Genomic DNA, 144,179 nt, shown 5'->3' on the forward strand with positions numbered 1-144,179 from the left:
TGAATTCTCGTTAACTGTTTGGTATCACATGTGACTCAAATCTCCTGGATATACATATTTAATTGATTGACCCCTTTGCTTCCACTGCTGAATAGACTTTATCTGTCTTTGTGTATGGGACTACCTTGACCGTTTGTACGTGATATAAATGAACAAATACAAACATCGCTCATCTATCTGAAGTGAGCAGGACTTGAATGTCTTTCTGCTAAGTCAGTGTGCAACTGTTTGGTGTTTTGCATACTGTTGCTCAGAAGGATTTCATTCCCTCTGACAAGTCTCACTGAGCTCCACCTTAATCCAAAACAAGACTGTTCAATGAACCCAACAATGTGAAGGTATTGCTGGTAATCCTCTTGTGCTTAGAGTATTGATTGTTATTGTTGCAGCTCAACCTTGTGTTTGTGTCTGAATATTTAAAGACTACCAGCAGCAGCATAGAGTTGGAGGAATACTACGCGTCCACCAAGAACAGCTAGGATGTGAGGATACAGACTCTGAAACAGTGTTTCATTAAAAAAGAGATAATTGAAAATGATAATTAGACGTTCAGGAAATTGATTTCGGTCCAGATTCTTTTTTTTCTTTTTTCAAAAAGAAGATTAATGGTTGAACTGTTCACAAGACATTTCCTACAGATGGATTAAAAATCTATTTGAAAAAAAAAAAAAAGACCATGAAACATGGTGTAACATTTATTTGATGGATAGCTCCTTGAGATGATCCATCTCGTTTTGAATGGGGTTACAATAGTACAAAAGTACAATTTAATACAGACACAGTTGCATACAATATACACAACATCATTTTGATGGAGAAAAATGAAGCCATTTCCCAAGTGCAAAAAACCTGCAGATATTTGAGTTTCCAGTTGAGGCTGCCAAGTCAATGAAACCCCATTAAGCCCTAAATTAGCAGCAATTTTTACGGCAAAAATAAACACGTTTACAACCTGGTTGAAAAACAGGAATTTGTTCCTAAGAGGTCATTTCTTTGTGTGTTCACACTGAGCTGGTTTTATAACTCATTCGTTGTGATTGTATGAAGGACACTAGTAAATTGAGTGTCAGGCTGGCATGTTGCAGCTGTTTACCAGGAGGATTAGATTAAGTAGAGTCAGCATTTCCAATATGGCGACATCTTTGCTTGTTTTCTGAAGTGGTGTTTCACCAACCAAATTCAACTCCCAAAGACCAAACCTGACAGATTCAAAACTTGACCAAATGGAAATCTAAACCCAAATCTCACTTGAAAATGTGGGATTGACTTTTCCCCAGCAGCTGTGGTTCGTCTGTAAAAAAGAGCGGGTGTCTTAATGCTCCAAGGGTTTTGTCCCCTAAGATATTGGAGAGCGGCTGCTCTCATTTGAGGACTCAAACATTTAAAAAAGGAAATTGCCTGCACACATTCATTTTGACAATTATTCATTTCTAATAACCTGCTTCACACTCCCCCGTAATAACATAATTTCCTGCTCTTCACTAACTCTTAATGCATTTAGCGCTGCCTCAGGCTATACTCTGAGTTCGATTAATTTTCTTTCTCACATACGTTATTTCCTCCCGCTGGTGCTCCTGAGTTCACACAGTCATTTTCCTGTCTCTCTCTCTCTCTCTCTCTCTCTCTCTCTGCCTGCCTGTCTCTCTATTTAATGTCTTTCCTTCTGTCATTATACCATCCAAGGTTTCTTCCTGCCACAGCTGACACTTACTTCTACTCCACCGGTCTCCCGCTGACAGCAGCTGGGCTGATCTCAGCAAACTATTTCTCCTCCCATGTAAACACCGATTACTGACCACTGAGAAAAGAAGGGGGAGGTAAGATGCCCCAAGGTATTTGTGCACCCACAGCTGATGTGTTTCAGATGTCTTGAACAAAAAAAAAAAAAAAAAACAAGAGAAAAGCTCTGACCTCAATCTCACAACAGGTGAGGACGTTCCTGTGCAGCGGTCCTCCTGCATTATAAGAACACCACAAGAGTCTGTCGTTTCCAACATTGGTTTTCTGCAGGTGAGACATCAGCAGCAGCACATCGTCGTGGCAACAACTGAGACAAGAAGGAAGGCTTACATGATGAGTAAAAATCACAGTTGAAGCTTCACCCTCAGCTTATACATTTCCTGTCATAACATGTTCGCTGCATCAAACGTATCGTCCATCATTGTAGGTGGGACATCAATCTGAGCATGATTTAAGGATGAGACAATGTGCAGTTTCCTTGAGAAAAAAAAAAAAATAGAACGTGATGCTCTTGAGACGTCGACACCTTGACTGTAAAACTGTCGGATCATTTTTCACCAGAAGGTGGGATTCTTGCTCAGACCCCTGAAAGGTCTGACTCAGACCACAGTGGCACTAATGCTCACAGTGACACAGAGTAAGTTAAACACCTCACCCCCCCCCCGACTCCTCGCTGTAAAGGTCAAGCAATCATGCGGTAAGTCTGCATTTTTATGGCCGAGCTGCGGCGCTCCTTCAGAGCTCGGGACCGTCTCAGCGCTCACCTTCAAAATGTCACTAATCATCTGTTGATTCAGTGTCTAAACGTTTGACCTGCACAGTCACATTTGAATTGTGACATTTTCCCTCCGCTGAATATTTATCTCCCCTGAATATTCTCCAGCTCTGTAATGAACTTCCGTCTCTGTAAGTGAAGTCCTGCTCATTCAGTCCGCAGGCTGTTTAAACGGTTTGTCTTGCTGGATCTGAACTCCTGAGTGTGGAATTAATGGAGACGCTTAATGACTCGACTGAATCAGAGCTGAGCTGTTTGTGCCTCAGTGGGCTGCCGGTTCAAAAGGTTAATGGGCTATTTCTCCTTCAGGGCGAGGAAGGCAAATAATGCGGGTAATCTGAGAAGAGAATAGAGAATAGTGTTTAATTAATTAAAAAAATAATAATAATTCTTGAATATCTTCCCTTTCCATTCATCCGCCTCTCGCCCCCTTTATTTCAAAAGGTGCAGCCTGCAAACATTCAAATTCTCCTCCAAATGTGTTAAAGAGCAGAGCATTTACTCCTGGTGACACTCATTTATGTTCTGCCGAGTCTAATGAGCTGCTTAATATTCCCTTTTTTTTTGTCATGGAGGAATTAATTAATGCCCTGACCCGACCAGAGAGAGGGAAAAAGAGCTTCACACTCCATCACCTGGTGTTTTTTTTTTATTACTATTTTCTGTCTGCAATGGATAAAATCTGAAATGAAAAGTGACACTGTTGTGTTGACATTCAACAGTTCAGAAGCTTAATTGTGATGAAACAGATGCTATGCACAGCAATTAAAAAATGATCCAGGGTTTTTATAGAATAAAGTATGCACAGGACTACGTTGGGAAAATGTAAGAATGACATGTTTATTCAGTAAATGGTAAATGGACTTGAGGTTGTTTAGACTGTATAGAGCTTTTACACTGCACGTCACACCTTCAGCTGGAGCGCCTTCGTCCTCCTATAACTGCAGACTGTCGGCTGAGGCTGCTAAGTGAAATCACAATGCATACACACACAGCAATTTGTGGTTAAGTGTCTTGCATGAGGACACATCACACGTGTCGCTGCAGAAGCTGGGGATCGATCGCCCAAAGTTCTGGTTGGGAGACAGTCGGCTGTAGATACACAGATAGATTTGGATGTTGTTGTCCAGGTCTCTGCAACATCTTTTAAGTACTTCAAAGTTATTTGTTACTTGATGTGTGCAGATGCAAAGGCCAATAAAAGCATGGTTTTGTTTATGTGCGTGTCCATGCATACTTCCAGCCAGCCCAACATAACTCAGTGCCCCAGTTTGGCAACCCCAGTCCAGAAAGTCTGGCACCTCCACTGGTCCCAGTATGTGTTTGTTTCTATATTTTACTACAATTTAAAATACACCAAGTGGAGACAGGTTTCTCCCATCATCAAAGTTGGACTGGTCTCATCACATGGGCTGTATAAGTGAGACTCTCTCAGCTCTGCATGTAATTATCACCCATTTAACACAGTCTGAGCCTCACGTCTGGAATTTGAATGAGGCAGATAGAAACACTGAGATCACAGCGTAGCCCAAAGCTTGTACCTGAAAGAATTATCTCCGCCTCGACTCCCATCAAAGTCCTCACTGAGTCCTCGCTCGCACACAACAAACACCGATCTGTTTGTAGCTGCTCATTTACGTCCATTAAGAGGAGGAGTCCTGCTGTAAATCCTAAATATCAGCCTGTGTGTCACAGGTTTTAGAGGTCGTGTGGCACAAAGCCCAGACCTGCTTTAGTGATGCAGTTAATAAGAGCTTTTTTTTTCTGTGTGTTGGGATCTTAATGGCTCATGGGAATCGTTTTCTCACACATCAGGCGGTCAGGTCCAGGCTGTTTGTCATCACATCCTGTTTACAGACCTCTCGTCAAAGGAGGGAGAAATCGCACCTTTCAAGCGCTCTCTCTAGCCTTGACCTTCCTAAAATATGCTAATCCAAAACACACAAAGACATCCTTGTAAATGAATCCCAATCCTCTCGTTTCAGCTCCACGCAAAGGCTGATTCGTGACAAAAGAAACGAAACACCTTTGAAGTGACTGACGGGAAGCGTGTCAATTGCTGAGACTGTTTTGGCGCGGAGGGTTGGAAGATGTGTTTATAAAAATAGCTTCTGTCCCTGTTTTATCCTGAGAAGTGTTGATTAATGTCCACTCGATGGGGGAAAGATGTCCTTTAATGTAGACTTCAAAAGAGCACTAAAAGATGAGGACATTCTTCTTTGTCACTGTAATCATCGGCAGAGATCATTTGTCAGCTTTGTCTTTACTTTTAAAGTAATAAATTGTGTGGTTGCTGTTCTCAGCAGAGCTGCCTTTGGCTCTGATAAGCCTCATTAGTCCCTGAAGTGAAAAAAAAAAAAAAACAGCCAGAGAGCCCCCCCCCCCCCCTCAAACCATGAGTCCCCTCTTTAGGGGAAGACTGGCAGGATAATGGCCCTGCTTCTACGTCATAGATTGAAAATCATAAGTTTGCCATGGCAGGTGTTCAAGTGCAATTGGTCGGCAATAAAAACAAAATGGACTGGGTCTGTTTTTAGAAGTCAAAGTGTGCAGGGATAGATGGAGCTCTTTACATGGATACATTTGCAAAAAAATTACATCAACAGCAAATCAAGAAAGCTTAAGATCTTATATATCTCGGGGTTTTCTTCATGACTGAGGGTAAAATGGATCAAATGGAGATTGACAGGCGAATTGATGTGGCGGTCGCAGTATTGCAGGCGATGTATCAAAGCGTCGTAGATGAAGAGGAAGCTGAGCCGGAAGGCAACGCTCTCGATTTACCAGTCGATCTACTTTCCAACTCTCACCTGTGATTATGAGATGCTTGTTTGGCCTGCATGGCTTATGTATTTTCACTTGTGAACTTACGTATATGTCCGCTGAATTACTGCCATGTTTTATCTTTTTGTCGCTTTCAATCAATCAATCAATCAATCAATCAATCTTTATTTATATAGCGTCAATTCATAACAGGCGTTATCTCGAGACACTTTACAAAAGCAGGTAAAGGACATTACTGTTTGTCTGTTAACATTAACAAAAAGAGCAGGTAACAAGACCATGCTCATTGTTATGTTTACAAAAAGCAGGTAAAGGACCTTACTTATGGCTATATTACAAGAGCCCAGCTTAATCTGTCATAGCGTGGCAAGAAAAAACTTCCTTTTAACAGGCAGAAATCTTCAGCAGACCCGGGCTCATGACGGAACAGCCATCTGCTAAACTGTGCTGGGCTTGAAATGGGATGGGGGAGATGGGGGACATTCAGAAATGTTTGAATTGGTTTTGAGTATACAGGGAGACTTTTATGAAATCTGGCCGGGAACAACAGATGAAAATTAACCTTTTGGATAACTCTGGTATATTTACAGAAATGTTGTTTTTTGGGTTTTTTTAACATGCATTGTTCCTGTAAAATAAAAATAAAAATAAATGAATAAAATAATAAAGCAGCCTAAATCAAAGGCTGTCAGCACGTGTAACTGTAAACTAAATGATTTTTAGCTGACCACAACAACAAAATATTATCACCTGACAGATAATATTAAGAACAAAAATAATCCTCATGTTTCCAGCCTGTTATAAAGTTTGTTTATCGATAAGACTTATTTCATCTGCTGGGAACAAGAAAAAAAGGATCGACGTGGCGCTTCACAGCACAGCTCACACTGTTAGAACAACAACAGCACTGTTATGTAAAACAATCATCACTGTCAGGACTGTTGTCAGAGCCGTCGACACGTCAGCTGCTCTGTGTTTGCACCGACAGTCCTCTGGGTTCAGGCTGATCCGACTGTAAAGGCGTTGAAGCGGAGTCAATGCTAATTGAATTGCACTCAGCTAACATAGAAGTGGGTGAACAGTAAACACGTTCTAATGATCAGAATTAAAACTACTCGAGTTTAACACGGACACATTAGGGTGCTCTGGGGATAAATGCATTGCCCTGAGGTGTAGACATATTCCACTGCTCGACGTGTAAGTTCATAAAGGTTATTCCAGGATTCAAGAGGCTCTGAGATAATTAATGTTTGTGTCGTTTTAATTAATCCACTGAAGAGTTTGCAGCAGCACTGAGAGATCTTTCTGTGGGAGGAAATCAAATTTAAAAAAATCAGACAAGCAGATTATGTTCCAGAGGAAAAAATAAATAAAAAATCATCTATTCTTCCTCTCCACCGTGACCTCTATGCATCACCTCAAGCCCACACGGCGCCGTCAGCCTGTCTGAAAAGGAGAAGAGATTAAAAGTTTTTCACGTGTCGGTAGTGGAGAAGAAGAGTCGAACATGATCAGGGCAAAGAGCAGAGAATCCATCTGAAGGAAAGACGGATGTGAGAATCGCTTTCATTCCTCTGCGTGTCCAAACATAAACACATCAACAGACTTGGTCAAACCTAAGCCCTTTAAAATGATGATTCATAAAGAAGCAGACATGTACCATCACAATCTTTTTAGAGCTGGTGTGTGTACGCTGTATACATCAGCTGTGCTTCCAGGCTTGTTTCACAGAGACAGGTCTGACTCTCAGTGACTGTCTTCATCAGAGCAACAGCCTGGGGGAAGAAGCTGTTCTTATGACGGGTTGTTTTGACGTAAAGCGATATGTGACGCCTGCCGGGGGAGAGGAGTTTGAAAAGTTTGTGTCCAGGGTGTGAGGAGTCTGCAGTGATGCTACCCGTGCCCGTTTCCTGACCCTGAACCAGTACAGGTCCTGGATGGGGGGGTGTAGGTTGATTTTCTCTGCAGTCCTGATTGTCCGTTGTAGTCTGACTCTGTCCAGTCGAATCTTTTTCCTTCTTCGACTATTTTTACTGACATACGATACGGATAACTGTTCTTCATTTTCCCACAGTGACTGATTAAGGTTTTCAGAGGAATAGTGACTAAGACTCTAAGCAACGCAACAAGACTGAGTGCTGTCAGAAGAGGCCCATTTAACGGGGGTTTCCAACTGTCTTTGCAAACTCTTAACAATTTTAGTCACTGCTGTATAAAGTTTGCCAGCCCTCGGGCTAACTCAAATGACCTTGGTTCTCTTGCCGTTGCTAGACTTGCCTGCTGACCATCAGCACCTCTGAATACAGTATGATGTGATACGATATGCAATATGGGGTCAGAAGTAAAGATAACGTCCATCTTGAGACTTTCTAGGATCAGAATCTAAACTTAAGGAGCACATAGTGTCTGCTGCATTGTTTTCAGAGAAGTTAGGACTGCAACACATTATGCTCCTTAATTTCTGATCACATAGGAAGGTCATTTTTTATCATTTAATTCAGTAGATATCTTACATATTGGACCTTTTTTTTTGCAATAAAGTGAAATAGGAAGTTGAAAAATGGTGGATGTGTGTTTTTGTGTGTAAAGGTGCATCTCTGTTCTTCCTGGTGGTATTACAGCACTTTTGGCTGTGACCACCTCAAGACACACAACAAAGAGTGTAATCAAAGTGCCTCCTGTGGTTTCTCATCAAAGAGGGGGAAAAAAAGGAAATAGGGGAAGGTAATAAGAGAGCAGGCAGGACATAGATATGAGACAAAGAACAAACAAAAAGACAAAGAAAGCAGATAGACGGAGAGGAATGACAGTTGTTTTTGTATCTGCATGGATATAGAAAAAGTGAGCTGGTTTTATCGGCTGGCAGGAGGTCGATGAACGGAGCGGGACACTGGAGCTGTGTGTTCAGCTGCTGAGTGGAGCTCCTGTGGGACGGCTCACACACACACACATTTACCCTCTCACGTTTATCCAGGTCGAAGCTCAGTCATTTAATCCTTCTGATGAGCCCATGATGAACTCGGGAGCAAAGGAGTCATTGTGCCAGAGTGAAAACAAATCCTGAGATCTGAGTCGAGACACCAGAAGGCAATCTGAGATCAAATGTGTTTTCTTTTATTTCATTGAGGAAACGGAATAACAAATATTACAAAAACTTTGTGGTATAATGTGACATGACCCACTGAGAGTCTCCAAGGGGAAAAGTGTTGTTAGAAAAAACCTTTTGGTTGATTCAGAAATATTCCAGAAGACTTTATGAGATGTCTCAGAGAAGTGGAAATCTCATCCTGTATTTGATCATGTCTATAAACCCCTCTATTTCTGCCCTGCTCAGAACAGGCTGTTTCTGTGTCTGTAGCTTTAAATATATAAATGAGCTGAGTCTGGCCACACCCCCTCTCTGAAAAGGGGTTGTGGCTCGGGCTTTCTTGCACCATGCCTTTGTGTTTACGGAGAGAAGGCAGAACAAACACCTAGCTGTGGGAGTGTCACCCACCTGGGGGAGGGGCTACTGCCCTTTGTGATGTCATAAAGGGAAAACCTCCAAACGGCCTGTTTGAGCACACATTTTCTGAAAAATGGAGCAGGCTGAAGACAGAGAGAAATAACTTTTCTTACAAGTGGCATGTTTGTCGAAAGGCTGAGTGCACATCTTAGTGTTATAGAAAAACATGATGAAATATATTTTGCGTAAAATTTGACCTTTAAATTAAAGGTCAAATGCATCTGATATCTCACTTGAGTAAAAAGTATCTGCAGTGTAATCAGGAGTTTCTTTTTACATGACAAAATTAATTCAATATCCATTTACAAGTCATGATTTGGATTATGCAAGACAGACGCCACATTGACATCTTTTAAATTTCTTATATAACTGACAGAAAATAATAGGAAATGAACATTGGGAGGAGAAACATCTGCATCTACATCTGTCTCAATCAAACCGATGTAGTAAAGATATTAAAAAAGACAGCTGCTTGCATTAATATTCTTATCATGTAACACAGTGAATGTACTTTGAATCCTTTTTAAATGCTGCAGTTGAACTCAGACATTTTATTCTTCCCCCCACACACAGACATTTAAAGACTAATTCCGCATAAATTGTTCTAATTGACCTATTTATGTCCATTTCCTCCCCATTAGGATGTGGTGACAAAGCCTGTACAGATTGAGGAGGAACATTTGGTGACACTCAGTGCTATCTGCACGCTCGGTATAATCCCTCTCTGTGAATGCTCATCTTGTTATATGTCAAATGGTCACTTGCATCAGACGGTGAGGAAACTTGAATCTGTTCCCGTCAGTAATAAAGATCATTTTCAACTCTGTACTTGTTAAATGAATGCTGGTGTGTTTGTCAGAGGCACTTTTTCAGTTTCTGTCTCAAAAGCTGGATGAGGCTTCAGAATGACCTTCGATTATTTTTAAGATAGAGAAATCTGCATTTAGTTTGACTGACAGCAGAGAGGGTCTGAAAAGCTTCCTCATCTGGGGATGAATATTTCTTATTCTTTGTATTATGCTAAAGTTTTGTTATGATTTTTTCCCTTCTGACCTTCTTAAAGAAACTTACTTTCTGCATCACAAAAAAAATCATATTTTAGTCACTAATTTTAATGACCAGGAAGATTAATACTTAAAGTTATACCCGCTGAGCTCATCCCAATTTTATGAATCTGGCTTATGACCTGTTTATCGTTTATAATTAAGAGCGAGGATGCATTTATTTATTTCCCCTCCACTGGCTCCCTATCAAATCTACAGACTCCTCCTACTCACCTATAAACCTCTCCATGCTCGAGCCCCACCGTACCTCTCCGACCTTCTCCATCCCTAAACCCCGCCCTGACAGCTGCGGTCCTGTACTACACCTCCCACACCTAACTGCGGTCCACGTGAAGAGTTTCTAGCAGGTTATGGAATAGATTTCTTTTAATGGCCAAAGTAAAGAAAACAATTAATAAGAAGATTTGCTTTAATTTTAACAGACATTTTTGTCTTCCATCGGGTCAAAGCGAGAGAGAGTAATTTTGGCAACAGCTCGCCAAGATGTTCATGAAATGAAGGCTCCTCACAAAAGCTCTGACCCTGAGAAGTGTCAACTTATTTATTCACATCATGAGGTTTGGTCACATTTGTACATCTTTAGTGAGCGCACATACCAGACATACCAAATTTGATTAGATTTTTAGAACCTTTTCAATCTTTGTTTTTCCTTAGATTAGTAAGAAACCTTCAGTGGCCATAACAAGTGACAGATAAAAAAAGTAAAAGTGAATGGCTCAGACATGCTCAAAGGAGGAGAGGACATCAGGGTTCAAGTCCAATAAGAAACCAAAGAAAACTGATTTCATTCAAGGTTAACGTAAATCACTTTAATTAGTCTTTTCTGTTGCATCCCTAACATACTGTAACCCACATATGTTGATTTTTCTTGTGTTGTTGTTTTTTTGTTTTTCACCAGCGAGCCTCTCTGGGATTAATTCAAACACATAGTTTTTGCGCTAAGAGGCCAAGGTAAGCAATCATTTCACGTTTGTCCATAAGAAATGTGTTTAAATGTCTTTATTTATTTTAAATGCAGCTATGTGTCTTTATCAACTAATGTAAAGTGCACATTGTTGTTTGGTGATACATACATAACCTGCCAAAGGACGACAGACAGTATTTAGCTTGTGGCTACAGACGGGCATATTTCCATGTTTATGTTCATTATGGTGCACTGCAGATGGACAAGGTTTTACCTGCACTTGATATAGTGGCTGTAATTAAGAAACACACTTGTGGGTGTAAGCAAACCAACAACCTGGAAACACTAAGGATTGCCTCATCTCCCATAACTCTCCACCAACATTTGCATTTTTAGACAGGCCTGCCTTCAAGACGAAATCAAATGATGCGGTTCATTGTTGGCTCTCTGGAGCGCTGATGGCTGAACAGTTGGGTCGCACCCCCGTGTATGGAGGATGTAGTCCTCCAAGCGAGCGGCCAAGGTTCGGGCCTGGCGTCTTTCCTGCATGTCATTCCCAACCCTCTCTCTCTCTCTCTCTCTCTCTCTCTCTCTCTCTCTCTCTCTCTCTCTCTCTCTCTCTCTCTCTCTCTCTCTCTCTCTCTCTCCCTATTTCCTACACTGTCCTGTCTAAATAAAGGCAACCCCCCCCCTAAAATGATTAAAAAAAGTGATTAAGTATTTGCACCCTCATATCTTAAGTCTCTGGTGTTTTGTCCACACCTTCCTGCACAATGTCACTGTCCTTGAGGTTTCCTTGCCTAAACATACTGAAAGTATCTAGTAAAATATGTAGATGTACATGTGATCATCTAAAACTCAAGGCCACAGCTTAATCACACCCACAGTCCTTCATATGCTTATGGACATATCCATTTATCCTCCATTTAAGCTCTCCTTATTGCCTGCAGGAGGACGTCAGCAGCTGTAGATTTTATGTATCTTATTTCTCCAAAGCTTGTAATCATCTTCCATTTGAGCGAGGAAACACGAGGGAGAGGGAGTTTTTTTTTTTTATGTCTGTTTTGACAGATGTTTTCAGTTTGCGTTCTGCTTTTCTGTCATGTTGACAGATTTTCTGTGTGGTCTGTTTACGGGTGAGGCTTTCCATGTGCATTCAGTGCACACACACACACACAAACACACACACACACACACACACACACACACACACACACACACACACACACAAACAGCATCCAGGTCCTGATGGTGCACACAAACCATGAGCCATAACGCTGGATCACATTTCCCTTCTGATTCAGCTCTGGTAACAAGCTGCATTGTTGTCAAATATTCACATCAGTACTTGACTTGTCTCCCATTTGGCTCTTCATTTAATTATAACACAGACAGATGACTGCTTGTGGTAATTCACTGTGTCAGAGCGTCATAAGAAAGTAAACAAAGTGAGGCTCAACAAACTGTGCTGCACAAATCCAGAATAAGTTTAGAGACAATTCAGACACAGAAATAAGCGGAGTGAAGGATTGTTTCTCTGAGGACAAAGTTACACCAACAACACTTTGAACAAACTTTAAATCAGCTCCCTCTCTTCATGCATTGTTGACTTGTGTAACCCAATTGAAAAGTTAAGTCAGTGGGGACAAATAAAGTTGAGTTGAGTTGAAAGCTATGCTCTCTAAATCCACAGAGCAACAAATGTGAAAATAATGTGTGGATAATATGATAAACGTACCATCATGGATAAATTACAGACTTCAGTTAGTAGATTCGTCATCGAGGGTTCGATCCCCAGCTCCTGAAGCCACGTGTCCGATGTGTCCTTGGGAGAGACACTTAACCCCGAGTTCATCAGCATATAAAAGTGTATGAATGTGATGAGTTACATGTAATGGACTCTGTACACAGCAGCCTCTGTCATCAGTGTGTGAATGTGTAGGTGTGACCTGCGGTGTAAAAGAGCTTTGAGCAGTCAGAAGACTTGTGAAGAGCTTAACATGCTTTTTTTCCCCTCCTCTTCTTGTGGACAGGCCTGACTAAACTTGGCAAATTAAGTTCCTGCTAATACAAAGAGAATCAGCTCCTTCACATGGCTCATACCGCTGAAGGGAGCCAGACTAAGAGCTACTGTAGAGTCTCCTGTCGTCCGAGGTCTCACAGGTGAACGTGTACTTTTCTCTGATGTTACAAGGCTGGAAGACAATTACTGCTAACAACAGGCTTCGCCAGAATTACAGAGAAATGGGCATCTGTTCCTAGAGGTCCAGTATATATCACCTGTAAGAAGCTGAGAGCTCATGGTTCCTGAGATTGAGAATTGCATCATGTGCACGTAAACGTTAGGAAATCTAAACAGTGAATGGCTTTCCCCACACAGCGTCAGGAAAACTTGTGGCTTAAGCTGAAATGTGTGTTTGATCTATAATGGATTGTTAGCTTCATTTATACGTAGATCTCAGATATCTGTTCATTGAGACAAATAAATCATCATTAGAACCCTGCCAATGGGAGCTGGTAATTAGCACGGATGACGTTCTGCGTGCTTATTGCCCTCCATATTGATTTTTTTCCCCTCAGCACAAAAGCCAAAGCCTGTTGAACCGTAAATGGCCAATACAGCTGTGCGCCTACAAATGTACTACAAACACACTCCAAAAGACTTCCCATGCTGGAAATCCAGACCCCTATAGTGTACATGTACTACAAGTTAAGTTCACTGGCAAACTGTTAAAATAAAGTAAGTTCAAATTGTTTCTTGACAGAATAAAACTAACCATTACAATACTATCGGTAACACGTATCGTGCATCAAGCGGGAACTGGATGAACTGCAGGATTTTGCACTTCTGCGTGGGCTTTATTTATCTTTATCTTATGACATTGCCGCTTGGACAGAAACCAGAAGGAAAAAGTGAAAAATCCTGAAAGATTCTGTAAAGAAATGAGAGGTTTGAAGATATACATAAATTGCCATCAGCACTACAGTCAGTGCCAAAGCATTTCAGCGTAGAGAATCTGCTCTTGTTGTTGTTTTTATGTATTTAGGAAGAGGAACTCTGTCATGCTTAATTCAGCACACCATGTAAAATCATTTAACTGCACGTCCCCCATGGAGAAGTGAACTTGGGACACCAAAACTCTGCATGAAGACATTTCTTGTACATTGAAGCTGCAGAGTACACACACACACACACACACACACACACACACACACACAAACACACACACAAGCACACACTAACTGGGCTCGGTGGGAGCAGATTTGATGCAGGCTTGATTAAGGATTGGATGACTGTTGAAGCGTTAAACCGAGCGCAGGGAAAGGTGAGAATCCCAGATGAAGAGTGAAAGCAGAGCAGAACTGGCTGCTAATGTGATGTGTGTTTCTCTCCACCTGCTGCTCACACATGCTCTCTCTCTCTCTCTCTTTTCACTGTCCTCTGTTAAGTTCCAGGTCAAGTTTGTGCAACCATTAAACACCTCACTATTAAATGACTTACACATGACTTCCTTCTTACAAGATGGGTCATCTTATAGACATTTTTTCAGTATATTTTACACTTTGAGGCTGTTTGGCTTCAATAAAGAATTAGATTGGGTGTAAAGCAAGACAGGATTTGTCTTCCTACAATATGTCAACAAAAAGCACGATGAGGATTGTTCAGTTTGTGTAGATTTTGGCACCTGTGGACAAAGTGTGTCGTGTTGTTATACAGATGTGGTAATTACTGAAAGTCTGTAACTGGATCAGGATGATCCTTTAAGAAATATAGATTAACAACCAGGATAAAACTGAGCTGGATTTTGAGGTTTTTTTAAAGACAAAATGTGGATTATCAAATACGGATGATTTTTATTTGATTATACCTTTTGATCTACTCGGCACTGGAGCTGAAAAACAACTCATACTCTGTCTGTCCAGGGAAGAACAAAACCCACCAAGGTTTCCACCTAACAGTCTGGTCCAATTCATTTTGGTTTCGTACCATTTATTGGCCTTTTCACTGATGAATGTTGGGAAGGATACCAAAATAACCAATCTGTTTGAGTGCCAAGCATACCGATCCGACCCTAAATGGTGGATCGAGACACAGTCCATTGACTAGTTGAAAAAATCTGGGGAAAAAAAGCTGGACGTCCTCCATTTTTGCCCTTTGTTTACTGTGAGCCTTCCTTCTTCTTCGTTGAACTTATTGGTGCGCTACACTGTGCCATGCTGCTATGATGTCAAGCTATTACATCGCAGATCCATTTTGCTTAGACGGCCTACTTGTGTCGATTGAAATCGGCTAAAATGAAAAGTTTGTTCACAATCTTGCGTGTTTTATTTTTGCTCATCACTGTAGGCAAACCATACTAAACTTCAGGACCAATACTTTTCTTTTCATCAAGGTTTAAAGCACATTAACGCTCCATTTGGAAGATTTCTAGTCTCTGCTTTCTCCTTGAGTCAAGACTGTTTTCCTGAAGGGTTTAAACCTGCATAAGAGAGAAAAAAACCCCATTCAAGTGGTGGTGAATCCTCTGTTTCCACGAAAGTCTATTAAGGTTGAATACATGAATGAACTGAGGGAGAGTTTTTCGCTGAGTGTCCTGAGCCTCCGGTCTGACTGTGTGGCTCTTCTCTGCTGTCATTAACAAGCCGGCTGCAGCTCTGCTCTGCTCATTGGGGCTGCAGGCAAAGTCAGTCCGTTAAAGAAACAGGACAATTACACATATAATGAACACTGCCGAGAGGTGGGATTAAAATTTAAAGTGAGCCAGGTGTACTGCTGAATGAGGGCTTAATGTGCCGCCAGGTTTATGAAATTAGACACAAGGGCGAGGGAAAACAGGTTGGACTGAATAAATAATCACACTAAAATGAGTTTAGAATGAATCCGACTCGTTATGAATTTGAAATTCCCTTTATCAAAGACGGTCTCCAAGACAGCAGCCCTGAGTTCACAAAAGAAAATAAACAGGCTGTGATTTCTTTACATTTTCAGGAGTAGCTGGCTGCTTTCTAATAAAGATTTGTTTGCTTGTAAAGTTTTTATGAGGAGTACTAACCGATTAAAACGGCCTGCTCTCATTCCCAAGGTCGGCCGCTCATAAGAGGGGGGGAAAGGCGAATGCTCTTTGGGGCCATTGGCCACATGGGGGGGGCCAGGGAGGCTAGAAAAAACATGGGGCCTCCAAATATTTTAAATCTAAAAACTCCCCTCTAAATTAAAAAAAAAAAAGAAAAAAAACCCCTGATTAATTCACATTTCAAAATGTTAAGCCTCAGGTTCTTAAAATAGTAGTCGTTTTTTATTAAATCTAAACAGGACGGGCATATTTAATGTCATTTTGAGGCCTGTATGCTCTGACTGCCAGGGTATGCAGCAAACGTGTATAAAGTCAGCTCCAAACGATGATCTAAGTTAGGTTAAAGAGGCAAACGTGAGCCATGCAGAAGGCGAGTGCTAACCCTTTATGAATCCAACTCAAATGACATTAAATGTGAGTTTGTATTAACTGTCGGATAAGAACAACACAAAGTTGTGTTCCCTGCAGTATGGGAGCTTCTCCCTCTCTCTCGCTCCCTCTGATGACCTTATTTTCTCTTAACTTTAAATTTGGAGGTCTGGAGTTAAGCGGCCCTTTTGTGTTAAATGATGTTATTAATCAGCACCCAGAGGAGAGGAAACACTAATGACCTTTATAATGAGAGGGCTGAAGTCAAACATGCTTCTCCTCCTTGACTCTCTGCCCTGCACTCCTCCTCTTCAGCTGCTCCCCTTCCTCGTCCTCATTTCCTTTTCTTCTCTCACCCTCCAGTCTGCTCTGACCATTTTCAACATTTCCATTTTTTTATACCCACAATTTCCACTGACTCCCCCATCCTTTATAAAACTTCAACATGGCAGACTAAAATCTTAAATTGTTGTTTTGTTGTTACGTCACAGCTCCCGCACTTTCTTTCTTTCGGAAAAAAACCCAAACAAACCCAATGTTGTCAACGTGTACTCGTCACTTCATTGTAACTGTCCTCATGACATGTGCTGCTGACCTCTTGGCCCGCTTGTGAACGAGATTCTGATCTCAATGGGTTCTTATCTGGTTGAATAAAGTTTAATAAAAAAATAAATAAAAATGACCTGACAACTTTATATTCAAGTAGACTGTGTCGGAAACTACATACTCACCTATGTAGTCAAGCAGTAGCCTGTGTGCTGCAAACTGGCTGCTAATCTGACTAGCACACCGTTAGCAGCATGTATGCAACACATATTTATAGTCCAAGCTACATTGGATAAGCTAGCATTAGGCAAGCTTGACTTACTAGAGTTTGACAACATAAATATTAGTTCATTGCTACTACAACTATAAACAGTCATTTCAATATCATTTGACACCTCATGTCATATCCCAAGGCATTTAGCTTCCATTTTAAGCTGCTCATTGGCAAGTGAAACAGAGGAGAGTGACCAAGCCAAAATCTGAAGAGAGCAAACATGAGATAACAAGATTCAACACAGAGATCCCTTTGAGGGAAATTGAACAATTTGAGTTTCAAATGATTTCAACCCTGTAGTGTTTAAGGATCGTATCAGCAAACATCCTGCAGACAATCAGAGAGAAGAGCAGGTCCTGCTGTACAGACCAGACACACATTACAGGTTATTAAAGCTAGACTCAAGTCCTACTTTATTTTATTTTTTCAGACTTGTACGCTGACACTGAGGATAATCCTCCCAAGCAGGGCAGACAGTTCACTTTTATTGATCCTGTATGTTGTAACCCACACAAAATGATTTAATCAGACTGTCTGCTGCTCTGCGACTTTGATGCTCACTGTACAGATGAATCGACCGGCCGCAGCGTGGGCGGCAGTCAGGTTTTCAAAGGAGATGACTCCCTCGTCAACGACTGCTGACAGAAAGGAGAGCTCAGGCAGCATTACTTTGTTCAATGTAGTCGAGAAAGAGACTCGAATGCTGCTGATGTTTTTCTTTTATCTTGACAGTAGACTCCTCGTTACCTCACACATAAGAAGCCAACCAGACGCTCCTTCATTTCTATGAAACTCTCTGTGACAGCCAATCTGTTCGAGTCCTCCCTTCAGAAATATTTCATGCCTTGTGTATGTTTAAAAAAAAGATCAACTATTGTGGGAGATGAGCTAGCACAGGCTATATTTTCCTATATCCTTTTTGTCTAGTTTTACCACATTATGAATCTGAGTAATGGTATTCTGCTTTAATGTGGCGGCTGTGGCAGAGTCGGTCGTCTCTCAACTGGAAGGTTAGGGGTTCAATCCCCAGTTCCTGCAGCCACATGTCCGATGTGTCCTTAGGCATGACACTTAACCTCAAGTTTCCCCCCACTGTAAATATAAACGGATGAAAGCTGAGTTACGTCAGGGGGCTCGAGAGGCTCAGCAGCCGCCAAGCTGGAAATCCTGTCTTGATTTTTAAAAAGGTACTTGTTATCCATAGTTAGTCGGTAGACAGCATGATTGACAGGTGGTGGTGCGATATAAAGGTTTGTCAAGAGGTTTAAAACCCGCCTCAGCACTCAGCCTTTCATTAGATTGACTAAAAGTTTAAACAGAGTCATTAATTGATTGATTGTTTTTTTAAAAACAACATTAAAATAAGACAAACAAAAAAAGTAAATAAATATAACAGAGCCTGAGATAACAATAACTAATCAGACCTATTTAGTTTTTTTTTGTACCAGGCTGTAAATGTCATGGTTTGGGTTTGTGTGTTATATTTCAGAGTTTTGAGTTCTGTATATTTCTTAGTTTCAGTCCTTAGTGTTTCCTGAGTTTTAAGTTGTTTTCTAGTCTTTAGTGTTTCCTGTGTTTCTTTGTGTCCTTCTCTGTCTGTAATATTGTTTCCTGTGTTACTTGTGTGAATGATTCTTGGTGTTTACTTGTTCAGTCTTTAGTGTTTCCAGTTTTATTCGGTAATGTCTTCTCCCTGTGATTCTGTTTTCTTACATCCTTTAGTTCCTTGTGTTCCATGTTTTACCTTGTAGTTTTCAGTGTTGTCTGGTTTCCTGCCTCTCTGCATTTCCCTCCTGTCTTGATGACCCTGATTGTCCTCACCTGTCTGATTAGTCTCACCTGTGTCTGATTACCCCTGTCTTTATAGTCTCTGTGTTTGCTTAACCTCTCGTCGGATCATTGTCTTCATGGTCTTTTGTTGGTGCAGTTTGTCGGTGTCTTTTGTCATGGTTTGTCTTCTTGTGGTTTTTGGATTTAGTTTTTTGGATACGCTCTGTTCCTCGTTTTGGATTTATTAAGTACGTTTTTGTTTTGCCTTTTTTAATTAAAATAAATCTTATCTGCAATCGGGTCCTCCTTCCTGTTTTCTGCCAGACAGTCGTGACAGTAAACGTGTTTTTGTTGTCTGTCATGTGTACGTGACTTCTGGTGTTCCTGGAGACAGCATCAAGATGGATGATAATGGACACTTCACATACTGGAGCAGCCTCTTCCATCTGTCAGTGTATGGATAGATGTGACAGCACTTTGAGTATTTCAGAAGACTAGAAAAGATATAAAAAAGTCCATTTAAACACAGTTACACATTTTATCCAGTCAGCTTGTGTTCATCGGTTCGATATCACAGTTACACGCTTGATCAGTTTGAAATGAAATAATTTAAGTACCAGCATGATGTTGAATACAGTCGTCCTCTCTTTAATAAGCCGTAATTAGACTCTTACCCATCAACACCACGTTCACACACTGATGTCAGAGGCTGCTATGTGAAGTTTGCATCAGTATTAACTGATCCTTTCATAAACATTCACAGGCTTTTATGAATAGATTTCACTCTAACGCTGCCTGTTCCCTTCACACAAAGAGGTTGTTTTTCATTATTCTTCCTCCTAAAACCACCATGCTAAAGGTTTTATTATTTTATAAACTTGTTTTTTGTCAGAGCTCCTGCAAAGACTTTGCTGAAACAGAAAGAGGAAACGTTTAAGGGCCATTTTACACAGATGTGTTTTGTTTTCATTGCACAAGGTTATCTCTCTGTGTGAGGAGCTGCTCGGAGATAAGAGCGATAGTACACAGTTTTACACATTAACTAATTATAAGATAAAGATTTTCCCATGTGGTAAAACATTTGGGTGCCTCAGGCTTCCTTTAGGCAGGCAGCAGTGTGGAACTGTGTTTCCCACCTTTTGTTTTTCAAGAGCTGCAGGCTTAAAAACAAGAAAAAGCTTTTGGACTGCAACAAAAAAATACAAAGAACCTTGAGTTACAGCCACACACTGCTTATAGGAATGTAGAGTTATTTGTGTCTGTACTGACACTGAACCTGGAGGTCAGTCATGAACGCCCGTCCATCGCATGCTCTCTTCAAGTATTGGACAAAAAACCCTCTTGTTGTTGTTGTTGTTTTGATGAAATGACCTTGGACGTGTTGTACACATTTGGCACAAATCCTCCTGACGCTTTTGAGGATTTTTGGTTTCCATCGGTGTTCAGCTGCAGCCGATAAAGACTCCTCGGAGACGGCAGCAGTTGTTACGTGTCTTGTTTTTTTAAGCTTTTCTTTTTTAAGTGTGGAGCTGCAGGATTATTATTTGGTATCACAGTCATACAGTCGCTTCATTGGCTGCAGATCAGGCTCCCTAATGACGCCATTATCTGGTTAACGTGAAAGGAGAGGCAGGTGTGTCTGCAGCGGAGAACAGTCGGTGAGCAGAAGCTCTGTCGCTGTCCGTGGTGCTGAAGTGTCATGCAGTTATATTTGTTTATAAAGAATGTTTGTTTGAAAGTCATCTCGTCCTGATCCTTCAGCCAGACAGCTGAAGTGATTAATGGCTTTCCGCCTGTGTCGACACAAAGAAGTCAGAAGGTCATAAAGGTTGTTATTTTTAACTTTAGTTTTGGAGACACTGTTTGTCTGATGAAACTTCAAGTACAGAAACATAGACAATAATAACGTTTGTTTGCAAGTGAGACAGTGTGCAGAGTTTACTTTTGACTCAAGCTTTGGAGAGATTGAGATCATGTAATTATATTGTGTTTTCATACATTTAACATGGTGCACAGCTTGAAACCAAACTGAAGAAATCAAACTGGTATGAGCCTTGTTTTCACGCCAGTGTCAAAACCAGAATAGAAACGGCTAGAATCATGTGAACATGATGCTGCTCTAGTGCTTTGGTCGTCAACCTTAACCTCATTTTACACAACCTATCTTTTCACACTCCCTGCACTCATGACCACATGACCACCACGTCCTCCATAACCTCCACTGGCTCCCCATCCCTCTGTGTATCCACTCCAAACTCCTCCTCATCACTGACAAAGCCCTCCATAACCTGCTGACGCAAACCTCCTGTCCCCCCACCACCCCCATAAAAAAAACTTCCCCTAACTCTCCACCTTCAAGAAATCCCTGAAAACTCATCTCTTCTAACCTATAACCACGAACAAACTCTGTTCTGATCCTTCGTCTCTGAGCGGAGTCCTTCTTTGTTTTGTTGTTATTCTTTGCAAAGCATCTTAAAGAAAGTGCTATAAAAGTCTAATTCATAATTCTTATCATTATTATTGACGCCCTATCTTTTTAATTTTTGACTTTCTTTCCGTCCTTTCAACTCGTACTTTGAATGGCTCATCGTGTATCTTATCTGCTCTAATGTATTTTATACATTATGTAGAGCCTTTGAATAAAATGTGCTTTTTCACTCTTGAATTCTTTGAATACACGGTATAATTTTCTCACTGAACAGAGAACTAGTTCATAGTTAATTCTTCGTGTTACATCCTTCACCGTTATCCTCCTGTCAAGGTCTCTCCTCACATAATTACTCCATTAACTCTGTAACTTTTCCTCAGGTCACAAAGAGACCTTCAGACTGAAAATCAGAGAAATTCAAAATCTGCTCTCTGAAAGTCTTAAAACCACCGACAGAGCTCCGTCCTCTGCACCATGTAACTCAGAAAACTGAAAAAAGAAACGAGTTAAGGGGATTTTCCTTGAACACGGCTGATTAAAGTGGCAGGATTTGGAAACGACTGCATGCGTGAAGAGCTAAGGAGGATGTGTGCTTTAGGGTTTTGAATGATCATTGCCTGCTCATTAGAATTCAAATTACTAACATGTTGGCAAGTCTCTAATGGTTTATTAGGATTAAAGCAAAAACAGAAAAACGGTTGGCTCAAATTTTAAATTAAATTGGCCCAAGATGCAAAGCAGGACATTTTGGAAAACTTTTTGCCGTTTCATTTGCCCGTTTGCCGCCTTTTTCTTCGAACCTTTTCATCTTTTTTTTATACTTCATAGCCTCACAGAAGTTAAGTGTGTCAGTCATAATCTCACACACACACACACGTACTTTAAGGTGACGCTGATCAGGACTACCTGTGTTTTACCCATCATCTGGGCGAAGGCATGCTTTTGACCGTGTTGTTTCTTGAGGAGTTGATTCATATAAATGTGTCTAGAAAATCGTTAGTAGTTGAAAAGTTGTCTGCCATGTCTGCATGAATTATAATATTATAGCTACTATACTAAATATCTACTATAACAGGTAAGAAAAAGGACAGTATAGTTCCATGTCCCGGCCTAGCTCGTTGGAGTTACTGGCTTGTGTAGCGGGACTCTGGCAGGTTGAGCCAAACCAGGAGAGTGGCGAGTGACTCACGCACAAATTGATGAAAGGACAACAGAGATGTGAAGGGAGCTGGCCAAGCAGAGGAGGTATCTGATGTACTGGTGTACTGTAGCTCGTTGCGATTGGTGGTGTAGCTCATTCGGCTAGCTAAAGTAGCTCATTCTGTCAGCTCTGTTGGCTCATTTTTTTTCGGGGGCTACAGCTCTTTGTGTCAGCTAAAGCAGGCTTGTTTTTAGGTCAGGTAGGGTAAGGTAGCATATCATATACAAAGGTAAATGAGCCAATTTTGAAAGGTTAGTAGCTCAAACTCTCAGGTTAAGTAGTTTATTCTCTCAGGCACAGCAGCTGATTTTGTTGGAAGTTATCTCTGTCAGGTAACTCATTTTTCTATTTAGAAAAAAAACATTTTCATCATGTCTCCGAAACTCTAAGTGACAGAAAAGTGTCTGTAAGTCACAGAAGTCCTGTGAAGCTCAACAAGTCCAGGACCTCCTCCACAGTCGCTGGTTTTCTCTCCCCTGGGTTCGTCTAGACTCTCAGTCCATGAACTCTCTGTGCTGTGAGCTGCTGCAGTCAGGCGAGCAGCATGCACACATGATGACACTGAGGTGTTCACATCTGTCTCAGTCTGCAGCTTCTGTCTTGCTGCGTTATTTGGTCTTTTTTGCAGGGAGGAAAATATAGAACCTTCCAGCTGCCTGGCTGAGCCAACGCTTTCTGTCTGACGGCGTCCTGATAGAATCCAGCAGAGACCGGACTCTTCCAAAGGTTTATCAGCCGCCAACAGCTGCACAATTACACCACAATCTACAATGGAAATGATAACTGGAAACAGCTTCTGGAAATTTACATAACTCAGAATGACTGCCTGTTTCTCTCTCCCTCTTTCAGCTCCACAGTTAAACCTGTTAACTTGTGTCACACACAGAAAGGATTCCCTCACTTTAATTCATGCTGCTGTGATTTTCTGGACTCTTCTCTTGTTCTGGCAGGATTTTTGGTTTGACAGAGATTAGTGTTGGAAACATGCAGAAAACATCTTTCTCTCCAAAAGCAGTTCAACAGAACCAAAAACATCTTCACATTCTTCCAACACACCTCCTCGATCCTCAGCAGAATTCATGCTTGATTCTGTTGGTTGCAGTGGGGATAAAACCGCAGTGCCAGAGAGGGCAGTGAATATGACAATGACTTCACAGATCAAAGTGGGTGTTGTGTTCGTTACTTGTTGACAAGCCAGTGACAGGTGAAGAGGAGCACGTCGGGAGTAATCAAGCACGACAGCGACGCTTGACGACGACACGGCGGTCAAACTTAACTGAGCATGTTGAATCACGTCTTTGTTCGGCAGTCTCCCGCCGTGCAGGAAGCGCTCTCATTTATCCAAGCATGCTGTGTTAGCAGATGCTGCGTTGATATGCAGGAAACACAAACCCACCCAAAAACAGAGGAGGGGGGGAAAAAAAACGCCACAATTCTTGGTGTTATTATAAATGCAGTGAATACATGTAGACAGTGTGCAGAAGTGTTTGGACAAATCCCTGTGCTATTCTGTGACACTTTATGGTAATCTGCTCTATTATTTGCCCTTGATGGAGACAGTCGCAGCCTCGGGCATGCAGGAGAAATGTTCGTATAGATCCGATTTTTTTTTTGTCTTGTTTCTAGCAGCGATCGGTGCCACAGCCAAAGCCGGCAAACATTTACACACTCTGTCATCCAAACAACAGAATAACACCAAGCTGCAGGTGCTCTTATTCATAGTTTGTGTGGATAAGAGCCTTTGCAGTGACTTTAAGATGTCTACAAAAAAAAAACTGTCCTGATACCGTTGTTTAAAAGAAGTTTGTTTTTTTTTGCATAAAAAAGCAAATTCATAACAAACCCAGCGCCTTGTGTCTTTACGACTAACTTAGACCAGACTGTTGATATGTCCAATCACATGTGGCTTTGATATGACAAGTCATCTGACTGTGTTGCTTCTTCCTCCATCACAGAGATGTTGTAAACATGACGGCCTCATGCAGTGTCCTTCTCGTGACAGTGTGTGTGAAAAGGGCTCTAGAGACAAGCTGCCATGAAGGATTGATTATGTTTGTTTGCTTTTTGTAGCTTTAAGTAAATGTGACAACAAGCCGTAATTTAGGAGTTTTATTTGTCTCAGTTTAAGGTGTAAGATTACATATCGATATTACTCCCCTAAACAGCTATTTATATGATACTTATATTACTTATACTTATTATACTTTAGAACTGTCAATGCTGTTTACATAACCCTCTGATCACACGTGTCACTTTAACATGCCATCCACTGCACATTATTATGTTTTTTCATTGTCCTGTTGAATCCACCACATTATAGTCCTCTGTATATATCCCCCCTTACTTGAAATTGAAATTTTGTTTATGCTGCTATTTTATTCGCTTTTTGATTCTGCACTGCTGCTGCTGCTGTAATGACCGAATTTCCCCATTGGGGATCAATAAAGTTATATCCTATCAGCAGCATGTGTGCACACTGTAACAAGTACAATACTTACTGGTGAAGGAGTGGAGGTCAGATTTTTAAGAATTATGAATGTTGCTGAAAAGGCCTTACAGTACATTTGGTTTCTTTGAAGCTTTTGATGCACACTCTGCATTGCAGTCTATCATCCGATCATGACACCCCCCCCCCCTTTCAAGTCCTTTCAATTCATTTGTCTCAAGTCATAAAGTCATAAAGGCAAAGTCTAAGTCAAGTCTTTCATCTCTGTCATTCCAGCAAGTCTGACTTGAGTCGAGTCATGTGACTCGAGTCCAACACTGCTGTTGTGAACACTAACCAGCCTTTACCTGAAGGGTTTTATGTTTCAGAAATCTCACAATGTCAGGCAGGTGAGAAAGCTTCAGTGTTCAGTGCCACCAAACCTCTGCAGAGAGACTAACACACCAAAGTTTAAAATGAGCGTCCTCCACTTGATCCCCACATGAAGTATACTCTCATATAAAGAATTGATACTGAATAAAAATTGTATTCATGTGATTTATTCAGTTGTCATTTTTCAGTCTGTATTATGGTCAGGAGAGGGAATGAGGCAATGAGAGGTGCCAGCTCTGCAATCCACAGGTTGTGCTGTCTACGACATAACTGTGTGTGTGTGTGTGTGTGTGTGTGTGTGTGTGTGTGTGTGTGTGTGTGTGTGCTCGTGTCAGGAGAGTAGAGGACAGATGGTGTGATAACGGATTTAGGCAGCAGGTGGAAAAGCTTAAATTTAATCTCATATTGTGTCTCTTTGTGTTCTGAGTATTAGGCTGCTGAACAGAGACAATCCCAGCAATCACACCAAATAAGAAATCTCGTTTTTATTAAAGATATACAGGTAGAGGTACACAGCACAGGTAGAAATGAATAGTTATCAGTTGTGAAGGATTAGTGTAGCCGGGTTGCTTTATCAGCAAGGAGGCAGCAACAAACACTTAATGCCTTGATTGCCTCTGAACACCACTGAGCTCGTGTCGCCTCTGCATTTAAACCACCTGCAGTGTCAGATCACTCACTCAGTGGCCCTTTCACATCTTGCCAAAAGGTCACTGAACTACAAGAATAACTTGAGGGATGACGATCACTGAAATTACATTAAAAATACCAAAGATATAATCGATTGGACAAGTTTAAGTCTCATGTTTTATGCTAAAGACGCATCTCAAAAGGACACGTTCAGAGATGCTTACTCTAAGGATCAATATGAGCCATTAGTAGTTATTACTTTTGACATAAGGTCAACTTTATGATGTATTCATTTCTTAATGAGAAAAAATCCTGTAAGACGTACCTTTTGTTTGCATGGTGTTGCAGTGGTAAGGGCTGTAGCCTCATTGGACAGGAGCCTCTCTGTGTGGTTTACATGTGTGGGTTCTCGATGCTGGTTGGGTTAATTGGTGAATCACCTGTATGTGTGAATGTGAGTGTGGCTGCTTGTCTGTCTCTTCATGTCAGCCCTGTGATTGACTGACAAACAGTCCAGGATGTATCCCGCCTCTCGTCCAGTGACAGCTGGGATTGGCTCCAGCGCCCTTGCGACCCCCGAAGGTGAAAAAGCCGCAGAGATAATGGATGGATGGCACATAAAGTTTGTATTCTACTAAAAGAACAACAGCATGAATTAAACAGAAATTACAAACGTGGTCTTTCAGGTGAGAAAGCTCCTTTGCTTATCTCTCAGAAGTTTGCCAAATAAGTTTAAGGCCATATAAGGTAAAACCCGCCTTCTTAGGATTTGGCAACCAATCACCTGTAACCCTGTCGACAGAAACACTGAATTAGAGGGAGACAAGATTCCTCTTCTACAGTGTCCGATACAGCATGGCACCAGGTTTCAATTGTATTCATTCAGCTTTGACTGAATGCATGCAAGCAGACGTTTAATAGTCATGAGAAAGTTAATATAGTTTTGTTTTTATAGGGACACCCCTTTATTTAAATGCACAGTTCAGCCACCAGGGGGCTCAAAATTGAAAAAACAGGAACAACAGATGACGTCAAGGCTTGCAGGGAATCATGGGAGTGATTCTCTCTGCTACTCCAACCCCCATACAATTAATCTCTTCAAGTGAATGTATATGGAAGACTTCTAAAGGTGTACTGTGGGAAAAATCTGATTTTAATCTCTCTTCAGAGGAAATCAGATGTGAAGCCACACAGAAAATGAATGTAAGAAGTTAATAGAGATCGTCTCCTGATTTTGAACTGCTTTTCCAGGAAGCAAAAACTCCTGGAAACAAAAGCTACAACCAAGGACGTTAATGTCTTTAAATCTAAGTCACAAACAAAACACACACGGTAAATGCAGATTTAGCCCACGAATCAGAGGTCACTGGATTTCACGGTGAAGCAAATTCAGTTCAGTGTAGACGACGACGACGAGTGGAGCTACGCTGAGCATTAAAATGATCATTTATTAAACAGAGAACTGAGACGGTGCATTTCAAAGACTCAGGGTCAGATTAGTCAGGGTCAATTTAGTCTTTATTAAACGTTTAAGGAAATGAATATTCAAACGTGCAAATGGCCTTCAAGATGAAAGTCTGTAATATCGGCTTTCTTTCTGCAAGCAACCTGAGGGACCCAACACCTGACAAACCCGCCTGCTGCTCTGCATTCACAATATCTGATTTATAGCATTGGTAAATTGTTAAATGTACCTCAGCTTGTGTAGCGCTTCTCGACTTTTCTGATTCCTCATAGTGTTTTAACACCACTAGTCACACCTACACATACAGTATATATATATATATAGGTACACACGGATGCTGCTGTGTCAAGTGTCTTCTAACTGAGCCGCAGCCATCCCAATTGCATCGAATTGACTCATATTAAAAGACTCCAGTAAAAAAAAAAAGATTATTGAATGTACAAAAAATGTAAAAAATACAGAGAAATGTAAAAAAGAGTCAGCTATGACTCTAACACGTGTTGTTCATAAAATCCAAACGGGCACTTTTGGCTGAGGTGTCTTTGTCTTGGAGCCAGCCTCAAGCAGACACTCAACAAACAACCTGATTAAAAAAAATAAAAAAAAGTTGTATCTTTGGCCTAATTTGTCATCACCGGAGGTTACATCTTGGCTTTAACTGATCCAGTGCTGTGAGGTTTAAGCAGGTCCTTCTGTGTAGCAGAATAGGTTGTGATGCTTCATGATATTCTGTTTTATTCTAACGACACAGACAGCAGCTCAGACAAGCTTGGTGTGTGAGGTGACGATCGGGGAATGCTCTCTAACTCATTTCAACAACTGCGCATGCTCGTCTTTTTCTACTTCCTTAACACAGCCATACACCATTTTAAAGTGTTACCAAGTTCTTTCTAGCCCAAACAGGTGTCAAAATATTGAAAAAAAAAACGTCTGGATGCATGAAGCTGAGGAGCTGTGAACAATATGAAGCTTGTGGTTGTCGCACCAGCAAGCATTTAAAGCTACTTTCACCCCTGGTTATTGAAGATGCAAATGAATTATTCGTTCTCTGTGTGAGTTACTGTAGGATCCATCACTGTGGGGATGTCCCCCAGCAATGCATTACCCACCATAGCACATGATGTAAACGCCACACTGGAGCTTCATGCAGGCTGAGCAGAGGACACGTGGCAGATTTCAGCTGCATGCGGCCTCCCATGGTGCTTTGTGGCAGAAGTATAAAGCAGCTGGAGCCACGCTGGGCTGTTCACAGACACAGACTCTCTCGCTCTCTTTTATTTCATTTGATGAGGCTTCCGGTGATTTAGCCGCAGAGTGTTGACACGCAGCGCACTGTGGGGAGCGCAAATCGACATGCAGATCTGGTAGGAGTCAGCAGAGAAGCCTGTCGGAGTGTGTGAGCGTGTTTTAATGATTAAAGAGCAAGAGTATGATGATTACCATGCAGAGCTTGTAGCAAGAGTCGGGGAAGAGGTCTCGTTTGTGTGAGGGAGTTTCTGTGGGAGGGAGGGGAACACACACATGGCCTTGTGATTGTGTGTGTGTGTGTGTGTGTGCTCGTGCATGTGTGTTAACCATCCGTCTTTAAGATTTCATGTGCTCTTTTTCCGTTTTCCAAGGACTTTTTACTGTCGTCTGTTTAATGAAATTTAAATAAGTGTGGAGACATTAAAGGAGGCAAGCAGGCTGGCGACCGCTTTCATTAGAATAAAACTGTTAGCATCCATGAAGGGGATGACGTTATTAAGGACTTTGTGTCAGTCAGGGAGGCTTGAGACTGAGCAGTCACGCCTGATAGGACCTGAGGTAATGACTTGAAGATAATATTCACCAGAAAATCTGCGAGAAATTCGCCTAAATGAGAACATGTCATTTCCCACATATGAAAATCTAATCAAGTGTGTTTAAAGATGTGAAGAAACACTCACACTTGTGTTCATTGTGTTTGCAAATGCTTTTATTCATTTGACATGGACATGCAGTAACATTGCTGCTAAAACATTTCACAACATCAAGTCCCAGATGCACTGCTCTTAACCTTTTCAGCTAAATGCTAATTTGCAGCAGCTGTCCAGTACAAATCAAGATTTATATGATGCCTTCATAAGTCAGGACCCCAGGTGGACCCCCCCCCCCCCCCCCCCCCCCCGGTTGAAATTTTCTGGACACACCCCTGTTCTTCGGACGGACGATAAGTCAGCATGAAGTCCGAAGCTTCTTTCTGCATTAAACGTGGACCTCAGGTATTTTTGGTCTGTTTTGTTTCCAGCTGATGTTATTCAGAGCGATTTTAAATGGGTCACAACAGAGTCATTATCATTCTCAAGGACAGTTTAGCAGTCAGGATACCGCACACGCTTGAGGGGTGGAAACTGTGACATTTTGTTTATTGCACAGCTATTGTATCCACTAAGTCAGTCTGTCAGGCTTTCACTGTCTCGTATTTATTTCAAGCACCTGGCCAACATTTCAGCTCTACGTACACCATCCTCTTTTGTAAAACAACAATAGCCTCAGGGCTAGATTCCAGTTTCTATTGTCCTGATAGAGTGGACATCAGCTCAGCTTGTTTTGTTTTTTTGGTTTTTTTTTATCATTTTCCAGGGCATGCAGCGGCATAGCAGATATTAGTTTGGTCTTATCAGCAGGAGCCACAAAGGGCTGAGGGTGAAGTGGGGCGGATGGCGAGAGGGGAACGGCCCCTGTGGGAGGCGGTTAATGATCGTCCCAGCAGACAAAACAAAGCCTGACGCTGGGCCTGAGGCAGCACTACAGCAGCCTCTCTGTGGAGGACCAATAGTTACATTAGCCGAGTTTAAATGTTAACAGTAAGATCCTCTCATCGTGTAAATACCAGAGTTTACAGTCTGACATCCGAACTGTTTGATTAAAATTCATGTTGGAAGCGGCCAGTGGTTGGAAAGGAGGCTGCAAGGTCACTGCATCAGATGGCTGGCGATGATCAAAGTTGTCAACATGAATGATTACTGACCTCAACCCTTGGCAATGGCTACTGTTGGTAATACTTCAGCTGCAGCCGTACTGCTTTTTTATTTTTTTTATTTAACTTTTTAAAATGAATAATTGATAAGCTGTTCTATTCTTGCAAACGTTTGTTGCTGAATATTCTGGATGGAAACATATTTTGCAGAAGCTGTTTCTTTAGAATGCAAAACATTGTGTGATACAAGCTGCATTATGTTATAATGCTTATACGTTATTGAAGTTTTGTGTCCAAATTCTGTTCACAATTTTCACGACCAAACAAAAAAAAAGGGAGATATTTTAGATTAAGTCTTTGTCTTTTGCATAGACTCTTAGTATTATTGGATGAAGCCTGAGTGATGTCACCCATCTGTTCCTGCAGGGTGCTGCGGGGGCTCATTGGCAGCAGCCTCCATGCTGGAAATGCAGTCTCATTCAACTTTCAGTCAACCTAACGACAGGCTGAGAGCCGAAGCTGAGGCGGGTTTAAAGCCTCTTAACGAACTGTTACATCTCACCCACCTGTCAATCATGTCTGCTTCATATCTAACTATGAATAAAAGGCATCATTTTCAAAATCAAAATGAAGCCGTTTTGGGGAAAAAAAAAAACCTGGCAAAGATGATAAGAACTAATTACACCTATTCATTTTTTTTAACAGGCTGTAAATATGTGTATCATGTGTATGTGACTTCCTGTGATCCTGGAGCCAGTCTCAAGATGACACTCAATGAAATGCAAGATTTTGCACTTCCGCATTGGCTTCATTTTTTAAGAGCAGAGGTTTACCGCTTACCGTTTATAAGAATGTTTATAATTTTGTCATTTATTCCAGTAGACTGTAAATATCAATCGACAAAGCCTGAGAGGGGTCAAGCATCTGTTCCTGCAGGGGGCTTTGAAAGCCCGGCGATTGGACTTCTACTTGTAGTGGGATATTGCACAGTGCGGTACGAGCACTTTCACGACCCCTGTCAGAACTTTTAGCAGATAAAAGCCACAGATTTACCCAATCAAACTGTTTTTATACCTCTTTACAAAGGAAAGGCTTCATCTTTATAGGGTTAGATTTGTTATGATACTGTACAGACATAACTCAATCTCACTGCTTGTGCAGGCTACCGTTAGCTCGCTAACGCCTGTTGTCGTGTCAGTTGTCGTATGAAAAGCATTTGTCAATGAAATTGGCTGTGATGAGGTAAAGATAGACTTCAGAAGAAAGTCGAGCTTTGAAGTGATCAATCTGCAGGTGATAAAAGTGTGAATTAGTGCATGTATAAAGGTATCACACATATAGACACATGAGGTCCAATAATTGATTCTATGGGGGAAAAACGATTTAGGACCTGGTCTGACTTGATCCACACACAAAAATAAACCTCTCTTGAAAACTAGGACAAGCCCAATTATTCTAGCTCCATTTGTATCCCTCGTGTTTCTGAACTTTCTCATGTTGGCTTTGTTGTTCTTTATCTGACATAAAGACCATTAAAGACTGTGACCGTAGAAAAAAAAGCCCCTCATTATTTTGTATTTGTTTTATGAGCTTTTCTCTCTCCTGCTTTCTTGCAGAAGTTAAAACCTTTGATGTGCAGTGCATCCTTTATCGAACACGACTTTGCTTTTACTGAAGTTAGGAGGGCTTAGAACCAAAGTCGGAGGTTCATAGAAGTTCATCAAGTTCACCACATGGAGACAGAGGATGACGTTTCTGCCTCCCACAACCATAATGACTAAAGTTATATTCTATTCTAAACCTACCCCCCCCCCCCCCACCCCCCCAGTCGGAGGCTACAGGAGGATACTGGGATGGAGGTGGGCTGAGCAACAATGCAGTACTGCTAGAGGTCAGAACTGACGATGAAAGAGCAGAGCATTGAGGATGAAAACACAAAAAAATCATCATATTAAAGTAGAAGAATACAAAGGAATCTCACGTTTCAGCCCATCAGAATCAACGTGTGTGTGTGTGTGTGTGTGTGTGTGTGTGTGTGTGTGTGTGAGAATGATGGATCGTGTTGCCTGCTCTGGAGAGCACAGCGGCGATAACTGTCAGTAAAACTATTAGATGTTGCTATCAGAAGGCTTTCACACTGACTCGTTTCCACTCTGCTTCAGTGGGATGAAAAATAAACATGACACAGTGAACACACAGCGGGGCGGGTGGAACAAGAGGAACACCGACATCTTAAAAGTAAAATCACCAAACAGTTAAGTGAGAACAAGTGAGAAATAAATAAAAAGACACTTGCAAATCTGGTCATTTGTAGCTGCAAATTTAACAGCTTTTTAGTTTATTCTTTTCACATTAAGTCCGAGTGGGCAGATTTAAGGAATCAGCAGGGTATGCTGCATGGTGCATAGAGTGTAATGATCTCTGAGCAACGTAATTAATGTTAAAAAGACTGATCGGAAAAGTTGTGAACACATGAAATCTCGAGGCATGTGTGAGTTCTTCCTGAATGTGATGTGAATGTTCTTACACTCTCTGGTGTGAAAACTTGTCCAACACTGTCTTAAAATATCAATAAGTGACACCTGCAGGTACCACATGCATCCATCAGCACTCAGTGAAGGAAGAGGAAAAGTTATAATTTATGGAAAAACTTCAGATTGATTTTCTAATTTAAAGGGACAGCTTAGATTTGTTTCTAGCAGCACCAGCCCTAATAATCATACAAGTACTTCAAAAGGAGGAAAACTGTTTATTTTGCGAAATGAGCTTCAGAAATACAAAATACAGTCTCTTTGTTTCTCCTGAAGCATCACTAAGCAAAGAGACTCTCATCTCTCTCTCTCTCTCTCTCTCTCTCCTCTCTCTCTCTCTCTCTCTCTCTCTCTCTATCTGCATATCTGCAGGGTTGCGGTTACAGTAAAGGATTCTTTTCCCCCCATTAGGGTCAAACCTGAGAGGCCTTGGAGCAAACCAGAGGGGCCAGAGGGGCGCTTAAGTTCCACTGAGGTTTGACAGCGATAGGTTTGGGGTTCATTGAATCAGTTTACAGTGAATCAAATCTCCCGATGGACTCTCGATCCTTTTAATTTCCTGGAACGTACTGCAACTTATGTCTATGACTCAGAGACTTTTTCTCACATTAAACCTCACAGTGGCAATCAATTATTTTTTTGCAAAGCGCCAATTCATAACGAGTGTTATCTCAAGTCGCTTTGCGGGATAATTTGTATTCCTCGCGCTCCTGTTGACCACACTTCCTTCCTCCGCTGAGTTGGAGGTCGGAGCAGGCCGCTCATTAATGAGGACGACACAGTCTGATGGTTGAGGCTGGTCGAGTACTGACCAGATGTGCGTCATCACTCTGACAAGTGCCCTTGTCTGTCGATTGTCTGTCGTTCGTTATTTGTTGTCCCAAATGTCTTTAGTTAAGTTATTTGTTTTATAGTATTGTTTTTTATTGCTACTTTTCTTAGTGCTCTTTTTATGCACTGCAGGTTTGCACTGCGGGTTGGGGGGATTGCAATTTCATCTGTGCTGTATGTCTAACATGGAGCATATTTGACAAATAAAGAACCTTGAACCTTGAACCTTGAACCTTGAACCTTGAGGTGCGAAACATTTGTTTAATGCAAAATATCAACACTTTGATTTGAAATAAATATAAAATTTCCTGGCAGTTTGACTCGTCACTTCACTACTTTATGACGTCTCACAGTTGCAATCATGACATGTATGAAGGTAATGTGTGCAGAAGTAAGTTCCCTAATGAGGACGTTGATGGCAGTCTACATAATGACAGACAGCACTGAAAAGAAGTTCAATGATGTCACCTGATATGAGGTGAAACTGACACACAGTGAATAAGTAATGAAAAACATCACTGCGAGGAATCTATGCCGCAGCAAGTAACGTTACATACGTTGTCGTGACTACTACATACTTGTGAGTTGGTGTGTCTGCACACCTCTGCAATATTATAGTTATGTTGCCAGTTTATTTTTTTCCATCACACCCTCTGCCTGTCTGTGAACAGTGAACCATCTCTGACTGAAACCCAACACATCATGTTGGAGTTAGAGCTGATAAATAATGAGCAGAAATTGATTCAACTAGTAGAGTTCTTCCTTCTGCAGAATTTATAAAATGGCGCCGAAAGTGCAGGGAATAAAATTCTACCCAACGGTCCAATCACAGGGCTTGCTGTTGCATCATTTAGACATATAGTTATATTTTTAAGAAAGATGCATTTCAGGCTTTAAACCCATGCCATGTTCACACGAACAGATGAACATGGACAAGTATTATCCTATCTATAAACTGTAGATAGATGGATAGACTGTGTTGTAAAGGCAGTCAGAAGAGCATCTACTCACCTGTTTAAAATTATTTGTTTTCTAACTTACTTTAAACCAATAAATATTAGAAAAAAGATCACATTGTGTTATTTTCTTTCATCCAACTCAGATCCATCTGAGGATCTGAGTTCTGCTCTTGGAGGAGAGACAATGATTCCCGTCGCCATCAGGGGAATATTTTTCCCTCCTCTGCTGCACGTCGCCGCCTTTCTGTTTGACATTTCTATTAGACGTTGTCATGCAGGCTGATCAGATGCTGGGGAAGCTGAACATTCAGAGCTGCTACAGTGAACATTTTACTTAAGATCATGCGAGTGCAAAAAAAAACAACAAGGGCACACCTGAATAAATCATCATAACGCAGCGGATAAACACCATTACTGAGGATGTTCAAAGTGTTTGTGTCAGTCCCAGGTTTTCTCTGCTCAACCTCGACATCTGTTGGCTTTTTCAGAGGTTAATAAATACAACATTGTTGTTAATCTAACAAGCTTAGATTTGGTTTAGTTCATGAACATTTGAAGGTGTCTCAGGATTGACAGCAGCCCTTCTTGTCTACTGCAGACAACGATGTGAGAAGCTGCTTCACAGGAACCTTGATCCCTGACCTGCTTGTGCTCATGTTTTTAATTTGCAGCATCCTTCTTGCACCTTGAATTTAATTTTTTTTCCTCAATGTCATTCTCGAACTGAATCCCACAAATCCACCCAACTCCAATTAAACTGGACAGTCTTTATTTGTATGGCACTTTAAAAACATGGATAACATCTAGGGTCAATGATGTTCAGCATTCTGGAAGACATTTGTAGTTTGAGCTGTATTGACCATTTACGTATAAGCCGGCTTAGATGTACGATGGTAAAATGGTCCATGCTGACCGTTACCTGCTCTCATTGCATCCCAGCTCCCTTCGACAGCATTCTCATGATGAATTATTTTTCTCTTCAAATGGATATCTGCATAAAAAATAAGTGAACTATCCATGGTTATAGTATTTTGTATATTTGTATATTTTTGATATTTTATCTACAGGATTACTCCAACAGTATTTTGTTGTACTTGTACAGTGACAGTAAAGATATCTTGTCTTGTCGTGTCTTATCATATAGATGAAACATTTCAACTTGAGCCACAAATCTGCTTGGCGACGTGTAATGAGAGCCAATCAGTGGAGCCAATTAAAAATGCTCACCTTCAATGTGAGGAATATGTTTATAAATGACCTTGGCCTTTAAAACTAATGTGGTCTTTCTGATTTTATTCCTTCTTTAAAGCCATACAGGTCAGTGTTATTTCCTGGTTTTCCCACTGATGGTGTCATTTATATTTCGGATAATGCACTTTTTTTTTTTTTCCTGTACAGTGTGCGTGTGTGTCTCTGTGTGTGTGTGTGTGTGTCGGGGGAAGTGATGGCTGGGTCTGGTGTTGAATGTACCACTGGGCCATCAATGCTAAGCACCGACCTTTTCCTTCTGCTTTAATTTAACACAGACTACATGATTGCTTTGGCCAGAAATGGCATGCAGACCCCCCTCCAGAAGGAAGGTGTGAGCCTCCCTGCTGAGCGATCAATGACATGCTGTGGTTGAAAGGGCAGCTGTTATTATTCTCTTCTGATATGATTGAGGTTGAAAAGGTTATTTCATTTTCCAGAAATCAAAACCTGGACCTCCTGCGTGGTGGAGGCCTCCACCGAAACACAGCTGCTCTATTTTTACAGTAATAACAGGTAGCATTAATGGACCCCTGGAGACCCTTCATCATTACTGTTTCCATGCGCCTGACTCTGACCTTCATGGATGATTTGTCAGATATTTAGACGTAATGACATATTCCATAAATCAATCAACCTGTCTCTACAATGAAGACATAAAAAGCCCCCAAAAGAGAGAGCTTTAAAAAAATATCTGGTATTGTTTTTACGGTACTCCTGCACACACAAATCATTTTGTGCAACTCTTTTGAAAAAAGTCAAGTAACAAGTGATGCATGATCCACTTCAGCAGCCTCATTTCTCGTCATGATGACGAGCGTCACTCGGTGCAGACAGATGATGACAGGCGCTGATGCTGAGAGGAGAAAAGTTTCCTTCATGTTGTCTGGTGATTTTCTTTAAAAAAAAAACAACAACTCACAGTTGATGATGTGAGGTCACTGAAGGTTTCATACATCGACATTGTTCCTCTTCCTGGATATCTCTGTCACAGCAGCTCATTATCATTCAAATGTTTGTTGACTGTGTTGTGTTGCACTAATAACTCATCTCTTCCCTGCAGCCAGCAAGTTTTCTCCATTTATTTATATAACTCTGTTCTGCTGTGCTCATGCTCATGCTGTTCTCCTTTCCTTATTTCCATTTCCTGGCCAGTTGGTTTCTCTCTTTAAAGCAAATTAAAAGCAGCAGTTCTTATCCAACAACCATTATGTATTCAATCCAGCACGGTCGGTATAATTCTTTTATAAAGAGGCAGTTTGCATAAATTTTTTTTTTTTACCACCAATAGCAAAAGTGCCATTTTAAATTTCACAATAAACAATGTTGTTCCCTATTTTTTGTAGCATTGCAATGGTCATATTATTTATATTGCATATATTATTATATTATATATATATATATATATATATATATATATATATATATATATATATATATAGCTGGACAGCCATAATCGAATCTGAATCTGGAATCTCTTGATTTTTGTTGTGTCATTGTTGTTAATTATGAATCAGATGAAGCAGCTGCAAACAGAAAATGTATTTTTTTTTTTTTTCGTTTTTTTTCTTACATTTTCATCACTGCGTCTTCCCCACGCTGTCCCAAACCATCATCTGTCATCTTATGAATGTTGATGGAGAAAAAAAAAATGGCACACTGAGTGAAGTAAAGGCTTTCCCCTGCGGTGTTGGTAAAGGTTCAGATTTGTCTCCTCTGAGAGACTTTATGCCATTAAAAGGTGAGTCCTGGCCGGCAGATGTTACACGTTCTCATCATGTTAACAAGGACTAAGGAGAGTGAGACATCACAGTTTGAAGTGTCCCCGAAGTGCAAAACACTTCATCACACCTTCACATCACACCCAGGGAAAAGTTTTCAGGGCTTTTAGACGTGTTGTCACATCAGCTAGAAAAGAAAAAAATCCTGTTTTAAAGCCATTATTTTTATCTACAGCAAATCTGGATTCTCTTACACAGCATAATGATATCCCTGCAATAACTTTGAGATAAAGGCAACTCGAAGGAGCATGTTGAAATGAGAAACATAACAGAAACTGAAGTTATCATTTAAAAACATTAACATTTTGAAAAAGTTTATGGAGCTAAAGAGTTACATTTTCACCATAGGATTTTATGTTTGAAATAAAGGCGCAAATAAAACTTTTTATGAGATTTATTTTTGGATTTTATTGTATTTTTAAAAAAAAGGAAAGCTAGGTTAGAGCAGGAAATTGGGTGAGACAGTGAAGAAGGACATGCAGGAAAGGAGCCCTACGTTGGATTTGACCACCCGCTTGGATTTCATACTTTACAGTGGGGCGCAACCTAACCCCTCATCAAAAATAAAACTTGTATAAAGGTGAAAGTAGAAGTAAGTATTCAAAAGGACCCTGCCTCTCGCCTGATTAAAGCTGGGATTAGCTCCAGCCCCCCATGACCCTGAACAGAAAAAAGCCAAATATATAATTGATGGATAAAGTGCCTTTATTTCATACAGTATTTACAGAAATGAGATTTGTAAAAGGAGGAGGGTGTTTTACCTGTAAGACTAAAATAAAAGCCATAATGCTATAATGTGATTTTTGTAAACATTTCCTGCCTGAATACTTTTATTACTGTTCTTCTTTCATCCTGTATCTTGGAACAACTGTGCACAGTGGTTTCGTTTTATTTTTCCAAAGTGCATTAGAGAGTGTGCACCTGAAGAGGGCAGCATCGCAACCTGTCCTCCCACCGGAAGAAGGAACGTGAACATGTGACGTTTGACAGGAAGTAAATAAACCGCCTTCCCGCGCAGTCAAACCGGTTCAGTTTCAGAGATAATTCTCAGATAATCACTGAAAATGGACGAGCTATATTTGGATAACATCGACGAATATGTCAACGACCACAACAAGATAGTGAGTGCCCTTCTGTTGTTTGATTTGTCCTCTTTATGAACGGTTAAATGAAGGTTATTAATGAGCCGCAAAAACCTGCGTGCGTATTATTTTCTTGCTTTTACGTTAACATAAACATTAACCATGCTCTGACTGACACGTATTTAGACTTATTAAGTGTTTCGGGATAATTCGGCTTATAAATTGTTTCCCTCTAATTTAATAAAACTGTAATTTAATGGTTGCTTAGTAACCATATCCATGGGTGATTTCAACCCGCCAACTGTTGTTTTTTTATTAATCTGACGATCACCGTGTAATGTTTATTAGATAAAGAAGAAGCTGACTATTAAATTATAACTATACAAGCTTTTTCATATTTATATTTATGATGCATAATGGGGGAAATGGTTGTAACAAACGTCACCAAAAACTTGCATTCAACAATTAAACGCATGTCTAAATACTTTTCCTTTGTTCTGTTTTTCTAGCTCAAAATCTTTATATCCACGCGTTTTCCTTCTTTTAATGTTTTAATTTTCCCTCCTCTATTGTTTTATCTTTTAATTCTTAACACAAGCAGGATACACATCATCACAAATCAACATCAAATACCCACACAATCTCAATAATGAGACAATCACAAGATTAACATCAACATCTTTATAATTTATTGATATGTCACTTAAAAAACTCCAAAATATGTCTTTTAACAACTCTAATATTTGTTCACTTTATGCCCTTTTTTCCTGTATCATCCATTCAATCATTCAGCTTATACCTCAAATGTAATTTCTTCATAACAGTCAATCTGTCAAATCAACGAAACACAGAGTAAAGAAAAACAAATAGCCAAAAAACACCGGCTGATTTACTCTTCTTTTTTTTATCTCCTATTCTTTGTTTTTAGTCTTTATTTTCTCTCCTTTCCTCTGATTTGATTTTGTCTTCTCTTTCTTATGATCTATTCTTATCATTTTAAATCCTTTTAATCTTTTATCTATTTTCTTGTATAGTATGGATTTAAAACAGTTGTTGTCATTTTAAACTTTCTTGTTGTACTTTTCTTATTCTTATTATATTATTCTGTGAACAGGTGACGTATAAATGGCTGAGTCTCACTCTGGGAGTCCATGTCAACACGGCCAAGCAGTGAGTGTGACTCCTTCAGTCCGTTAAAGACAGACACACATGGGACCTAAATACTGAAGAGGCACATTTAGAATGAACTCTGATACAGCAGAGTAAAGCAGCGAGTAATCAACACACAGAATAAGTGTATAAAAGCTCGTACAGTTAACCAGTGTGACTGTTTCTGTTTGATAAAGTAGCAACATTTAGGTCAGAGTTGACACAAATACAAACGCTTGAAACCTAATGCAGGTAACGTTTCCGCCTTGTTTTCAGGATGCTCTTCCACTATTTGGATCACAAGAGGAAGGAAAGTTCAGCACAGCTTCACGCCACCTATCTGGTGTCGGGCAAGTCTGTGGACAAGGACAAGGGACTGACAGTGAGAGAGACACACACATCACATGTTTGGATTTTCAAATGTACTCATATGTGTGAGCTAAGGTCCTTCTGATGTCACTGATGTGTGTGTGTGTGTGTGTGTGTGTGTGTGTGTGTGTGTGTGTTGCTTCCTTTCAGAGTCACAAAGTGTCTGTTGTCAGAGAGGAACAGCTAGAAGGTATGTGAGTCTGTTCTCTTTAAAACACAGCACATACTGAGTATACTGTCTGACTTTAACTCACCTTTTGAAATACTGAGGGATGGACTTATCTAGCGGTTCAACATCGACAACGGCCCAAAATGGCGGGAAGTCGTTAAATAATGTGGCATGAACGGTCAGTCGTGTATCTGCCAAATCAGTTTCATGCCAACATGTAGTCGTCCTCTGTGCTGATCCAGAGCAGAGGGTTTATTACTGGGTAGATGACGTCACCTGTTGAACATGCACTGTGAGAGAGCAACCATCGGCGTCCGCTGTGCATCTCTACACATCTTTGAATACACATGAGAAGAAAACATTGTTTTTTTTTAAATTCATGACTGTAGTACAGTAACAAAAAAATAATCTTTAAATGAATTAGGGGAATGTGTTTCTCGGTTGATTTTCAGTACTTGCCTGATTGATTGTTGAGTCACCACGTAGCCTGTCAGGATGCATGTCAGATATATAAACCGATCATCAGTGAGACATGTCTCATCGGTACAGCTGATCCTCCAAACTGCCTGAGCAAAGTTGACCGACCGGTCGATATCCTGTGTGTTACTGAACACGGGCATCTTTCAATGTGTGAAAGTCAAACTAGCAGTGTACTAAAGGAGCACGTTTGAGGCGCCTGTATGGAGTAAAATCAGAGATTTGTCTACTTCTCTTTTTAGTCGTCGACGAGGGAAAGGTGTCTGACGTCAGGTGTTTTCTTTTGCAGATGTGAAGTCCAAGATGAGCCTGATTGTCAGCGTCCATGTGTACAGTGTGCAGAAGGCTTTGCTGAAAGACAGCGGCCCGCTCTACAGTGTCGACTATGACGCTGTGAAAGACAACCTGAAGGACTGCAGCAGGTGTGTTGGTCATGTTTTCTGTCTTTCTACAGGGTGACCTCGAAGGATTCCCTCAGAGTAACAAAAAGTAATAATAATAAAAGGAACATAAAGTCAGTAGTGGATTTGCAGGACTGTGTCTTCACGATGACTGTACCGTCTTCTACGTCTGCAGATACAGCGCCATCCGCTGTGCCAGCGCAGTGCCCATGTCGTCCCTGGAGCTGCAGCAGGTTAGAGAAACGCAGCGAGCCCCGACACCGGAACCTGAGCCCAAAAACACTGGCACAAATGGAAACGTGGCGAATGGGACTTCAAAACCTGCCGCCAAGCAGCAAAAAGGCATCATGGGAATGTTTGCAACTAAGACGGCTCCTAAGAACCAGGACGCTGACAAAGACGTTAAAACAGAGCAGAAGGAGGACGCGCCTGTGGTGAGGCTTTGGTGTGATTGCTTTGACTCATCGCTGTGTACTAAATAAAATAAAAATACAGAAGTGTTAAACTGATGTTTTTCAGGTTGACGCTCCCAAAAGCAAACCAGCTGCAAAGACCAATCCCATGACCAACTTCTTTGGGACTCAAACAGCAAGTGAGTAAAATGTCTGTTTTTTCCCCTTTTATTCCTGCAGCCACACTCGCTGTTTTGGATGGAAAGAAATCTGCTTTTCAATGTGAACTTATCTGACAAACCACAACCAATGCAAGACGTACGTTAAAGGAGCAGTATGTAACTCTGACACCTAGAGTTTAAAATGGGTACTGCAGTCCAAATTCTAAACTAGCCAGGTCTGTATTGGTCTGTAAACCTTTAGCTAGCTTTTTTTTTTTCACTGTTCTTCAGTATTTTATTGACTAGAGTGGAATATCTGTTTATTTCTGGTGTTGGTTGACTTAACAATTAAAGAAACAATATGAACAAAAAAAAAGTATTAATTTTAAAAGAACCTGACATAAAACACAGGACTTCATCATTCTGAGGTTACTGACATGAACACGACTTTGAAGTGTCGAGCTGTCGCATCGTAAAGTAGCACGCGTGTTGCTAACTTTTCCTCCGTCTTGTAGAGAAAGCAGAGAAACAGGTGAAGCAGGAGGAAGCAGCGCCGTCATCGTCCACAGCAGAGCAGCAGCCACGGCAGAGCTCAAAACCTGAAGAGAAGCCAAAAGCTGCCGCAGCAGAAGCACCCAAGACCTCCAAGAAAGACTCGAGGAGGTGTGTGGGGTCGAGTGCTACCTAAATCACTTTGTGTATTACTGCCCATCACAACGTGCTTTTAAAGAGCGACTGTCTGAACTGCTTCAGAAAACATAATGCAAGTGTTTCAAACAGGTTTGCAAGCATCAGTGTGTTTGTTCTTTTATTTGACGGCTTGAAAGTTGAAAACATTGAAAGTTATTCAAACATTTGTCTTTTATTTAATGAACGAGCTCGGTCTCCAAATGAAAAATAAACAAGACTATGGTAGGGCTAATAAAGCGTTAGCAGTATTTGAATGAGTATAATAGATCTATTGAATGAAAGACTCGCTTCACCAAACTCCTATATTTATTCATTGAACTTTATTTGTAAGTGGATTGTGTACAATATGAAACAGAAATGTCAACATTAGATTCCAGAGTTAGCTTCCAGCTTGTTAATGTCTTATACTAACAATACATCAACATGGCTATAAATAAACATGTCAAATATTTAAATGATCTATATTATAATATAACAAGCATCAATCAAAGTCTCTATCGCTCTCTCTCTCTCTCTCTCTCTTTGAAGTAAATCAAAGCGAATTGAGGATTCCGACAGCGAGGAGGAGAAAATGGAGAAGAAAAAGAGACGAAGGATTAAGAAGCCCGAATCAGACAGCAGTGACGAAGATGGTGAGTTCATTCTTTTTCAAGTCAAACTAATGGAATCAATAATCAAGTAAGAAAAGTTTTGTTTGATAGCTTGTGTTATCTAAGTTTTTAGATGTCAGGCTTTCATTGGCTGCAGTCTGGAGGGAAACGTCTGTGTTGATTTAAGCAGGCCTGGTTCTACAATAGAAAAGACTCAGGGTGGGTCTGAGATTAAATGGGTGCAAATCAGCGTAGGTGTTATTGTTGTTGTCCCATGACACTGTCATGACCATTACATCACTCATGTAGTAAACACAGTAAGAGTATCTGTTCATTACTTATTGAAAATATTTCTTTGCATCCATTCAATTGAGGGTTCAGAAATTTAACATGAGGGTGCTGTGCACCCTCGTAGAATCAGATCTGCATTTCAATGGTATAAAGTTGACACCTTAGAAAGTATTGGCCATGAAAAAGGAGAACTTTCAAAAGACTCATTTGTATTGGTCTCTCCAGTTATTCCAGATTCTCCGCAGCAGATGGAAACAAAAGAAAAATCCCCGAGTCCGAAGAAGAGGGAGGTCGAGTCTGTTTCTCACACACATGTAAGTGATGAGAGGTTGAGAAGGAAACAATGCTCAGCTCAAAAATCATCTCTTTTCTCCACCGATAGACCATGAGAATTCATGTTTGTTTGTTTGAATTCTACAGCGGAGCCAATCTGACGTGAAGACAAGGAAGAGGAGACAAGTCCTGAAATCACGCATGTTTTTAGACGAAGAAGGATGTATGGGTGCGTAGAGCGGACACGGGATTACAAAAAAATGAATTAAAGTTAAAGATGTTATTTTGGCCTAATGCTTAAAACACTTCATACTGTATAAGCACTTTTAATATCTGAAGGAGTACAAACATGTCTGTCTCTATCTAACACGACAAAGGACACCGTCACAGAGGCAATATCTAGAAATGTCTATAATAAAACATAACTCTCTCTCTCTCTCTGTCTCTCTCTCTCTCTCTCTCTCTCTCTCTCTCTCTCTCTCTCTCTCTCTCTCCCCCCCCCCCCCCCCTCCCTCAGTGACAGAGAAAGGCTACGAGAGCGAGTCGTACTCTGAAACAGAAGAAGATTTCAAGCCCACAAAGCAGAACCTGAAAGATCCCTTCCCTGCAAAACCCGCAGCGAGTGGCAAACCAGACGAGAAGAAAAGTCAGAAGAAAACATCTGCTAATGCAAACAAAGGAAGTAAACAAGCTTCCATCATGGGATTCTTCCACAAGAAGTGATGGAGGGCAGTGAGGGACACTTTCATCGGCCCTCAGGGGCAAACAAGCACTGCTGCAGACTTTTCTGGAATAAAACACACATACAACGGACATGGTAGCAGAACTACAACTACATGGAGACGATGGCACGTTTGACTTCACTGTAACCAGATGATACAATAAATAATCAAATCTGAAAGTACAGGTGTGTTTGTGTGAGTTAAAACTGGCACATGTAGGGAAATGACAGGTATAAATGAACCTTGGGTGATTAAACAATAATCTGAATCAGAATCTTTTTTTATTGCCAAGTACATTTACACACAGAAGGTTTCTCTTGGTGCAAAGACAGTTAGCGTGGGAAACAAAGCCAGCATAGCAAGAACGTAAATAAAATAACGAACACAGGAAAGGAGCCCTGGCCGCACACCTGAAGGACTAGCATCTGTACATGGGGTGAACGCATTAACTGCTATAGGCTACCTGCTATACCCCAAGGAGCGACTAATATATGAGGTCATCCAGAAACCTAAAGCTTGCTCTTCATCTGCTGCTGAGGCCGGAAATGTTAAAAGTTGCATCAAATACTTTAAATAGGTTTATACTAAATAGACCCAGAGCAAATTGTAAGATTTATCTGATACGTTTCCATGGCAACACTCTTGCATATTCCTGCTTTAAAATCAAATCAGCAATTTCTATGATTTCTATCTAAACAAGAGCAATGAGGAGACGTGCTAAACTGGAGGGAGAAAAAAAGCAAATGCAAGGCTTAAATTATTCAGGTGTTTTTGTTAAAAAGGCGAAACTTTGCAAAAACACTGGCATGCTAATTTGAGATTGCACTTCATTATGAGTGCTATAAGTTTTAGTAGGATTTAATAAAAATGCAGCTGCTTCACTGACAAAAAAAAACCAACCTAAATGCAAAGGTATTTCATCTCCACCCACAGCCTCCCTCAGGGCTTCTGTAAACAGTCTTTAACAGACTATGTTTTCCATATTGAGTGATTTGAATGCTTTTATTTCGTGTAAATAGAACACTTATTGCCTCATTTGGAAGCATAAATCAAGCATTTACAACCAATTTAAAGTCGGGTCGCTTTCCCATAAGGACCTCTCCGCCTGCAGTCTAACACAGTTACAATGAAAGTAAATCTTCACGCTGCAAAGCTGCAATAATCAAGACAGCTGTCAACTAATAGGCTTAGTAGCATGGCTCACTTTGGTACACAATTAGGCTTGCGGCTTGTTCTCATATGACACTAATGAGTAATAACCACAGCCTACTTTCTCCTTGTCAAGAAAAAGGGCAAAATGGGGTAAGAAGAGGACAAAACCAGCTCATATAACTGAATAATATCACCAACAATGTGCTCTTCGGAGACTTGTTCTTCTCAATGACAACCAGATTTCCATGTGAGCTCACACACAGGCACCACGCCCTTTAACCTCCTCTCTGAACACACAAAGTGGGCCAGTCAAACTGGTATTTGTATTAGCTTAACATGGAAAAGGATATCCTCCACTGTTACTGGGAGTGGTCAGAAAATGTGTTCAGACGCTGGTGGTTTGCCGTCATGGCTTTGTGGCATGTGTTGAATGAGCTCAGACATGATGTGGGTTTTATTTGGGGGGGGGGGGTCTCGCAGCTGCAGCTCCACCAGCATGATGTGTTTAAAGACAGCTGAGTCACAGTCGATACTGTAATATCCCCCTTTGGATTCAACAAAAGCAGCAGTGTACATAACACTCCTCTGACATTCTCCTTAAAGACGCTTCCTTAACATATGTCCTCCTCTGCTGGGCTTCATTCAATCTTTAATCTTCAAATTGATGGCAAGTATGAAAGCAAATAAATGTAAATGAAAGGGGAAAAATAGAGCTGATGAAAAAATGAACTATACTTGCACATATACACAAACCTGCATGCACACAGATTTCGTATAAAACAGGATAACCAACTCAAACACAGACAGCTTCAACTTCTATCAATAAAACAATCAGTCCTCCCTGTTTTCTCATCATTACAGTTGCTATTGTTAATATTTGATCAGTTTATTATCCATTATTACTGACATTGTGGGTGTAGCTATAAATCTTATGCATTGTTGTTGCTCTGTTAGTCAGTATCCTTTTTCTTCTTCCTGCATCTCCCTCTTCCTCGTCTGGTTCTGCCTCTGAAAGGAATTTTTTCCTTGTTACTGTGACTTTGCCAAATGTTGCTTAGGGCTCATTGTGGATCACGGTTGGCTCTTTGTGGATAATATCATAAAGACTAAGGTCTACGCCGGATTTTTAAAAGTGTCTTGAGATAATATTTGTTGGGAATTTTTGCTATACACGTACAAAGCAACACGATTGATTGATATAGCAAGCCTGTCCTGACCGTCTGTGGGATTGTAAACACAAAAGCAAATATGACAAAGATTTACAGCTCCATTACCCATGTCATCCCCTCTTAGATATATTGTCATTTTAATAGGTTTTAAAACTTTTTAGACTTATGTCCTTTTTTACATATCAAAGGAAACACTGACTTGACTTTAAAACTCTTTAAAATCAAGTACTACAGTAACTTTTTTCTTTAGCTAGTGTAATTTTTAGTGCAGGGCGTGAGCTCATTAAACTTGATTAAAATTTAAACTCAGGGTAATCAGGTGACTTAAGAGTTACAATTCTGAGGTCATTAAAAAAGTATTGAGAGTACCAAGTCTTGTGACATTATTCTGGATGACAGTGACTTTAAATTTGCAGTAGCTCAGTTTGTAGGGACTAGATGGTCGCTGGTTCAAGTGCATGATGTGGACCAAGTCTGGAAATTGGTCTGGTAGCTGGAGAGGTGCCAGAGCATAACAGAGGTGCCCTTGGGCAAGGCACCCAAAGCTCTCTGATATTTCTCTTTTAGTGCATTAGTGCATGTTCATAAGCACAAGATGCATGTGTAAATAGTTATTTCTGGATAAAAATCTCATCCTTCTTTCTTTTAACATTCAAATGTCTTTTTTTTACAAGTTGTTATTTCACCCCATCGGACAGCATACATACAACAGTGACAGACGTTAAACATAATTACAGAAATTCAATTTTCTCCCCTGACCATCTCTTTTGTTCTTGTGGTTCATTAAGAGGCATCAGTATGACCAGTTAAAAACTACTAAAATGAGCTTTTAATATAACCACTGATGATGGAAGAAGTTTCTTCACGTGTTCAAATCAGACATTTAAATATCCCTCTGAATTTAACCGAACTGAAAGAGTCAAAACTGTATGACTACTTTAAAGTAGTCTTCTTATTATGGGCTTAAATGTGCAGTATGGAGTTTTGGTAGAGAAATATGAAAGTGTAAAGATTCTGTGGTTTATGTTCATAACTCACACACAAATTGTCTTCACAGAAAAATGTGGTGTCTGGAACACTTTCTGAAGATAACATCTTACACGAGAAGTTATGGTGGTGAGCCCGCAACAGTGAAACAGTAACTCTCCTAGCAGCTTTTTTAGCTCCACACAGTGTCACATGGACACATTTTTCCCCCTTTGAATAACGTTTGTGTATTTAGCTCAGAAAATTTACAGACATGACATGACAGAGGAAAGAAAAAAAGCTAAAATAGAAAATTTAGAAATCACTGAATATATTCAAACTTAAAATATGTTAAAGTAAAAATAAAATTAATTGAAGTAGAATATAGATAGATAGATAGATAGATAGATAGATAGATAGATAGATAGATAGATAGATAGATAGATAGATAGATAGAGAGAGAGATAGACATGTACATAACCTGAAGATATATGTGCTATTTAATCTATTATATCTGCTATTAAATAATATAAAAAGCAGTGACAGTGCAGAGTAAAAGATTACAATCTTTATTAAAAGAGAATTATATACAGTATTATTTCTTTTACTTGTGTCATGCCACTCAGAGAACCGGGGTTATGTAAATAACCTAAAGTTTCATTACAACGACACGGTGAAGTGGGGAGCGCCGCGGTGACGTCATCGTAAACCAGGAGGGGGGTGAGGTGGCGAGTCGCTGATCCACCGCCGGTATCATGGCTTCCTAAACAGAAGGGAGGGGAGAAAACACACAAGGATCTTTGTTAAAACTCACGACAAGATAATCGACCCTTCGAGAAGCTGAGATCAGGACAGAGGGCCTCGGCCTCCCCCCCTTTTTTTCCACCCTTCCTCACACCCTCGGATCAAGGATACACTTTATATTCGTGGTGGTGAATTTCCGTTGGTAAACCGTTGGAAGATGGCCGACCCGGCGGAGTGCACCATCAAAGTGATGTGCCGTTTTAGGCCCTTAAACAGCTCCGAGGTGACCAGGGGCGACAGATACATCCCCAAGTTTCAAGGGGAGGACACTGTTGTAATTGCGGTGAGTTGTTTTAAATCTTAACACAGCCTTCTTCTTCCTCCCCTCAGGGCACGGTTGAGCGTTACGCCATTTTTTTTGATTGTCCCTTAGCTACGATTAGCATGTGAGCTAACGTAAGCTAACATAGTGCTGACCTGTTTCACCGGCCCCGCCAGCTTACAGCCACAAAAAAAACTCAATGACATTGGATTTCTTGCCCCTTTTTTATGTCCAGATCGTGGACAGGCGGCTTTTGTTGTCAAATCCACATGAAAAAAAAAACTAACAAAAAACAGACTAATTACTCTTATTCGTAGTTGCCCTGTCATTGCTAAGCGAGCTGTCATTCAACAAAAGCCACAACACACTCACACATCAGGTTAAAATGTCGACAGTGTTAGCTTTCAAATCCGGCCTCGACATTGATCATTAAATATCTGTGCATCTTTACTGATAAAGTCATTAATTATGAGCAGTCATGGTCAGCAGAAAGCTTTGATTTTAATAGTGGCTAACACAACTCTGTAAGTTAGCAGACCAGGCCAGCTGCTGGTTGACAGATTAGCCGGCCTTAGCTAACTGGCTGGCTAGTTTTAATACTGTTGTTTAATTAAAGCTAACATGAGCTACCAGACCAGCCCGGCTGAATAACCTACATGTTTGAAGTAAAAATAAAAGTGTATGTTTCCATAATTGACAGGAGGAAACGCAGGACAATGGTCAAATCAACATGATATGAGTGGTGGGGAAAATATGAAATTATACTTATGCCATTTGTATTCTGTTGGCTCCCAATCATTTTTTTTAAAAGACTTCCTTGAATGAAGACTTTCTGTTTTGGATTTTAAACCAACATTTGCTGTTTACTTAGCCCTCTCAGTAACACAGACAACCCCTCCCCTTGATCAGAGTAATGTCAACAATTTCCACTTTAACAAAAGGAGGAAATGCCTTAACTTATACATGGACACCATAACCTTTTTTTTTTTTTTTTTTTTACTGAATCAACAAAGAGTTTGCCTTGAGGTTAGTTAACCGCTTATGTGAACTTGTTCCACTCGTTTGTGTGCTGAGAAGACACTGTTTGCACATCCATAATCCGTGCCATTTTGCATCTCTTCACCATCCCTACATGGCAGTATTAGACATCACACACAAAAGGGAAAGAATGATTAGCTTATTTAATTCAGAAACAACAACGGAGAGAATAAAAGCCGGGCTGACATCTCAAGTTTGAACATGCTAAATGTGCGTATGGCTCTAAGAAACAATCATGGTTAAACATTAGGTCTTATTCTGAGCAACCGCCAACTATGCTTGTCCTCGTGGACTTTGGCGTCTTTCTCCTCTGCTTTTAAAGAGTTTACAAGGCAATAGAAGCTGATCATGATTTCCATTCATGAAGTGAATTTGCGACTTTTGGCCGAGCAGACATGAATCACATCCTCTTTCGAGCAGGAGTACTAATTTAGGTGATGAACACGACAGGACTATTCATTTTCTGCAATCCAAAATAGATGATTGTTGGGGCTGTGGTAACTCCTTGAATAGTTTTGCTGGCACCGGCTTCATGGCTTTGACTAATATCAGGCGGACTGTCTGCACCCGTCAGGCACGATGCGGCCCTGCCCAGTTCAGAGTGCCAGTCATAGTGCCAGAATACCAGTGCACATTGTGAAGGACACGAGTGTTTCCAGCCTCGTCGGTTGCTCCTGCGTGCAGAAGCACAACACTTCCAGTACTCATAAGCAGCAGCGCAGGCCTCCTGGATAATCCCCCTGGGTTTTCTCTCCTGGTAACCAGCTGTTCGACCAATCAGAGCAGGCAGTTGGCCGAGTGCTGGGCAGTCTCTCCCTGGGTGGGGTAATTATTATGGTGATGTACTTTGTTTTGCAGATGCTCTTATCCAGTGTTACCGTCTCACTTATGTCATATTTTTTTTGGATCCATTTTGAAACTATCTAGGACGAGGACCGTCCTCTGTGTTTCTGCTGAAGCTTCAACAGCACATCTCGCAGGTTGTACAGTTGACCACACTGTATTGTAAAGGTACCTAAGAAGTAGATCTATGATTGCAGTACAGAGAGATGATGCATTTATATACACAGCAGGGTTGCAGGATAATGAAGACTGACATTGGCACATCCTTTTTCCTACTAAATCTATTCTTACTCAAATCTATGTTGTTTATGTTCATCACTTGATATTGAATATTTTGCAGTGGAGCGATTGAGCATGTTCACATCCTGATGCTAATGCTCAAACAATGCATTGTCTTACTTTCATTCTTCAGGTGTGCTGACTTGGATCAGTTAAAGATGTGACGATAGTTTGTCAGAAACAGTGAAAGACTTTTTTTATCGAGTGTGGCTGTACTCGGTAGCGAGGTTTGCACGTGTGCAGGAGCTGAATTATTCACGTATCCATCACTTAACTGTAAGTTTTTGCACATAAAGATCAGGTCAATCCCCTTGGCTTTACTAGCACATCTCCTCTTTGCATACAGCAGTCTGGGACATCCCACACACACACAGCTGAGCTACTTTTAGAAGGTGTAGTGGCGGAGGTGCGTGAGAGGTGAAAGGAAAGAAAAAAGGATTAAAGAGAGATAAGTGAAAGTGCTTCCCAGTGCACTCAAACAAGTCAACAACATAGAGACAACCGACACCTGTTCACTCCTGCCAGCTGTGTACAAACAGGGAAGAGTACAAACAAACGCACATGAACACAGCAGACCTGTTCTGCCTGGCAGCACATTTACATTTCATGCATCATGAGGATGCTGCAGAATAACCTTAACCTGTGTATTTAAAAAGCCTTGCCTGTGTAAGTATCATAACAAAGCATGAGGAAGCAGAAACGTGACACAGCACTTATTATTACTCTGCAGTTTCTTCTGTAATTACATTTTCTGCAAGTAATCCCATTAGAGCCGAGTGTAGGTAAGGAGGGCAGCGGCAGGCACAATGAGGACTTTAAACTGGGGCTGTGCCTTTGTTTGCTGACAGCGCCTGGCGGGCCTGATAGTGGCTCAGCGCTCTTGTTCTGGGCAGGGTTAATATCCAGGATATGGCGAGCTGGAGTGAATTATCAATGTATTAAGATGTTGCAGCGCCGTGTTGCACCGAGCTGTAGCTTTTTCCGATGCGACTGTCTGTCAGAATGAAGGGAGGATTATGAGCCAGGGTGCAAATTGAGGACATCTCTCGGCTTCCCAATCTTTCTGCTCCTGGTTAAGGCGCTGCACACTTTACAGGGACATATTGCGCGTTCACCTTGAGTTATGATTCTGTTGTCACACAACACTGATTGTAAACAGCAAAGCTTTAATCAGTGGCGTCCCCGAGGTGACATCTGCTGCTTGTCGACGCTCTCAGCCTTTCCCTGCTCGTACAGGTGTTAACACAGACAATAACTAATGTGCTGCCATGAAGGAGGAATGCACGTTTTGTGACCCGGGGCTTTCACCAGCTAATGGGCCTGTTTTATTCTGAAACTCTCTCTATACACCACGTCTAGAACCCCACCCTGTCAGGCTGCAGAAAAGATGAGTCAACAGGGACTTGAAGCCTCCAAAGACAGCGTGCCATCTCAGTTGAACCTCAGAGTTGCTTGGAGCATGAGTTTTCGGATCCTGCGGTTGTCTTCTTTTAACCCAGTTATTGATCACTATCTGACTGGAGTGGTGCTCTGAAGTTTGGATGGGCCCTGGGGATATCACAATCAGCCACAACGTGCTCCTGTGAAACAGGCTGCCTCTTTAGGCCAGTGGTATCAGCTCAGGTTCTTGTTTACAAATGCGGTGGTGAGATCTTAAAGTGGGATGATGTTTCAGGAAGGCTTCTTTCCAGAGGTTTACAAAAAGCCCCAACACAGGGTGAACTGGTTGAATTATTCCTTGTATGACTGCATGTTTCAACTCCTCCTGACGTAACCTTTTCTCTTGTTAAACGCTGTGGCTTCTACCTTTAATACCGAGTACTTTTCTCGTCTCTCCTCAGTTTGTGTTGAGCTGTAACTAAAAGCTTGAGATAAAACACTGAAGGCTGATTCATGAAAGAGCTTCATCACTTGAGTGACGCGTGTCATCCTGTACAAACGTCATTTATTTTCAATCTTATCATGAAAAGTCACCTCACCGTGTTTATTCATATAAACCAGATTTGACTGCAGAACCTGGCGTGGTTAACGGATGAGGGGCGGGCACTTCTGTGTTCGTCGGCTGATGTGGGGTGATGATGTCAGATTGATGATCAATGCTTACGTCGAGTAGATCCTGTCAATAAGGAATGAAGGAAATACTTCTTCCTACAAGCGAGTAGAGTTGAAGTGAGTCACACAAAGCAATGAAATGAAACGCTCAGGCTGAGAAAATAAATGTCTGACTGTTTAATAGATTTGTCTCATTTAGTTGTGTCCCCTTCTTATTGTTGCTTCCAAATGAAGACAAACATGTCACAGCACATCTCTGGTGAAAACTTGGGAGTGTTTTACGCTGCATGCATGCAGGCTTTTTATTGAAATGAATGATTCTGCTGTTGGACACACGGAAGGTCATGTCCAAATGATTTTCTCAACACTTTTTTTTTGGAGGCTTTGGTGTTGGACAGTTTTCTAAATTGCCCTCGTGTTGGTTAATTGGTGGAAAAGGAAAAAGTAGTGCACAAAGATCTGTTTACAAAACATGTCACCGGTAATTAATTTTAATGAGGCGTCACCGTCACGTGTTCTTGCCGTGCTCCTCGCTCATCCTTTTCCTCTCGTCTTTGCAGAGCAAACCGTACATGTTCGACAGAGTGTTTCAGTCGAGTACAACACAGGAACAAGTGTACAACGCCTGCGCCCAGAAGATTGTAAAAGGTGAGCTCTCCTTTTGGGTTTTCAATCAGTGTACACGTGTCAGGCGTTTTTAGAGGCATGGAAAAAAACCCAAGCTGAACATCTTCATGCCCTTGTTTGTTCTGTCTAGATGTTCTTGAGGGATACAATGGAACCATTTTTGCATATGGACAGACATCATCTGGAAAAACACACACCATGGAGGTAAGGACGACTTCCAAGAACTGATCACTTTCAGTTGCATCTTATTTGAAAATAAATCCTCACCTCCTGTGATTTCAACGTTTGCAGGGAAATCTCCATGACACAGATGCAATGGGCATCATCCCCAGGATAGTGCAGGATATCTTCAACTACATCTACTCCATGGATGAAAACCTGGAGTTTCATATCAAAGTAAGTGAACCGTCCTCCCTGAGAAGAAGCAGGGAGCTGTCCCTCGTTCAGGAGACAGTGTCCTCCAGTTTCAAACAGCAGCTTCAGGAACTGTGACAAACACCAGTTTGACCAGAAGCTGTACGTGTTAGCCACATGCTTCCTGTTGTGCAGTTTACTGTGACAGATTGTGTTGAGAAGCAAAAAAAGGCTCTGTTTGATACTTGTTGAGCGAGGAATAACGGGATGTGTGTTCCTGACACACTCGCTTGATTTCAGCGTTTGCCTGTGTTTAAGTATCAGAGGGGAATTTTCTATTTAAAGGTGTAAACACCTGAATAACAGGCTACAAGTTAAATTTCAGTCACGGGGGGGGGGGGGGGGGGGGGGGGGGGGGGGGGGGGGGGGGGGGGGGGGGGGGGGGGGGACAGATGGCCCAGTGGTTATGTTACGCCCCATGTGTAGAGGTTGTAGTCCTCATCACTGCAGCCGTGGGTTCGAGTCCGACCTCGGCCCCCTGCTGCATGTCCCCTCTCCTCCCAACATGCCCTGTCTCTCTTCTGCTGCCCTGATCAAGTCAGGTACAAATGGCCCCAAGAGAAGTTTAAAAACATCATTAACTTAAAGCAAGAATATGAAACTAGCAAGTCATGCATCTTCCACCTCTTACACTTCTGTTTTGGCTGAGTTGCATGTTTCCCTGTGCCTCTTAAATCTGTCCAGTTTTTTCAATAAGAAAAAAAAACAAACATCATCATCTTTGACTTTTTTTTTGTATTTGTTTGTGTTACATTAAACCTGTGCAGCTCTTAGATCACTTTCAGTAAACGGATTAAACCCCTGTGTGTTTTCATTCTCTCATCTGGTCTCAGCTGGATTGTCCAATAATATGTTGTGTGTGTGTTCCCCCCCCACCCTCTCCCCCTTCACAGGTTTCATATTTTGAAATCTACTTAGACAAGATCCGGGACCTCCTGGACGGTGAGTGTCTGTGAAGTGAACACAGTTTGGACTCGTCTCCGTCTTGTTGTAGCAGACTGCGTTGACAGACGTGCAGCTAAAAGCCTGTGAAATGTCGCCTTAATTAATGAGCATCTGTAGAAAGGAACATGATGAAGGAGCGTTGAAGCTGTTAACCCTCTGACTAGTGTGTTAATAGTCGACATTTTAAATTTTTTTTTTTCTACATTTACGACAAAGAATTGATGTAAGCCATAAAGATACACAGAAGATCCTTCCTCCAACATGAATACCAACAAGAAGCTAAAGATCCAAACTCTTTATTTTGAACACAAAGGAAAACAAACAGAGATTCTGTTGCATGTGCTGCTTCACCTCCTCATATTTCCTGCGTCCCGTATCTCGCGCTCTCATTGGCTTTCAGGTCTGCATCGCTGTCATGCTGATGGACACAGATCACACACAGCATGATTAAGGCTGAAGCGGCCTGCGTTGCAGACAGTGAATTGCTGTCTGCTTGGTGTTTCAGGGCCTTTGGAGCACTTTGTCTTAAAGTGTTATTTCCCCTCACACTGTCTTCTTCTCTATTACAGTGTCAAAGACCAATTTGTCCGTGCATGAAGACAAAAACAGAGTGCCCTATGTGAAGGTGAGATCAAAGCTCCTATCACGTGTAAAGCCTTGTTTAAAACCTGCCTGTGAAGGCCCATTATCTGACCTCCTGTTCTGCTTCTTTGAAGGGCTGCACTGAAAGGTTCGTCTGCAGCCCAGAGGAGGTGATGGACACGATCGATGAAGGCAAATCAAACAGACACGTAGCAGTTACAAGTAAGTTGCCCTCCGCCTGTTTTACCACCAAACATCCATCCACTGTAGTTGTTTCCACACCATGACGTGCGTGTCCTTCGTCCCCTCAGACATGAACGAGCACAGCTCCAGGAGTCACAGCATCTTCCTGATCAACGTCAAACAGGAGAACACTCAGACAGAGCAGAAGCTCAGCGGCAAGCTTTACCTGGTGGATCTGGCCGGCAGTGAAAAGGTCAAAAGATCAGTCCGCATGTCCCAGCTCATCCATTCTCTCCCCCCCGTGCCATCTGCTCGGTCCACTTTGTGGATTCGTTATTGAGGTTGTGGTCTCTGTGATTTTCAGGTCAGTAAAACAGGAGCAGAGGGAGCTGTGCTGGATGAAGCCAAGAACATCAACAAGTCTCTGTCGTCCCTGGGAAACGTCATCTCGGCTCTGGCTGAAGGAACGGTCAGTTTCTCTCCTTTAAAGCATCTCTGGAGCTGGATCATGTTTTCTGTGCTTCTGTTACACGCAACATTTAAAGGACGGTGATCTGGTTTATTATAATGAGGAGCTTATTGAGGTGCACTGACACAGAGGTGACTTTTTGAGCATAACAAATAGAAGATCAGCTTCAACCGCTGGGGATCATTTTCTCCCAAATGTTTTCCGAGCCATCTGAAATCTGAAATGACAGTACTACTGTGAATGTAGCAGACATCAGGGAAGTCTACTGTTTATTAGCTGCACAGCCCAGAGCTCGGTGTGTTTAGAAAACCACCATCTTTTCAGGCATATTACTTTGAAAGAGGCCTTTTTTTTTCTTTTCTTTTTTTTTTACACTATGTAGAAGTTCTTTGTGCTGGAGAAACAACCCGAGGTGATGAAACTGTCCTCCGAGCAATGTTTTTCTTTAGCTGCTCCTTGCAATTTCACGCTTTTCACATTAATCAACAATGGGTTTGTTCTAGGACCCCTGAGCCCGTAAACAACCTGGAGGTCGACAGCCGCTGATGTGTTTGTGATTGTCTCAAACAAATGAGCTATTGTACGAGGAAGTGTCCTTCCCGACCAGGCAGAGTAGAGTCTGACAATTTAACGCAGGCTGCTGCTGCTTAGCTGTTTGCATCAATACCACAAAAAAAACCCTTTTTATCTTTTAAGCTTGTGTCAACTACAGACCCGTCTTTGGGCTTCTAGCCCTTAAAAACCCATTCAGTCCAGGATAAGACATCTGGAGTTGCAGAACTTGTTTTGTTCCTGCTGAAATTCAGATCCGCTCATTTGTGCTTTGTTCATAATGTCTCAGGCCTACATCCCATACCGAGACAGCAAGATGACCCGTATCCTGCAGGACTCTCTGGGTGGTAACTGTCGAACCACGATTGTCATCTGCGCCTCGCCTTCTTCCTATAATGAGGCTGAAACCAAATCCACCCTCATGTTCGGACAAAGGTTGGTAGAAAAAAAAGTGTTATATTAAAAATACCTTTAAGGTGGAATCCTTTGTTTTCAAATGAATCATTTAAGAGAGGTTGAAAGGTCAGTTTATGGGTGTGTACAGATATCTATTGTTGTCATGGTGACGGCAGGGAGGGGATCAGCTTTGTTGCGTCTCTTTAAGGGAATATTGATGCACCCGTTAGACGCCTTTCAGTGGGTTACAATCTGTTTGTGTTCTTTTGCGTTCAGAGCAAAGACCATCAAGAACACTGTCACTGTGAACGTGGAGCTCACAGCAGAGCAGTGGAAGCAGAAGTACGAGAGGGAGAAGGAGAAGAACAAGACCCTGAGGAACACCGTCACCTGGCTGGAGAACGAGCTCAACCGCTGGAGAAACGGTGAGGATGCTTTTCTTCCACTTCAAGGACCTACGCCCTCAACATGCTGTTCACAAACCATGAACAGTGTTAAGTTCAATTCAGCTTCTGCTCCAGTGCAGGTTGTGAGGAAAGAAAACTGAGCTGCAGGTGTAATGCTGGAACGCCGAGGAGAGACGACGCGCACTCTCTGTGTTCATTTACCTTCAGTGTTCTCACGTACCTTTACATGCTTGTGCTCCCACCTCAGGGGAGAGCGTGCCGGTGGAGGAGCAGTTCGATAAGGAGAAGGCCAACGCAGAGGTTTTGGCTCTGGACAACATCATCAACGAAAAGACGGCGTCCACGCCCAACATCCCCGGCGTGCGTCTCACTGACGTGGAGAAGGACAAGTGTGAGGCTGAGCTGGCCAAGCTTTACAAACAGCTCGATGATAAGGTACACAGGAGGCCGATGACGCTGACCCACCGTCTCTCTACAATATTTAGAATTGCTGAAAATTGAATCAAATGTACTAAAGGAGTGAGTGTTGGGCTGGTTGTCTTGTTTCCAGGCTTCAGTCTCTTGATAAAAGGAGTCTGAGTTGTCAGTGGAGCCAGACTATGATAGTTTAAAACGTGCTACCCAAACATTCTCCTCACAGAGTTTCTGTGATTGGCTACGTGCATGTTAACCCTGATTGATTGTTTGTTTGATACAGATCTGATGATTAAAAAAAAAAAAAAAAGATAGAAAGGAGGATATTCGCTGATGTGGATCAGAGGAACAGTTGTTCAAAGGATTTCTTTAAATTTGATCATTTTTGTTAGATGCAATTATTAAAACCAGCACTAATGTTAGAAACTGAAGCTTTAATTGGTGGATCGATGGCTTAACGAAAGAGTTGGACTCTCTGACCCGGTTGATGTTGATTTGAAGTCGGACGATCTCTATGAAATTGCTCTAAACGACGCGTCCAATCAGGCCAACGTAGCTCGAGTATTGAGTGTGTTCTTTTAGGGTGAAGCAAAAACTAATTCCACACAAATCTAAATCCAGACTTTCATTAAACTGATCTCGCCTTTTTTCCACCTTCAACCTTTGTGTCTGTGCTCTTCACAGGACGAAGAAATCAACCAGCAGAGCCAGCTGGCTGAGAAGCTGAAGCAGCAGATGCTTGACCAGGAGGAGGTGAGTACTCGAGGTGCAGGTGCACAGTGGCCTCTTGGTCTTTGTAGTTTTTATATGTGTGTGACGTAACATGAAGCCATCAGAGATTTTAGATTGTGATGATTGTTTTTCTAAAGCTTGTAACACGTTCCCTCTTCCTGAATCTAAACGATTGAAAGTGTCGATGTTTGATTTTATCTTTAAAACATTGAACTTTATTTCACTTCTCTTCCCCACTCGTAGCTTTTAGCTTCCTCTCGCCGCGATCACGAAAACCTCCAGGCGGAGCTCAACCGCCTGCAGGCAGAGAACGAGGCCTCCAAGGACGAGGTGAAGGAGGTGCTGCAGGCTCTGGAGGAGCTGGCTGTCAACTACGATCAGAAGAGCCAGGAGGTGGAGGACAAGACTAAAGAGTTTGAGACCATCAGCGAGGAGCTGAGCCAGAAATCGGTGAGCAGAGGGCGCTGTGACCGTTTAATTTTAATGACATGGCTTTTGTTTGTCCTTTTTAATTAGGCTGCATTAACATGCTTCACACAAACAAACAAACAAACAAACACTATAATTAGTCTTGAACAGCCTGCAGGGATAACAAGAGCATGCTGCAGACGAGCATGCACACATCAACTGCTGCTCCAGACGCATTCACAAGTTTAAAAGGCTCGGCAACATGATGCATTAAGAGGAAAAAAAAGCAAATTTCTTCCAAACAGTAGATTTTAAAATACTGCCTTATTATGCATAGCTTCACCGCGAACAAATTCAATCCTTGTTTAGTTTTAAAAAATGACAAGAAAAAGTCCAGCTCTATAACCTACTGGTCATAACGTTTTTAAAACTACGATATGTCCTCTCCACAGTGTTTCTTTTATTTTCTGTTGTTGATTTAAAAACAGTAAAGCGACAAAGACTAGATGCTGTCCCTGTCTGTGTCTCTGCAGTCCATCCTGTCATCTCTGGACTCCGAGCTCCAGAAACTGAAGGAGATGTCCAACCACCAGAAGAAGAGAGTGACCGAGATGATGTCCTCGCTGCTCAAAGACCTCGCTGAGATCGGCATCGCCGTAGGCAGTAATGACATCAAGGTACTGAAATGACTGGTCTGTGGTTACCATGGCAACCACTTTTTCCACCTTTTTTTTTTTAGTGGCAATAAAAGCCTCTGAAGACCCTAGAGGGGAACAAAATCTAACACATTAGAGTTGGTTCAGTTGATTAGAAGAAGTAGTAATGGATTTTTTTCAGTGATAAAATATATTTCTTCAATAAGATTCACAACCATTGCCTTCCCATAGAACACATCAAGCATAATGATAGCAGAGATACTCTGCTAATGGAATACATGACCACCTGTTCCTCCCCTCCTCTCTACCTCCACCTGTTAATTTTATCTTCAATCATCCGCCCTTCCAGCAACATGAGGGAGGCAGCGGCATGATCGATGAGGAGTTCACCGTGGCTCGTCTGTACATCAGTAAGATGAAGTCCGAGGTGAAGACCATGGTGAAGCGCTGCAAGCAGCTGGAGGGCACCCAGTCGGAGAGCAACAAGAAGATAGACGAGAACGAAAGTGAGCTGGCTGCCTGCCAGCTGCGCATCTCGCAGGTACGAAAAACTCGCTGCAGTAGAGCTTTATTTTGAAATCCTGATATTAATGATGGTATATGTAATGATTTTTTAATAATGTTTCCTGTCTGCAGCACGAGGCTAAGATCAAGTCCCTGACTGAGTACCTGCAGAATGTGGAGCAGAAGAAGAGGCAGCTGGAGGAGAACGTGGACTCTCTGAATGAAGAGCTCGTCAAGCTCAGCGCTCAGGGTACGTCACGTCACGTCTGAGCTTCAACATAGAAATACAAGAAGGACACTGAAACTCCTAATTCAGAAACCTTCATTCAGCACAGCACAGCCAGCTTGAAAAACCTGCTGGGGTTTAGTTGTAAGAACTTGCTTTGAACTGAAATCAGCTCAGCATTTCTAAGAGCTGAAAGAATGTGAAAGTTCAACAGCAGAAAACATTTGGTTGTAGCTTTCAGCGTGATTTAGTTTCTTATCTCGGTTTGAAATGTTCTCACACAAACCAGCTGCACAACTTTGTTTATAACACCACTGGGGGGAAAAAATGGCATCGAAAGTAAAACCTCCTCTTTGTTATTTAAATCCATTACTGTGGTTCAGTTTGGAATGACATCACTGTGTTTATGTCCGCAGAGAAAGTCCATGCCATGGAGAAAGAGAACGAGATCCAGACTGCCAATGAAGTCAAGGTATGTTCCTCAGCCCATTTAAAAAAAACTATTTGATTCTACAATGAAGAGAAGGTTGAATAGAAATGTGAAAATGCAAATCACAGTGTTGTTGGTACAAGATCTAATGCCGGTTCAGCTACGTGCTAGCTTGACATCATGTCAGCGACACACAGTGTAACTTTGTTTACCCGAGTGTCTTTCCTCTTCTTCAATGAATTTGTTGGCAAAAGGCAAGTTTATTTGTATAACACATTTCAACAACAATGCAATTCAAAGTGCCTTACACAAGACATCAAAAGCATCATGACAGAGGACAGAAAAGATACATACACAAAAATAATAATAATAAAACAAAATATTAAAAAACAAAAGGCAACATATGGAGGACATCCAGCAGAGATCTGAACCTCTGAGCTCATCCATGGCTTGTTGCTAAGCGCTGATATGAAAGCACAAAAAAAGCCTACGAATGGCTCTTGAAATCCACGGGATATTTAAACATGATGCGATTTGTGTTGGTCCTTTGTTACCGTTGTCTCACGGGAAGTGACCACTCTGGGGACCAATCAGTGGATTCCAACCTTGAGGGTGTGATCGGTACACTTGGCCCCCCTAACAGAAGAGTAGCAGTGTGGTTACACAATAAATGCTAACCACACAGATCGACCTGAACCGGGTCTAAGTTGTGCTATTGTTAACTTTTTGTATCAACTTAGTCAATGTTGATGTTTTTTGTGAAGTGATCCAATGTGTCCAGTAACATAGCATGCATTGTGTGTTTTCAGGAAGCCGTGGATAAGCAGATTCACTCCCACCGTGAAGCTCATCAGAAGCAGATCAGCAACCTGAGAGACGAGCTGGACAGCAAGGAGAAACTCATCACCGAGCTGCAGGAGTAAGACTCTTATTGTCCTCCAGTATAAATGTTAACGGACCTCTTCATCCTGGTGGTTGTTGTTCTAAGTGGAAGATGACTCCGTTTAAACTGACGTGTTTGTCTGTTGCAGTTTGAACCAGAAGATCATTCTGGAGCAGGAGAGACTCCGAGTGGAACATGAGAAACTCAAATCCACCGACCAGGAGAAGAGCCGCAAGCTGCATGAGCTCACGTATGAAATTCACTCGTATACCTTATATGGTCGAACACAGTCATTATTATTTATTTATCAGCCAGCACTGTGGCGTGTGCACTTGTTTAGGTCTCACCTGTGGTTGTGTTTGTTGTTCAGGGTGATGCAGGACAGAAGAGAGCAGGCCAGACAGGACCTGAAGGGTCTGGAGGAGACCGTGGTAAGTGACTGACCCGTTAGAACACAGTTACTGAGGTTTGGTTCTCATTATATGATGAGGTTCTGTGAGTAGATTTGATGTTTACAGCTTGTTAGGAAACATGCTGCTTGCTGTTAATGCGTAAAGGAGAAAGACAGTCTGATGTGAAGTGTTTATTTGACTCGGCAGCTTACAGTAAGGCAGCCTCAGCTTGGACACAACCTGTGATCTTCAGTCTCATATCATGTAAAGTGTCCCATTGATCCCTGTTCCTTGTGCATGTTATCTACCCGTGCAGGCCAAGGAGCTGCAGACTCTGCACAACTTGAGGAAGCTGTTTGTCCAGGACCTGGCTACCAGAGTGAAGAAGGTAAAGCACGAGGATTCAACAGTCTGCTAGAAGAATCTCTCCTCAGTTATTCTAGGGAGAATATCTTTGGGCAAACTTCATGACAACACTTTGCATTATTTATGCGCAATGTTTTCTTTTCTTGAATTATGCAGAGCGCTGAGATGGACTCGGACGATACGGGTGGGAGTGCAGCTCAGAAACAGAAAATTTCCTTTCTTGAGAACAATCTTGAGCAGCTCACCAAGGTTCACAAACAAGTAGGTTCTTTTCTTCTTCTTTATCCTTTTTACACGTCCTCCGCCTGAAAGCCATTTCTTCTTTTTTTTCTTTTGGTTTAGTCCCTTGTGTTTCCTGCCTTGTAGACCTTGAAAGCTCGATCAAATGAGCGCTGTTAAATGATGTCAATTGTCCCACAGCTGGTGCGTGATAATGCAGACCTGCGCTGTGAGCTTCCTAAACTGGAAAAGCGTCTTCGTGCTACAGCTGAGCGGGTCAAGGCCCTGGAGTCTGCTCTGAAGGAGGCCAAGGAGAACGCCGCCCGTGACCGCAAGCGCTACCAGCAGGAGGTGGACCGCATCAAGGAGGCCGTGAGGGCCAAGAACATGGCCAGGAGGGGACACTCTGCCCAGATCGGTAAGAAAGGAGAGGACTGGTTCTTCATCTGTTTCAATTACTAAATATAATCAGGAGAAGTGCAAAAGTCCCTGAAATATCAGGCCCGGTCGGCAGCCTTACTTCATCGCTCCTCTCTCTTCACAGCCAAGCCCATCAGGCCCGGACAGCAGCCAGTGGCGTCTCCCACACACCCCAACATCAACCGCAGCGGAGGAGGCTTCTACCAGAACAGCCAGACGGTGTCCATCAGGGGAGGGAGCAGCGCCAAGCCCGAAAAGAAGTACGTTTCACAGCATCTCTCTCTCTGTTTCAGCTAGAGGACGAAGCGATGCAGGAACCGAACGCGACAAGCTCGGAGATCCACTTCAAGACGTTCGATTCGCTTTCAGTCGCACAAATAAAAGACGGCAAAGTGTGAGACAGTCAAAACAGAAGTGATAGGTGGAACACAGAGATGTGATGATGCAGCGTGTGGTTTTCACAGTCTGGAAGTTAAAGTGCAGATGATGCAGACTCATTCAGGCTTGTTAGTTGTGGTCAAGGAGGCGGGACTTAAATGTCAGTGCAGGGGGGGTAGACCCTGTGTGGTGTCATGGATTCTGTTTTCTGTGCTCCAAGTGTGAATAATGGTAACGTCTCTGCACAGGTGTTGACAGATCATTTCCTGTCACGTGTGCAGAACGTACGTGGTGATTGGCTGTAGTCTTCACTAGTTCTTTGACATCAGCTCGTGTGTCAGGGCCTTTAGCTGCTTTGCTCTAGATGTGGGTAATATAGACTTTTCTTCTCTCCATGGTGGCAGTTCTTTTCTTTGAGGACGTCTCGCCCACTGTGGAAACAAAAGCCTTATAAATCAGAGAGGTTCTCAGTCCTCCAGGTCATGGGAACTCAGAGATGGTCTGAAAGGCTGCTGGACTTGGTTGTTGGTTTGAGTCATCAAGTTCAATGAAACCGAAAATGTTTTTAATGAAGCTGTTCACTCTGTGACGGATTGAAGCAGCTGTATGAAGAAAACAAGAGGACATTTACTGACGGTTTCCTTTTTGTCTTTGCAGCTGAAGAGAAGCAGATCAAAGGACGACACCACTGAAGAAGAAGAAGAAGAAGCCGATATCACCCCCCCGCCCACCCCGACAACTTGTCATTCCATAACAGCGAACAGGCTCCTCGTCGTTGCTTTGGAGCCACGAAGGAGTTTCTGAATTACAAATATATATATATAAATATTCCTGGCCTGTACAGCTCCGACCCCCTCACCTCCACCCTCCCCTCCCCCCCCTCCCCTCACATCCCTCCAATTCTCATCATGACTTATCTCCTTTTCACCTACTGGATATAATAGAAAAATGACAAAAATGTAATGTACAAAATTTAAAATAATATTCTTATCCACCGAACCAAACGCAGTCTTGAGTGCAGACTCGACGAGCGAAACCGCGCGCACCTCAAAAAAACGTGTTGCTTCGGGGTTTTTTTGTTTTGTTTTGTTTTTGTTTTGCACAGTCTGTTGTCATCTGTCGTCGTCGTGCGAGTACTTCTGCACTGTGCCAAGCTGAATGTAACGGTAGAAAGATCGAGAAAAAAAATATCACAACCATTAACAAAAGAAAAAAGAAAAAAAAAGAAAAGGACACCCCTCCCACGAGAAATAGCTTGATCCTATAGGCTAACCTCTGTACATTTCCTCATCACTATTACCGATTGTTAACCACACTTTCTCTGGATGGATTTTACATGCTTCTTAAAAGACATAAAAATGAAAAAAAAAAAAAAAAAAAAAGTAAAGTGTACGGTTTTGAATTGACTAGATGGCGTTGAGCACTGCTGTTCTGTCCCCTGTATTGTACAGATGTAAAATTGGCACTACTGCACATGATTCTCTACAGAGAGGCCCACACGAGACAGGGGGGGGAAACACGGAGAAGCCGAGACGTGCGACAGTGTACTGTAGATGTATTTAAGGAAACACCTGTGGAGGCCAATTGTTTTTATCATTAAGTTAAAGAAAACATATACTCGTTTATTGGTGACTTCATGGGAAGGATGTTCAGACTGTAAGGAAGGAGGAGAATGATCCGGTTAACACGACAACACTTCCACCTTTTTAGCACAGGCCCATGCTACGTAGCTCAATGTTTTTACTCTGCTCAGTGGTTAATAATGCTGTGTTAATGGACGCCGTTCATCCCGTCTGCACATAGACTGAGATAGAACACACAACACTTGTCCTGTCCGAGCTGGGTCGCTGTCACTCACCTGTCCTATCATGATTTCAAGGGTGCCTCGCTTTGATTTTTTTTTTTTTTGTCTTCTCTCTCTCTCACGCCCTTTTTGGTTTGTTGTTGTTTCTCATAGGTTTAGGACTTCACTGTAATTACATTTGCCCCTTTAGTTGTACATTTGCAGAAAATCTCTGTTGGTTTTTTTTCTTTTTCTTTCTTTGGGGGCTCATTTGTTTTATGTACTGTATCTCTCATTGTTCCATATTTGGTGGAGATGCGTATTTGAAGTGGGAGCTGCAGGCTGGGGGTGTCAGTCAATGGGGTCGGACCCTTTGCTGCTGATCAACCAATCAGGAGAGCAGGGTCTTAAATTGCACAACAATCTTCTGTCATCATCTGGAGGAAGTGTTTGTTTAGCTCAGTCTAGTCAGGGGTGTAAGATTTATTTTGTATTCTGTTGTTTCGCTCGTATTTTTAGTGTTTTTTTTTTTTTGGTTTTTGTTTTTTTCCCCCATAACATGGCTTGATTTCTTTTTTTCTTTTTTTTGTCTTTAAACCCTCCCCCCTTTCCTGCCCCGTGATGAAGCCCCGGTCACCTAGCATTGTCAAAGAGCTTGTTGTGATTGTGACCCCAGCATGAGAACACTAACATCTGGTGCAAGTGCAATAAACTGTCAAATACACTGAATATCAGTCGACGGGCCGGTGTGCTCAGGGTGAGCTGAAGCAGTGATCTTGTTGTGGTGGAGTCAAACTCCTGCCCCTCTTCTCTGTCAGCTCACTTTCTAAATTACAATTCTTTTCTTTCATTTGTGTTTTCTGAAAAGCTGAACGTCATTCTAATCCAAAGCACTTTTGTACTGGACCGTAAACTCTCCATGTCACACTACACTTCTCCGTACAACACGTGTGGTTGTTTTAGCTTTTCAGAAATCGACAAAGTAAGAAACGTGCGCTCCAAAAAATATGAATAATTTGTCGAACATTAGCGGAGTAAAAGTTCCAGAAGTGTGTGTGTGTATGTGTGGGGCAGGGGGCAGGATTTTGTCTTTCTACTAATAGGATGTCATCCTAACACCTGTTACTTGGCAACAAGAACCATTCACTTCTTCAAAAAAAAAAAAACCTGCACTCGTACAAAGAAGAAAACACTCCATTGGTGGCGGTTTTAGACTGGAGGGAAATACGTTTCCAAAGTCACGTAACTCAAACGGTTTGATGTCACATTAATGTAGTAATCTCACGTTCAACAAGCTGCAGGGAGGAGTAGCCCCCCCTGCATCTACAGGACAGGACAGTGTGTGGTGTCTATCAACAAGGTTTATTCCCTCTGTGTAATCTTAGATTAGTTAAGACTTTGCAGCATGGACCTCAAAATGTTCAGCCTTTGACCTTCCACCGAAACTGGATATGAAATGGGGAAGCAAATAAGATGATTTAAAACAAACAAAAAAAAAAAGCAGCAAAGAATATTTGTGGTGATTGCCGAAATTGAATTCTGATTAATTATAAATTAAAAACAAAAGTGTAGCCACTTTTTTTTATTACTGTGTAATAGTTGGTCAATTTTAAACAGACAGTTTTGAGGATCCATCGGTGGACATGGTACTGGATCATTCCTGGAGAACTGGGGGCACAAATGGAAGGGCTCTGTTGTGGACCGAGACGGGAAGTTCATGAGATCACAGTTTTGGATTGATTGCATGATGTAAATGTATGTGTGATTAAATAATTATGAGAAAGAGTTTGCATCTTTGTCCTTTTTCTTTATGCTAACTTTAAGAGTTCATCAGTGAGATTGTTGAATGGTGAAGCGATAACATGCTTAAAAAAATGCTTTTTATTTAGCGTGCACATCACTTGACTTTTTTCATGTTAAAAGGTAAATGAAATGCAGCTAAAAGATATTTAAATATCTTCTGTTAATCCAACGTGGCAACATTATTTACAGCTGCTGGAAAGGAGCCACAGGTTGGACTTGAACCTGGATCGCCCACCTGGAGGACTAGATCCTCTGTGCATGGATCACGTTTTCTTGTTTCCACTTCATAATGTACCTGTGCCCTGACACAGCTCTATAATTAGTGTTTTTGCAGTTTGGTGTGGGACAGCAGGAGTCTTCTCACACGCCATTAGTTTTAACCCCACATAATGCTGCGTGGCTAAAGGGGGAAAACCCTTCAAGCGAGGTTCCACTTAGTGTAATGGAAAAGCTATGTAAGCAATAAGGTGTTCAGCTAATGAATGAGTGTAACTCATGAAGCTTAATTTAGTTAGGATCAACTTTTAAATAATCATTTTAAAGAAATATTTATAGCTATTAATCAAAACTTAACATTTGGATTCATCATTCAAAATTAAAAAAATAGGATATGCAGCTTATTATCATTGTTTTTACCCACAGAAGTTTAGCCTTAGCCTCTGTCTTATTTGAAGTGGCCTACCTAGAGGTGAGAGGTGACATGGGACAATATCAATAAAGACAATATAAAAATATAAAATATAAAATATTATTTGTAATTTAAATGGGTGTGCTTAAATGTAAATGTTGACAGAAGGGAGGTCTATGCTCTTAGTTTTTTTTTCAGAACGTGTTACCTTCCCATTTTGTAAAGTAATGTTCAGAAATTCATGAGTAAGCTAAACGTGAAGCTGCATCCAGCATGTGAGACTATAAAACAGGGTCAGAGGGTTTTCAGCCGGCCCCCTTCAACGTTTCATAAATCACCTGGCCGCACCTTTAGTAAAGCGAGCAGGTGGATATAAAAAAAAAAAACCACAGCAAAATGTAATTGCATCATGTAACCTTGGGGTGGCGCTGATTCCCCTGTTAGCGTCCCGTACACCTGAGGGCTCGCGCGTTAGACACAAAATACAAAACAGGAGCTCTCACTCCGTATACACTTCTTATCCAGTCGTACATCCGCTTTAATGACTTCATATTTTTACATACAAGTTAAAAACATCAGCTGTTTCAATACAATAATTGATACAGTTTGTATGCATGTTGTCATTTTTGTGTGAATCACGTTTCACTCAAGAGCTTTAAGGTGCTGTGTAATAAAGTTTGATTTACCTGCCTATCGTTGCATTATACATCAAACAATACATTCATTTACCTTTAAAAGGGCCTAGCGTGTCTAAAATGGCCTATTCAATAAAGTTTAGGTTTAGGCTTACACAATCTCATGGCTGATTTCAGAGGGTCACGAATATGTGAATGGGAAAACAATTGTGTAAACAAGTCTGTGCCTGGCCATACTGCACATTTTTTCACTAAATACGATCGATTGGTCTAAAAAATATTATAAATTATTCATTATTATAATTATAAAATTATAAATGTGGGTTGTGATCTGTGGTGGTCTCCTGAGGCCAGAGGAGTTGAGAACCTCTGCTCTAAGTGATTAAGTGGAGGTAACAGTTATAGTCTATACCAGTGGTTTCTCATTCTGGGAGGAAGAGTATGAGGGAAGAAGAGAAAAATACACAAACGTACGATTATATAAAACATTCAAGTCTTTAACAAACAAAATTAGAACTATGAATATACATTTAGTCTATATAGTTCATGTTGGAGTTATTTATTTACACATTGCAGCTGTTATATTACCCTTGTTTGTTGTCTACATTGTTTTTTTAAACTGTTGATTATATCCAAGAAATGCTTTGGCAATTTTTGTAAAATGAATTCCAATTATCGCAGATTTATGGTTGCGCGGAATTTAATTGAGTGACGCATCGTCCTTATAGACGATCTTTGCACTGAAGGTAGTTGCCAAAGTTGTGAGTCCCTCAGTCCGCGGACGCGAGCGCGAGCGCTGCCTGCCTGCCTGCCTGTGTGTGTGGATTACACCGGACAGGAGAGAGCACGAGCGCAGCTATCTGTCAGACCTGACAACAAGTAAACCAAGTAGTTTTAAACAAGGTGGTGGATCGACGGGAGACTTTTACAGGACGTGTACCTGGACTGGGATTAAAGGACTATTCCCCCCTCTCTCTCTTCCAGTATATCAAGGTACGTTTGAGACGCTCAGGAATGTGTAGCTTCAAAGCTAATTAGCCAGCTAACGTTAGCGACAGATTAGCTCCAAAAAAAACCAGACACAACTCCGTATTTGAGTTAAAGAAATGTAAATATGACTCTAAAAATCAGACTCAAACCCCTGAGCTGGAAGTGCTCGATGTTTCTAAAATGTTTCAGTGAGTTCTGGGGGATATTGTACAAATATCAGGATTAAGTTTATTAATCACCTGAGAAACTCAAACACCTCTTATAGAGGTAAAGTTCACCTGCTGTCTCACAGACACAGAAATAATAAAAATGGTAATAATAATAATATTAATTAATAATAAGTGTTGTGTACAAGCTGTCAGTGGTGAAAAGGGGGAGGGGGGGGCAAGGTGAAGCAAACCTTTACTGTTTGATCACGTTAAATGAGATGTGACGTCACGGTTAGAGTCCTTTTTAAAAAAAAAAAAAAAAAAAAATTGATTTATTAAAACTGCAGAGTAAATCCCAGCCCAGCATGTTGACATGCTGTTGATTGATCTGTGCACTGATTTATGGATTACTGTGAGCACACAGACAGATCCCTGTTTGAAGTTAAGATACCAAAAAGCAGGTTTTTCTCCAAACCTTTGGATGTGTGAAATATGTTGTATTGATTCCAGATTTGTAACCATTCACTCAACTTCACCATACGATACGATTCTCTCACGATTTGTGCTGTTTGTGAAGTTCTCTGTCTTGTTGTGATATTTTCACTCAGTTTTTTCTTCTTCTTGTTTTAGTCAATACAAGACCAAATCAATACATTAAGCATCAGTTTCAGCTCTATATTTAATGGTCAAAAATAGCCTTTGGTTGTGTCGTTTTATTAACAAGACCCAAATTGACAACCAGCTGTAGATAAGCAATGAGCAGACAGATGGCCTGAGTGGTAGAGAGTCTTCATCATGCTGCGTGTCTTCATCGTTTTTGCTCTCATTCGTCCAATCAGCGACTCACCTTCCTCCTTTCATGGTTTTTTTTTGTGCCTATCACGCCGTGATTTCACGTTTCTCTCCCGTCTGAAGATGAAACCTGCTGAAGGAGTTTCAGCCGGCTGTGGTTTGCATCGAGCGACAGATTGTGGTCTGCACCTCTGGGAGTTGTGTGTTTCGGGGGGGACGTCGTGGTGAGAGGCGTCTTAACTGGGGCAGCGTGCACGTGTGGAGGTCACAAACTGGGTCTGCTGGTTGTTTGAGGTTACACATTTTGAGTTAAAGTTCAGCGTTTGCCTGGTTTGGAGGTGAAGTGGAACAGTGATTGACTTAACTTGTGTTATATCATTATAATAATGATCATGAAGGGGAGGAAGACGAGAAATCCATTTATAGGAAAAACTAGATTCTTCTCATCTGAGATTTTAAATAGATTTCACAACTAACAAAAATCTATTTTTTTCTGGTTAATCAGTCACTCCCTGCTAAGTGCTAAAGCTAACTATTTAACTCGGTGGTATGACAAATAGAGCAGTGTCATCGATGACTGGACTAGATCCTGAAGCGTGGACTGATTCAAAAATAGACTGAATCCAGAATCGAATCGTGAGACGTCCAAAGATTCCCCGTCCTGATGGTCACCATTAAAGGTTCACTCTGTGATATTCACCGATCTTAAACCTGCAGACACCAACACGAGCGTTTAAAAGACACAGATGTTCTTCAGCGTTATGACGAACATGTGGAGCTCCATTCTTCGTTGTTTTCATGTTATACAGAATAGAATTGATTTACCAAAAACGAAGCTACGTTCTTTATGAATCCCAAATAATCCATCAAGTCATAAATAAAGAGACGTAAATAAAAAAAAGAGTTATAACATATTGGATTTATGGATTATTTCTAAACATCTGCAGAGACACTTTAGATTGGATTAACTGTAAAGGCCTGCATGTTCCTCTTTATTACACTCAGTGATGTCAGCTGTTTAAAGGCTCAATGGAGGCAACAAGAGGACACTGATTTATAAGTTTGTCAAAATGATCGTCAATGGCAACCAATAGCTTTATTCACTGCTGGCATAGACAAACCCCGCCCCCCCCAACAAATCAAATCCAGACTTTGCTGTTTCTCTGATGGAGACGTGTTCCCATGACGAGCTGACAGATCTGTTTGTTGTTGTTTTTTTTGCCGTGGAGAGAAAACCTCTTCCCTTCTCTTTATGCGACTCCATAGCTGTGCGTGTGAGTCGACCCGATGCAGAGAAGAAGAAGTGACTCTGTTATGTAACGCATCGACGTTTCCGTGCGACCTTTTTTTTAAAGAGTTCAACCTTTGAAAAAGCCCTCTTCCAAAAATGTTGCTCTCCTTTTTCAGCTGAGGTGGGAAAACCACAGGGTGTGTTTCCTGTACATGTGCTGACGTCGGCACATATTTTTCCAAAACACATCAAATAGTCCAACAGCCCTGGGTGGCTCCCCCCCCCTTCCCCCCCCCCCCCCCCCCCCCCCCCAGTGTGAATCTCCTTACCATCACTTCACATTAAGGTGTGGCTTCTGAATCTGCTGATTGGACTCTGAGAAGATTTGTGCTGTTCACTAAATCGCAGCGCTTAATCTTGACGGGGTTTAGTGAAAGAGACAATAGGCTCGTGTGTGTGTGTGTGTGTGTGTGTGTGTTAAAGGGCATTTGGATAGTGCAACTCATTAAATTGTTGTTGATGAATGATTTTATTGAGAAAGACATTTTTCTGATTAAAATGGTGAAAGAACAAGTCGGAGCGCCGCTGGTGCACGTGTCACATGTACAGAGGATAAGTCCTCCATGCGGGCGACCCAGGTTCGAACCCTGACCTCTCTCTCTCTCTCTCTCTCTCTCTCTCTCTCTCTCTCTCTCTCTCTCTCTCTCTCAAAAACCAGAATCACATTTAGATGACTTTTCTGTTTTTAATTGTTTCACTGGGTTTGATTCTACTTTTGACTCTTTTTTTTTTTTTTTTTTTTTTTACAAAAGTGATTTGTCTCACGTTTTTGCACAGTTGTGTTTTTTCATTTGTTCTGCAGTGTTTTCATATAAACCTGTTGAGAAGCGTTGAAGCTGGTTCACACGGAGACCACACACACGGCGATACATAATCAGAGGTTTCACAGTTGTGTTGTGGTGTCGCGGCCACACGGCAACATCAACACACGGACAGATTTCACTCGCCAACATCCCACCGATCAGACGGGAAATCTCGCAAAACCTCTCGAGATCAAACGGGGTTTTTGATTTCTGGATTCTCCCAGCGTTTCCCCCCGTCACTACGTCACCTCGCTTTCTGATTGATTTCTGACCACACGCCATGAGACACCGGGCCAAAACAATCCAACATGTCTGAGGTCGGAGCGGTCCCGATCTGGGATCAATGTTCCAGCATCAACATGAACTCAGGTCTGACTCTACGACAGGGACTTAAGTCCGTGACGTTCAGCTCCACCTCTTTCCATAAAAGCGCCCGTGGGACATTCGCTGTCGAGCACGGGAGAAAAGGTCACAGCGAACAACGCGACCGCACAGTTTGGGCTTAAACTCCTCGATCCTCGATTGTTCTTCTGCGTTCAGAGCTCTCTCTCTCTCTCTGTCTACACGTCTTCAAAACAAGGATTAGATAGAAATAGGCGTTCTCCCTGTTATGGCGGCCAACTGAATTAGCAGGTCACAGGTTAATCAGTTCATCTGCTCCGTGTATTGTCAGTGTAATCTGTGAATTGGCCTCGGCGGTAGTGTTTGCTTTAATTTGGCTAATGGCCTGTTGTGAGCGGCCCGCGCTTGATTCGGTCAGATTTCCCTCCTCGCCTGTTAGCCCCGATCCATCGAGGTAATCCGCGGTGATATTATCCCTGCAGTCGATGTGACGGGAATAATCCAGGATCGGTTGGCAGATTTCTATTTGTTTAACAGACAGTCGCTAAATGTAAACACTTATGACATGGTAGGATTGGATTAATGCTGCCTAAAGCCTCTTTATATCAACACTTTAAACCCTTTTTTTTTTACGTTAGCTTGAATCCAGTGGCTACGAAAGGAGTGTAGCTGTTTTTGATTCATGTGTGTCGAATGATGTGTTCATACTGGATTCTTCTCGTGATTTATTTTTTTTAGTTTTGTTGTCTCACAACACAGATTTCTTCATTTTCTGTTGTTGTGATGCTTTGCTGTGAACTTTTGAGTTAAAAACCTGCTGAAGTCAAGAGACCATTAAAAGTTTTAAATGTGCTCCCCTTGTGACATCACAATGGGATTAAAATAAATCAATAAATACACTCCCCTCTCCTTATTTCTCCTCCTCCAGCTTAGAGCAAAACTTTTTGCGCAGGTCAGCCATTTTTTATTCTCGCTACAAAGAAGTGATGTCTACGTCGGAAACTCAGGGGGGCGGGGCTTATTGCATTTAAAGAGACACACACACACCGAAACGGAGCGTTTAGAGAGAGCTGGTTTCCACAGGGACACAAAATCTCAACTCTTCAGAAACGGAGCACTCCAGGAAATACACACCTCTTTGAACTCTTTCACCTGGTAGTGGCTGCAGCATTCCTGGAGTCGACTGAGGGCTTCGTCCAACACCTCCACCTGTCAGAAACAGCACACGCAGACGGGGAAGCCTGAGGCTCTTTTACAAGAGCTCATCCCACTAAACAAGTGCTGTAGATGTTGTCAAAATCTTTCTCTGCTTTTTTTTTTCTTTGCTTCTGGTTCTGCTGAAGTTTTTTTTCCTGTAACTTCACTGGAAAAGAGTCTCGTCTCGTCTTTAAAGCGAAGGTTTCACTCCAGCTCTGCCCGCTCCATGTTGTCGGGGTCGGTTGGCTCGTGACTGCGAGAGTTTCTAAATAACTTCAAGGCACTTCAAAGCTGATGTGGCCCTTAAGGTGTGCTGGAGCCTAATGTTGTAAGAGTGTGTGTGTGTGTGAGAGCAGAAAACTATGTGTGCAATTCGATTAATCTCTCGGCTCAGCAGCAACACGCCTCGCTCGCCGCTGAGCTGATATTATCACACGGCGGAGCGGAGAGACTGAGCAGCATAAGTCTAAGACGACCATGTGAGTCATATCACCGTCTGCCCTCCTCACCTGCCGTCTCACCTTATCTGCCGCTCTGAAGCAGAGCTGCCTGTTAAAGGCGATCACGGCTCTTCACTTTTTCTTATTCGCTGCCTCGGGGGAATATTTCACTTTAAACAGACGAGCTGGTTTTTGTGTTTGTTGGAGTTTCTGTCCTGTGATGAGATAGGACAGAAAAGATGACACACTTTTTAAAAACTAATTTAACAAAAAAATGTAAAATGTACTTTTTTTTTTTGTGTCGAAGTTTTAAATAACTGTTGAAGTTTTTGACAAATGTCATTTAGTTGCAGTCTAACTTCTGTGAACGATCGATGCTACATCTGCTTTTTCTTTAATATTCACTTTTTGAACTGCGGCTGCATTTACCAACAACGGAGATGCATTTTATTTAATTTATTTTTTTAAGATTTATTTTGGGTTCTTTTGTGCTTTTATGGGCGAGATAGGAAAGTGGATAGCGATAAATGGGAAAGGAGCCACTCGAACCCGGGGGCCCCGGGGCCGCCCACCTTGAGGACCACAACCTCCATATATGGGACGTGACCACGAACCATTACCAGCACTCCGGGGGAGATGCATTTCTGTAAACAAACTTTACATAATAGTGAAAAAACATCCTTCTAAAATGTTTTTTTTTTTTTTTTTTTTTTGAGAAAATTTGTAGAAATATGTGTCAAATACTCTTTGAAGTTATATGGTTCAACTTAATGTTCAACGTTTGTGGGCTGGGAAATGATTGAAAAATTTTTGTGGAATCTGAAAATGAAAAGAGAGAAGAAAAAAAAGCGTGTTTCCATGGAAGCTAACTTGAGGTCCTTATTGTTTTCTCTGCAGCTCAGGACGCCATGCTTGTTAACGTGGTCATCTTGGGGTGAGCTGCCTTGTGGAGAGTCAGCGGCGTCATGGCGAAGCTGCCTATCGCCCCGGGTCAGGTCTACATCGAGGTGGACTATGACTATGAATACAAGTCCAAGGACCGTGTCATCGTCATCCGCCAGGGAGAATGTTACATGTTGTTGAAGAAAACCAACGAGGACTGGTGGCAGGTGAGAAAAGACGAGGGGACTAAAGCTTTCTACGTGCCCGCTCAGTACGTCCGCGAAGTCCGCAAAGCCCTCATGCCTCCTCCTAAACCCTCGTCTCATCCGCCTCCCGCCACTGGAAACACGCCTCCGCAGAGCAGGAGTGCACCCTGGCTGAAGCCCACCAATCTGGACCTGGGACTCCACGATCAGCCCGCCGAGAATCTCCACAGACACGAGTCGAGCTATCGCCGCTCGCCCTCCGCGCAGACGGCCTCCTCCGGTCACTTCAGTCCCCCGAGTCAGCGCAGGAACAGTAACAGCTACCAGCCGCCCACCACTCCCACCGAGCACGAGCAAGCTCTGGCTGACATCCTGGTCCACGGCGGAGGAGCCCAGCCCGCCCTCAGAGGGGGATCCCTGCCCCGATCCCGAGCTCGATCCCCAGACATGGTCCGAAGGCCGCTGGACGTGGACAGCACCCAACACTGTGACTCGGCAGGGGAGGAAAGACGCACCAACGACTCGGAGTCAGGAGACGAGCTGAGCAGCAGCTCCACCGAACACCTCCAGGTAAAGTCCTCCTCAATAACACCTTATTGTTGAATAGTTTTAACGAGTGGGAAGCTTTTTGTGTCTGAAGCCCGAGGTCCACCTGGCGTGCACGCTCATGCTGTCTCTATGACGACGACAGATGTATGGCCGACACTGCTCTGTTGTTGTTTTTTTACTGCATGTTTTGTATTTGAGTTTTTTTCTGATGCATGGAGCAATGGGGATGTGGGTACAAGACACGAGCTGTGAGGACACGTGGAATATCTTTTATTTTGAAAAGTGAAATGTGGCTTCCTGAAACGTTGAAAGATTTTCCCTCCAAAGCGATCGAAGCGGCTGCACGAAAAAGTCGAAGCGCTTTTTATTAAAAAAGAAAAGAAGAGAACAGAAAAACGTTTATACTAATTTTACGTTTACAGTGACGCCTTTTACGGAGTGTTTTTTTTTTTTCTTTCTTTGGAGCTCTTTGCAGCTGAACAGTGAGTGCTTAAAGTTGACCTTAATCTACTGAGGTGCAGCTTCGCTCTCCGAGGCTCGATGAGCTCATTCTTCTTCTTCTTCTTCTTCTTCTTCTTCTTCTTCTTCTTCTTCTTCTTCTTCTTCTTCTTCTTCTTCTTCTTCTTCTTCTTCTTCTTCTTCTTCTTCTTCTTCTTCTTCTTCTTCTTCTTCTTCTTCTTCTTCTTCTTCTTCTTCTTCTTCTTCTTCTTCTTCTTCTACTCCTCCTTCTTCTTCTTCTACTCCTCCTTCTTCTTCTTCTACTCCTCCTTCTTCTTCTTCTACTCCTTCTTCTTCTTCTTCTACTCCTCCTTCTTCTTCTTCTTCTTCTTCTACTACTTCTTCTTCTACTCCTCCTTCTTCTTCTTCTTCTTCTTCTACTCCTCCTTCTTCTTATTCTTCTTCTTCTACTCCTCCTCCTTCTTCTACTCCTCCTTCTTCTTCTTCTTCTTCTACTCCTCCTCCTCCTTCTTCTTCTTCTTCTTCTTCTACTCCTCCTTCTTCTTCTTCTACTCCTCCTCCTCCTTCTTCTTCTTCTTCTTCTTCTACTCCTCCTTCTTCTTCTTCTACTCCTCCTTCTTCTTCTTCTTCTTCTTCTACTCCTCCTTCTTCTTCTACTCCTTCTTCTTCTTCTTCTTCTTCTTCTTCTTCTTCTACTCCTCCTTCTTCTTCTTCTTCTACTCCTTCTTCTTCTTCTACTCCTTCTTCTACTCCTCCTCCTTCTTCTTCTTCTTCTACTCCTCCTTCTTCTTCTTCTTCTTCTTCTACTCCTCCTTCTTCTTCTACTCCTCCTTCTTCTTCTTCTACTCCTCCTCCTCCTCCTTCTTCTTCTTCTTCTTCTCCTTCTCCTTCTCCTTCTTCTTCTACTCCTCCTTCTTCTTCTACTCCTTCTTCTTCTTCTACTCCTCCTTCTTCTTCTTCTACTCCTCCTCCTTCTTCTTCTTCTTCTTCTTCTTCTACTCCTCCTCCTTCTTCTTCTTCTTCTTCTTCTTCTACTCCTCCTTCTTCTTCTTCTTCTTCTTCTTCTTCTACTCCTCCTCCTCCTTCTTCTTCTTCTTCTTCTTCTTCTCCTCCTCCTTCTTCTTCTTCTTCTTCTTCTTCTCCTCCTCCTCCTCCTCCTCACTCATGAATACTGTACTTTTACAGTTTGTGGACTTTTGACCAAATGCCAGCCTGAGAACGTCATAAATACCCTTCTGACTGTCCTTTAGTAAACAGTCACCACGATTGCTTCACAGGTTTTTACTTGCTGCAGCTTTTCTGTTTTTTTTTTTTTTAACTTAATCTCCATATTTGGGTTTGTTCGTCGACTTTAAGCTCATTTGTTTGTTTATTGATGAACTCTTCTTGCTCTTGTCGGTTTTATAAAGACTCTGTGTTAAAACGTTTTACAATCCTATTCTTACTTTTTACCTGTTTAACAGAAACATAGGATAAATATCAGGGAGGATGTTCATAGTTTGAACAGTAATCTCTTAAAGGGGTCTGCTGAAATCAACTAAACGTATCCATCATGGATGAACTTAATCTAAAAGGATAGATTGTATTTTTTTCACTGATCGTACTGAACAGATTTACGTTAATAACTCGTGACCATTGGGCCAGGACTCTTCACTTCCTGATTTCAGGGTGATTCATCCCACCTCACAGGCGTGACCCATGAATCACTTTCAGGTGTTGTAAAAGGTTAGCACATACAGTTTTAAAGTCCCCATATATTATTCTTTAACAGAAGTCCGGACCACAAAGGAGCTACACCCCCCCCCCCCCGGTCGGTTCAGTGTGCTGTTTAAACTGCTCGAGTGAAAGGTCAAAATAGTAGTCAGGCTTGTTTTGTTAATGGAGACAAACTGCACAGCTTTGTCTCAGAGTGAATGCTCTGTGATTTTTCTCCGTGTGCTGCCACTTGATATGCAGGTTCAAGTCTTACAACAAGGTCACAGTGCTGATGTGTTTCTGAGAGAGAAGTGTAAAGATAGAGAGACTTTTAGAAAGTTCCTCATGACTTGATTTCTGAGGTGCAGAGCTGTAAACTCCTGCAGATATTGTGGACGCTCCTCCTCGTGAGCTAACTTACGCTAAAGCTAAAACACAAACTCTTAAAGGATTAAATATGGCAGACACAGAATGAAGGATGTGAAGCAGTATTGAAAGCGGACCAGCGACTGTTTTTGTTTCCTGATCCAGGCGGTCGACTTTCCTCTCGTTGGCTTGAAGCTGGTTGCAGTACAGAGGATGTCGACGCACCGTCATCAAAGTGTTTGATCAGTTGTTTAAATGAGGCGTAACGACATGTTCTGTATCAGTTTCCTGGACCGTGACCTTCGTGTACATGACAGAACTGTCAACAAACATGGCCGATCGTTGTTTGGTCAGGTGGACACACACACACACACACACACACTCACACACACACACACACACACACACACACACACACACACACACACACACACACACACACACACACACACACACACACATAGAGTGGTGATGTGAGACTCTCCCAGTTTTCAGTGCATCACTTGTTTGTTTTTCCTGTAAGCCGTCTTTAAACATGCACAGCTTTCCCCTCCTCTGTCGCTGTGTCTTCACGTCGACACTCTTAAAGTCCGTCCCTGTTCGAGCTGATTCAAGAGAGATAAATAGTGGATTTTTAATCAAGATAAAGAGGAGTGAACAACAGACCAAAGCAGCTGTGTAAATGTTGTCTGTGTTCATCCAGCTCAATGCGTCTGTAGTAATGACTGCAGAGCTGCTTCTTATCAGCGACCCTGGACCCCACACTTTTATCCTCCAGGCTTCATTCCTATTGGACGTTTCTTTTCAGTCTGTGATGTCATCAGTTTGTTGATCGGTTGGTATTATTTTTGTCCTGAAATGAGTATTGATCCCATTGTCAATAACGAGATGCCGCTCAATTCGTGTTGATGGTATCTGAGGGACTGATTTAGATTAAAAATAAAACAAAAAAGCAAAGTCATGTCTTCAAATGAATCCGGATTATCATTCATGTGCGACGTGCCATCGATGCTTCTTTGGAAAATGTCCGATACTTGGGATGGACGTTGCGTCCCTGTGAAACAGATGTTCCCCTCCAGCTTCTGTCGAGGTCTCAAGTGTGTTTTAATTTTCTGCTTCACTGCACCGCCTCCTTCTCCTTTTTCTCCAGGATCCTAAAAACACCACAACACCAGATACTGTTTGCTCTGAACGTTAGACAAAATCAGTTTGGGATATTTTTTCTGTCAGCATCAAATGTCCAATTTTTAAATCCTGACTTGTTCTCCTGCGGTCATGTGATTTAAAGGCAGGGTTGGTATTTTTCTCCAGATACTGTTTTCACAGGTTTTTGTTGAAGTTGTCTTTAGGTCCTGAGAGAGATTAGTAACCTGTATTCTCTGAAAAAACAAACAAAGAGAGCAGTTTGTAAGTCTGTAAAAACTTCGACCAATGTCTGCCAAGAGGTACCAATCTGATGAACCAATCACACGCCTCCATGTCTCCCTGCTTGTTCTCTACCCACTTCTGGACCAATGGCGCTTGTGCATGTAAGTGAGGGGCGTGGCTTTTGAAGGAGCACAGAGGGGAGGGGGTGTAGATGGAGCACTGAGGGAATGCTACTTTCAAAAATCTACCGACCGTCCCTTTAATCTTTAAACTTTGATTTTAAGTGATTGCACCCGTGTGGAGGAAGTGTAAAGATGCCATTTAGACTTCATCTACTTCCTGTTTAGCTTCATATTTAGAAAATAAACACTTGTGAAGCATTGCTCCTCTGCTTGGGAATAAATACAGCAATCTCTCCTGAATCCAGGGCGTCGACTTCATGATACAATATGCTAACCCATCGAGTCAATCCGATTGAAGAATTGTCTTTTGCATGCATTATATAACACGTCAACCTGAACAAAGCCAGGTTTAATTCACCTGGTTTCCTGTCACAAATCCCTCTGCTGTGTTTCTGTTATTTACCCTCCACTGTGACCAGAGTCGCTTGAACAAACGCTACACAAGAGAGTGACCATTTGGAAGGTGGCGGGTGCAAATTTCCAACCCTGCTCTGTATGTTTCCAGAGTATCTGCAACTTTTGAGAAGCTCAGGCCCCTTCAAAGTCTGTAACAATAATAATAATAATAATAATAATAAAGAAAAAAACAGGTCTTTTTTTTTAATATCTCGAGCATGTCGGTCAGCTGTTTTTACTCTTTGTCTAAGTCTGCTTAGCGGCTCACATTTCGGCTGTGATGCATTTAAGAGCATGCACCTCGAGGACCCCCCCCCCCCTCCCCTTGATAATGGTAATCAATAACAGCCTCTGAACCCTGCAGACTCCCATCACTCTTTATGGCAGCTGTAATCAACTAAAACCCTCTAATGACTCTCGGCAGGATGACGGATGTGAAGGAAGCGCTTCCCCATTTCTTTGATTGCTTTGTGAGGCAGGAAGTTGATTCGGCACACCGTCACACCTTGTTGTACGTTTATGTAGCTGAGCACACCCACGAGCGATAATGCAACTCTTGCTAGTGTAATAAGTAACGTATTAATCCGCTCGTTCATTCATTCACACGGGTCTCTAACAGTTGGACGTCACACACAGGCCATGTGCTGTAACTCTGCCTCGTTAAAAAGCTGATTACATCACAACGTTGGCGGGGACTCACGACGCTCTGCAGGATTATTTACACACTTAATCATCCTCTCTTTCAGGGATCCCAAATTGTTTTCGTGCTGATGACCCCCCAGATGAAAACAGAATAAACACAGCATTGCAATTTGTTAAGAATTTTAATGAAGCATGAATAAATTACCTCTGAGCACGTTTTTGTTTTTCTTTCTTAAAGCCCGTCACATTGACCCAGTTTATAATAAATTCATCTTTTAATTTGCTACCTGGAAAACGTCTCTGGAGCCTTTGCTCAAGGGCCGCTGCCCTGATGCTAGATGTTGACAGACGTTGATGCTGCCTCTTATTGGACTGCTCTTAAGCTGCACAGATACCGAGGTCGTCTACGACCTTCAGTTTTTTTTTTTTTAACACTTTTATTTTTATTAATTTTACTTACAACAAATGAACAAATTCAACGAGACAGAAAGAGAAAATAAATAAAAATAAATCAGCACATTCAAACAAGTGCCATAAATACTTCGAGCCTGTTGGAAGAGTGAAGTTTATTTGCTCCGTCAACTTGTTGTTGTTTTTAATAAAGCTGTTATGTTGACTGAATCTTCTGATATGTTCTTCTACTGTTCTTACGTATATCAGGAGACCAAGGCAAGTTTCTACCTCTGGTGGTTTTATGCTACTTCAAACCAATAATCAGATGGTTTGGTAGAGTGAAGGTCAGGGTTCGATTCCCCGGCTCCTGCAGCCACATGCCAGCCAATGTTTCCTTGGGCAAGACACTTAAACCCCAGGTTGCTCCTGCTGCTTATTCTGCGGTGTATGAACGTCTATGAATGAGATTAGTTTCAGATGGTGACTTCACACAGCAGCCATCAGTGTGTGAGCGTGTCAAAGCGCTTTGTGTAGAAGTCACCCAACAAAGGTCAATGGCCGACGGTCGACGCAGCGTCTAGCGGCTCTTTTCTGTTTTTCCAACGTTTGCTTCTAAATAAAGTCAGTCAAAGACACAATGCGACCCCCGGCGTGCTGCGTCTCTTTTCTTTTCTTTCTGCGTCTAATCTGAGCCGGCCACGTTTCCTGCCAGATTGTTTTAGTGGATTACAATCGGTGACCTTCTTTCTCAGACCTCTTTGTCTCACATCTGGGTCAGCGTTCAGTAAACCGCAAGACTTTGTGACGTCCTTTTTGTTTATGAGGCTTCATGACTTCACTGCACAATGTTTCCTTCTTAATCGAGTCGCTGTTTGGTTAAATGAAAGACGCCGAATGAACGCCGTCAATGCTTCTGTTTGGACTGAGTGTCTTCTGTGTAGGATAGAAACAGGAAGCAGGACATTCAAAGCATTTCAGTCCAAATATTGTTTCAAAGTGAGATGAGAAGTTCCCGTTCATTTTTCTGTATCTGCTCCGAAGTTGGTTTTCCTTAAAAGCCTTGAAGCACCGATTTTAAAAGTGATAAAAATCGTTGTCGTAATTATTATCTCAGTTTTACGTCGGGATGTATTTTTTGGATTTGAGTCCCGACGTTGATTCATTTTAAAGGAAAAACCAACAGCAGTTAATTTTGGAGTCAGCGGGGAAGTCTCAGAGGAGTCGTGCACAGCGTGGTGATGCCAGTGTTTGTTCTCGTTCTCAGTGTTATGAAGCAGTCCTCGGGGCTTCATAGTACTGCTGTGTAATGTTCTCCACCTGGGACACAAACACTGGGAGCTCCAGGCGGTCTGGCAGCTGACCCGCTCTGTGCGTGTCACTGTGTGTTTGGCTGTTGTGTAACCGAGCAGAGGAAAGAGGGGGGGCAGCTCTGACACCGTCTCTCTCTCTCTTTCTTTTTTTAGTCTCACTCCTTTTCCTTTCGCCTCGATTCAAAACTCACCTGCTCCTCCAACGTAACCCCCCCCTTTTGAAGCCTTTCACTCGACGTAAACGCTGCAGAGACGTCCAGTTTATACACAGACAAAATCCTCCATGTTTTCAGCTCTGCGTGTGCAGAAAGGGGCAACACATTCAAAACCACCGTGTTATTATACGGGGGCGACGCCTTCACACATCGTTATGTAGTTAAGTTCCTGAAGATCATCTGAAACACTTGTGCTGGAGCTCATGGCTGATTTGAACACAGCTGTACATTCAGTCCTGCTGGTGGAGCGAGGGCACGGCCTGCAGAGCAGCAACAACTATTGATTTTTACAGGCAAGTGAAAACGTGTGCATCATCTGATGACATGTGCCGGCTCCGTGTGTCCAGCAGACGTGATTTTTTTCGACGCGTTAGATAACGTTGGCACCACATTTATCATTTTCCTTTTAAAACTCATCGTTCTGTGTTTAAAGCTGCCGTGCCAGAGAGGAAATGTCGGGAATGACGCGCAGCAACAAGGCCGAGGTCAGAATCGACTCATGGCCGCTGTGACGAGGACTGCAGCGTCTGCACATGTTGCACCCGACATAACAGCTCGGCTATAAAAAAATAAAATAAAAAAAAGACAGTAATTGAATAGTGCAGTGTCTGACATGGAGGCAACACACTCTGTCCCAGAACAAATTTGAATGTCTTAAATTCAGCATGTCTGCAGATTGAAAGCCAGTCTTGACTTCTAGAATAATAAAAATAATAATAATGAATGACATGGACAAAGCTGCTGTGCGATGTGTGGATCAGTTTTTATATACGTCCTCTTTAAGGAGGCGAGGAGGCATCTGAATGATGGAAACAGATCTGTTGTGTTCATCAGAATGAATTTACATGTGAATAGGAGAGTGGGAGTTCTGTCAGGAGATCGTGAAGATGTTCAGCTTTTAACGCCGGTGACGGGAAAAGATCATGTGATCGCGTTTCCTCCCCCGAGGAGGAGGGACAGTTATCACTCTTTGATAGTGATTATAGGGGATCATCCAGTATGAACTGTAACTCTTCCCTGTACGACTTCTCCTTTGATTACAGACAAAGATGAGTGTGTGTGTGTGTGTGTGTGTGTGTGTGTGTGTGTGTGTGTGTGTGTGTGTGTGTGTGTGTGTTCAGTGGGGGCAGGGGGCACAGTGTTCCTCACTTTACAGAGCTTTTCTTAATCCCTCTGGGAGTTTCAATTGGATATTTGTGTAACTGTGTGCGTGCGTGCGTGCATGCATGCATGTGTGCGTGCATGTGTGTGTGTGTGTGTGTGTGTGTGTGTGTGTGTTCAGCTGCAGCGTCCTGCATTGTGTGTCGTGCACAGTGGCATTATGGCATTAGGGGAGAGCAGGTCAAGCAGTGTGGCGGCTCGGAGAGAGAGCGAGCATCAATGAGCTCTGTACTCACTCTCTCTCTCCCCTCCTTTCTCTCTGTTTATGTAAGGGCGTGTGAGTGAATAACACTCTGTGTGTGTGTGTGTGTTTGCGTGTGTGTGTGTGTGTGTGTGTGTGTGCAGCCCCCCCCTAGAGAGTGTGACATTATCTGGTCTAACCACAGTGAGATGTCAGTCAGGGAGCGAGTTTGTGAATAGGCAGCGGCTGCTGTGTTTCTCTGCATCATCATCATCATCATCATCATCGTCGTCGTCGTCGGTGTCCTCATCAGCACTCGCCGGCGACGAGCCCTCGCAGCTCTGCAGCGGCAGCTCGGCCACAGGACAGCATGTACCCAGATGAGAGTGAGACGGTAAGACAGCTTCTTTCTGCGTGCACGTCTGCTGGCAGCCACAGCACAAAAAGCAAACGCTTCAGACGCCTCGCACTCTGCTCATCTGCTCGTGCAACTCAGGCACCGTGTGTTGCCAAGTCGCAACACCACTCTGCATATCGGAGTGAATTAAAGTGATGCGCTGCATGGCAACTATTGTTTCAAGTGCAATTCATCATAGAGCAGGAAGCCTTCGCAGGAAGCACGCAGATGTGTGGATGTTTGTTGCTCTCTAGATAGATCTGTAAATACAGGGTGGATTGTTATTGTTGTGATACACACACACACACACACACACGTATATGTGTGTGTATGTGCTGCGTGTTCTCTGTCATGAAAGCACAGAGTGTTGATCTCTAAAGTTTGCCTTTAAGCCCCACATGTTTTCTCCTGCGTCAGTACAATCTGATTCTTTATTGTTCTCAAAGTTTCAGTGACGACTCAGCAGAAGCACAGAGACGACACAATGTAAAAAAAACCAGCAGCTGATCTTGCAGCTTTTTGCTGGAAGCTCGGGGCACAAACTTGGTGTTTTGTTCTCCAGTCGTTCACGGCGAGCGAGCGCTTTGCTCAGATCTATAACGTCGATTGGTTTGAAGCTGGGCTGCTTTCTCGCCAGAGGTGAGACACGGGGAGGTTTGAGACGTTTTGAGACGGGACGGCTAAAAGGACGCACTAAGCACTCGCCATGCTGCGTGTTACATAAGCGCTGGCTACGTAACATTTGTTTGGACAGCTGGCTGGTGAGACGAGCTCGGGGCTCGAGGAGGAGGCTGCAGCAGACTGGAGTGATATTTACTTTATTTCACATCTGCTGGATCTGTTTGGTTTTTTTTATGATTGAGAGAAAAGATACAGAACTCTGCATGTTTGGTAACTTTTATCACTGAATACAGACTGATGCAAACTCTCAAACACTCTTTAGTAGTTTCATGTCAAACACTCTGTTTAAGAAGCTGTGCACTGTTCATCCTTTTGTTTTAGGCATTTATTACCAACTGAAGTTCAATAAAAAAAAAAACTTTATTTGTTCCCCGGTAGATTCAAAGGCACACAGAGCAGTAAACCACTAAACATGTAAACAAAGATAAAGAGTCAAAATTTAAGTACAAAGTTACAAAATGTTAAATATAGTCAACAAAAACGAAGAAAATATAGAAAATAAATAAATCAAATAATAATAAAGAAAATATAGTCAACAAAAAAGATTTTTTTTGGGGTTTTTTTCAGCCTCGGTTAGCAGTTTGTCAACTCTTGTTTTTATTAAAGACCTTGAAGCTGAGCTCATGTACAGAGGTGATAGTCGGGGTTCGAGTCAGCCTCGGCCCCCCCCTCTCTCTCTGCTCCCAACATTTCCTGTCTCTCTTCAGCTGTCCCATCCGATGAAGGCCCAACAGATGTCTTCACTGGGAAGTTTTTAGGCTTTCGGACGCTGAGAGAGAATTCAGAATTTCATCCTTGAAATTCAGATTTAATGTGGAAAAAAAAAAGTAAAAGTCAGTGCTTCTAAAACCTCTGAGGGTCTGGAGGGTCACTCCATACCTGCAAACACACAGAAGATAGATTTGGTTGAGTGGCACATTACCTTTGCAAAACATCAAGGTTGTGTTTTTTTTGTCTCCTCCGTGTCTTCATAAACCTTCGACATGAAAACGAGACATAAGACAAACATCACCATGTCCCCTCGTTGCTCGAGTTAATCATCTCTCTGAAGCTCCAGCAGGGCGGCTGAAGCAAACACAAAGACAAAGACGTCCTTTCTTCCAGGAAAGTCTCGCACACGACAGACGAGCACACTTTTATTACGACTGGACCTGGAGATTATCACACGGTGCAGTGATTACTGTCTTTGACGTGAACACGCTGCCTGGGAGAGGAGCGAGTCTCGACACAGGAAATGGGGAAAAAAAAAAAAAAAAAAAAAGAGTAGATTCCTGAAGTTTATTCAAAAACAGATTTTGACCCCATGAATCATTTCGTACGGAAAATAGAATCAGAATAGATACATCAAAACACCAAGAATAGAAATCCAATGATGCACACACACACACACACACACACACACACACACACACACTCTTCCATAAAGAACACGCTCGGTGATGAGTTCATCTTTTTTCGGTCGTCGTGAGGAGGAAACTGACGCTCATGTTTGCAGCCATGTCTTCACAATCACGATGATGAAGACCTAACGTTCCTGCTCCGAGCTCGCGCCGAGTGTCTCATGTCACTGATGAAAGGTCAAAAGGTCAGTGGGGGTCGTTGAGTTCAGCTCAGGCTGGTTTTATTCCCCGCAGCTCAAAGGTCACAGGATAAAGAAAGCAGTCTTATGAAGTGGTCGAGGATCAATGACGGGATCATCCCAGCTTAAAGATTTGTTCTAGATCTTACCGTGTGCGACATCCAGGCCTCGCCGCCTGATTTGTCAGTGAAATGATAAGCATGAATTCATGTTTAATGACATCAGATGTGATGATAGTGTGGCTTTGATCCTGTTCAGGGGATGAAAAATGCTCCTGATCTCGCCTCTTCTTTTGGCCTGATCTTGTTCTTTCACCTCGCTGAAGAGCCAATCAGATATTTCCTCTCATCAGAAGATGAGATGTAACTTTATTGATCCCCAATGGGGGAAATTCGGGCGTCGCAGCAGCAGCAGTACAGAATGGGGAAAAAACAGAGTCAAAACTGAATTTAAATAGTAACGTAACATCAGTGTGAACACACACACGGCACACTTGAGCTAATTATGCAACAATGACCCAGACGTGGAAACACTCTGGAGTCTATTTCAAATCCGTCTGCACCACACGGCCTCTCCTCCTCCTCCATGTCATCATGTGCAGGCTGACGACTCCTCCTCCTTCAGTGGAGTGGACTCACTGCCTCGGATGATTTACCGTCTGCACATCCACACGCCGCGCCCCGGTTTGAAACGGGACATGAAAACTCAGGCTGAACCAACTGAATGGTTTTCGAGTCCTTTTGTCTTTCTTCATAGCTCAAGGCTCATCTACAGCTTCAAGTTCAAACCGGGCTCCGCAGGTTTTTGTACTTCAAACCACAATGAAGCAACAGTCCCCAGTCTGTCTGCGCAGACTGGGACTGAGCTGTTCACAGACAACAAAGGACGGACAAAGATTATTGCACAGTCACGCTGGGAAATGATCCGCCGCTCCGTCAGCTCTCCTATCAGCCCATCTCCTGCAGGATAGAAGCTCCTTAACTTCCTGTCTGCACCCGGCCCAGCAGACAATTCACTTTCAGATGAGATTGACTTCCTCTCGTGAAGCACTTCAAGTGTTTATCAGAGCACATCCGAATATACTATTCCACATTATCCTTTGTAATATTCTGCTGCTGCGTCACTCTCTCTTTTAATGCCCTTCATTCCCACAGGGAATATATCTGCTCCTGACTGGTTCAACTGGTTTAAGTTGAGCAAGCTCTGTGAAGTCAGGAGACTTTTGTTCGTTAGCCAGCGTTCAAGACCAGCAATACAGGTTCTGGACCAGTAAATAGACTAGCTATTCTGGATGAGGAGAAATGCCAAAGACAGTTTGATTTATGTCGCTGAGCCTGTGTGCTGTCAATCAGAATCAAACCCCACCGTACCTCCTCGTTGTTTCGATTCGTCCGTGAGCCGGGACGTCGCCTCTCTGTGCACAGCTCTCATCGTAGGAGGATCTTTAAATGAAAATTATCAGGACTCTGTTGAGGATTGTCGGCGGGGGGGGGGGGGGATCAGGCCCAAAATGGTCCTTATTTGAGTTAATTCTTGGGTGACATACAGGGAATAAATGCTGCTGTTGACGAGACACGAGCTCTGTTTCATGCACAGCTTTGACTGCCCGGGGAACGTCTCTGATTTGTCAAATAAGACGATCTGTGTTTGGAGAGCAGGAGGCTGAAACGCTGCTGTTTGACGTCACGTGCTTGTTCCCAATCAGCCTTGTGTCTTTCATGGAAAAAAACAACAACAACAAAACGAGCTCTTATCAGATTGTTCCTACAGTTTTGTGTCACGGACCTTTCTGTAAAGAAAACAAACCCGTATCTCTGAATCCCAATAACCTCCGCTGTGCTGCATTTCTTCTTTTTTTTACAACTTAAAATGGAGTCGCTCTTCGTGGACGTTTGATCAGTTCAGGTTTGAAGACATGCTGGACGTTGCAGTCCTCTCCGGTGTGTGTGTCTCTTACCTCTCTGCTTATCAGAGTGACCTTGCAGGATTTGCATGGTCATCGCAGTGATCACAGCCAGGCGGTCTCTGTCGAAGACTCATCGCCACACGCTGCTTCATCCGGGGAGTGGAAGGAGAAAAAAAGTGCCAGGAGTCATTTTCTAAAGACAAGTCTCAGCAGCCCGCGTGCTTCCAGCTTTTTATCAACCTATGTTTGACTTCACTGTTTATTCAGGCTGCTTCCTCGGATCACACTGCTCCTCATACATTTAGCTCTGAGAGCTTTTTGGTCGTCGTCTGTTGATAACTTAGCGGCCCCACTTTTTTTATCCAACAAAAAAACAAGATGGCTAAAAGTCTGTGGACGTCGTGCAGTAGATGTGTGATTCTTTCAAATCTCAGAATTTGCTGGCAGACCTTAAATATTATTATATGATATATTTATTATATTATATTATTGTTTAAGCAGGTTGGTACCTTTAGAAACACAAAGTGAGAATCTCTCTCTCTCTCTCTCTGATTTCTGACTCGATCCATCATCCTGTCTCCAGTATAAAGACACAAAAGTTAATCAGAAATATTTTGAACACGATAACCGATGCTAATTAAACCTCAAAAACACTGAAAGGTCCAAACCTGTATCTTTTTTTTAACACTGAAGTGAAATAAATAATCCAGTCAGGTTTCTTGTAAGCGAATAAAAGTTCAATCACTCCTTCATCCTCAAAAAACTACAAACATGTTGATTGCATTTCCTCCTCTGTAAACAGCAGTTTTAATCCTGCCTGCCGCCCATAGAAGCATCATCAGGCCTGTGTGTTTTTACAGCACAGAGTGTCTCTTTATTCACTGGATATCGCTGATGAATCCGGCTCATGGTAAGCTTCCCTTTCTCTTTCAGCAGTCTTTTTTTTGAAAGTAGAGGTTCTGACACGCCACGGGCCGAGCGAAGGATCGTCTCTAACCAGGAGGCTCCCTCTGTCTCTCCCACATACCTGCTCTTTAACTCTCCTCTTTTAAGAGGTGAGCTGTCCAGGCATGAAGGAAACTGGGACACGTGGCCTCTCCTCTGTAGCTGGAGGAGCTGAGAAGTATTTGATTTTTTTTTTTTTTCCTCTATCTCTTCCCTGCATTCCTCAAGGCGTGCAGAGGTGCATGGACAGGTTGATACAGGATCTCCTGGTGTTACAAAAGCGAACAAAACGCCCCGAAAAATCCAACGACGGCACGTCTGACAGTGACATCATCACTGAACAAACCCACCTGCTGTGTGATGTTGTCTCCTCCCTCACTACGTGATGATCTGTGACACGCTGCAGCACGGAGGAGGTTTCTTTTGAGGAGCGGGGATTCTGCGCCTCGGTTTCTTGTCGCACTGATTGACTCCGGTTGTTCATTATTTTCTCATTACTGAGCAGCAATTATTTTTACACCGTTGTTGACCTGGTGCAAAGACTGCGGGGGGAATATTTGGGCACATTGTCAAGCTTAATTACACTCTGTGCTTTCTCTAATTGCTGTGTCATTTTGGCGTTGCGTGCCGCTGCTCTGCATGGCAATTAACGGCCTCCTCTCGGCTCGTTTGTAAAACTCTGTGTTTAACTGCTGGTTCAGACCTGCAGGCGTCGAGTGTCTCGCTTCTGCAGCTGATCATCACCATCCCGTTAGATTACAAACCACTGATTGTTTTATCTCCTAAAGAATACCTGAACATGATGAAATGTAACCGTTTATAAGTTTGTTAGTATCTTTTTATGTTCTCATCATCGACATTCAATCAGTCAACTTTATTGTTCAGTTTGACTTGAAACACCTCCGACACTGGAAACATCCTCTGAGGGAGTCCTGTCCTTAAACACACAGGTAGCATCCTGTTCATAGATTCACTTCACATTCAGTCCCGTCATTGACCTTGAGTTGAGCTTCACATACTCGGACATCGATAGTTTGAATCTTTTCTCAAAGCAGCGGAGAATCTTTGTTTTGTCCAATCAGCAAGAACGTCCTCCGTGAACGTCATCCCAGCTGACTTAATCAGGCCCGCTGCTGCTGCTGCGCTGACCTCTTAAAGGTACAGTACGCCTAACAGCCCAAGTGATAGAAATAGATATAGAGCTGAAGAGTTAGCAGCTTGTGATGACTCAGTGTCTTTGGCGTGTCTGTGTGTCTCACATCTAGTAAGTGAGAAAGAGAGAGAGAGAGAGAGAGAAGACACCTCCAGCCCAAAATGACATCAGGGTTTGTTGTGATTGCGTCATCGCTCTCCCTCTGAGGTCACACAGTTACAGTCATCTTTTCCTTTCTGGGTTCTGTCGTGATTGGTAGCATCTGTTAAAAAAGAAAAAAAAAACCTCCCCTTGTGTCATGTCTCAGGCGTGTGTGTGTGTGTGTGTGTGTGTGTGTGTGTGTGACGACGTAAAGTGTTTCCATTATTTGTGAAATCACGTAAAGCTGTCTCTTCTCTCTCAGAGCTTTAAATGCACAACATCTTTAACTTCCGACTCGCTCTTTAAAGTCCTCCACTCGTTCATCCCAGGTTGGAAATATTCATTCATCAAACTCCTTCATGAGTGTACCGGCACCTCTGAGTCACTGAACAGTTCATGGAGCAGCTCTGGATGTAGCCACCCTCCCTGGAGCTGCGTCCGTCGCTCGCTCGCTCGCTCGTCAGCGCCGTCGGCATTTGACTCGTCGCGCCCACATTCGACCTCACGGCCGTCATGAACCCTCGGAGGAAAAGAATACGGCTTTTCATGAGTCATAAAGTGGGAGGGAACTGGTGGGCATGAAACTGAAGCTGTGTGACCGATGGAGGCTTGGTGTTTGTAATTACTGCTGCAGGTCTGAGGAGCTCCAGATGTGCGCTGAACACAGGAAGGAAATGTCAGCTGCTGTCGCTGCTAAATATGATCAATACGTTTCTAACGAAAAAGACATAAATGTGGTGACGCATTTTAAACCATTTGAGATCCTTTGGATTAAAATGTTGCCCTTCATAGTTTTTGCTCATTGGAAGCTGAGCGGCTTGAGAGGCTGCGTCTCACACATGTTATTTTCATCAGCAGTTTGTCTCTATTGATTTCATTTCTATGTTCATTTTCTTTGTTTGTCTGAATGTAGACGAGAGCGAGCTGCACATCGGAGACAATAAATCCATCAACCCACACAGGTGTCAGTGTGAGAAGTCCTTGTGCTCGGTCTGGACTGTTTTGTGTCTGGAACAAAATACAAAAAGAAAAAAAGAAAATAATTCAAATCAGAATAAAAAGTTTGACTTTACAAAGTTGTGACTCAGGATTGAGACCTCGAATGTTTTTCTGACGGCTGCACTTTCAGGTCTCTACTGGAGACTTGGACTGGCGCTGGTCGAGGTCATGTGATTTGTCGTGATCACACCATGTGGACGGCTGTTTGAAGGTCCTTCATTGAGCTCTGAGTGAATGATGTGTGCCTGTGTGGAGCTCAGTGCTTCGTATATAGCAGCATTTATTCCCATGAATGGACATCGCAGGACCTGTGTGTATTTATCAAGGAATAATACTCAGTTTGGGTTTGTCTTCGGTCATTGAGTCGGCCCAGCTGGGCGGCTCTGCTGAACAGAGAGGCTGTGTCTGCTGTAATGTGATCTGACAGGATGAGCAGGCGAGGAAACTCGTGTTTCACTCCTAAATACTCTCTTGTTGTTTTTCAGCAAGTTCCCTCCAGACTGATGAACAGTGACCCCTTTTTCAACCATCCCAAACACGACCATTTTTGTTTCACGATCAATAACCAAATCAACCCGTCGTAATCTGAAACAGTGTTATGAAGAATTGGAAGTGAAGGACTTTGATTTGCTGCACTTGTCTGATTCTAAAGACGCACTCGAAGAAAGTTTTTCTTCGATTTCTCGGAAAATGGCGAGAAAATTTTACACTGTTGTGTGATCTGAGTTTTTTTTTTCTTCAGTTTGGTAAAGACTTGCACTTGAGGTGAACCTAAGTTCTCGTTTAACCTGTGAAGAAGCGGGTCATGATTTTAGACTTTGTTATTAAAGAAGGTTCAATCTGTAAACTTCTTCAGTGAGAGAGGGGAGACGAACGGTAACAGTCTGAAAGAAATACTTAGAAAAAAAAAGAAAAAAAGAACATATAAGACCAGAATACCGTAAATTCCGTACTATTGAGCGCACCTGGATATAAGCCGCAGCGGCTAAAAATAAGTAAATAAATGTATTTGTACATATATAAGCCGCACTTGATTATAAGCCGCAGGTGTCCACGCTATAACAAGAGCTATTTACACAGACGTAGGCTACCGGTAACATCCGCAAATACTGTAGCGTCCGTCCGGACGTTAAAGGACGACGAGAGCGTTCAAATAATAACTTTTACTTAACCCGATCACTGTCGGCCGTGACCACGCCGTTTGCAGCAGAGAACAACACATAACTTGCCGTAACAATCCAACTCTCTCCCCCAGCGTTCTCTCATACAGCCACTCAACACGTTCGCGCTGGTGCATTCACTGACTCTCCACATAATCGGAATTATGAACACATTATCAACTACTGACTTTACAACATGAACCGTTACAATACGAAGCCTAGCCGACGGTGTCTGTAACACGGCTGATGAAAAAGATGACCGTAATATATTTCACAAGAAAAAGTCCATCCATTCACTGCCTCAGAATGACTTCATTACTCACTTCCTCAGTCTCTGTTGTCGCTGTCAGTGTCATCTTAACGTGCAGCAGCTCTGTTAGCTTCTTTGACAGCCAGGTCGATCGCCTTTAACTTGAAAGCTGCATCATATGTATTTCTCCGTGTGTTTTCCATCATGAGGGTGCGTGCATGAAGCGCAAAATGACTGATATTAAGATCCGACGTGACGAAGTCAAATGTTTTTGCGGCAGAAGCTCATTGTCCCCCATAAAAAATCCATGCATTAGCCGCACCGGAGTAGAAGCCGCAGTGCTCGAAGTGTGAGAAAAAAGTAGCGGCTTATAGTCCGGAATTTACGGTAATTAGAAAACATTTTAAGAGTTTAAATGTGAATCAAAACTTTAAATCTTCTGACTAAAACTCAAAGTATTTTACTTACTGAGCCGTCATCTAACTTTTTTTTTTGAAGAGGTTGGTTGTTAAGTCTTTCATGCTTTTTATTTAGAGACATGTTGGATGAGAGAGAGAGAGAGAGAGAGAGAGAGAGAGAGAGAGAGAGAGAGAGAGAGAGGCTGGAGCTGAGGAAGCACTCACACATCTGTTTGAAGAGTCTGAGTGTGTTTAGATGATGTTAAGAGAAGACTGAAGAGGAAAGCAGGCGGTGCTCTGTATGCAGTCACACACACACACACACACACACACTTACTTACATCCAGCCATCTGCTTCACCACTTTGAAATCAAATCAGAGGTCTGGTGAATCAAATTAGCCACAAAGGTCAGACTCTGCCAGGCGAGAAGGAAGCAGAACGGCTCCAACACTGTCGAACACTCGGGGCGGACTGTTCCAGAAAAAGAGTCAGTAAAAAAGTGTTTGTGAGACCAGAAGTGGAGCGGCCAGGTGTCCTCTTTCACGCTCGGCACTCAAACCAACATTTTACCTTTTCCTCCTTCGTGTGGGGAATGTTTGGCATGCCGTGTGAGCTTTTTCACACCGCACCTTCATGATGTAACCCAACATTGTTCATCTGTCCAGAACCGGCTGACATGATGAATGTTAGTCAAAAGTAAAACATTGAATAGTTTGGGCAGAGGTTGCTAACATTGCTCTTGAGCAAGGCACCAAACGGTTGCAGACAGCAGACTCATTTCCCGTGAAAAGTGTGGAAAAAGAGCTGCTGTGGTGAGTAAAGACGGCGATCAGACGGACTGTTTCTGCAGTGTGTGGCACTGGATAAACAGACGGCGATAACAGGTGCACAGGTCTCTGGCAGGCTGTTTAAAGTCTGAGTCTGGTATTGACGGAGCAGCAGGGCTGATATGCTGCAATAATCTCTGGTTCACATCTTAATCCTCCTCAGCTGTGTTGCCATAACAGGAGTCAAAATGTAAACATCCATCAGCGGTGATTTAGATTCAGTCTGAAAGCTGCTGTATCCCTGAGAGATGCAACAGAAGGGGCAGCAGATACGCTGATCTCCTGCGACTCTGAAAAGCCTTATCTTTCTTTTTATAACTTTAACTTTTCAGCTCGGACGTTTGAGAACTATTTCATCCCTGCGTTTATGTTTTGTTTTCAGGGTTGTGCAGGATTAGCCGTCTAAAGCATTGAACATCGTCACCCTCGCTTGTTTGTGTCTGAGCTGTAACACAGCTAGCTTACAGCTCCTCTGTAAGATAGCTGTTAGCGGACCTGCTCATGTGCTAGCTTACAGTTCCTTTGTAAAGTTAGCTGTTAGCAGACCTGCTCATGTGCTAGCTTACAGCTCCTTTGTAAGCTAGCTGTTAGCGGACCTGCTCATGTGCTAGCTTGCAGCTCCTCTGCTAGCTTACAGCTCCTCTGCTAGCTTGCAGCTCCTCTGCTAACAGCTAGCTTGCAGCTCCTCTGTAAGCTAGCTGCTAGCGGACCTGCTCATGTGCTACCTTACAGCTCCTCTGTAAGCTAACTGTTAGTGGACCTTCTCATGTGCTAGCTTACAGCTCCTCTGTAAGCTAGCTGTTAGCGGACCTGCTCATGTGCTAGCTTACAGCTCCTCTGTAAGCTAGCTGTTAGCGGACCTGCTCATGTGCTAGCTTACAGCTCCTCTGTAAGCTAGCTGTTAGCGGACCTGCTCATGCGTCTTGTAGGAGTGCTGCAGGTAAACTGCTAATCTACAACGAGGACTGAAGGCTGCTGGTGCTCTGCACACCACTTTAAAATTCTTCCCCTGCCGAGTGATGCACGTCGCGTGGCGCCACACATTTTAGCTGCATTTTAAAATGGCGGCCGTTGTGGAGTTCAGGTCAGAAATGCTTCATATAGAAAATGAAATATTCCAATTTGACTGTTTTTCCGAGCGTTACCTTTTTAAGGTGGTTGCACACGAGGGACCCGGGGGCCCGTATCCCAGAGCTCCGGACCCCTCAGTCTGAGTTCATTTGATCAGTGTGTGAACGTATTGTTCTCGGGTACCGTGCTCAAGTCTGCTTGAAGCGGTGGCGTCAGGCACGATTCACGTGAACTCGATGTGAACGCAAACCCTGCTCAAACAAAGAAGTGCGCCGCTCGCTACGTGGCGTCTCTTTAAAAACACGTTTCTTCCTCCGATTATACTTCATGTTCAAGCTGTCCTCAGTGGACCGCTCCACACGACCACCTCGACCGTTAGCTTCAATCAGTCAGGTAGACTAAAAACATCGACCCTGATCATATACTCAACAAAAATATAAACGCAACACTTTTGTTTTTGCTCCCATTTGTCATGAGATGGACTCAAAGATCTAAAATTCATTCCAGATACACAATATTACCATTTCTCTCAAACATTGTTCATAAATCTGTCTAAATGTGTGATAGTGAGCACTTTTGCTTTGCTGAGACAATCCATCCCACCTCACAGGTGTGCCACATCAAGATGCTCATCAGACACCATGATTAGTGCATAGGTGTACCTTAGACTGTCCACAATAAAAGGCCACTCTGAAATGTGCAGTTTTGTCTCACAGCAAAATGCCACAGATGGCGCAAGCATTGAGGGAGCGTGCAATTGGCATGCTGACAGCAGGAATGTCAACCAGATCTGTTGCTCGGGCATTGAATGTTCATTTCTCCACCATAAGCCGTCTCCAAAGGCGTTTCAGAGAATATGGCAGTACATCCAACCGGCCTCACAACCGCAGACCACGTGTAACCACACCAGCCCAGGACCTCCACATCCAGCAGGTTCACCTCCAAGATCGTCTGAGACCAGCTACTCAGACAGCTGCTGAAACAATTGGTTTGCATAACCAAAGAATTTCTGCACAAACTGTCAGAAACCGTCTCAGGGAAGCTCAACTGCATGCTCGTCGTCCTCATCGGGGTCTTAACCTGACTCCAGATCGTCGCCGTAACAGACTTGAGTGGGCAAATGCTCACATTCGATGGCGTCTGGCACGTTGGAGAGGTGTTCTCTTCACGGATGAATCTCGGTTTACATTGTTCAGGGCAGATGGCAGACAGCGTGTGTGGCGTCGTGTGGGTGAGCGCTTTGCTGATGTCAATGTTGTGGATCGAGTGGCCCATGGTGGTGGTGGGGTTATGGTATGGGCAGGCATCTGTTATGGACGAAGAACACAGGTGCATTTTATTGATGGCATTTTGAATGCACAGAGATACCGTGATGAGATCCTGAGGCCCATTGTTGTGCCATACATCCATGAACATCACCTCATGTTTCAGCAAGATAATGCACGGCCCCATGTTGCAAGGATCTGTACACAATTCTTGGAAGCTGAAAATGTCCCAGTTCTTGCATGGCCAGCATACTCACCGGACATGTCACCCATTGAGCATGTTTGGGATGTGCTTGACCGGCGTATACGACAGCGCGTACCAGTTCCCACTAATATCCAGCAACTTCGCACAGCCATTGAAGAGGAGTGGACCAACATTCCACAGGCCACAATTGACAATCTGATAAACTCTATGCGAAGAAGATGTGTTGCACTGCATGAGGCAAATGGTGGTCACACCAGATACTGACTGGTTCTGAGTCCCCAGACCCTCAATAAAGCAAAAACTGCACATTTCAGGGTGGCCTTTTATTGTGGACAGTCTAAGGTACACCTATGCACTAATCATGGTGTCTGATGAGCATCTTGATGTGGCACACCTGTGAGGTGGGATGGATTGTCTCAGCAAAGCAAAAGTGCTCACTATCACACATTTAGACAGATTTATGAACAATGTTTGAGAGAAATGGTAATATTGTGTATCTGGAATGAATTTTAGATCTTTGAGTCCATCTCATGACAAATGGGAGCAAAAACAAAAGTGTTGCGTTTATATTTTTGTTGAGTGTATATTTAAGACTGACTGGAAAACCTGTTTCTACTCATTTTATGTCTGCTGGTTTTTTAAAAATCTGGTAAAAACCATCGGCTCACTAGGAGCAGAACGACCAGAAGAATCAAACAACCTCCTTCTCTTGAAGTGTCACGCTATGAGGATGGGAATACAAGGAACCCAACTCCCAAAATGAATAATCGATTACCTGCTCAATGAATGAATACTCAAATAGTTGAATATTCGGGTCCAGCCTGATTTAAAAAAAAAAAAAAAAAAAACCTAGTTCAAGTATTTCATTAGAATTGAAAGTTGATACTCTGGGTTGGTCCATCGTGTCCCAGCCTGCAGGGACGGCCTGACGAGTGTTCCCAGAGGGGCTGGACGAGACAGCTGCTGATCCAGACGCTCAGACATATGGTCATGTACTCTGCAAAAACACATGTACACATCTGGGGAAGTTAATTTCCCGTTTTCACTGGGGATTCGCCAACACTAATCACTTTTGACTCTCTGCGTCATCCTGGTGTTCTCGTGCTATTCAGGAAGCTGTTTACAGTCCCGACAGAGAATCTCACCCTGCAGGAGATGTAACGCATCGCGTCTTTGTCTGCTGGTTGCATAATTTACAGGAAACACACCGACATAATTAACGTTAACCCCTCGTACATTGAATGGAAGGAAAATATTTCCCCTCCATGCACTACAAACTTTCTACAAGGTGTTTTAACCGTGAGCAGATTCTGCCCGGCACCGTAGACACTAAGTTGTGAACATGGCCTAAAAACTTCTCAGCGTCTCTCTCTCGCACCAGTTTCCAGTCCAACACCTCCTTTTTTTATTTTGTCACGTTTGACCCATTTGCAGCTCGTGTGGAGACGTAAGTAGATCAGGGTCAGATTCAGAACCAGACCAGGATCTCTCTGTGGACCAGCTCTCTGACAGACTTGACTGTAAAACGAGGGCATGGTCCATCACTCTCCTCTTCATCTTCCGTTTGTCTGGACCCTCCTCATACCACATCAACAAACTCCTTTTTTTTTTTTTTTTTTTGTTCATTCATGAGCACTGTACCAAACGCGGAGCGGGTTGATGAAGTCGTACACGTTGCTGATCTCTAAAAACTGAAGCTACGTGTGAATAAATCAGACTGATGAAACTGTGATTTAAATACTCGGCTGGTTTTTGGCGCTGCCATCATGTCTCAAACGTTGTGATCAGCTTTCATTCAACCATTTATAAAATCAATCATTATTTAGTCACAGATTCAAGTGTCAAAGACGTTGAATTGATCGTTTCTAATGGGCACTGTAGCTTCAGTGTTTAGCCTCTCGTCTCCATTTTTCAAACATTTCTGCGGGTGGAGCTTATTAGAAACATGCAGAGGTTTTTTCAGGTCGGGTACGATCACTTCTGTCTGATCCAGTTCTCTTGCCCGCTTCCATCGCCGCAACACCTGTTGACCTGATAACTGCTCTCATATCTGTGCAAACCGAGGGGCGTCCAAAACGGCCGTGTGGGGTTGCATTAGGATAGAACTTCAACAGAAAACGACGCAGCAGCCAGCACCTCCAACTTTTAACATTTTTATCTCTATCGTAATTCTTTCACGTGAGGTGGCCTTGTCTAAGAAGATCCCTGCCTTTTATTTATTACGTTGTCTTGTTTTGCGTCGTTCACATTAACGTGGCTGTTTTGTTAATATCCGAGGCGTTCAGATGAATATTTTAATTGTAGGTAAAGTCGGTGAGTTTCCTTCCTGTGCGGTCTGAAAGTTTGCTGACTGCAGCTCTCGGCTTTCTTAAGGTCATTGCGTCTCTACCTCACCTCAGGTGATTCTCTGTTTGCCCTGCATTGTCTGCTCCTCTCTCCTGTTGAATGTGGCTGCTGTTGCGTAATTGCCTTGGGTGGTGCCGGTGTTTCAAGGCCTTTTTGTGTGTGTGTGTGTGTGTGTGTGTGTGTGTGTGTTTTGACATGCAGTGTGTTTGTCTGTGTGGTTTGCTTTTCTTCCCTGCTTTTCATTTCGAGCTGATTTAGTGAGAGGACCACAGACTGGACTGTTGGAGGCACAGGGCTGTCATGGACGCAGATTTTCCAAACTTTAGGTTTTTCAGGGTGTTTTTGGATTTTTATTTATTTATTTATTATTTTTCTATGTCTTCTGTCTTTTCTGAAATGATCTTGATCCGATCTTACCTGGACCTGGACCTGTTCTCCATGTACAGCGGTCCTCCTCCTCTCTTCCTGCTTCGATCACACTGTGACACAGTGTGTCACAGTGTGTCACACCTCGTGGCAGGTTTAACTGGTCGTTTGTAACACATCCATCAAACTGGAGCAGCGTGTAGCACTCTTACACAAGCTAACTGCTGCTAATCCAAACCACATCTGACAGTGAAGAAGACATTTTGCTGAATAAATGTAAGCGCTAAAATCCGACTTTTGACCGTATTTCTTCCAATAATTATCTTCAGTGCCTTTTTTGCCTTTTTTGCCTTTCTTGGATCGGACGGCTGAAGAGAAGACAGTAAATGTTCAGAGGAGAGAGAGTGGAGGGCGATATGTGCCAAAGAGTCAAGGTCGGATTCAAACCCACAGCCGCTGCGATACGAAAGGACAGCCTCTTTCAGGCGGCGCAGAAAACAGACACTTTGAATGCACGTTTGTTGCAGTATCGCTCTTAAAAATGTGACTCAGTCTGAAGCTTTGGGCCTTGAGAAAAAAAAGTCATTTTTCTAGCTGCTGTAATAATTGGCAGATTTCTCTATCAGGATGACATTTTGTACCCTTCTGTGTCCACGAGCGAAATCCATCAAAATGTGAGCAAAGATAGAAACTGCGTTCCTCCTAAAGAAAGAAAGAGAGAGTCTGAAAAGTCTGCCTCGGTCAGCGACATGGGGAGAGTTGCCAAAGAGGGATTTATTGGGTAACGTTTCCTTCTTATGTAATATATGTGACTCTGACTGTGAGCGTGGAAAGCACTGCAGAGGCACTTTGCCCCCCGACGAAACTGCAAACTGAAAGGACCAGGAAGTAGAGAAAAGATGTGTTTGTATTTGAGGGCATGTTTGGGCATGCACGTGTGTGTGTGTGTGTGTGTGTGTGTGTGTGTGTGTGTGTTTATCTGGTGCCAGCCTAAAAGTGAGAGAGAGTGTGTGTGTTTACAAGTGTGTGTGTATGTTTTGTGTTTGCACGGCTCAGCTGCCTGTGGTATGCAGCAGAGCAGGTTCATCTGTGTCAAAGTGGGAGGAGTTAGGAGGTGAACACGTGGAGCCCCGCCCCCCTTCTCCCCCCGCTCGCCTGACTCTGGCACGTCGCTCTTTAAACTTCGTCATACTTTGTTGTCAGGCTGCCACCTAAAGGACGCTGAACGCCGGCTGCACATGTCTTTGTTCACCGTCACGTAGCGCTGAATTCATCAGCTTGTTGTCGAGGTGTTTTTTGCACAGCGTCACATTCAAACCCTGATGTCTGAAGTGACCCAGGTGACCTTTCTGACATCTCTCCATGAATGCACGTCCACACAGCTCCCGTTTAGTGCACGTGTGTGATTCAGGCCTCAGAAGCATGTCTCTACAATAACGGACTAAAAATCAAAAAAAATCCAGACGTGCAGCTGGGTGTCGAACCGCAGACCGGCTCAACCCACTGAGCCACAGCTCTAACTAACCCGCCTGATCACTTCTCACACAACAAATGTAGAACAAACTGCTTTTACATACACATCATATGGAATAACAGGAATAATCAATAATCCCTTCCTCGTTATTTAAAAAAAAAAAAAAAAAATCAACACCTGTTTCATAACAAGGCTACAAATATCAGCTAAATATCTGCTCATTTCTTGTTTTTGATCACTAATATATGCATGAACACTCCTGCACAATGTCTGATTTGCACACATACACTGGCAGTGTTTCAGCAGCAGAGCGATGCTGTCTTGAGTCCAGAGGATCGAAGTCTTTCTTCTCAGCTGTCACTTTTCTGTGTTTCTAAATCACCTGAGTCGAGCATCTTCGGGGTTTTAAACTCTGCTTCCAACAAAATAAGTACGCTGGAGACACGAGGAGGAAACCAAATGAGCCACCCAAATAACTCCTAAAAAAAAACCTCACAGTGAAAGGACCCAGCAGCCTTCACCAGACGTTTTCTTTAAGGAAGCAGCCCGGCGTTTTCAGAGCCACTTTAAATGAATGAAGACGACAACTTTGCATAAAATGAGCACAGTGTTCTGAATCTCATATCAGACTTAGACTAAATAAAAAACCCCGTGACGCTAAAGCGGCTGGAGCCAATTCTGTCTAATATTAGCTGTGATGCATTCAGCGCCTGGAGCAGAGTCCTCTCCTCTTCTCTCTGGCTCGGATTGGCGTTTATCTGCGCCCGAAGAACAGTGGACCAGTCGATTATTATTCCTGTGCAGAGCTGCAGGCTGCACAGATAAGACTCTGCAGGTCTCCTATCTGCAGCTGGCAGCATCGCTCCCCGCCCTGTCTTATTCTCAACACATTAAGTCCCGCTCAGGCTCTGAAATAGCAAATTAGGGAGGATGATGAGCTGCAATCAGGCCTGCTGGCTGCTGCAGTGAAGGGCTTCTTACTGCAGATGGGACAGTCGGCGTCTGATCAGTCTTCTGCTCAGTGATAAGTCAGATCAAATCACAGCCATGTTTTGCTCCCCACATGCATGTTTGTTTCTTTTTTTGAAGTTGACAAAAGTTTTTAGTAGTGTTTGATTAAAGAAAAAAAAGTAAATCCTCGTATTTAAGAAGTAAAACAACCTCTTAAAGGCAGGTTCACACACTAGTATGAGTTTGAGAGCAGCATTCTCTCTGTGCTCCCTCATAGGCCACGCCCCCTCACTTACATTCCGGAGTGCTGTTGCTGTTGCTCGGCGACGCGCTTTGAGTGAGTGCTCGTGCACGTAAGGGGTAGAGAGAACGAGCAGGAAGACAGGGAGGCGTGTGATTGGTTCTTAGTATTGGTACCTCATGGCAGACATTGGTTGAATTTTTTTTTCAGGCTTACAGCAGCTGCTGCAGATGATGGATTTTTCTCCATTCGATATATTTGAACATATTGATTCTTAACCCATGTTTCATGATGTTTATCATGTGAGCGGAGTTTAACACAGCGCCCTGACTTGTGTCTCTCATGGTTTTAAAAGATAATCATTGAGTCAGTACAGTTTCATGTTTAGTCTTCTGCCTCTCTTTATTCCTCACCAGCTCCGAGAAAGACTTCTTTAATCCCTGGACACAAATGACTCCTGACTTCTTTGCTGCTCTGTAAAACAGGATGAAAAGGTGTACACCTGGCAACCTCCACTAAAGCGCTTTTTAAAAGAGAGCAGCTCCTGTCATGTAGGAGGTCGAAGGCTGCATGTCCCCGTGTGGCTCTGTGGGTTTGTAGAGCTCACTATTGATTGGGTGGTCAGTCTGTTCACAGCAGATGTCCAGCACAAGCTGCTCAGGAACAAACCTCTAATGAAGTCCAGAACCCCCCCCCCTGTGCATCTTTAATGAGCCCACCTGATGCTGCAGCCTTTACTCACATCATGAGGGCTGAAAAAGCATTTATAGCCAGTGTCATCAGAACCCGTCTGCACGTTAATAATGTGGTTGTATCGGCACGTTTCACACAAATCAATTGAAGGATTGCTCAAAAAAAGACACACACCCGGCTGTATCCTATTCTTTTTATGTATTTATCAATATAGTGCACATTCATTATCACATTCATCAAACGTGCAAGAAGCTTAAGGCCAGCGCCTTTTTTTGGGGGGGGGGGGATCTTATGCCCACTCCACGACTTGCTGGTCAGACTCAGGACAACATTCAGTGTCAGATTCAGATTGTCAGATTTTTTTATTTTATTCTGTTCTTATGTTCGTCTATATTGAATTTGCTGTGCTTATCTGCAGTTTGTTTTTGTATTTCACTTTTATTCTAGTAGTAGTAGTGTGTCTCTTCAAATAAATCTCAGTATTTTTCCAGTCTGATCCTCTTTGTCGTCTTCGACCTTCGAAAACAAACAGAAATCTTGTTTGTTTGCTTTTTTTTTTTTCTTGTAGTAAATGTTGTGGATCCTGCGACCACTTAAAATCGAGTACTTCATCGAAGTGCTCCTCTCACTCACTCGCTCGCTCTCGGACTGTTTTAACGGGTTGATTGGCGTGCCGTGGACTTCCCCCTCTGACAGCACCGTGTTTGCTCAGCAGTACACAGGAAGAGCACAGAGGCACGCAGCCAGAGACAGACCTTTACTCACACTCACAAACACTAGCTGCTGCGACACCGACACCATGGCTATGGTCCGTCTGAGGAGAAGTTGGTTCCGTGCGGTCTCGGTACACGAAGAGGACCACGTGTTCACTAGTTGTTCACCTCTGCAGGTATGTTGTGAACACGTTTAACTACAGTGACGAGAATAAGGAAAGGTTACTAATACTGCAGTATGTTTGTGATTTATCATCATGGAAGTCTTTTTACTTGTGATGATATTATAACAGGTGGAAAGCTCTAGAAGTAGTTGTGTAATAAATCTCCTGTGTGATATACTTGATGTGCTTTATGAAGTCCTGTTCTGACCCCGTATTGATCAGCGCTGCTCTCAGGCCACTGAATATTCGATCCTCTCGGGCACCTCCAGCTGTTCGCTCTGCTCCTGCATATTTCATCCCCATCGATCCGGCTGTAATAAAAACATCACAGAGCCAGTGTGAGTGTGTGTGTGTGTGGGGGGGCTCGAGGCATTGACATTATTTATGAGTCGTCTCTCTGCCTCTTTGTAACGCCAGCATGAAATAATCATGACATGCAGCCCATTGACTGGGCCGCCCGTGCGTCGGGGTGTTTGAAGGAAGATGCTCGCGTCATTAGAGGCTCGAGCCGAGCGAAGCACAGGCTGCACTTCAGCTGGATTCAAATCCAGACCACTTTTTTTACAATAAACCAACAAAGTAAAAAAAAAAAAGATGCAACTTTTAAAGAACTTTTAATACAAAACAAATGTTTTGCCAAACATAATTTAACAGATAAATATTTGCCTAAAGTTTCTTCCAAACAGTTCGACAGGTTTCGCAATTGTCTTATGATTTCAGCAAGTTTTGATCCGTTCTCTGTCACAAACTGGAATAAAGTTTTTGAAATCATGTAGATCTTCTGATGATTTGATACTGTAGGTTCAGGGCACATCTGCAGAACTACACTGGGTAGTTCTGGGTTTAAAACAACAAACTTTTCATGCTTTATTTTGAAGTAGGACGGTGGATAGATCCAGAAATCACAGAGTGAGAGAGAGTAATGCCATGTGAGAGAAGGAGTAACAGGTCTGAGAATCCAGACCACTGAGTACTTCTTGTGTTTGTAACACACTTTCATTTAAGTTTGGGAATCTATTTCTGCAAGCTTTCTTATTTTATTACCCTATATAAGAACTATGCAGCTCGACACATACAGAAGTGTTGGAAAGATTTCTCCATTCGCCGGCTGCAGGGCAGGATGAGCCTGCTCAAACTGTGGTTGTTGTGGTCAGGATGCATCTTGAAGGACACTTTGAAAACTTCCTTATTTCTACCTGCCACGCTAGAACTTATATAAGAGCAGCGTTTCCTCCTTTCCCCGGAGCTCCTTCATGCTCTCCTCCGTCCTCTGCTGCGTCAGCGAGATGTACGGAGAATTAAGACGATTTCCACTTTCTTTGTGCTCTGATGCCGCTCAGTTTCAGCAGAGAACCCTGCAGCTACGAGCTGATTGAGTCCTGGTGGAGCTCGACAGGGACGAGTCATTAACATGGTGTGGGCGTGGTGAGGATGGAGGATTCGAAGGAGGTGTTTGAATGTATTTTTTGATGGGAATGTGTGCGCCGGCTTGCAGGTTGCAGGTGTTGCTTTACCCTCTCAAAGCTGTGAATCTTTGACGCCACGGCTCATCAACCGCAGTCGAGGAACTGATTATATAAGAGGCTTTAATCCACTCCCAGATGACTGACACTTCCACTTCTCTTTATGTCTTTCTCCCCCCAAACAGACTGTATCGTCTTCAGGCCACGGCCGCTCAGAGTCCCCCGTCTACACCAACCTCCAGGAGCTGAAGATCTCCCAGACCAACCTGCCCCCCGCCCCCTCCGGCTCGCCCATCCACGCTCTGGGAGACTGGGAGACGTACAAGGACCAGAACGGCCGGCACTTCTACTACAACCGCTCCAGCCAGGAGAGGACGTGGAAGCCGCCGCGAACCAGGGAGACGAGCACGGGGAGCTCCAGAGGAGAGAGCCACAGTACGGGAGAGAGCGCAGAGGTAGTGAATGTGTGAAAGGGTTTGACAGGAAACAGATGAATCCTACACTGAGGGGGGGGGAAATGGATTCCAAAGGTGCCAAGGTGCCACATCCAAAACAAAACAAAGAAATCTCAGTAATATGACCAGATGTAGAATTTGAGGACGCACCGCCGTCTTTTAAATCATGAAGTCGGGTCGAGGACATTTAGCTGAGTGTGCTGCATGTGTGCGAGGGGCCACAGATATAGCACCTTTGGACATAAATGAAAGAAGAGACGTGGGAGCTGGACACAAACCTGCCTCTGTGAAACTACGAGGTTAACACACGCACACACGTCTGCTTCTGCCTGAAATATCAAAGTGATCGCTTGCAGGACAAAATGCTTCCTGCTGCTGCTGCTGCCTTAAAATCAGGCATTTTAAGTGTCGCGCCTGGGCAGGAGATCTGCCGTATCGCCGGAGTCGCCTGAGTCGTTTCCATGGGAACGCAGCCTCATAAAGAGAGAGAGAGGTGTATCTGTGAGGTTCAACACAGATTAGACTATTAACACACCTTTAAACCTGGTTAAACTTCTTCATCGTCCACATGTGTGCGACCAGATAACTTTAAAGCTCAAACCTCGTTAAAGATTTCTTCAGACTCCTGCTTGAAGATAACTCACACGTGAAGCACAGTCAGCCTGTACAGATGTATATGATTACAGGAATGTGCACAGAGTCGGTGTCTGATAGTGATAACAAACACAACATGCCGGCTCTGATGGCTGCAGCTCGTACTAGACGCAGACCGAGTGAGACGTCTGCAGGATAATGGTTTGTGTGGAAGTGGACGTGTTGGAAGGCTTTACAGAATAACTAAACACACTCACAGAGAGGGGGAGGTATTTACAGCCGTGATGACATGCAGATGACTTTATAATCAGCTCTCGCAGCATCTCGTCTCACACGCCGTGACACATCATATTCGCCTGAATCAGACCACACTGCCACCTACAGGCATCAAGCTGGTACTTCCTTTATCCTGCTTCACACAGCAGCAGATTTAGTCCTCTGGGTCCCAAAGCAAGCATGATTCAAACTTCAGTGATTCAAACTTCAGTGATTCAAACTCTCTGCTGGGTTTTATTTTTGGGCTGTTTCTGATGATCTGTTCTTTCTGGGTGTTTTTCCTCTGCTGTGACTCCATGATGGTGAAAGATGCTTTTCTCTCTCTCTCTCTCTCTCCATCTCTCTCTCTCTCTTTTTGCGCTCATGGTAGACTACTCCTCTCTCGCTCTCGCCCTCTTTCCTTCCCTTCCTCTCGCTCTCCATTGGTCGACTCCAGCCTCTGTCGTCGGAGGACACCTGCTTCAGCACCTATTCTAGCCAGTCAGACAGTCAGTACGGCTCTCCGCCGCGCGGCTGGTCGGAGGAGATGGACGAGTACGGCCACACGCTGTACATCAGCGACTATACTAATGAGAAGGTACCGGCTGCACGGGGCTGACCAGCTGTCTCCTCACTGTGTGTGTGGGGGGGGGGGGGGTTCTTGGATTGCATGTGGGAGCGGGCTTTTGGATTGATTCATAAATAAATCTCATCTCATAAGTGCACACGTCAAAATGTTTCCTGCACACTGAAAAAGACAAAGACGTCACTCCGCAGCATGAACAAGTCTAACCTCTCCCTCGTGCTTCCCTCAGACAAACTCCACATGATGTTGAAAATGTCCACGTGTAAATATGTAGATCCCAAAAAGACTGAAGTGACTTTACACTAAAGTCATTCAGGGAAACATTAACAGGACTTTAACGCAGCACAGCTTTACGCTACATTTTCAACATTTCTATGATGATCAAATCGAGGTTTGTCTGTAAGTCGGATGTTATTTTAAAGGGTTGTGTTTCTCCCGTGTGTTTTGTCTGTGCGTGCACCCCCAGTGGTTGAAACACGTGGACGAGCAGGGGAGACCTTATTACTACAGTGCAGACGGGTCGAGGTCAGAATGGGAGCTTCCGAAGGTGAGACCCTTAAGGGCATCAATCCTTAATTTACTCTCAAAAATAAATCAGGAGCGTTTGGACTTCCATAACACCCCAAAATATGTGGACAAAAAAAACCCTATTCCTGCTCAATGAAAGTGAATCCAGTGTGAAGAAGAAGAGATCAAGTCAAACGACTCTTCATCACTGCTTCTTTCTCAAAGACATAAAAGAAAATAAATTCTGTTAAATAACTGAAATATTACTTAATTTTTTCTTGAATTTGTTTTCTTTTTCTTTTTTTTAACGCCTTTATTTATTTATTTATTTATTTTAGACAGTAGATCGAGTCAGGAGTCAGGCAGAGATGATTGGAGAGGAGCCAGAGGTTGGATTTGAACCCGGGCTGCCCTCTTTGGAGGACCACAGCCTCCGTACACGGGTCGCGCACTAACCACTAGGCCACCTGCGACCCACTTCGACTTCCTTTTTTTAAAGTTGTTGACAGAGTTTGAGAAAATGAATTCAGGAGATTTTCCAGGAGAGGCTCGTTTGTGATCGTTTACTTTTTGTAAAAAAAAAAAACAACGTTTTTTTAGATATTTTTATTCGTTTATTAAATCCACATTTATGTTTATCGGGGGAATTTTTTTTAACTCTGTTCTTGTTCAAGCCTCATCCTGTGGTTTTGACTGACAGGATGAATGTTCATATTCAATCATAACAGGATAAATACTTAGTATAGTTAGTTGTCATTGCAGAGCCTGAGATTATGTTTGTATATATAAAACGTATATTCATCTGTCCTCCCACCAGTACAACCACTCCCCCCCTCAGCCGTCTGGAGACGCTACAAAGAGTCGCAGTTTGGACCGGAGACAAGTGGAGCCCATCGTCCTCACCAAGTGGAGACACAGCGCCTACGTTCAAGATCCCAACGACAAGGTCTGAAACCTCAACCTGCTGGATAAATCTCACTCGTTCATTTCATTACCTGTAAATTCACCACATGCAAGAAATGAAAAGCTCGTGGAGCTGAAAGTCTCCCGATGAAGCCGTTGTTTCTCGAGTATCAGCTCTAGACTGGTTGCTTTGCAGAGGCTGTTAAAAACCAGACGTTTCCGCTCAGGCTATACCCGCCTGCACCCGTACAAACACCAAGTCAGTATCCTGTCCGACCCGCCAGCCAATCAGTGCCGCGTCCCTTAATCAAGCCGAAGCAGCCAATCAGCATGCATGATGGCTATCGCACAAAAAGGAGTAATTAGACGCCTCGTTTCCCGGTGTCACGTATCATCATCGCCTGATTCCCTGAGATGATCCAGGCCGCTCGTCTTGAATCTGATCATTCAATCATGAACCATTGTGTGTGCGTGTGCGTATATATGTGTGTGTGTGTGTGTGTGTGTGTGTGAGACAGTTTGTCCATGATGACACGAAAAATGATTCATCTGAAAATAATCAGCAGCAGCATGGGCTTTGTTCTGCCTCCACCTCTAATTAATGATCCGCTCACGACTCCTGAGCGCCTCACAGGCACTCCACTCATTTTGCAGCGTTATCGTTTAACTGCTAATTAGCGCCTGCGTCTTCTTAACCTCTCGTCGTCCTCTCATTAACCTTCTGTTGTTAGCTGATGTGACACTCTGTTTGTCTCTTTCACCAGGACGCTCCTCTGAGCCCCAAGCCCCCCTCACCTGACTCTGACTCCTGCCCCTCAACTCCCAAGACCCCCACCTCCGTTAGTACTCACCCCCTCGCCTGTCCTGTCCTGCTCGCTTCTCTTTTTTCTCCTGCAGGTGTCACAAGTTGGTTTCCTGGTAGTAAAGCAGGGACTCCTGCTGCAGCTGGAGGTTTCTGCACAGGTGTGGGGAAAAAAAAAAAAGAAAAGGGACACGATCTCTGAGTCGGCCCTTGAAGAAGACAGCAGAATAAAACCTGTGTTGGATCCCCGGTTTATGAAAAAAAAAATAAATAAATAAAAAAAAAAAGCTGCTCTGTTGTTTGCTTGAAGGAGACGAGATCACACAGGCTGTTTATTTTTTTTTATTTCACAGGAAACATTTAAATTGCTGTTTTTATTCCTTTGTGCTTTGACCATCTGTGTGGCCTTGTGTGTTTCAAATCGTTGGTAAAAAAGCAGAACAAGTAGTTTCTCCTAGAACTTTTTTTTTTTTTTTTTTTGGTGGTGGTGGAAGGTAGCTGGTTTGAATCCTGTGTGTGGAGTTTAGCATGTTTCCTCCAGGCTGGTGGTGGGTTTTCTTCTTCTCTCCTTTCCTCCCGCTGCAGCTGTCAGTCAAAGTCTACATGACCCGTTTCTGTTTCTTCCATCCAGCCGTCTGAGAAATGTGGAGTTCTGAACGTGACAAAGATCACGGAGCACGGCAAGAAAGTACGGTAAGCAAACTCTCCCACTGGATCATCGTTTTGCATCACACTCTTCCCCTTTAATCATTATTGATTTTGTCTCTTCTGTCTTCTGCTCCGACACGAGGACTTACGATCATTAAAACTGATTTCACCCAATAATAAACGAGGTCAACGTTATTTAATCTCTGTAAGATAAACGTCTTTATTCTGCATTTTAACGACAATGCCAAGAGATGTTTCTCCGCTCCTTTAAAGAAAGCAAACAGACATTTTTCCCCAGTTGATTATTGTGAAAAATAAACTTAAAAGGAGAGTTTAGAGAGTGTTCTGATTATTAATAATTATTGACTGCTAGTAGCTACGTATCCCTCTACAGTACATGCTACATGATTAGTCCCATTTAGACTGTTTAGATCCAACAATCTTCTTCTTGTCTGTTTTTGGTTTATTCATATTCCGGGGTTCTTCAGCCTCCAGGCAGCTTCTCCTTTTTAAAAGTGACTTTTTTTTTTCAGGACATTTTGTAGTTAGTAGTATAATGTATAATTAAATGATAATATGTAAAAATAATAAAATAAAAATAATAAATAACAAATAATAATAATAACAAATAAAATCTTAATTAAATGTAGTTAACATTCTCGTACATTTAGCCTTGATCGATAGGACAGGACAGGACGGGTCAGATATGACCGGGACTAAAGCCTTGACACGTGGGGCGCAGAAACTATCGACGCTCCTCTCCTCACTTCTCTCGCTCTTTCTTCGTGCCCGGCTCATTATTTTAATGTATTTATTTTTAATTTAACCAGGTAATTAACCCTTTGAGGTGAAGCTCTCTTTCACTCAGGTGACCTGGCAGCACACGGCATGATGATAATACATTTAAAGGCTTCAGATTAGTTACTTTATTGTCCCCGCGGGGAAATTAATTTTCACAGCTGTACAGGCAGGGAGACACCATACTCACACATATAACACAAAAGTACAAATATTTATTTCCGTTCATGATTCCATATTGTTCGGGGTGTTGATGACTGTTTTTAAATCGTACTCTGTTGTATCTGACGGATCTGTAATACAGCAGTAATGAATTATTAACACAAAGCAGGATTACTGTGTCTTACAACATGAATCATTTATACAATATCTGATCAAAGTGCAAGTAAACAGGACTCAAGCCTGAGTGCGTGCCCTCCTTTAATAATTAGCCCAAATAAAGAAAGAGAGGTTTCTGCGGCCGACTCTAAACTGAGGTCATGAACGCTGTGTTGCAGGAAGAACTGGACTTCCTCCTGGACTGTGCTCCAAGGATTCACGCTGCTGTTTGCCAAAGGCCAAGGAGGCGGGACCAGCTGGGTGAGTGACAGGAACACAAACAAGTATAAGAATAAATATGTGAAAGGAAAGGTTGTTCACGTGAAGCTGCTAGCTGAGGAAGAGTCTTCTGGTAAAATACAAAGGAGTTGAGGTTGAGGGTTTTTTTTTCCTCCCCTCCATCTTTTACCTCATTCCATCACCTCCTCTCCACCACATGGGCTCCTTCCCTGTCTCTCTCCCGTCACTGTCGAGCAGCTGGAGGACGGCTGCTAAGAGACGACCCGCCGTCTCCTCCGGCTGCTCTGAGCTCCACAGTGTGCTCCTTTGTATGTGCTTCCTCCTCCTCCTCCTCTGGATGCCATCCACCTCCCGTGTGCCACGCTTTGACCCCAACCCCTCTGTGTGTGTGTGTGTGTGTGTGTGTGTGTTACACGTCGCCGCATGAGGCGAGGATTAGAATAAAAGGATGACGTCGGTACAGGATGAAAGGAGTCACTCAGTGTAGCTTAACGTCACATTTAAGAACACAGCCGTGAGATCATAAAAGACCTGGTTTAATCAGAGATGTGTCTCTATTGGTTCAGGTCTTCTTAGATCTATGTTTACACACACACACACACACACACACACACACACACACACACACACACACACACACACACACTGGCTCCAAAATAACGCGTCATTAAACTGATTTATTCACAAAAATCATCATTAAATTGTAAAAGAGATGAAGATTAGACTGCGTAATGTTCGTGAGTGAGAAGTGTGTTGTGCATGTAGAGAGTCGGATCAGACTGGCAGCTTTTATACTGACTGTTAGCTCTCAGTCACACGCCGACACGAGAGAGGAGGCTCAACCGAACAGGAAACAGGTTTCTGATTTGCTCTCAAGGAAGATTGTTCAAAACATCGACCTTTTATAGGATTTCAGAATTTTAATGACCCATCATTTTAGGTATTTTCTTTGTGTCTGTGCAGGAACTCTAAGTACAAATACACAACTAAAACATTACAGTGATTTTTTTTTTTTTTTTTTTTTAACTGCTTGAAGGTAAATTCTTGACGTTTGGAAAGTTCGTTTGATAGTTTACTTGGATGCTGATTTCACAGTGGCATGATTTAATCTCTCAGTCACTTTGACACTTTTTTAATATCTTTTGTCCAGTTTGGAGTCGGTCAGTCCAAACCCGAGTTCACTGTGGACCTGAGGGGCGGCTCGGTGGAGTGGGCCTCAAAGGACAAATCCAGCAAGAAGCATGTTATAGAGGTGAGAGAAAGCTCCGGATGTTTATAATAAAAGGCCTCCAATCCTTTCGGTGTAGCCACAGTATTATCACCCCGTTGGTTTGACCTTTTTTATGACGTCACATAAACATGAATGACACTGTAGACGGCTGGTGCTGATGGCTTTTGATGTGTCGGGTCTTGTTTGCAGGTGAAGACTCGGCATGGCACGGAGCTCCTGATCCAATCAGAAAACGACGGCCTCGTCAACGACTGGTACCGAGCGCTGCAGGAAACCATCAGCACCCACGTGAGCTCCCAAGACTTCACTCCGCACCCTGAAGTTTGCTCTTTATATTCCCAAAATGATCTTTAAGAAGGATCCAAGAAAATGACAGGAAGGACTGTGTGTCTGATATTTTTATAAGATATGAAGTGAGGGACGGATATAGACCAGTGTTGCTGAGGGAAGAGTCATCATGCTGTGTCCAGGTTTCCCTAGACCGGGGACACGACTCAGCAAAGACTTTTGGCTCAGTTTTTATATAAAGACAAAAATAAAAGCTTAAAAGTTTAAGAGAAATAAAAACAGTTTGAAGAATAACAGTGGAAGTTAAGACGTCACTTGTTGAGTTTTAGTCTCTACAACAACACATCCAGTTTGTTTTGATCTTGTCTGAGAGTCCAAAGGTGCAGCAGATAGACGTTTTTACAGCCTGTATCTTATTTTTAAAGTCCTGTGTGTTTGTGTGTGTTTATGTGTGTGTGTGCGTCTCAGGCCTGGGAGTCTGACGAGGCCATCGAAGAGGACATGCCGGAGTTGCCTGGTGCGGAGAAAATCGAGGAGCACAGAGACTCAAAGAAAGGCCGAGGTCTGTGAGACGTGTCAAAATGAAACCTGTTTAAAGAAAGACGTAACACGTTTGCAGCCGTGAGAAAGTGAAGTGCTACACACAAATGTTTATAAAACTGATTTTATAGAGAATTCAAAGTTTAAGATTTGAGACTTGAATCGCTAAATACTGCAGCAGAACTTCTTCAGTGCAAACGGCACACGAGCCTGAAAGTGAAAGCATAAAGTCCAAAGTCTGCCTGACCTCTCCCCGGCTTATAAAAGCACAGCGCGTTAGTGTCCCTCTCTAATGAGGACATCATGGCGATCAGTGTGTTAAGACGAGTGGTGGTCCTGTCCCATCTGTCCTCTGCAGCCATGAAGAGCTCGGCCAGCATGGACGGCTCCGACAACAAGAAGACCAGGCACAAGCTGAAGAAGTTCCTGACCCGCCGCCCGACCCTGCAGGCCGTCAGAGACAAGGGATACATCAAAGGTAGGAGAGAGAAATACATCCTTTGTCTTCTGATCTCAAGATCTTAAAATCAACAAATATAAACAGATGAACCTATGAAATCTTCATATGATGGTTTTTAAAATCAGATGGTCATGTTTACCACTAAAGAAAGCTCCATAAAAAAAGATGTCACTCGTTTTATACATTTGCCTGATTGCCACTTTGCTCGCAGGAATCCAGAAAGCTTTATGAAAGTCTTTTCTTTTTTTCTTTTTTTGCTCTGGTAGAAACTAATAAAACACTGAGCTTTATCAGGACGTGTATAAAACAAACAAACAATCGAGGACTTTGGACTGTTTTGAGACTTTGTCCTCTTCTTCTCCACTCCTGCCTTCAGATCAGGTGTTCGGCTGCTGCCTGTCCGACTTGTGTCACAGGGAGAGCGTCACGGTGCCGAGCTTCGTCAGGATGTGCATCGACCACGTGGAGAACAACGGTGGGTTCACACAAACGCAGATAAAGTTAGGCGTGTTTCTCCTCGTAAAGAAGGGTGGGGGGGGGGGGGGGGTGATTAAACAGGCGTGTGTCAGAGTGCAGTAAAAAACACACACCGATCTGTGCAGGTCTGTGTGTGGACGGGCTGTACAGAGTCAGTGGGAACCTGGCCGTCATCCAGAAACTACGCTTTGCCGTCAATCACGGTAAGTTACTGCTGTCTTTTAATCTTTTTTATAGATTCAATAAATAAGAGACAATAACTGAAAGATCCTTTAGTCCCAGGATCTCTAAAGGTTCCTCTCCCCGGGTGATGTGTGCACCTTTTACAGTGTGATGCTGCCTGTGAATGTTGAATGTTTTGAACTTAATCGTTGACAGATCCATCATTTGAACCCAGTCAGAGTTTCTTCTGTTCATGTAGACCTTTATAAACATGAACCTGAACATCTCTCTCTCACTGACAGTTTGTGTGTGTGTTTTTTTTTTGTCCAGATGAGAAGGTGAACCTGACAGACAACAAGTGGGAGGACATTCATGTGACCACTGGAGCTTTAAAGATGTACTTCAGGGAGCTGCCCGAGCCTCTCTTCACCTACGCCTTCTTCCATGACTTTGTCAGCTCCATCAGTACGTGTGGCACACAGCAGACTGGACTACCTGTCAACGCATCGTCTGTATCACTACACGTTATCTCAACCTCTGTGACTCAGTTTACTGCCTGCAAACCACAAACTATTCTTGACCTAAATATCCCCCCCATACACACACACTTAGTAAGAAAGTAAAGCTTTATTTACCGTAAATTCCGGACTATAAGCCGCTACTTTTTTCTCACACTTCGAGCACTGCGGCTTCTACTCCGGTGCGGCTAATGCATGGATTTTTCTTGGGGGACAATGAGCTTCTGCCGCAAAAACATTTGACTTCGTCACGTCGGATCTTAATATCAGTCATTTTGCGCTTCATGCACGCACCCTCATGATGGAAAACACACGGAGAAATACATATGATGTAGCTTTCAAGTTAAAGGCGATCGACCTGGCTGTCAAAGAAGCTAACAGAGCTGCTGCACGTTAAGATGACACTGACAGCGACAACAGAGACTGAGGAAGTGAGTAATGAAGTCATTCTGAGGCAGTGAATGGATGGACTTTTTCTTGTGAAATATATTACGGTCATCTTTTTCATCAGCCGTGTTACAGACACCGTCGGCTAGGCTTCGTATTGTAACGGTTCATGTTGTAAAGTCAGTAGTTGATAATGTGTTCATAATTCCGATTATGTGGAGAGTCAGTGAATGCACCAGCGAGAACGTGTTGAGCGGCTGTATGAGAGAACGCTGGGGGAGAGAGTTGGATTGTTACGGCAAGTTATGTGTTGCTCTCCGCTGTAAACGGCGTGGTCACGGCCGACAGTGATCGGGTTATTAAAAGTTATTATTTGAACGCTCTCGTCGTCCTTTAACGTCCGTACGGACGCTACAGTATTTGCGGATGTTACCGGTAGCCTACGTCTGTGTAAATAGCTCCTGTTATAGCGTGGACACCTGCGGCTTATAATCAAGTGCGGCTTATATATGTACAAATACATTTATTTACTTATTTTTAGCCGGTGCGGCTTATATCCAGGTGCGCTCAATAGTACGGAATTTACGGTATATAGCACTTTTTAAAACAACATCTTACAAAGTGCTTAACACAACAAGGAAATAGAACAAAATAGGAAAAACAAGGATAGAAACATCCAAATTTCAGGTCAGAGCGAGAGAGGATGTGTCTAACTTAGATAATATTTCTAAGTTGGAGAAAACAGGACTGGACAAGCTCAGTGACATGTTGGTTGAAGACACATACAGCTGTCCAGATGGGGATTAAAAGCTGATACCAATAGGCCTAGCGGTTATGTCGCGCGCCCCATGTACTGTAAGGAGGCTACGGTCGGCCGAGGGTTCAAATCCAGCCACAGCCCTTTGCTGCATGTCATCACACACTTTCTCCCAACATTTCCTGTCTCTCTTCAAATGTCCTGTCCAATTAAGACAAAAGCCCCCCCCACCACTAGAATAGTTGATACTATTAGAGGAAACCCTAATGACATCTTACATGGATAGCAGATGATGTAATGCCTCTGTAAAAAAAAAAAAAAATGTTTTTGCTCTCCCATAAAAACACACTGACAGCATCAGGCTTCACACAGACTCTCGTCTCTCTGACTTTGATAAATGTTTTGTTTTGTTGTCTGCAGAGCTTCCAGAATACAAACATCGAGTTCAGTCCATCAAAGAGCTGGTGAGAGCGCTGCCCAAACCCAACCACGACACCATGCAGGCTCTGTTCAAACACCTCAGGAGGTAAGAACAGCACCAAGGTGACACCCAGGAAGTGCAAAACAATGCATGCTGCAGTGATGATCATTCTAATTAATGCTTCATCAGCTGATTTTATTTTTATTTTTAAACATTGAAGATCAACACACTCCAGCATCTGGAGCAGGAATTAAACACTGTTTGGCACTTCTTCAATAAATGCAGTCAACAAAATGGTTTTAATTTCTTTTTATAATAAAAAGTTGACCAAAGTGCTGCACAGTGACTATGAAGACAGAAACCAAACTCAGTACATAACACACAGTCCATCAGCAGTGAAGAACACAATGTCGCAGAGTCGTCTCTCAACGGGAAGGTCGGGGGTTCGATCCCCAGCTCCTGCAGCCGCATGTCCGATGTGTCCGAGGGAAAGACCTTTAACCCCTTCCTGCTGCTTTATCTGCAGAGTGTGAATGGGATTAGTTAGTTCTGATGGACACTTTCCATAACAGCCTCAGCCATCAGTGTGTGTGGGCGTGACCTGCAGTGTGAATAAAAAGTTGTTTCTACGTCTCCCGTCTGTGAAGTGCTGTAATGGATGCTGTGTCTGTCTGTCCCTCCAGGGTGATCGACCACGGAGAGGAGAACCGTATGACCACTCAGAGCGTAGCCATCGTTTTCGGCCCCACGCTGCTGCGGCCTGAAATCGAATCCTTGAACATGGCGGTCCACATGGTCTACCAGAACCAGATAGTGGAGCTGATACTTCTGGAGTACGAGAACATTTTCGGCAGGTAGAGAGACGCTGGAGGATGAGCTTCTTTTGTTTAATTCCTCTCTTAACGCAGAGCTCTTCCTTACCCAGCATGGCCCTGCCTAAATAAAAATAAAAATAAAATAACACAGCTCAGCCTGGCTTGGCGTTGTCCGGCCTGCCGCGGTCCAGCCCGGCCTGGGAGCTGCTTTTTCTTCATCTCAAACCATCTTGTGGTCACCGGCTTCTCCAAAATCTTGCATACTCCGGACCAAAGCCACTCCCAAAACGTCACGAACCAAAAATAAAAATAGCGACCAAAAAGTTTTAGACCTGGTGCACTTTTCAGTATCTCGTTTTTTTGTTTTTTTTCCTCCTGCTGCTGCGTTTGTGCCACTCTACTGCAAACGGTGACGTCTTCCTGTCCCGACACTGGATTTTCTAAAATAACTGATTCTGATGAAACGGGCTGAACAAGCTTGTAACTACTGCACAGACTGACTGAGACCAAAGGAGCTGCAGAGGGACGAGCCTCCCAGGCCTTGAATACAGAGGAGGCGACAGTATTGGCGAGGTGGAGGTGCCCCTGTGTGTGTATATATATATACTGTACTGTATATTTTAGAACGCACTGGGAAGAAAACAAACTGCTGTGCTTTGCTTTAGACGTCTAGACACTAAGAGATGAAACACTGAGAACAAGGAGAAGAAGGGAGATGTTTTAAATGCTTTATTCTGTCCATCGCTCTCTGAATCTGCTTCTCCAGCCCGGGGTCCTCCGAACACGTCAGAGCTTATTATTAATCTGTGATAGATGTATATTAAAGCACTCCACTTTTTCTGCATTTGGCTTTAAGAACAAATCGTCTCACTGCGCTGAGATGACATCAACTTGATAAACAAAAGGTACTCGACCGTGTCCTTCCTTAACACGTGGATATGAAACGTTCAGGCCTTCAAACACGACTCCGTTGATAAATGTGTACAGTGTTTATTTGTGTGCATGTGTATGTGGGGACGGGACGGACGGACGGATGACTGGATGTATTGTACAAATAGTAAATATAGTGTTATAAATATAATAAGAGGGAGAAATCACTATTTTGTGAGCGTTGCGTGACCAACAGATGTGCAGATTAAAAATGAACTGAATGATGTGGAGGTTTACCTGAGTGTCAGGTTAAATGGAAGATTGTGAATGTAAGTGTTGGCTTTAACAAACTGGAATAAAGACCTGTAATAAGAGACTTTACAATGGCGACGTTCTTTGTGTCCTTATATTTATTTAGTCCAGCTAAGTAGCAGGTGTGATCATCCATAGATATTTATAACTTAAAGAATAATGAATGAGAAAATAATCAATTTATTACGACCTTAAATATAAAGGTCAGATGTTTTATTTGAGCTCATTACGTTGTATGGTAGAATAACTGCATTATAAGCGTGTATGTCAAAATGTTAAGCATCATATTCTCGTCATGTGTTATTGAGTGTGACTTAATCACACTGTATATCAGACCGTGTCATTACTTAGACTTGCCCTCCAATGACAGCTGGGATCGGCTCCGAACGGTAAAAGAAGTATAGATGATGGATCGACGACTCAGATTTAAAAAGATGACGTGTAACACATTTTCCATTATTCTCTACTCGTAAATGTTATGTTTATAAGATACTTGGATTTCATACGTTTTGATCAGTCATTACATAAACCTGTGAATATTTAAAGTTGCCAATAGGTGCTGATTTTATTATATTTTTTTTTTTTTGGGGGGGGGGGGGGACATTTAATTTAAAGAAAACGTGTATCTCCCACTCCTCAAAATAAGAACATGGAAGCAGTGGTTGATTGATCTTCGATGTTTTTATTTCAGTCTGGTTTCTGTGCTTTGTAACAGATCTTTCTCATATTTATTTTAATAGCTGCAATAAAGCTTTGATAGCCTGAAGGGTAAAGGTGACCAACCTTTAACTATCAGAAGACTAACTGCCTAAATCAATTTGTGTGCATCAGTGGGAAAATTCAATGAAAAACAATAAATTAATGACATGAGAAGCTTGCACATCTTATTATAATAATGTAATGATCATATGGCTCTGGGCATTAACAATGTTCTTAAATAGGTACAGTATAAACATTAAGACTCAAAGAGATCTCTATGCTTCTTGTTTATACTTGTGGCGGAACTAGCGTGAAGCTAGCGCGAAGCAATGACAAACAGTTCTGCGCTGTTTATGAGGCAATGTGTGATTAAATTATTTTCTTATAATTAATTAATTGTAATCAACACGTTAAAGTCCCATCCCTAAAAGAAATACAAACGATTAACAAAATGGTAAATGCTGATGTACTGCAAATATGTAAAAAATAATACTTAATTGTCGTTAACGCTATGCTACATCCTAATGCTATGCTATCTCAGTTGTATTACATAAAACATAGCAACGAGGCTAATACTCAAGCTAAGCTACATGCTATGCTACATCACAAGCTCAGAAGAAAAGTATGACACAAAACATCCAGGCTAATGCTAACGCTACACATAGTCACTTATGTACTGATACTTCCAAGAAATGCTGCAGCTACATGCTAACAGAATGACAAAAGGCTAAGCACATAACAAGTGCACATGGTAATTGCAATGTTCAAACAGGACAGAACACCTATATTAGAATAGTTTACATGTTCATCTTTTAGGGACTCAGATTCTACTTTGATACACAAAGACTATTTTACATTAAAATATTTGATTTATTGTTACACATCAAATATATCTCATCAGTCAGTCACCTGTCGCTCCACAGACTTGAGTGCACTATTCTCTCTCAACCAGGAAGTGTCAAACAGAGCTGACCCCAGCCTTGGGTTCTTATGGGGGGGTGTCCAGTGGCAGGTGCCATGTTTGGTAGAAGTGGAGGGATGTTTAGATTGTTGAGATTAAACATGTTATTTAAAAGGCAGTTTTATTTCAGTATCAGTATTTACTTAACTGAAATGTATTTCGACATGCTTTAGCTTTATTGCGGATAGTTTTTGTTGTTTGTAGAACAGGTAATACTCGTCTGAGAGTTAACTGATTTACACCCACGTATGGTTGTTTCCAGCTCCTATATAAGAGGAGGACTGAGAGGCTCTTAGTTGGAGTTTGGAGCTGGAGTTGATCAGAGCTGGTATGTTTCAACAGTTTATTGAGAAGTGTACAGAGAAAGTATTATAAGTATATTTCTTGAAAGTATTATTTTCATTTTTACAAAGGAACAAAGGAGGGCCTATAGGTCCGGTGAATACCCAGGAAAGGTAAGTCAGCAGAAGTGTAAGAGTACTAAAATATTATACTCAAGTAAAAGTACTGTTACTTAAAAACACATGTACTTGAATACATGTAAAAGTACCAGTTTAAAAATGTAGTCATATAAAAATACAAAAGTAACTCAAATTTAAATGCACTTTAAAACTGATATATTTGTGCAGAATATGTACTTTGAAAAGCTTTGTTTATTGCCATGAACTAAATGGCACAGGTAAATAAAAAACCTAATGTTAAAATTATTATTGTTTGAAAATAAATTAAATTTGATACGGTGAGATTAATTAAATATATTTATTTTGTATTTTGTTCCAAATCTCACAGGATTTTGTTGACCTATCGGAGCTCCCGATTAGCGTCTTAGACATAGATATACAGTATATAGAACATATATATCTATGGTCTTAGAGCTATAAACAGGAAGCAGCATGACTCACAGACAGAGGAGAGGAGAAGCGGAGAGTTCAAACCGAAACCTTCTGCAAACTTTTCTAACTTGTTTAACATACAGTGGGAAGAAAGATCGTTTACTAACATGTCTGCATTACTTTGTGGTACAGGAGAATGTGTACATTATCCCTCCCTGCTCGGTGGGAGTGGGAGGCAGACGGAACTCACACGAAGTATTTATTTATGTACACATAGACAGTAGTTGTTTATATTCGCCTATATGTTCCGATATTGACAGCGACAAAGCCAGTCCGTCTCTGTCGTCACCACGACCTCCGACCTCCCTGCTGGCTCTCGGTCGTGGGTGTGGGAGGCAGACGGGTTCAGCGGAGGTCGTGTGAAAAAGTCAGACAGGCACAATGTTCCCCCTGACCCATCTGTTTTAATAAGTTGCTGTTGGAGTTTTACAAGTGTCATCCTTGTCCTCTCAAACTGTAGTTAGACCACTTTGGCTGAGTGTATCTGAACTAACATGTCTCGTTGATTTGGTTCAAAGGTTTACCAAGAATCTGGTCCCAGGACTTTTTTTTTTTCTTTTTTTTTTCAAAAGGTCTAATGAAGCTTAGCAGTGACAACACACCGACACATTTTCTTACTTAAATGTCTTGATCCATATTTTTAAAGACAATTTGTTTGTTCTGTCATAAAATCTGTTTGTTTGAATCTACTCAATTTAGACAGGTTAGTCTTAACAACTGATTTGAGTTATATTGACTCAACTTTTAACACATTATTTAATAATAATGTGTGCAATGTGTTACCTCAACTTTATTGAGTAGTCAACGTGCATCTCTTTTTACAGTGCATCCCCTGAAATTTGTTGTGTGAAACTATATTTTTTTAACAAAAGTTCACCTAAAAAAGTATTTGATTTCAGAGGTATTTTAGTGTCATCTGGTTTCACACAGAAAAATTGTTTTAACATTTCACACCTTCAATGACTACAATGAAAAATTGCATTAAAGGCAAAAGCACAAAGTCCGATTTGATCACTGCAGGTGCTCGAAATGGCAATGAGATTGTGCCACATGGATTCAGATGAGATCTTTGATGTCTGATCTGGGCAAAGCCTTGATAATGGATTCTTTTATCAGCGATATCCTGGTGTTGGAAAGGAATGCATTAGGCCGTGGGGCAAAGGCGTTTCTCCTATTCTGCTGTGGAAATATTGCCAACATTTTGACTTTCCTTCTGGCCTCTAAAACGACATCTGATTGCTCCGGTGTTTAAGTTTTCTCCGCAATCGAAACTCTTGCACTTCCAAATCCGCCCATCATATCTCAAACCTGAGCCTCTTGCTCTCCATGGATTACTGTGGCAGAACGTGCTGATTAATTTTAGGGTACTAAACAACAGCAACCACGAAGAGGAGGTTATCCGGCAACAGCTAAACCTGCCGCCGACGTTGTGGAGTATACAACCGCAGTCACACCTTCCGTCACAGTACTCAACATGAAGCGATAAGACAGATCAGGGCAGCTCAGGATCTGTAATATCACTGATACGACATGATGAGTGTAGATCAAAACCTGAGAACGCTTTTCATTTCAGGAAGCAGACGGAGTTTTTGAACATTTATTAAAAGTTTCTTCTCAGACACACTGAGACGAGTTTTATTTTTTTTATTTTTAGGAGATTAATACAAAAGTAATGCTGCTCAGTCATTCTGTGCATCCATGCGTGTCTGTGGTGGTGACCACGTTTTATTTGGGTTGACTCTGGACATCTCCGAGGAGTGGATGTGTGTGATGTGAGTGCATGGGAGTTTAGGAGTGTATTCAGTTGGGGTGTGTGTGTTTTGTAGATCTCCAGGTTTGTATCTGGGTCCGACCTGTTGCACCCATCCTGCATGTCATTCCCCGCTCTCTCTCCCATAAAGGCCCCAAAAAAGGGAGTGTATTCAATTCAGCGTTTTGAACTGGTGAATATGGTGGACGTGGCGATAACAAAGAGAGAGAGTAAACCTAGTGAGTTGAAATGCCGAGTGGTTGGAGGGTGAACCTTGTGTTGGCCTTCTTTCTGTTGGACGGACGCTAAACAACAGCGGTTAGCTCATTAAATGAACTCTCACTGAATGTTATTACAGCAACCTAAGAAACACTGCAGCTTCACTCCTCAAGTCAGTCTGTGTTGTATTGTCAGAAAGTGAGTAACACATGGTTAACATTCAACTTCAACCTGAAATCTGTGTAAATCTACATCCTGCATGGTTTTATTATTTGTTTTGTGATTGTTGTGTTAAACGTCACAGTTTAATAATCCCTGCTTAATCTTGACTGCCATGACTCACTTGTGCACACAGTGTGTCGCTGTCCAAGGTGCTGATCCTGGGACCCCAGACGACACTACAAAGAGACGCATTAAGACCTCAACAGTGACTGCCCACTTTTACTTATTTTTTTCAGATTTTTCACAAAATCCTTAAATTCAGAGATTGTCACCTGGAACCAAGACGACCAGATGAATTCTGCAAACTGATTCTGATTGTCAAACTGCGACTAGTTGACCTCTGACACGTCTGTGTGTGATGTGAAGTTGCTGTAATTAGTGTTTCAGTATCTTAAATAAACCCAGCATGGGAAAGGAGTGATCTTTGTGCTTTTGATTTTGTGTCTCAGCTTCATTAATATAAAAACCTCTAAAATAAAAACCAGCAGCTCAGCACTAAATACTAACAAGGTAAAGAAGGCCACCATCTGCTGAGAGCAAATTAAATTAAAAGAACCCGATGCTATAAATCCTTGCTGCTCTGAGGTGGATGAAAAAGTTAATGCAGGTCAAGAAAAGATGATTTTTTTTTTGTTGTTGTAGCACAGGGTAACACTTTGTGTTCCCAGCTCAAGTTGAGAGGATGATAATGAAGCTCCAAAATGAATCGGTGGTGTCTCATGGCCTGCGTTCTTCTCTCGCCTTCATCTATCCAGGAGGACGCTTTCGCTGAGCTGTCCTGCTGCTTTTTTCCCCCAGTCTGTCCTACTTTACATGTAAACTGCTCTAGTTGCAAAGTTTGACCTCAGGATGTATAATGTTAATAAAACACATCACTGAGTGAATAGAATGAATGAAAAGGCGGAGTCGAAACAAAGTGAGCTCATGCAGGGTTTGGTATGTGCCAATCGTTGAATTATTTCCTCATCATATTCCAAGGTTAATGTCCATACTCTGTGATTAAAATGAGGGGTGTCTTCTGCTGACATTAAAATGACGGTAAGGCTCCGTGCTGCTGCCGGGGTGCCGCCCCCGGGCCTCGTGTCAGCCTCTGTCAGTGGGGACAATTATTAGCCGCCTCCCGAAGGATTTGTTCGCCCTTCTCTGCATCCGGCCCCATTTCTCTCCCGGCCCTTTGTGGCTCCCGCTGATAAGGCCAAACTGATTTCTGCCAAATCGCTGGCTGCGTGGGAAATCATGAAACGAGGCGAAGCTGCTGTCCAGCCCTGAGGACACAGGGAGCTGCAATCTAAAGCTCCTAGAAACAACCCTAATAGGAATATTATTGTGGTGTGTTTGCACCCTTTCCTGTACTCTGTTATTTATTATATACACGGTGACATTCAAGGGTCGTGTTCCCCCACTTCCTTTCTGCTCTTAGCTCCACCCAGTGTCCTCAGAACCGTGAAACCCCATGCTTGCCTCCCTTCCATATCTAATGTTGTTTGATTAAATGTCTCTGTATTTTCTTGATGCGCTGTCAAGCTGCCTGTTTAATCAATTAACTGAATAATTCCTCTTTTATTTCACCAGCTGAGTGACAAGCAGCCTCGGGGGCGGGAGACGCCGGCAGCTGAGGACGGATGGAGACACACGCAGGATATTAACGACGGCAGGTCAACACACACACACACACACACACACACACACACACACACACACACACACACACACACACACACACACACACACACACACACACACACACACACACACACACACACGTGACCACCTCTGAGGCACTCACACGACTCCATCTACACACATGTAAATCAAGACAAGACCTCTCCTGTGCATCCTGCTACCGGTCCTGCATCGTAATGACATTCTGCTCGACAAAAACACACACACTGGCACTCAGTCAGAGGCTGACAGGGTTCCTGCTCGCAGCTCTGCATGATGATTATGTTCCCCACACTCATTTATGAGGCAAACGTGGCCAGCACGCCGCTCTGCTCTTAGCCCAGACTCCGTGCTCGGAGCCAGGTGGGCCCAGTGTGTCGACATGCACTTCACTTTACTCAGAGTGCTCGCTGAGCGGAAACTAAAGGGGAGGACTCAGTATGAGCTGTTCACACCGAGCGGCTTGGATTCAGGTTTTCTTTAGGTTATTTGTCCTCGTCAGTAAGTACAGTAAGCAGCTCATCTTAGCCCGTTAACATCTTATTTTTTAAGTTTTATTTATTGTTTTATTTTGAAAATAATATCAACAAAATATTTGAAAACATATCAGAAGAAGGATAAACGTATTTGTTACTACCCCTTCTCTGTCTTCAATCTTAATCACATGTGGCTTTCTTTAACACATCTCATGTCTCGTGTGTGTGTGTGTGTGTGTGTGTGTGTGTGTGTGTGTGTGTGTGTGTGTGTGTGTGTGTGTGTGTGTGTGTGTGTGTGTACCAAATGAAGCTATGAGCATGTTGGGAGGATACGTTATTAAAAGAGAGACTCTGGGTTCGTTTAACCATCCTTGGTGTAGAAATGATCATTCAAAGATTTATGGAGGGATGCAAAGATTTTAGATCCTGGTGTGATTACGTGTTTGAATATCATGTTTTAATGAACATCTTGTCATTATTAATGTCTAAAACTAGATGAAGCAGAGACCTCACTCGTGTCTCGTGTAGATAAAATAATCTTCAGCTCTACTGAGGTTTTGTTCATCTTCGTCTCGGAGCTTGATTTGAACTGTTTAGATTTTAAACTTTTAATCAGCCTGATCACAAATCTTTACTGCGCTCCTTCCGTTTGTTCTGCCAGGACCACACATGGGTTAAAAGTCATTAAAAGCAACTGGCTGATTCTCAAATATCAACACGTCACTAGAAGTGGATTCAGGTGTTACAGACAGCTGACGAGGACGCTGGAGTGATGGAGCAGTCGATGTTTGTGACTCTCTAAAGCCCTCTTTATATGATCTGTCTCTCCGCTGGCTGATTTGGATTTTGTGTTGTTTCATGAAGGCACTGATTAGAGATATTTTATTGTTGGGTAAAAAGGATGTGACTAGCCTATTAAAAATCTGAAGCTGAACTTGTTTTTTGCCTCCTGTCGTGTTCCAGCTCTGGATTCTCTTTGTCTGCTTCTTTGAGCTTTCGTGCTCTCTGCAGGCTGGGACACAGATCTTGATTAAGATTGACCTGAGTGACAGGAGCAGCTTCCTTCTCTCTCTGGTTGGCAGCGTAATCCAGCCACAACAGGGAGAGAAGAAGAAAAAAAAAAAAAAAATACAGGTAACCAGCTGGATAAAATCTGCCAGGAAAGCTGCTCAGTCTTTCAGAACGCTGCTCTGAATTTTCACTTTTCACACTGAACTGTCGCGCTGCTTCTTATCTTTCAGAATGAGCTGAAACTCATCCTGTCAAAATGTATTTCACACCCCAAGCCTTCCCGAATGGAATTTCCCCCCCCCCCCCCTTTCCTGCTCCCTTCCTTCAGCAGAAAGACGAACAGCCTCGATGTTTCAGTCGATGTGGTCGTACAGGCTGAACAGTCAGGACCAAGTTAAACGTGTGAACTGGACTCAGATATGCAGTGAAGTGCTTTCACTTCCTCTCCTCACTGATCATGTTGGTGAAACTCAAACTAAACTCACTTCCCTCCTTTCTGTTGTATGAGCATCACCGCGCCGACACCTTGACCCATTATGGAAAGGAATTTCAAAATAAGAGACGCACTCTTTGGAGTCATGTGACACCCGCTGTGCAAGCCTATCTAGTGTCTGAAGAACGTGAATGAGTTTTGTTGGGCATGTTGAATGAGTCCTAACACACATTGATTATCCTCTTTTGATCCGAGCGTCACATCCCCTCATGTTTCATGTCTTGTGTTTGTGTTTCACTTTGTCACTTATCCTGCGTCTCGTTCTTCCTGTGTCTTGTTGACTCCACCGACTATTGGACCGATTAAACAGATTTTGAAACCGTCTGTCGACCTGAGTCGTTGCTTTTGGGTGTTCTGTGTCCAGACGTGACACCGAGCATCGAGTGTTTTTTGGGGCCCGCCCTGTTCAGAGAGCCTCTTCTTTGTTTAAAGTGAATCTTAAGAGTTAGAAACCCGGTTGTAGTCTCAGGTCCAGTCGTGGGAAAAAGAAAAGTGCCTCCTCAATCTTCTGTCGCCTTGTTCTAATTCCCTCACTACCCAGAGGCAAAGGTGCCTGGTTTCTTTTGACATTTTGGTTTCATGACTGACAGCAAAAACAGCGACGCCACCAAGTGCATGCGATTTCCCCATAAAGGCCAACGTGCTGATCCGTAGAGACGCTGTGACATTTCTGCCGCCGTAGATGGATCGATAAGTGGACGGACCTTTCCCCCCCCCCCCGGCTAAACATTCAAACAAAAACACAAGAAAGTAATTGACTTTGGATGAAATTGCTGACTGGAACCGAAGAGAACAAACTTTCTTTAAAGCTGAACAAACGTGAGCAATATTCTGAAACACAGACGGTCGATAAACAAATGGAAACGTTGTTATGAATAATGCTGATTAAAAAAATCTGTTGTGTTTGTTGCAGTTTTAACAAGAGACGAGTCATGAGCCGCTTCATGTCGACTTCTCAAAAACAGCCACACAATCAGACACCCATAGGATACGACATAACTTTATTGATCCCCAATGAGGGAAATTCGGGCGTTACAGCAGCAGCAGCAGTGCAGAATATTAAAAAAAAAAAAAAGTCAAAAACCAAATAAAATAGTAACATAAACATGAAGTGCACAAAAGAAGAAAAGAACATTTTTAAAGAATTCAGCACCCTGTACAGAGGACATCTATGTATGTCCCCGCTCTCATTTCTCCTGACAGCTGACCGTGAGTCGTATTTGTCAGCTTCTCGTCTCGGTTAAGCTTAACTGAAAAAGTCCGCTGATCACCTGTGCTCAGCGTTCAGAGAGGAGAAATGTACGACGTGATTTTAATACAAACCCAGACAGACGCTCCTTCAGCAAAGGCAGAAAACAGTTTGTGTTTGTTTGTCTGCAAGATGTGTTTTATGAAAGTCACAGTCAACACCGTCACCGTGTGTGTGTGTGTGTGTGTGTGTGTGTGTGTGTGTCAGGCATTTAACTGGAGAAAGTCAGTTTGTGCAGCATGCCTGAGGGTGCAGCTGTCTCCATCAAGGACAAACAGTAGTGCCGATTAGCATAAAGTGTCAAGGAGCAACACGAGGATTTGTGGCCCGGTCGTAAACTTCTCCCCCAGCAGAAACTCCTCCACTCACGTCCACGCTGGATTACTTTGACTTCCTCTCTTTCTTTTTTTTTTTTGTAGTTGCTGGTTTTATGTCTTTGAAGGTATAATATGAGAGAAGCAGTGTGCACACACGTCTCACTCATGGCACGAGCTCCCCTCGTCTGCAACCCCTCAACACAGTGTGTCCATGCTTCCATGCAAGCCAGCCATAGTTTGTTTGTCTTTGATTTATTTCAGTCCAAATAAAAGTCTTTTCTGTTGGTTGAGAAAGTCATCGTCATGGTTCACTTCTGTTTCATCTTGTTCTCATTTGTCCCTGTTTCTGTGCGTTTTTGTTTCCCGGTGTTTCCTTGTCTCCTTGTGTCCTTCTATGTTGTCTGTGAGTTTGTTTCCTGTTTTACTTGTGTTTAGGTCCCTAGTTTGGTTTTTCGTGTTTTCTTAGTGTTTCCTGTTTTATTTTGTAATGGTTGTGTTTTGGGTTTGAAGTTTTACTTTGTAGTTTCCCTCAGCGTTCTGCTCTTGTGTTCTTTGCTCTTTGTGTGTTTCCCTCCTGTCTTGATTGTCTCTGATTAGTCTCACCTGCCTCATTCGTCTCACCTGTGTCTGATTACCCCGCGTCTATTTAGTCTCTGTGTTCGTTCCCTTCTGTATCAGGTCGTTGTAGATTGTGAAGGTCATGTGGAGTCAGTCTGTGTGCCCTCTGCTCCCTGGATTTACTTTGTTTTTCTCTCTCTGCCCTGCGTGAAGGCAACGCCTGACCGTGTAGTTTGGAGGGGTCGACGTGTCAATAAAAAAAAAAGGTATGAAGATCTCCGTAAGTGAAACATGAACAGGCTGAAGAAGAAAGCGTCTCTTTGTGAGAGTGATGTGAAACAGACTCTTAGAGACACGAGGAACGGTTACGCCTCGAACGTCATGTCCTGATTATACACGCTCCGTTAAGACTGACCAGCGGTTCATCCTCGCCGAGCTTCGTCGTCTCGCCTGCTTACTCCAAACGAGCGCCCTCTTCGAAGTCACGACGGAGAACGTCCCACACTTTGATCTCTGAAGTCATTTGCATGATATCGGCCTTCAGCGGTTTCTTTTCTCATGAAACCGTGAGATTCTTAAAAACTTGTTTCCCCGTTGCCTTTGAGGCGTGAGGAGGCGTGTTGGCAGGAAGCGGAGATGTTTGCGTGTGTACAACGGCGTTGGAAATGGGAAATACGAGGCTTTCTCGTCGCTGTGGAACCAAAAATCCTGCCAGAACAAGAGAAGAGTCCAGAAAATCACAGCAGCATGAATGAAAGTGAGGGAATCCTTTCTGTGTGTGACACAAGTTAACAGGTTTAACTGTGGAGATGAAAGAGGGAGAGAGAAACAGGCAGTCATTCTGAGTTATGTAAATTTCCAGAACCTATAATCTTTCCCATTGTAGATTGTGGTGTAATTGTGCAGCTGTTGGCGGCTGATAAACCTTTGGAAGAGTCCGGTCTCTGCTGGATTCTATCAGGACGCCGTCAGACAGAAAGCGTTGGCTCAGCCAGGCAGCTGGAAGGTTCTATATTTTCCTCCCTGCAAAAAAGACAAAATAATGCAGCAAGACAGAAGCTGCAGACTGAGACAGATGTGAACACCTCAGTGTCATCATGTGTGCATGCTGCTCGCCTGACTGCAGCAGCTCACAGCACAGAGAGTTCATGGACTGAGAGTCTAGACGAACCCAGGGGAGAGAAAACCAGCGACTGTGGAGGAGGTCCACGACCTTCATACGACTTCTCAGACTGTTTCTCTGAATTTTTTTATTTTTTTTTTAATTTTTTGTCGAACACGCTGCCAGTGTGTTTTTTCTCTCCAATCGTTTTAGAGTTTCAACACTGAGGGTGGAGATGGAGGCAGAGCTGGACAGATTTGAGGAATGTAATCTGTGAATACTTGATCCTTGAGCTGAGCTGAGTCTGCGGAGGAATCTGTGTCATTGCAGAATCAACTGATGGATTCCTAATGCCTGACTTCCTGATTGACGTAGTGAATCTGTTTCTGTGTCACTCGTCCATCAAGCGGTCTATTTTGAATCACAGCGGGTTGAAACAAACAAACAAACAAACAAACAAACAAACCAAGAGGATGGATGGGGTAAAGCACATCCTTTTATAATAACTTCACAATAAGAGACGAGTGCAGGATCTCTATTTTAAAAATGATTACAAACCCCGAGGTCAGCCACACTTCACAGTGACTCAGCGGCTGTGTAATAACCTGTCCAACGATGAACTCACAGACACAAAACATCTGTCTGTTAAAGATGGGCGACAGTAAACGGTGACCTTCATTGATTGGGAGGCGGAGCCAAGAATCCTGGTATCATTATTTTTAATAGTTCTGGTTCACTCAGTTATTTATTTAGACATATGCACAAGCTGAACCTGTGGACACATGAGAAGAGAGAAGTCAGAGTGGGGCTGTCACAGGACGGATCACACCGGGGCGGTTTGGCGCCATGGCACATCGGGGATGCTCGGGAAGTGCTTCGGCATCTCTCCACCAGGAACAACTTTCATGTTTCTGATTTGCGCGAAGGTGATAAACAAGATCCAGCATGCTGTGCAAGCACCTGTCTGTCATTCATTATTAACCCTGATGACTTTCATCTGGGAAAATCATCTCCGACTAATGACTCATCTGTGTCATAAATAATTCAGTGATGAACAGCTTTTTACACGTGAAGTGAGAAGCTCCAAACAAACGAGTTTCAGCCGTGGATGTGTCGCTCTCCAAGGACTCTTTATCCTCCGCAGCTGAAAACAAAACATCCTCCAAAGGTTTGTTTCAAATTCTCCCGACAAAACAAGTCCAAGGTCATTTCTCCACAACAACAACAACAACAACAACAGGAGGTGTTTTCTTTCTTCACACTTGACTTGAACTCTTTGGAGTGGATGGACGTCCTCAGCTCAACTTTACACTCCGAGTCCAAACGAGTCCGGATGAACGTCGAGCGTCGGATTTGAAACAGTAGAAGCTGCTAACGCTCTGACTGGATGTCAATGCAGAGGGCTGAGCATTCAAAGTCTTGACTGTGGCCCAAAACAAAAATAGAGAATTTCTCAAAATCAATATTCAGTGAATGTGTGTAACTGTAGTTGTTTCCCTTTAAAAGCTGCAGCAGAATGAAACAGAGCCTGTATCTCTGGAGAACAGACGGAGCGTGCTAACACAGCCCAGACCTGTTGTCTGCCTAAAGGAAGCCAGAGGCAACATCATTAACTTGTTATTACAAGTTGTGTAAAAATTGTTTCCTCTAACATGATTGTGTGAAAAGGTGAAACGGGGATTCAAAATCTTGTTAACAAAAAAAACACAAAACTGTCCAGAATCCTAAATATCCAAACCTGTGTGCGAGGAGCAGCTCAAGCAGCCGCTCTCTGGTCCTTTAAGGTCAGAGGTCATCTTGATGACTGATGAGGTCATAACACTTCTGATGAAACTCTTCCACCGCTCGTATTTAAAGGGCTAGTTTGTCGTTTTTACAGGGAGGGGGGGTAAGAAGTCCTGGCGGTCCAAACAAATCTCCTTCACCTGTTTTTCGGCACACTGCGGCCTCAGCTGATCAGGGCGGCGGCGGCGGCGGCGGCGGCTTCATCCTCTCATCAGTTCTGCGCTGAGCTTTATTGATATGAACTTTATTGATCCCGAGGGAAATTCAAGTACTGAATCTCACGTCTTAAAGAAAGGTCTCTGGTGACTGTGACATGAAATGTGCTTTGTGACATGGCGTGCAGCTGCTGCTGCTGCTTGAGAGTTCATGTTGAATGGGGTTTTTTTTTTTTTTTTTTTTAAAGAGGAGCAGGCGTCTCACGGTGCCAAAGGACGAGGTCAGCGACCAAACAGATGCTCCCACACTCTGCCAAAGTAACTCACGACGGGGAAGCAAACATTTCGGACATGTTCTCCAGCTGGAGGATTAGCATGATTACAGCTTTGGGTGCCAGAACTGCTGACGGACACTTCACTGTACTCTCAGATCTCTGGACATTTTCTTTTCTCAGAGAAAACACTGATTCAAAACTCTTTAAGTCATAGCTTGTTAAAATCTTCTGCTCAGTTTTTCAGTGTCCACATTTTGCTCGTCATGCCTCCCTCACGGCGGAGTGAGACTTCCACGTGGTCTTGTGAGGTTTTTCCTCGTCGTTCTGCGGGGTTAATCCGAGGATGTGCGAGCTGACACAGCTGTCTTTACCGCCTCGACAAGTCCTTGAGGAAAAGGAACAATCTTTTTAAATGAGATTCAGTTAAAAGGTAGGTCTTCAGTTTACTTTTTCAGTGCAGCTTCGTGAAAAACCAAACCGAATGACAAACGATGTGTGATGTTCCAACCCTCGTCTGTGAGTAGTGATCTATGAGAGATGTCCGAGTCAAGTCTTTGAACATGTGAGTGAAGTGGCACAACATGAGTTTGTCTTTGGTGTTTGTCTGTTGTTGTTTTTTATTTTTTTTTTAAATTTTGTGTCTTTAAATGACTCGACTTGTCTGACTCCATCTGACTGTCCAGCCGACTGATTGGCTGTTGGGGTTAAATGTACGATATTTACAGATACATCACAGAGTGTTAGTCAGGGGCCTGTGATGGATGTCAGAGGATTTAGTGTTCAATACAATCTACTTTTTACTTTTCATCTAAAGAAAAAAAGGAAAAGGACGTGAACTAGAATAAAATCATGTTATCGTTAAAATGCACTATTTACAAAAGAAAAACAAACTTTTAATACACAACATCAGCTTCAGTTTTGTTTAAAGAAAGAGATGAAGTGTCTGTCTACCTTTTTATTCTACATCCAGCTGACTCCTGACGCACGTTACATTCTGTCTGCTGGAACCAAAACACACCAAAAAATAAACGACAGCTTGAGACGCAGAGATGAATTTCTCCTCAGCAGCTCGCTGTGGAAAATGCTTTTCACATCACACTGTCAGGCTCATCGCCGAACGGATCAAAGGATTCGTCAGTGAGAGCCAGAGAAGCCCAATCATCGCTTAGCAACAGGAAGCGATTGTGTCTCAGCCGAAGACAAAAATCAAACACCTCAAACAATGTTTTCTTGTATTAGCAAGAACGTCAAATCGATCAGAGAGAAGTGTTGATGTTTGAGAAGGACGTGATAAAGCACTTCCTGTTGCACCTCCACCCGTGTCATCGAGTCACCCTTCACAGATGTTTTACTCTTTTTGGGTCCTAGGTGGTGGTCTCAAGGCGGTGGTCTCGAGGCGGTGGTCTCGAGGCGGTGGTCTCGAGGCGTTGGTCTCGAGGCGTTGGTCTCGAGGCGGTGGTCTCGAGGCGTTGGTCTCGAGGCGGTGGTCTCGAGGCGTTGGTCTCGAGGCGGTGGTCTCGAGGCGGTGGTCTCGAGGCGGTGGTCTCGAGGCGGTGGTCTCGAGGCGTTGGTCTCGAGGCGGTGGTCTCGAGGCGTTGGTCTCGAGGCGGTGGTCTCGAGGCGTTGGTCTCGAGGCGGTGGTCTCGAGGCGGTGGTCTCGAGGCGTTGGTCTCGAGGCGGTGGTCTCGAGGCGGTGGTCTCGAGGCGTTGGTCTCAAGGTGGTGGTCTCGAGGCGGTGGTCTCGAGGCGGTGGTCTCGAGGCGGCGGGGCAGCAGCACCGACGTCTCCCTGCAGCTGATCCTAACATCCTGTCCCTTTTGAGCCACAGAGAGAGACTCCCTGGTGAGTTCCTTCAGTGATTCTGAACCTTCTTGAGTGACTTTACTCCGCAGCTGACTTCCTGCTTTGAGTGCAAACAGCAGATCGTTTAGTGTGCTTGTTTCTCCTCCTCGTCTTCCTCCCACGGTGACGGTGAGTTCAGACAACCACAGGACAATATCAGGTGATTTCAGGAGGGAAACATCAGGTGATGGTCCAGATTGACCTTCACAGCAGGCTTTGAGCACATCTGAAAACACCTCCATGTTTTATCAGTTCTTAAACCTTCTGAACTCTGCTTGAAAGCTCCTGAAGCTCCTGATCTCAGCACTTAACTTTAAACAAATCACACGTTGAGAAGCAGTGTGTGTTTTTAAAGGTCCCGCTTCACATTTCAGGGGGGATCGGGTTTCATACAGAAAGTGAGGGAGCCGCGCGAACAGAGAGAGGAAACCTGTGGATTAATACAGGAGCAGCAGCCTGCTGGAGGTGTGACAGTGTTAGCTAAAGCTTCATTAAGATTCAGCACAGCGCTGCATCATAACTGATAGAACTGACCACATTTCACACTTCATCTCAAAGAGCGATAATGTAAGGCTGCAGAGTGTGTGTGTGTGCTTGTGTGTGTGAGAGAGAGAGAGAGAGAGAGTATAGTGGGAGATGATTGTGATGAGCAGACAGGATCCTCCAATCAAAGCCTCCTTTTGACAACAATCTGAAGCAGCCTCTAAGAGTTTCTCTTCACTGAATCGGACAAAATTCAGTGGGTTTTTTTTTTTTTTTTTTTCAAATGTAATCAAAGGACTCTGAAGAGCTTTTGATTGGCCGAGTATCAAAACCCACGCTGTGCCTCTTCTCTCTGTCAAAGCAGAAGCTGAACGTTAAACTGACTGAAAATTACGCCATCAACTTCTCATCCAAACGCAGCATGAAGAAAGGAGAAGTGATTTACATATCAAGTCTTTTTATTTTATTTTTTATTTTTTGGGGGGTGGGATCATTATCATTATAATCATCATCATCTGAAAACATATCCTTTAGGAGAGGAAGGAATACATAAAGCTCTTGGCAGCAGTTCTAAATCATTTTCCTTAAATCGTTAAATTTGACAGAAGCTCCTCAGACGATTACAGTCGTCGACTTCGACTTGACCTCGATCAACTTTAGAGACTCCAGGTACACTTTTTAAGATTTAAGATTTTAATAACTAATCTTAATAACTTCTCTGACCGAAAGGAACAAAGAACATCCGTCATCTGTAGCATTTGGAAGCCTGTATTAAACTTCAACCAATGTCTGCTATGAGGTACCAATCTGATGAACCAATCACACGCCTCCCTGTCTCCCTGCTCGTTCTCTTCCCCTGACGAGCACGTCACCAACGACAGGGTTCATACTGACACTTAACTTACGGCTGAATGAGACGACGTAGTTTCTGCACAACGCAAGAGATGAGCGTGAGGTCGGCTTCTGGAGCAACAGCGCGGGTGCACGTCAGTGAGGGGGGCGTGGCTTAAGAGGAGAGCACAGAGTGTAGATGGAGCACTGAGGGAATGCTGCTTTCAGTCTCTTCTCTTTGTCCTCTGTTTCACTTTCATTCGAATTCCACTTTGGACTAAGATGCACTCATGCAAACGTGTATCATCTCTTTGTTTCTTTGTTGTTGTTTTCAACCTCATTATTATCACGACGACAAAATTCCCGGACTCGCCTCGGATTTGTGGGGCAATGATTCCCAGGAGATCAGGTGTTATTAACCCAAACACGCTGATGACGACTCTGCATCACTAAAGAGCTGTAAACACCAGCAGCAGGTCTGGGCTTTGTGCCACACGGCCTCTAAAACCTGGCTGATATTTAGGATTTATGACAGGACTCCTCCTCTTAATGGAGGTAAATTAGCAGCCTGAACATGTCAGGAAGCCACAAACAGATCGGTGTTTGTTGTGTGTGAGCGAGGACTCAGTGAGGACTCTGATGGGAGTTGAGACGGAGATAATTCTTTCAGGTAAAGCCCCAGGTACACTGTGATCTCAGGGTTTTTTTTTTTTTATCTTCCCTCATTCAAATTCAGGACGAGACACAGACTTTGTGAAATGTTTGATAATTACATGCAGAGCTGAGAGAGTCTCACTCATTCAGCCGATGTGATGTCAGTGAGACCCGTCCAGCTTTGATGACGGGAGAAATGGTCGGACATTGTGCTGCAGTCTTCACTTGGCTGTCTGTCACATAAATACATAAACAACTCCTCGCTGAAGTAAATAAGTTTGGGAGTGGGCGTGAGTGCGTCACACACGGAGAGGCTGAGGAGGTCAGTGCATCGAGGGAAGTTCTCTGGCAGCACATCCAGGTCTACACTCCCTCACGCACGCTACGCTCTGCCAATGAAACGCGTCTGATCCAACCTTCACAACAGGGCGCCAAGTTTCCAACTAGTCTCGTCACCTCTGTCGCCCCCCGGTGGTGAAACAAATCACCAAACTGCATTTGATCTGTAGAGTCCCTTTGCACCATTATTTAGCCTTATTTATAAATGTCCTTTTATGTGTCTTTGTGACATTTTGGATGTAATGTACTTCACCAAACTCGACTGTTATAAATGAGCTCTATAAATATAAACTTGACTTTAACAAGCTGAAGCTGCAGCTCTCTCATGATCACCTACACACTGAATGAAATTGACGATGATGATTCGGGATTGGTTTTGATTCGCTCTGGAGATCAGCTGTGCTCTGCTTTCGGGTCACTTCCTGTCAGAGTGTCCAATCAGACTGACGTCGTTTCCTCCTTTTCTCCATCCTTGAATGTGTTGAACTCAATCTCTGATGAAAGCGTCTGCAAGTAAGTATGACTTTAAAAATGACTCGGTGGTACGGTGGAGTCAATAACTTAAGCACAGGTTTAGAGACTTTAAAATAAGAGCGTCTGAAAATGAAGACACTTGACTTAAAAACAGGAAACTTCTGTTTTGAATTTCGTGTATCCAAGAATGTATTCGAGCCCTCTCTTTCTCGTTCAGCTCGGCGCGTTCAAGTTCACACGAGGCCACGAGTTAATTCTCAAATCAGCTCAAGTTTCCGAGCACTGACAGCCTCCATTTGACATCTTAAACTTCTAAATATCAACATAATCAGACAAATGGATTCTGACGCTATTAAGAGTGCGCTGTAATAAAAGATGACAGTTTCCCTCTTCGGTCGCGTCGGGGCGTTTCTTTTCTTCAGCGGTGACGAAGAAGGAATTTGAAGCAGCTTATGTGAGTTGGCAGAACAGAAAGGCTTTGAACACCTTTCGAGGAGAATTCAAACGTGTCAGCAGGTCGACCTTCACAGACGCAGCAGATTAACAAAGAGAGGTGATAAGAACAAGAAAAGCACCTCCGTGTGGTTTTATTCAATCTCTTCAACCGATCAGAAATGAACCTTTAAATCATCTCCTTCTCTTCTTCTTCTTTTTTCTTCTTCCTCTCATCACATTACCCGTTTCACCACATTATTTGCCTTCCTCGCCCTGAAGGAGAAATAGCCCATTAACCTTTTGAACCGGCACAAACAGCTCAGCTCTGATTCAGTCGAGTCATTAAGCGTCTCCATTAATTCCACACTCAGGAGTTCAGATCCAGCAAGACAAACCGTTTAAACAGCGTGCGGACTGAATGAGCAGGACTTCACTTACAGAGACAGGAAGTTCATTACAGAGCCGACTCAGAGGATCACTTCCTCCAGATATTCAGCGGAGAGAGAAAAACGTCACATTTTCAGTTCTGGCCGTGCAGGTGGAAGGTTTTAGACATTGAGTCAACAGATAGTGTGTGACATTTTGAAGGTGAGCTCTGCTGAATGTTTCAGCCTCGGGGATAAAACAAATGATGAATCGTCATGAGATTGCTTGACCTTTCGCGGCTGATGGGAAATGAGGTGTTTAACTTATTCCGTGTCAGTCTGGGGATTAGTGACAGTATTGGATTGATTTGACCTTTGACAGGACGGAACAAGGCGGAGAAATAAAACACGCCCGACAGATTTAAGTTCAGGTGTTGATGCTTAAAGGGCATCAAGTTCTTCAATAATAATAATAAAAACAGCTGCAGTGCGTGTTTTCAGGTTTCATTCGATCGTGTACGCTCGATGTCACGACTGATGTGAAATATGTTCACGACAGAGAATCTGAACACGTGACCCTGAAGAGGCTGCAGAGCCACAGATGAACTGTTTTAAACATCAGGTTCATGCCGCACCTCAAATGTTGTCACGTTCAGTCAAGTGAATTAAAACAAAGAGACGTCTTAAAGCTGCAGGAAGGATCCTGGCGTTCCTGTCGTCCACACTTCCTTTACCGCTGAAGCTGGAGGTCGGAGCGGGCCGTGCATGTGAACGAGGACGGCGCTGGTTGTGGGGACATGTTGTAGTACTGGACAACAAGCAAAGTCTCAAGACCACTCTCTGGAGGTCTCGGTCCTGGTCTTGGGATAAAAACCACTTTTACTCAGTCTTGTCTCGGTCATTTCAGCCTCTCTTTGTTTCAGCTGCCGTCTCTTTAAGGCCTGGTTATTATTTGGGGATTTATGATGTATACCCAAGATTTGGATAAATCTGAATCCAATCAATAATGAAGATAAACTAATTGATTCATTAATTGACTTGTGTCAAGCTGCAGTAGAGCTCTGAGGTTTGTGATGGACGTCCTCACCTGTTCAGAAATTGAGGTCGAAGCTCTCACAGGGATTATTTTGTCAGTAAATGCAACACTTCCTATTGCATCTCACCTCTCTCTCTCTCCCCTCTATTTCCCTCTGTCTCTCTCCCGGTGGTCAGTAATGGATGTTTACATGGGAGGAAGGAATAGTTTGCTCGGATCAGGCCGGCCGCTGTCAGCAGGAGATTGGTGGCAGAGAAACAAGTGTCAGCTGTGACAACAGGAAGACCCCCTGGAGGGTGAAATGGTCGACGCTGACAGGAAGAAAGATGGAGCAGGGGACAAAAAAGAGAGAGAGAGAACGAGCTGATGATAAAGAGAGAGAGAGAGAGAGGTTTAGACTCAGTGAGACAGGAGGAGGAAATAACGTGTGAAAAAGAAAATGGATCTAAATGCAGACTCGCCTGAAGCAGCGCTAAATGCAATCAGAGTTAGTGAAGAGCAGGAAATGATGTTACTACAGAGGAGCGTGAAGCAGGTTATTAGAAATGAGTCATTGTACAAATGTACAATGTACTATATATATATATATATATATATATATATATATATATAAAAGCCCCTTTTCTTCTTTTATTTTCTTTTTGTTTCTCATTTTATTTTTAAAGGCTGACTCCTCGGACTTCCTGTGTCAAATACTGTCTTTAGCATGAGAAGAAAAAAACAGTTTTATATTGTTTTGTTTTTTGTTGCGTGTCTGCAGGAGCTTCAACGTGTGTGTTACGCTGAAGAGTTAGAAATAGATCCCTCTAAAAGCCACATCACAAACTCTCTCATTGAACCACAGGAGGCAGTTTAGCAGGATGGTAAATAAAATGTGACGTTGTCTTTGTGTTTTTCTCTCAGATGTGCAAACCTTCGTTCGTCAGATTCTGCCATGTTTGCATTTTTCAGTCTTTCAGCGTTCGACAACACTGAAGATGTTTCTGGTCTCCACATCATCCTTAAAGGGATAGTTCACTTTTTCACAGTCACCTTTCACATTATTGTTAAACTTTGATGTTACAGCAAATTAAATCCAACACTTGTTTTTATACCACGGCAACAAAAATAGAAGATCGGGCAACCAATATTAGGATTTCATTTTCTTATAATCAAAACTTGCATGCAAACTTCTGCACGCTGTCTGAGCTGCACAAATAGGGAAGTGACTGTGCCGACTAGACCGTGTGCAGACCTGCACAGGGCTGCTTGATTAGTCGTGTAATAATCACCTTCTGGATTCTCACACATGACCTCATTCCTGCGTGAAGGTGATCATCTCGCTCCTTTATCCCTCACGCCACTCGCGTCAGCGTTTCTCCACACTAAACCAACCTGTGCCTTTTCTGCACAACGTTGTCATTATGGTCTCGTCCTGTGAGGAACAAAAGCAGTAACTGCTTGAGCATGTGGACCTTACATAACGTGAGTGTCTGAGTGTCTGCCAGATGACATTGCTGTCAGTCAGTGTGTTTTCCAGATTGTGGCCGAGCTGGAGCTGTTCCATCAATCCCTGCTTCCTACCATCTTCCTGCTTTTTTTCTGCTCCGGCTGACTCTGACGTCTCTGGTGCAGGGTTTTATTTTGCTGCACATTCATTTTATGAACAGAATTGAGAGTTGTGAAAACTACCGCTGTTTCTCACAAATTACAAAGCAATCAGCACGGCCTGAGCCGGAGCTCCTCCAGAGAGAGAAAGCCTGTTATAACTTTTAATAAAAAAGAAAACAGACTGTTTGCATTCAAATGAAAACAGAACAACAAACCAGGGAGCTTTTGTACGTTATGAATAATGTGCTTCAACATTACAAGCTCCTCTAAAGTTGTAAACCAACATTTACCACACGATGGATGCTGTTGCCTCTGGAGGCCTGCAGTAATTCACCCTCTTCAGGGAGCCACTCTTTATTCAGGAGTCCCAACTATTGCACAACAAGCACACGAGACGTGTCAGAACTTCCGTCACAGCTTTCCATGAGGATAAATCTCCGCAGCAGCACAGTTGTCGTGTTCGACAGCTCAGATGGAAGCTCATCTGCGTCGTCGTCGTCGTCACACTCGTCTTTTTTTTTTTTTTTTTTTTCTTCTGCTCAAAGTCTCCTGAGTTTCCGCTCAGGAACTCCTCAAAGAGACTCTGCTGACAGTCTTCTTTAAGAGTAGTCAAAGATGGCATCTGGCAACATGTGGCGTTTCACAGTGAGGAGCGACATTCACTCACACACTCGGGCTCTTCAGTGAAGCATCATGGGAGATCCTTCTTTGTGAAGATGCTGTGGGTGGTTTAGAAAAACATGCAGCCCTGACACATTTGGACCTTCTGGATGTTTCTGTGTTGATGCAGATTATTTCAGTAACGGCGTGTGTGACTGAAAACATCAAATACAGCAAGTGATGAGCGTCTGTGCTGGTCATTTATGTGTATCTCAGGGGACAACGTCTGATCATGTCGTGTCAATGAAGGAGTTTTAAAAAGGCTGATCTGAACACAAACTTTCACTGTGAGCGCTCACACACGAACACGTTCATTGTCCATGTGTTGAGCTGCGTGAAAGCGTGTCTGAGCCGCATCGAGCTGACTGCAGCACGAGCGCTCCTCCACTTTAACCAGAGTAAAGAAAGGGATTCGTCATGTTTCTCCAAATGTATCAGACCTGATAGCACTGATCATTTTAGTCCCCCCCCCCCCCAAAAAAAGAAAAGATATATTTTTCTTCAACGACTGTTTTTTCACATGTTGACTTGCTAAAGATCTCTGATTTAAAATAAATAAATTAGACACTCCTGTCCCGAAAAATACAAGCAGGCGAGGTGTGTGTGTGTGTGTGTGTGTGTGTGTGTGTGTGTGTGTGTGTGTGTGTGCACACGTGTGTGTGCACACGTGTGTGTGTGTGTGTCTGGCGTGCAGAACAGGAGCAGCGTGCACTCGCATGTTTGATTTCAAATGTTTTCAGCCGTCGTCGACTAAAACTGTAAAGGGTAAAAATGAATCAAATGTGATTTATGATAATTTCATATTTTCATCCCTGGCTGTCTGTTGTTGTTTGTGAAACATTGTGTCCGTCTGAATGGCGTCTCTCCGCGGCTCTAAACTCTTCTGTCACCTGCTGAGCCGGTCCGTGTTCAGTGGAAAGAGTCATCGTCTCTCAACCGGAAGGTCGAGGGTTCGATCCCCAGCTCCTGTGAGCAACATGTCCGACGTGTCCTTGGGCAAGACACTTAACCCTGAATTGCTCCCCCTGCTCTGTATGCAGTTCGCTGCTCCTGTGGTCGAACGCGCTAATTGCTCCACGGGGATAAATAGAGTTTCAAAAAAATAAAAAAATCTCAACAGGGCGGCTTCTGGAAAGTGCTGCGCATGTAGATAATCCTTCTTTGACTTGCTTGCCTTTAATTTGGCTGCCAACGAGCGCTCAGTCCAGCTCAGAGGTTTGAAAAGTTGGAGTCATCGATGTGTTGGTTAAACGTACATGCAGCTGTTACAGTACGACTCACACTGTATTCGAATGTTTGTTTGACTTTGTTGTTGTTTGTTTCGTCTTTTGAAGTGAAGTTCTGAAGTCTTGATGGACTGAAAAGCTTTTTCATCATCACTTGTTTATCTTCCTGCATCTGAAAAAGCTCGAAGCTGCGTCTCGGCCTGCGACTAATTAAACAGGAACAGCTGTCTTTAAAAATGAGCCATGCTCATTTCAAATCTCTTTTGGTTGTGCAGCTTCACTGTCGGACTCTCTGAAATCTGCCATCGTGTGCGTTGTACACTTCTCGGCAGCGTTTTCATTTCTCCACTCATAAGAACGGACGCTGTTTCTCACACATTCAAATGAACAATCAGCACGACCTCTGCACGACCTCGTCCTCCGATGAAGCTGATTAAGACTCTGAATTCAAACCCTGTCTGCATTCAAATGAAGGTGCAACAACAAACGGAGGATCTATCCGTCCGTTCATCCTTTTCCTGTCCGGGGTCACGGGAGCAGATCCCAGCTGTCATTGGGTGAGAGGCGGGCTAAAAACTCTTCGCCAGCCAATCACAGACAGCCAGCCACGCTCTCATTAAAAACCTACGGCCAATTTAGAGTAACAAATGAACGCACCCAGCTTGTGTTTGGACTGACGGGGATTCAAACCTCCTCATTGGAAACAATTGAACACAGACGCCGGAGAAGACGGGGCGCCTAATGCCTGAATAAATACACGCAGTACCCACATGGAGGGATTCATATCTGGTGGCGTCTGGCATTTTAAATGTCGGACTCTGTGTCCCAGCGTTTGAGATAAACAGTTAATGTACAGCTGTCAGATGTTTGACAGAGCCGAAGAGGAGCTGCAGCCTCTTATCTTAAAAGAGAGCTCTGAGGCTGCTGGTTGAAAATCGGAGATAAAGCAAACAGCCCTTTAAAGTTCAGACAGGATTTTTGTTGCTGCCTGACTTTGCGTGAGTGAACTGATCTGAACAAAGTGAATGGAGATCTGAGGAACGACCATGATGGAGAACATTTTCATTTCTAAAGGCTGTTCAAATTCATCAGATACGATCGACAATCATATTTCCGCCTGTGTTAAGATGTTTCACTGCTGTGGACTCTGAGTCAGGTGGATTGATTTAAGAACCGCGGAAGAAGAAGAAAAAGATCCTGTGAGCTTGAATCTTTCTGACAGTATAGTTTCTGTTCTCGTCATGGCTAATACC

The 144,179-nt window shown here is 42.9% G+C and overlaps 3 protein-coding genes and 1 long non-coding RNA gene across 6 annotated transcripts; all 4 read left to right on the plus strand.

Moving 5' to 3' along the window:
* Window positions 1-18,974: 18,974 nt before the first annotated feature.
* Window positions 18,975-24,136, plus strand: LOC306827295. Its single transcript, XR_013779612.1, has 3 exons — window positions 18,975-19,054; window positions 23,064-23,161; window positions 23,285-24,136. It is a non-coding gene; the product is annotated as an uncharacterized lncRNA (long non-coding RNA).
* A 14,458-nt stretch (window positions 24,137-38,594) lies between these two features.
* pold3 (polymerase (DNA-directed), delta 3, accessory subunit) lies at window positions 38,595-44,587 on the plus strand. Its single transcript, XM_079348665.1, has 12 exons — window positions 38,595-38,760; window positions 39,836-39,891; window positions 40,147-40,252; window positions 40,390-40,429; window positions 41,175-41,307; window positions 41,462-41,720; window positions 41,806-41,878; window positions 42,364-42,502; window positions 43,058-43,161; window positions 43,636-43,724; window positions 43,831-43,912; window positions 44,201-44,587. The coding sequence occupies exons 1-12, from the start codon at window positions 38,704-38,706 to the stop codon at window positions 44,404-44,406; spliced, it is 1,344 nt and encodes a 447-aa protein (XP_079204791.1). The 5' UTR covers window positions 38,595-38,703; the 3' UTR covers window positions 44,407-44,587.
* A 3,784-nt stretch (window positions 44,588-48,371) lies between these two features.
* LOC306826351 (kinesin-1 heavy chain) lies at window positions 48,372-67,141 on the plus strand. The gene is made up of 26 exons (XM_079347609.1): window positions 48,372-48,779; window positions 53,531-53,618; window positions 53,728-53,801; window positions 53,889-53,993; window positions 54,905-54,953; window positions 55,526-55,581; window positions 55,673-55,760; window positions 55,850-55,974; window positions 56,086-56,190; window positions 57,032-57,177; window positions 57,415-57,563; window positions 57,793-57,980; window positions 58,644-58,712; window positions 58,935-59,141; window positions 59,633-59,776; window positions 60,105-60,296; window positions 60,392-60,509; window positions 60,902-60,957; window positions 61,725-61,834; window positions 61,947-62,048; window positions 62,169-62,229; window positions 62,507-62,578; window positions 62,713-62,817; window positions 62,977-63,193; window positions 63,320-63,455; window positions 64,231-67,141. The coding sequence occupies exons 1-26, from the start codon at window positions 48,654-48,656 to the stop codon at window positions 64,232-64,234; spliced, it is 2,892 nt and encodes a 963-aa protein (XP_079203735.1). The 5' UTR covers window positions 48,372-48,653; the 3' UTR covers window positions 64,235-67,141.
* Window positions 67,142-69,137: 1,996 nt separating this feature from the next.
* Window positions 69,138-119,239, plus strand: LOC306826352 (rho GTPase-activating protein 12-like). Of its 3 annotated transcripts, XM_079347610.1 has the most exons (18): window positions 69,138-69,415; window positions 75,324-76,084; window positions 106,006-106,275; window positions 107,516-107,722; window positions 108,177-108,257; window positions 109,035-109,163; window positions 109,885-109,959; window positions 110,554-110,615; window positions 111,866-111,947; window positions 113,077-113,178; window positions 113,347-113,445; window positions 113,914-114,007; window positions 114,344-114,463; window positions 114,822-114,920; window positions 115,048-115,125; window positions 115,415-115,549; window positions 117,167-117,272; window positions 117,851-119,239. In XM_079347610.1, the coding sequence occupies exons 2-18, from the start codon at window positions 75,392-75,394 to the stop codon at window positions 118,023-118,025; spliced, it is 2,607 nt and encodes an 868-aa protein (XP_079203736.1). In that variant the 5' UTR covers window positions 69,138-69,415; window positions 75,324-75,391; the 3' UTR covers window positions 118,026-119,239. The 3 variants fall into 3 exon arrangements, with proteins under 3 accessions (XP_079203736.1, XP_079203737.1, XP_079203738.1); XM_079347611.1 differs by lacking the exon at window positions 109,885-109,959 and having other exon boundaries at window positions 69,139-69,415; XM_079347612.1 differs by lacking the exon at window positions 107,516-107,722 and having other exon boundaries at window positions 69,139-69,415.
* The last annotated feature ends 24,940 nt before the right edge of the window (window positions 119,240-144,179 follow it).

This window comes from Symphodus melops, assembly GCF_947650265.1.
Source record: "Symphodus melops genome assembly, chromosome: 7".
NCBI lineage: Eukaryota > Metazoa > Chordata > Actinopteri > Labriformes > Labridae > Symphodus > Symphodus melops.

Bases quoted from the DNA above. Each gene is read 5' to 3' on its own strand.
- pold3 (XM_079348665.1), top strand. From the start codon at position 38,704: ATGGACGAGCTATATTTGGATAACATCGACGAATATGTCAACGACCAC. The intron at 40,430-41,174 runs GTATGTGAGTCT...TTTCTTTTGCAG, and splicing joins CAGAGAGGAACAGCTAGAAG to ATGTGAAGTCCAAGATGAGC. The intron at 41,308-41,461 runs GTGTGTTGGTCA...CTACGTCTGCAG, and splicing joins AACCTGAAGGACTGCAGCAG to ATACAGCGCCATCCGCTGTG.
- LOC306826351 (XM_079347609.1), top strand. From the start codon at position 48,654: ATGGCCGACCCGGCGGAGTGCACCATCAAAGTGATGTGCCGTTTTAGG. The intron at 54,954-55,525 runs GTGAGTGTCTGT...TCTCTATTACAG, and splicing joins GATCCGGGACCTCCTGGACG to TGTCAAAGACCAATTTGTCC. The intron at 58,713-58,934 runs GTGAGTACTCGA...CCCCACTCGTAG, and splicing joins AGATGCTTGACCAGGAGGAG to CTTTTAGCTTCCTCTCGCCG.
- LOC306826352 (XM_079347610.1), top strand. From the start codon at position 75,392: ATGGCGAAGCTGCCTATCGCCCCGGGTCAGGTCTACATCGAGGTGGAC. The intron at 108,258-109,034 runs GTGAGACCCTTA...TCCTCCCACCAG, and splicing joins CAGAATGGGAGCTTCCGAAG to TACAACCACTCCCCCCCTCA. The intron at 117,273-117,850 runs GTAAGAACAGCA...CTGTCCCTCCAG, and splicing joins CTGTTCAAACACCTCAGGAG to GGTGATCGACCACGGAGAGG.